General features: G+C 35.8%; 2 protein-coding genes across 2 annotated transcripts; both read right to left on the reverse strand.

The window, feature by feature from the left end:
• Positions 1-47,558: 47,558 nt before the first annotated feature.
• On the reverse strand, positions 47,559-104,647 carry LOC124367195 (protein halfway-like). The gene is made up of 8 exons (XM_046823847.1): positions 104,597-104,647; positions 94,356-94,421; positions 72,501-72,680; positions 71,517-71,675; positions 67,203-67,313; positions 66,789-66,863; positions 59,257-59,367; positions 47,559-59,168 (listed from the first exon to the last, which is right to left on the reverse strand). Exons 1-8 carry the CDS (start codon positions 104,645-104,647, stop codon positions 59,070-59,072), a joined length of 852 nt encoding a protein of 283 aa, XP_046679803.1. The 3' UTR covers positions 47,559-59,069.
• Positions 104,648-125,665: 21,018 nt separating this feature from the next.
• On the reverse strand, positions 125,666-126,100 carry LOC124367196. The gene has a single exon (XM_046823848.1). It carries the CDS (start codon positions 126,098-126,100, stop codon positions 125,666-125,668), a length of 435 nt encoding a protein of 144 aa, XP_046679804.1.
• Positions 126,101-144,179: the final 18,079 nt, after the last annotated feature.

Genomic DNA, 144,179 nt, shown 5'->3' on the forward strand with positions numbered 1-144,179 from the left:
CATCGATTATTTTAGGTAACTAAGCGATAGTAGGTGTAATTACCAAAAGGCCATGGCTTCAAATGAACTGTACGACTACTCAAAACATTTCCATCTCTCTCCAGTCATCACGAAAAAGATAAAACCTATTTTTGCAGATTTGAGTTCACCTGACATCCTTAGAAATTGTATCTATGGCAGATCATAAAATCCAAATGAGTTTGTGAACCAAATAATTTGGAATCGCCTCCCAAAAACCGTTTACGTAGGCATACATACACACCTCGGAGTGCTGATGCCTTTAACTCATTCAACAAAGGAAATATTGCAAGATGGTTTTAAAACATCTAGGAATGATATTTAGTCATAACTTTAGTGAACTAATGAAAAAGCTGGGTATTTCTGGCTTACAAAAAGCCAGCGCATGGTTTCCGATAATCCAAAAAAAGGTAGGCAAGCTCGGTCAAACAAACCGAGTACAATCATATGGGTTCGTGCAGAAAGATTGTGGAAATTTTCTTTATTGAGTATGTTGTTAAGAAAAAATAGAGTGGAAAGTTAATTTTATAAATTGGTGACAGGGACAATGTACTAAAATCGATGATCAAATTTACCGCCGTGTTTAGGTCTAACTTGAATGTAGACTTTACTATTCGCGTGTAAATAACATGTAATACGCGAACCATATAGTAATCAGGCAAATTCCATGCCTCAGTACGTTTACAATACTAACAATATGTTGTTTTATTAACTCTGCTGATATAAAACTACACCTATCAGCTAAACTTTCACTTAAAATTAATCCTTAACAATACCATCAATATGGTGTTTTATTAACTCTGCTGATATAAAACTACACCTATCAGCTGAACTTTCACTTAAAATTAATCCTTAACAATACCATCAATATGGTGTTTTATTAACTCTGCTGATATAAAACTACACCTATCAGCTGAACTTTCACTTATAATTCATCCTTAACAATACCAACAATATGTTGTTTTATAAACTCTGCTGATATACTCGTAGAACTACAACTATTTGCTGAACATTTCACTTATAATTCATCCTTAACAATACCAACAATATGTTGTTTTATTAACTCTGCTGATATACTCGTAGAACTACAACTATTTGCTTAACATTTCACTTATAATTAATCCTTAAATTTATAACAATATGTTGTTTTATAAACTGTGCTGATATATAACAACTAGCAGCCGAACACACTTTTAATTTATCCGTTCACAATACTAACAATAATTATGTAAAAGTGTACAATACTACAATAGTTGGCTGATACTCATATTCTTTCTTTTTCCTCTGGGCTGATTTTTATATAAAAATATAAAACAGTTAAATGCGTTGAAATAAAGTCTCTTCATTTTGGTCGCAATAAAAATGACGAAAGACAAATATCACCAGAATAAAGCAGGCAATGATGTTCTAAGAAGGCATAACTTCTTGTTTAATAGCCTGGAGCAATCGTAAAGTCAGAAATGTGCCGTTTCTCGAAGCAATAACTGTGCAGCTCTATGCGGGAATGAGCTCTGATAAAATCTTTGCTTAAGGGCAGGTTTGCGAAACCGTTTCTTCTTGATCCGTAATAATGATAATATTTATAACCAAAACATATATTCCTCGAGTTTGTTTTAAGTTATTTAAAATTTATACTTTCTGCTTTGCACACACATTACGGTTTAATCTATATATATATAAAAATGAATGTTTGTATGTTTGTCCTTTATGGAATCGTGAACTATTGGACCGATCATGATGAAAATTTGTACGTATATGTATTTTTCCACGGAGAAGGTTTATAAGCTATGCCCATCCCTTTCCCGATTCAGGATTCCGCCCCACTGGTTACAGAAATACCCATAAGAAATGCATTGCAGCAAACATATGTTAACGTCTTTTCAAATTTTTAATCAGCTGTTCTTTGTAAACATATATTACACTTATAGTTTTAAAGCATAGAGTAAGCTTAAGAGAAACGACAAATTTTGTTTAAACTGTTTTTGCAATCACTGTTAAACATAGACTTTACTATCCAGATAATACAATTCAAATTTGACGTAAAAATTCACCTTTAACTGCAATATTTATTTAATATAAACCATGCTCATGCTTGATCAGAAGAGTAATGCAGATATCATAATTACTATCTTACGTTGGCTACAATTATAAAGAATGTTATAAAATCAACCTTAGTTGTTTTTTTTGACAGAAGTATGGTTCTCAAAACTCCGTGTGTACATATTCTCTCGATCGAGACAACAAAGCAAGCTCAATCGTGGCATCGGAGATATAACTAATTTAATCTAAAATTTATTATAGTAAAAAAAAAATTTACTAAGTAATATAAGGACTTCGGTTCTTAAGATTTGCGTGCGAAGCCCGTGGGTAACAGCTAGATAGAGGCAGGAATATGGTACATACCTTCATAATACGCCCAAGAGGCTCACGATGGAACGACTATCAATTATCTCAGCAATGTTTAGAATGTGATAGAAAAAGAATAAGTGAATATAGTGTACTGTTTTCAACGGGAAATTGCGTGCGAAGCCGCGGGCAACTTTTGCAAAAAAATTATTGAAATGCGCAGCAAAGCGCGCCGGGCCCGCTAGTAATAAATAAATCCATCTTTACCAATACCAATCTACAGTAACATTCTGACGAACTGTTGAATTCCAATTTGATCTCCCTGTGTGCTCTACTAATGAAAATTACTTCTAAAGAAATCTGTTCAAGTGTTCTACTTAAATTTCGGGAAATGTTCTTAAGTGTTCATAGTATTCTAACTGTTGAACGTTCTGTATCGTGTTTTAACTGTAAGCGTTCAGAGTGCACTGGATTTGTTTTTGCGTAACTCACGAGCCGATCTCTTTTCTCCCCAGAAGTGATTTTTCCACCGCGCTGAACAGTTCAGGGCAGTAACTTGGGACAAGTAACGTTTAAACTTCTATAGCTTGTACTGTATTTTTACCATTTTATTTTTAATAAATCCCAAGTTAAAATAATTATACCTATGTACCGGGTATCAAGGCTTCGATCATCCGTTTAATTGAGTTACTGAAATATTTTGCTATCTTGAACATTATTTAAATTATACAATTCCCAAATACTTATATTGAAACTATCATTAATTAGTTTTAATTATATTTATAAGATTGACCCACATATGGCATTATTAAATAACTCGTAAGTAAGCTTCTAATCCTCATGTATTTTACTTTACATATTTTGGAAAGTAAATTCTTTACAGTTCTGCAAGATATTGTGTTGGTTCCATGTTAAGAAAATGGTATTCTCATAATTCGAAACAATAATCCACATTAATAATACGTTATATAAGGAATATAGTAGGCCACTTGTAGCGCACGAGGTTTCGCTGAGGTTTAATCCAAAGTCTATAACTCACGTCATTCTCTAGATGTCCTACGGACGAATAAAATAGCAAAGAAGACATTTCATCCAACAAGGTACGAGTTACATCACGTATCTCGTAACGAAAAACGAGTCACACTACGAAACGTAAAACACAGTACGAGAAACACCGCGTGTCTCGGAACAATGTACTAGTCACACTACGTGTCTCGTAACTAGGTACGAGGCACACCACGTGTCGTGTAACGAGGTAGGAGTCACAACATGTGTAGCGTAGCGAGGTAGGAGTCACACCACGTGTCACTTAATGAGGTACGGGTTGCATCAAGTGTCTCGTTACAACGTACGACTCACTCTATGTGTAGTGTAAAAGATAGAAGTCACACAAAATATCGCGTAACGAGGGTAGTCACGCCACGTGTCGTAACGAGACACATGATGTAACTCGTACCTCAATACGAGACACGTGGTGTGACTCTTACCTCATTATGGTACAAGTGGTTTGACACGTACTTGGTTAAGAGACACAGGGCGTGACTCGTAATTCGATACGAGAAACGTGGCGTGACTCGTACTTTTTTATATGACACTAGGTGTGTTTCGTACTATGTTGTACGATAAGGTGTGACTCGTAACTCGTAACAAAGCTCGTGGTGTGACTGGAACTTTGCTAATAGACACATGGTATGTCTCCAACCATGTTACCCGATACGTGGTGTCTCCTATGTTACGCGACACGGGTTGTGTCTTGTACCTCGTTACGAGACAGGTGGTGTGACTCGTATATGGTTAAGAGACACGTGGTGTTTCTCGTACCGTGTTTTACGATTCGTAGTGTGACTCGTAATTCGTTACAAGACACGTGGTGTAACTCGTACCTTATTACGTAACACGTGGTGTGACTTTAACCTCGTTACGCGACATATGCTGCGATTCGCACATTTTTTGTTGCACACTTGGTGCAACACTTACGCCATTACGAGACACGTGGTTTGACACGTACAATGTTATGATACACGTGGTGTTTCTCGTACCGTGTTGTGCGATAATGTGACCGTGTGTGACCTGTAATTTGTTACGAGACATTTGGTGTAACTCGTACTTTGTTACGAAACACGTTGTGCAACTCTTATCAATTTACGAGACACGTAGTGTGACTCGTATCTCATTACAAAACTCGTGGTGTGACTCGAACTAGACACAAGGTGTGTCTACTACAATGTTACGCGACAAGAGTTGTGTCTTGTACCTCGTTACGAAACAGGTGTTTGACTCGTATATTTTTATGAAACACGTGGTGTTTCTCGTACCGTGTGGTACGATATGTGGTGTGACTCGTAATTCGTTACAACACACGTGGTGTAACTCATACCTCATTAAGTGAGACGTAGTGTGACTCTAACCTCGTTACGTGACATATGCAGCGATTCGAACATTTTTACAGTACACTTGGTGCAACTTGTACCACATTAAGAGACACGTGGTGTGACTCGTACCTCGTTACAGAACACGTCGCGTGTCTCCTACCTTGTAAATGAAACATAGACTGACCCGTACGTTCTAACAAGACACTTGGTGCAACTCTTACCCCATTTTGAGACACGTGGTTTGACACGTACATTGTTATGAGACACGCGGTGTTTCTCGTACCGTGTTGTACGATACGTGGTGTGACCTGTAATTTGTTACAAATCACGTGGTTTAAACCCGTACCTCATTACGTGACACGAGGTGTGCATTGTACTTTGTTACGCGACTTATGGTGCTTATTGTACTGTGTTGTACGATACGTGGTGTGACTCGTTATTCGTAATGAGACGTCCTGTAACTCGGACCTAGTTACGCTACACGTAGTGTGACTCGTACTTTGTGCAAATCGCAGCATATGTCACGTAACGAGGTTAGAGTCACACCACGTGTCAAGTAACGAATTAAGATTCACACCACATATCGTACAATACGGTACGAGGAACACCATGTGTCTCATAACAATGTACGAGTCACACCACCTGTCTCGTAACGGGGTACAAGACACACCACGTGTCTGGTAACATGGTAGGAGACACACAATGTGTCTTTGTTTGAAGGTTATTCTTGATGATGGAAGGATTGTGAAGGAAACAGGATTTTTCCGGACATTTGCCATCGTTTCAGTGAAACAAGAAATCCGTAACACTTGTAACACTGTTATTTGCAAATGTCCGGAAAATTCCAGTTTTCCTTCACCATGTGTCTAATAAGTTCGAGTTACACTACGAGGTTTGTAACGAGTTACGAGTCACACCACGTATCGTACAACACGGTACGAGACACACCAAGTGTGCCATAACAAGGTACGAGTCACTCCACGTGTCTCTTAATGTGGTACGAGTTGCACCAAGTGTACTGTAAAAATGTTCGAATAGCTGCATATGACGCGTAACGAGGTACGAGTCAAACCACGTGTATCGTATTGAGGTACGAGTAACATCACGTCTCGTATTGAGGTGCGAGTTACATCATGTGTCTCGTTACGAATTACAAGTCACACCATGTATCATGCAACACGGTAGGAGACACAGTACGGGTCTCGTTACAAAGTTCGAGTCAGTCCCATGTGTCGTGTAAAAGGCAGAAGTCACACCAAGTGTCGCATCACGAGGTACAAGACACACCACGTGTCGCGTAACGAGGTACAAGATACATCACGTGTCGCATCACGAGGTACAAGACACACCACGTGTCGCGTAACGAGGTACAAGATACATCACGTGTCGCATCACGAGGTACAAGACACACTACGTGTCGCGTAACGAGGTACAAGATACATCACGTGTCGCATCACGAGGTACAAGACACACCAAGTGTCGCGTAACGTGGTAGGAGACACACTGCGTGTCGCGTAACGGGGTACAAGATATATCACGTGTCGCAACACGAGGTACAAGACACACCACGTGTCGCGTAACGAGGTACAAGATACATCACGTGTCGCATCACGAGGTACAAGACACACCACGTGTCGCGTAACGAGGTACAAGATACATCACGTGTCGCATGACGAGGTACAAGACACACCACGTGTCGCGTAACGTGGTAGGAGACACACTGCGTGTCGCGTAACGAGGTACAAGATACATCACGTGTCGCATCACGAGGTACAAGACACACCACGTGTCGCGTAACGAGGTAGGAGACACACTGCGTGTCGCGTAACGAGGTACAAGATACATCACGTGTCGCAGCACTAGGTACAAGACACACCACGTGTCGCGTAACAAGATAGGAGTTACATTACGTGGCGCGTAACGAGGTAGGAGACACACTGCGTGTCGCGTATCGCGTATCGAGGTAGGAGTCACACCACGTTTCGCGTTACGAGGTGGGAGTCACATTACGTGTCGGGTAATAAAGTAAAAATGACATCACGTGTCACGTAACAAGGTATGAGTTATACCACTTGTTTCGTAACGAATTACGAGTCACACCACGTGTTTTGTAACGCGGTACTAGTTGCACCAAGTGTCTCGTTACAACGTACGAGTCACTCCATGTGTCATGTACAAGATAGGAGTCACACCACGTGTCGCGTAACGAGGGACACAAGACACACCACTCGTTTTTGTCAGCATTAAGATAAAGTTTCATGAATAATCTAAATTTTACATATAAAATCTTCCTCTCTATATATTGCCACATGATACATTTACAGTTTCTTCATTGAGAGATATATAGGAACGTTCAAATAACAAAAGTTTCGGTGAGCTAGTTTTGGTACTAATTTATAAAATAATATATACATTGTGAAATCCATATCCGACATTTTTGACGGTTAACTACATTAAATGTAAAAAAATGTGAAATGTTTATTTTGTCATCATTTGTTTTTAACCAGCCAGTTGAATATAAGTTCCTGTGTCACGAAACAGGTTATACGAGAACACACTGTGCTTCTGTTATATCGTAAACAACGTACTTGTTACAGACATGAGAACAGACTGCCACTGCATGTCACGGTTACCTCTCGTGCTACATGGAAAACAAAACTTAGTTATTTCAACTTCAATTTTACGCTTACATCATTTAGCTATATTAAAAAGTTTGTAATAGTTTTGCTCAATATTTCAAGTCTGTGTATGATGCTTCTGTTCTTGACTGTGATAAGCTTGACAACAATGATGAGGTGGTGTGCGGTGCCGCGGGGTATCCGAAGCCTTTGCTCAATATTTCAAATCTGTGTATGATGCTTCTGCTCTTGACTGTGATAAGCTTGCTTGACAACAATGATGAGGTGGTGTGGGGTGCCGCGGGATATCCGAAGCCTTTGCTCAATATTTCAAGTCAGTGTATGACGCTTCTGCTCTTGACTGTGATAAGCTTGACAACAATGATGAGGGTGGGTGGGCGGTGCCGCGGGGTATCCGAAGCCTTTGCTCAATATTTCAAATCTGTGTATGATGCTTCTGCTCTTGACTGTGATAAGCTTGACAACAATGATGAGGTGGTGTGGGGTGCCGCGGGATATCCGAAGCCTTTGCTCAATATTTCAAGTCAGTGTATGACGCTTCTGCTCTTGACTGTGATAAGCTTGACAACAATGATGAGGTGGTGTGGGGTGCCGCGGGATATCCGAAGCCTTTGCTAAATATTTCAAGTCAGTGTATGACGCTTCTGCTCTTGACTGTGATAAGCTTGACAACAATGATGAGGTGATGTGGGGTGCCGCGGGATATCCGAAGCCTTTGCTCAATATTTCAAGTCAGTGTATGACGCTTCTGCTCTTGACTGTGATAAGCTTGACAACAATGATGAGGTGGTGTGGGATGCCGCGGGATATCCGAAGCCTTTGCTCAATATTTCAAGTCAGTGTATGACGCTTCTGCTCTTGACTGTGATAAGCTTGACAACAATGATGAGGTGATGTGGGGTGCCGCGGGATATCCGAAGCCTTTGCTCAATATTTCAAGTCTGCGTATGATGCATCTGCTCTTGACTGCGATAAGCTTGACAACCATGATGAGGTGATGTGGGGTGTGCCGCGCGGGATATCCGAAGCCTTTGCTCAATATTTCAAGTCTGCGTATGATGCATCTGCTCTTGACTGCGATAAGCTTGACAACCATGATGAGGTGGTGTGCGGTGCCGCGGGATATCCGAAGCCTTTGCTCAATATTTCAAGTCTGCGTATGATGCATCTGCTCTTGACTGCGATAAGCTTGACAACCATGATGAGGTGGTGTGCGGTGCCGCGGGATATCCGAAGCCTTTGATCAATATTTCAAGTCTGCGTATGATGCATCTGCTCTTGACTGCGATAAGCTTGACAACCATGATGAGGTAGTGTGCGGTGCCGCGGGATATCCGAAGCCTTTGCTCAATATTTCAAGTCAGTGTATGACGCTTCTGCTCTTGACTGTGATAAGCTTGACAACAATGATGAGGTGATGTGGGGTGCCGCGGGATATCCGAAGCCTTTGCTCAATATTTCAAGTCAGTGTATGACGCTTCTGCTCTTGACTGTGATAAGCTTGACAACAATGATGAGGTGATGTGGGGTGCCGCGGGATATCCGAAGCCTTTGCTCAATATTTCAAGTCTGCGTATGATGCATCTGCTCTTGACTGCGATAAGCTTGACAACCATGATGAGGTGGTGTGCGGTGCCGCGGGATATCCGAAGCCTTTGCTCAATATTTCAAGTCTGCGTATGATGCATCTGCTCTTGACTGCGATAAGCTTGACAACCATGATGAGGTAGTGTGCGGTGCCGCGGGATATCCGAAGCCTTTGCTCAATATTTCAAGTCAGTGTATGACGCTTCTGCTCTTGACTGTGATAAGCTTGACAACAATGATGAGGTGATGTGGGGTGCCGCGGGATATCCGAAGCCTTTGCTCAATATTTCAAGTCAGTGTATGACGCTTCTGCTCTTGACTGTGATAAGCTTGACAACAATGATGAGGTGATGTGGGGTGCCGCGGGATATCCGAAGCCTTTGCTCAATATTTCAAGTCTGCGTATGATGCATCTGCTCTTGACTGCGATAAGCTTGACAACCATGATGAGGTGGTGTGCGGTGCCGCGGGATATCCGAAGCCTTTGCTCAATATTTCAAGTCTGTATATGTGGTTCTGGTTTTGTCTGGAAACCATCAAAATTAATTCCAAAGTTATAGAACATTTCCTATTCTACGCTCTCCTGTATAGTTGTTTGAATCAATGCAGCGACTTGATTGTTAGTTTGAACTTTCTGGTTCCCTTCGTCCAGGACTCCAGCCTTGTTTAGGCCTCAGTTTGGTCACTCAGATCTGAGTACTACACCACCTACTACTGTGATGAAAAGTACCGTAGTCTGCTTGATGGTGTCGATATTCTGTCATCATCCTTGACCTCTCGTCAAATCTTGTAAACATTGCTTTGATCTCTGACTTTGAATTTTATTATAGTATGTGTTTTCTCTTGATCGGTTTGTGTTAATGGTATATTTTTTATTGATTTAGCTTTTTGATACTTGTTTTGAGCTGTGCATTTATAATACGAATTGTTTGTGTTGGCTACTGTCTGGCCGTTTCTGCAACAGTTTATTTTCTATTGTTGCAGTTTGTGTATTAGAAAGTTTGATCACTGATTTTGAGGAGAATTTAGTTTTTTTATTAATGTTGGAATTTGTAAATAATTGATTTCTAGATTATTGTTGACTTTGGTTTAAAATGATACAGTGTAATTGGCCACATTACACTGTCCACCAATGTGTTTTCTTGAAATTGAAATAAATAAAACCAATCCAGTATTGTAAAAAGGTTTTTAGTCAAAGTATTCCGTATATACTCATGGAACGCATAATTAAAGGCGGTTAACTTTAATACACGAGAGAAAAGCGCGTGAAACGGTATCGTGTATTTAACACGTTATGGAATGAAAGGAAAGAGGCAAGAAGTCGTTCATTCGAAATATAAGGGTTTGCTCGACAGGACTGTCGACATTAACATTTCCTAATGAGATGTTGATTTAATGTTCCACTTTGCCCTTTAGGAATTTCACAAACTTCTTGTTTTATTAATGTAACGACAGGTTATAAGGAAACTCAGACGAAGCAACTCGCTGCCTACTTGACATCTCTTTGGTTACAATTTCATTCAAAATCTGCTTCAATGAAGCGTTTCATAGCATATTTTAAAATATTTTCATCACTCTGAAGCTTAGGAAAATGTAAATAATTAAGTAAATTAGACTAGCTCAAGAACACGCATCTAGGATAAACTGTTGAGAAATTATAAATGTTCGATTTCGTAATAATGACACTGACCTCAGCATCTATAACTGGTAGATAGTTGTTACGAGATATTGAAAGATCAATTAAAAAATTAAATAAAATGTAATTTAATCTTTTAATTTTAATATATTGGATTATAATAATTATTAATTTATTATATTAGAAAATCTGATGAAACATAAAACAATTTAAGTATCAGATATGTGTTTAATGAAAACCTGTAGCACAAGAGAGGGTAAATTTAGAAATATTTATATAAATTAACCCTTGTTGGAAATGAATAAACTTCGGTCAAAACTCATTTTGTTGGCTCGGCCAAACATTTACCTGAAAAGATAAACAAGGTGGTAGAACCTACATCACACCGCATCATCCAACAACAAGAGCAGAACATAATCACTGCGTTGTTTTTTCTGTAAAGTAAACACAAAACAATGAAACCAAACAGTACATTGTGGCTTTTATTTCACTTTGTCGTTTCTGATTAGAGTTGCTTTGTAAATAAACTCACAAATTATTTGATGAAATAGTTCTTACCACGTAATAAAAAATATTTGAATATTTACTTATTTTTACAACTACAGTTTAAGACAAAACTATTTATCTTTAGTTTATATGACTTAAAGATCTACAAAATAGTACTATAATTAAATAACAAACAAACCATTTTCTTTAAAATAAAAGTATTTAAACTTTTCTTTAGATTTAAAATTAACTAAAAATAATAACATTTTATTGAATTTGACTTTACACGGTAACTTGATTATTTAAGTAAAAATTTAACTTCAGTATTTAACTCATACGTGGTTAGTGTACGATGTTAACTATATATATATATATATATATTAACTATTAGACTTCTTGATATAAAGTTCCTTTAATATTTCGGCTTTGCCGTTTTCAAAAAGGTATAATAAAAAATAACAACACAGCAACAAAATTTACAAAAGTAAAAAAATGTTAATAAAAAAAAGTAATAAAGGAACTTTATATCAAGAAGTCTAATAATTGATAGAATAGAGCAATTCTGCTTTTATACACCCGAAGTGAATATATATATATATATACAGGGTGAGTCAGAAATATGGTAAAATATTTTAAGACGTGATTGTAGACCTAAAAATAAGAAAAAATTTTATATAAAGGTAGGTCCGGAAACGCTCCATTACTGAGTAATGGCTGGCGAAAGATTTTGCTTTGTTTTCAGGTCACCTGGTGAAATTAAGTGATTCTGAAAGGTTTTGTTCTTACTTTTTAACTCAAATAAGATGGATATATAAGGAAAATCACCTGAAAAATTAAATAAAACCACTCTAGAGATTGTAGTGTGATCAGTTTTTGAGAAAAAGTATGAAATTTGCCAAAAATCTAATAACAAAAATACCGTCTAAAATGTTTGAAGTCGAATGACATTGTTAAATGACCAATAAACAAATTGTTTTTCCTAATACAGATTATAGAAAATTTAATTCTGAAAACAACCATAGTAAACAAAGTTAACTAAATGTGTAAAAAAGTTATGAAATGGACTCATCACGTATTACACCACACAGCAATTTTTTGCTGTTTTATAATAAGGAATGAGTATCTGATTGGTAATAGCTGGTAATAATTAATTATTTAAACAACAACTGTTTAAACATTTTTAAATAATAAATAATCAGCTGGGCATTTATTATTAGATGACATATGTCACCTCATTGTTGAATAAAACAGCAAACTGTAAAGATAATATGTGCTTGTGTTAAGTATTTTAACTAGTTATTTCCATCCATTTTATTAGTGATTTTGTGTTGTGTGTTTCATTTATTAAAAATGTAAGGTAATATTCATGTGTATTCAAACTCTGATTTAACAGACATGCATTTTAATGTATGGTTTGGAACGCTGCAATAGTACTTCAGCAGGACGTCTGTCTAGCAAAAGAACTTTCCTAACCGCAGGTGTCAAAGCGCAAGATTTTTGCCACTATTCATCAATGCCTATCTGAAACAGGTTCTTTGAAGTCTTCTGAGCATAGTAATGCAGGCATCGCCCTATCATGTAGGACTGTTGAATTAGAAAGAGTTGGAAGAGTCAGTCTTATTAAAATTTATTATTATCCTGAAAAGAGCACTAGAGAATTTCACTACAGTTCAATGTCAGCCAATCTAGTATTCGGAGAATACTACACGAGTACCATTTACACTCATACCACTTCCAGCATGTCCAAGCAACTCCATGTTCCAGCAACTCTTTTGCCAGAAGACTACGCTCCACATGTTGTTTTTGTCGATGGCTCCTGTTAAAATGTGCTGATCCAAACTTTTTGAATACAAATATTGTTTACCAAAGAGGCTCACTTTACTTACAAGAACAGCTATCATTAACTTCCATAACAGCCACATTTGGGCAGACAGAAATCCTCATGCTATCAAACCTAATCGCCCACAACATCGGTTTTCAGTAAATGTTTGGGATGGAATCTTAGCAGATCATTTTGTCGTATTCGTGCTTCCTCCCAGGCTTAATGGCGTGGTGTACTTGAACTTTTTAAGAGACGAGCTACCTAACCTGCTTGATGATGTACCTCTGCATTTGCGCCAAAAACATGTGGTTTATGCATGACGGGGTACCTGCGCACTACTCTCTGGCTGTTCGTGGATACCTAAATGAGAGTTTCACAAATCAATCGATAGGCCGAGGTGGACCAGTTTCATGGCCAGCAAGATCACCGGACTTATATCCTTTGGACTGTTTTACCTTTGGGACATTTAAAAACATTAGTTTACTCTTCCCCAATAGATACCATTGAAGAACTCCGATTAAACATTTCTAATGGAATAGAAACCATTAATCAGACACCTCGAGTTTTGGGTCCGAAACTTGATGAGAAGACGCCTGAACGCGTGCATTTTGATTAATGGAGGTCATACAGAGCATCCTTTTAATCTTCCGGTGAGACTAAAAGCGATTGTAGATATTTATTGTATTTAAAAATAAAATTTTGAATTAAAAATGTTTATTTTTCACCAGCTGTTACCAATCAGATACTCATTCCTTATTATAAAACAGCAAAAGTTTGCTGTGTAGTGTGATACGTGAGGAGTCAATATCATAACTTTTTTACACATTTAATTAACTTTGTTTACTATGGTTGTTTTCAGAATTAAATTCTCTACAATATGTATTAGGAAAAACAGTTTGTTTATTGGTCATTTAACAATATTATTCGACATTAAACATTTAAGACGGTAATTTTGTTATTAGATTTTTGGCAAGTTTCATACTTTTTCTCGAAAACTGATCACACTACAACCTCTAGAGTGGTTTTATTTGATTTTTCAGGTTATTTTCTTTATACATCCATCTCATTTGAGTTAAAAAGTAAGAACAAAACTTTTCAGAATCACTTAATTTCACCAGGTGAACTAAAAACAAAGCAAAATCTTTCGCCAGCCATTACTCAGTAATGGAGCGTTTCCGGACCTACCTTAATATAACATTTTTTTCTTATTTTTAGCTCTACAACCACGTCTTAAAATATTTTACCATATTTTTGACTCACCCTGTATATTTAGTTGGAGAGAGAGAGAGAGAGAGAGAGAGAGAGCGCACAACATATTAATATTATATACTCGTATATTTTACATTACGCTTCATCAGGTACAATTAAAAACAATTCTAGGCAACATAACCAAAAAACATAAAACATATAGAGATAATTAAATGAATCAAGATACGAGTAATATTTCATAAATATAAAAAAGTTGTTCAAACTACGGTTGTAAGGGTGTGATGATAGATTCAATCCACAAGGAAATTTTTATTATTTTGACTTATTTTAATGATTATTAATTGTTCGTATTGGTTTTCTTTATATCAAATTTCTAAAACTTCTTTATGCATTTTACCATATATGATTAATGGTTTTATTCATCATTATGCTTGAAATAATAACGGTGACCTGTGTTTCTTATTCTTACATTGTTGTAAAGTGAATATAGTCTTTTGGGCATGTTTACATTGGATTTGATACACTACGTTTTTCGTTGCACATGAGGTGAACTAATCGCCAATAATGTCAAATCGCTCTATGTAGTGTAATCAAATACTCAGTAAGAAATACTCAGAAGCTAGAGCACCCAGATTCTGAAATACGAAAGCGTCAATAAACTTAAAATTCATTTTTGAAGTACAAATGCAATATATAAAATAAGTATTAAGAAATGTCAGTAAATTATAATTAACTGTTTAATTGCAAATAAGACAACCATTAAATCATCAGATATATCCTTTTAATATATAAATATACAAATCAGATTTATTGACAGAATACTGAGTGTTCAGCTGACCAAGCTACATATGGACAGCAGACGTCAGCTGTGTATTATGTAGAGCCATCAGACCGTGACAGTGTGACTATGTGGTCAGGTTCGGGGTATTATTACATCAACTACCCTCCTCGTTATATTGTTAACCACATATCACACTGTATTACTCGCTATCAAACACGTTTTGTGACTCGTAACGCCCATGTTAAACATATGAGAGATATCGGTTTGGGACATTGTAACTATGTGGTCAGGTTCGGGGTATTGTTACATCATCTCCTCTCATCTTTATATGGTTAACCACATATCACACTGTATTACTCGCTATCAAACACGTTTTGTGACTCGTAACGCACATGTTAAACATATGAGAGATATCGGTTTGGGATATTGTAACTATGTGGTCAGGTTCGGGGTATTGTTACATCATCTCCTCTCATCTTTATATGGTTAACCACATATCACACTGCATTACTCGCTATCAAACACGTTTTGTGACTCGTAACGCCCATGTTAAACATATGAGAGATATCGGTTTGGGACATTGTAACTATGTGGTCAGGTTCGGGGTATTATTACATCAACTACCCTCCTCGTTATATTGTTAACCACATATCACACTGTATTACTCGCTATCAAACACGTTTTGTGACTCGTAACGCAAATGTTAAACATATGAGAGATATCGGTTTGGGACATTGTAACTATGTGGTCAGGTTCGGGGTATTATTACATCATATCCTCTCACCGTTATATGGTTAACCATATATCACACTGTATTACTCGCTATCAAACACGTTTTGTGACTCGTAACGCCCATGTTAAACATATGAGAGATATCGGTTTGGGACATTGTAACTATGTGGTCAGGTTCGGGGTATTGTTACATCATCTCCTCTCATCTTTATATGGTTAACCACATATCACACTGTATTACTCGCTATCAAACACGTTTTGTGACTCGTAACGCACATGTTAAACATATGAGAGATATCGGTTTGGGATATTGTAACTATGTGGTCAGGTTCGGGGTATTGTTACATCATCTCCTCTCATCTTTATATGGTTAACCACATATCACACTGCATTACTCGCTATCAAACACGTTTTGTGACTCGTAACGCACATGTTAAACATATGAGAGATATCGGTTTGGGACATTGTAACTATGTGGTCAGGTTCGGGGTATTATTAAATCATATCCTCTCACCGTTATGTGGTTAACCATATATCACACTGTATTACTCGCTATCAAACACGTTTTGTGACTCGTAACGCCCATGTTAAACATATGAGAGATAACGGTTTGTGACAGTGTAACTATGTGGTCAGGTTCGGGGTATTATTACATCATCTCATTTCATCGTTATATGGTTAATCACATATTACACTGTATTACTCGCTATCACATGTCTTGTGACTCACGGCACACGTGTTAAACATATGAGAGATATCAGTTTGTGACAGTGTAACTATATGGTCAGGTACGGGGCATTATTATTATTGAGGTATGTGGAAAATATCAATCCAATCTCAAATATGTACCTCATCACATTCAACCCTTGGTAAGATCTAAGTTAAAATATGTAATATTATCAACTCGAATTGATAATAATTTATTATAAACTTGTTGAATCTAAAAAGTCATAAGATTTATTATTTTCTTTCTTTCATGAAAAAAATACAATGTGTGTATTAAAATATCAATTATTGAAACAGTGAGTATATTATTCTCTTTTTATATTAATTTATATAATAAATGTTAAATAAATTAAAGAGTAGATTTTCGATTTTAAGATCGTGCATCAAAATTGTATCGACCAGAGAAATAATACAACTCAAGTTACCGAATGTTACACTGACAAGACTCTGTGTTGTGGTTGAGTAATTGCTTCGTTACTGTTACTAAGAAGTTTTGTTCTATAATTACTTTAACATTATATTCTAGAATCTGGTATTGAGTATATCTGGTATAGAATCTGGTACTTCTAGAGGGTATTGAGGCGAAGCCACAGTATCAGCTACTATTAAACTGGCCAGAATGAGCGCAAGTTTTGTGTCCGACCAAAAATTACTTTACATAGTCGTAAAGAACTGCTACAGTACTCGACATCAAAGTTGCTAATCTTTGTTCACATTACGCGATTTCAGTTACGCAAGTTGTCTGGCAACTTTATTAACCATTGTAACACAACTTTAACGTAGTTTAGCTTTAAGTATCAGTCTGATCTGGGTTACTTGCTACTTTAGTGACTCCACTCCTTATTCTGTTCCGTGGGGGCGGACAGAGTAAGGCTATTTTATGACCATTGTAATGTATTCTGGTCTTAGTATTTTTGTACTCTATTTGTTTTTGTCTTGTATGTTCGATCAAGGAAAAATACACATACACAAGTCTGAGAAGCATATTTCTGTCAAAAGACAATTAGGATGGGGTTTATAAGGATTTAAATTTATAGTAAATGTTAGATTCTTTGTTTGAAGTTTATTTTTGACAATGGAAGGACTTTGAAGGAAATGGATTTTTCCGGACATTTGCCATCGTTCAGTGAAACAAAAAATCAGTAACAATACGTTTCGAGATCTGCACTCTGATCTCTAGTGGGTGGTTGGTAGACGAATACAGATGTATAAGTGACCTGTACACTGTAGTTCAGTTTTAATGAGTAGTGTTGTGTATAGTTTTTATTAAGTGCATGTTTTAGAGTTAGTGAAGTTGACATATAATATGGCGGTTGTGATTCCTGACAAAGGCGTGCTACAACGCTTTGGTATGATTTGGTTATTTTAACCTAGTTTGTAGTTATGTATTAGGTTTAGTTATATACCTGAAGAAGAGATCAGATTGCCGATCTCGAAACGTAGTATTACTGATTTTTTTGTTTCACTGAACGATGGCAAATGTTAGATATTAACTTTGTCTTTGATGTATGCATTACAGTACTGGCCAGATACTGCATACCTAATATTTGCTAAAATGTTGAGATAAAAGTATATCTATACTAAAACTTTCTATATTTTCTTACTCTGGACACATAGCGGTTTGCTTAAAAGGTTGAAATAAGAAGTGCGTCACTATTAAGCTTACTGCATGCTTTTAAGGCTATAAATGTAAGAAAATATAGTTTAAATTAATAAAACATACAGATTCACTATCATAAAACAATGTTTACAAAGCACATTTGGTTATATTTTACAGGTTCTTTCAATTTATAACATTGTCTTCTAGTAATGTAACTTAACAGACCAGTACGTCAGATCCCGGAGTGGTTTTTAAATACGAGTAGGCCTATATTTGTATCAGGAAGAATAAGAATGTCCTGTAAAATCTCAATACAATACATCAAATAGTTGGACGTGGGTAGGGTACGATAAGTGGACCCGGTTTTTTATATCGAAGAATATAATCTTCGATCTCGAATCCTAAACTATCAATTGATATAAAAATATCTGTAGTCCTAAATAACAATTATGTGTTTTAATTTAAAATATAAATATGTAGACATATAGGAAAACTCATACATAATTAGGAAATTATATAAATAACAAATCAACCAAAACGAGAATGATCAAACAGGTAAACTGTTTATGTCATAATTATTGATTATACACATGTAATTATATATTATTACGTGTATGTATGATAATTATTATTATTGTTATATATACACGTAATCGTATATATAATAATAATACGATTACGTGTATTATTTGACAGTTTTTAGAGCTGTTGATTTAGATTAAGTTAATTGTTTAAAATAATCAATCAGTACCGATTGGTTGTATCGATGTTTATGATTACTTAATATCGTTTGCCAATATCGATATAAAAAACCGGGTCCGCTTATCGTACCCTACCCGTTGGACGTGATTGAGTAACACACACAGACAGACACATTCAAGTTTTATAACAGTACGGATTTACAATATTGCAGCAACTGTTAAGATGAAATTGTGGCAGTGTTTTTTTTTTTTTAGATTTTCCACGCTATTAGTAATTTAACGTCAGCAAATTTTAACTTTTATGTGGTGGTATTGTATCCCGTATGTTTATATTTCTCTGTAAACATTTACAAAAAATGTAATAAGTAATTACTTGCTTATTGCTCCCTTCGTTACGTAGTTTCTGAAGGATAAAAATCAATAATAAAACTGTCTGTCTGTCTGTCTGTCTGTCTGTCTGTCTGTCGCATCCAAAAGTACATAAAAAGTGGTTCTCGCCTAGTGACGGTCAGAAAGAACGCTATAAAGCCTCAAGAGTGCGGCAGCGGTCGCTAAGAGGTCTGTTCATGTCATTTGATGCCTTATTTACTTTTGTATAAGTCTCACGTTTTATGTTTGTTGCCACTACAACAATAGTTGGTCACTACTTACATACATTGATTCCAAAAATTCTTACTTGTATCTCCAGTAAACATGTATACATCACGGTATTCTAAATACGATAAGATATTATGAATAAACATTTCAACAAAGATTAACCAAACAACCGACTAAAATTCTATTTAAGTTTTTAAAACTAAGTTGTCTTATATAAGAATAATTTGCTGGAATATTTCTTCATTTACGCGCTATGCGCCAGCCACTGATGTCATTGACTTAATTACATAACTAAAACATTTATTTTCATGACATACAATTTTGTCCAAAAAAGCCTTCATTATCATAATATATAAATTATTATTTTTAATAAACTGCGACGGAATGCTTTTAAAATAGTTTATTGTATTTACAATGCAAATAAATATTAATTATTAAAATGTATAAACTACATATTTATCTACTGTTTTGAGTTGCTCCTGACATGAGTTATTATGTGCTGAATTCAAATATCTTTATTTATGCAGTATACTGTTGTCACGTAGAATAATATCATCAGAAATAAATTAACCTATTACACGGCACCATTGACTTGAATTTACTAGAATAGTTCAAACTGCAGTTTCTCAAAGTTTTACGGTTTTATAAATCAATACAAAACTTTTAAATTTCAACTCTAAAACGTATATTACATTCAGATTTAACTGACTTTGAAATATTTTAAGAAATTTAACTTTTTTTTAGAAAAATTAATTCACACATATACATAACATAATATTTCAAAATCTATTAACATTTCTTAATCTGTATCAGTAAATTCGATTATTTCTTGAGTTCTTGATTTTATGTCAGTTATAAGTATCTATAAATATTGATTTACGTAAATATGAATGAAAACTAACAATATCAAGCTCAATATCTTACACTGTAAAAGTAAAATGTAAAGTAAAGATGTCTTATTGTACCAAGTGAAGTTAGGGCTAAGAAGCCCTCTCTAACACTTAAACTGAGGACCTACAGCTTAAAGATGAATTCCGATCCAATACCAGCAGGCAGGCAAGTGGGCTACTTGCAAAGGCAGGATCTCTCAGCGGTCACCAATCCAAGCATCAAACACGCTCGACGATGCTTGATCTGGTCATCTTGCGATAGACGTTGCACTGCCACATTGGAAATCTCCAGATGTTCCTTTTGTAGAATTAAAATTCATACGACTATAGGGTCTCTTCCACACGATTCTTAAGTTTCAATTTTAATCTTATGAAGTTTAAATCTGCTAAGTTCTAAAGTTCTAAGTTCATTTGTGTTACTCAGATGATCTTTCTCAAATCTGTTTATCTCTTTATGATAGTTTAATCTCGATATCTTAAATGACGCCTGTTAATCCTGAGTATGTTTTATAAATTAAAAATGTTTGATGTGTATAATCATGTCTCATAATTAGAGTGAGAAACGAGACAGTATATCGAAGAAATCTATGTAAGAAATATAAATAGTTCTCAATTGTTTTTTTTTTATATAACATACTATACTTGACAGTACCGTGAGAGGTAAAATTTCCATGTTGTCAATAGAGTACGTCAGTTTGTGCTATTCTATGGATATGAATGTAGGCTATTATGGATCCTTTGAACGTAAGATTAATTTAACTTTTTTTGAGCTTCTTCATAAGTTCAAGTCCACTGTTTGATTGTTCAGAACTATTCACAACAGACTCAGCAAAGGTGAAATAAAAACCCCAAACCCACACCCACAAGTAAATATATTTGGCCCATATATTTAGAAAATTGTTAACTATTATTTGAGCCTATTGTTAAGTTAGAATTAAACAAACTGGAATCACGATGATAAAACTCTCTTTAAATCCTTTCAAAAATAAGAAGACTAAGGTTTGGGCTAACTCTATATCCAAGTTTCCCTCGTTTGTAGTCGTTAATAGACAGACTCAGGAGTTATGTTGTGTGGCTTGAAGCAAGACTTTGTAGACCTCAGTCCTCCTCGAAATATTGTATATACGCGGGTTAATTACATGGCTTATAGACAAGGACCTGCTATTTAATATTCTATGAGTTTTTTAGACCAGTAAGCCATTTCTTGTCTAGCAGTTCAGGATTAATTAAGATAGAATTGAAGGATTGTGGTTTGGTTTGAACTGAAGTTGTGGAACTGGTTTAGACAAGCGTTGACGGGTGTGTGTGTTTGTGTGTGTGCGTGTGCGTGTTTGTGTGTGTGAAACCGCTTCACTTGTGTAGCTTGTCATTTATGCCTCTGAAAATTTAATGTTAAGATTCATATGTTTTTTTTTTATTTTTAAAGATATGTTTTAATGTGGTATATTAGTGTTGGTTTTCCTTTTTTATATACCATTATTTTTCTTGATAACACTATTCTATCCCATACCTTAGGCACGATATCTTCCTTTAAGCCTGAAGCCCTATCCTTGCAATTGTCATTCATTGGTGTATAACTAATTGACAATAATAGGTTGCGTAAATTTTAAAATTTAAGTGCGAATAAATTTACACGTGATATTGAACTGTAACTGATATAACAAAATGCTTTATATTTTGTAATAATCGTGATTTATAATAATGTCACTACTAAAATATAAATTACTACTTTCTATAATTCTATAATATTGATAGTAATAATAATATAAACAATAAAAAATGTTGCAAAAATGAAATTAAATTAAAAGTTCATTATTTGTTCAGGCAGAGTTAGTACCACAGGGCCCTTTCTTACGCTTAACCTGTTTAAAACCATGTCCTTCTATTTTACTAATAATTTATATTAAATTAATAAAAGAAAGTTCAGTATACCTTCTTTGTGGATCTGAACTCAGTAGAAGGTCACCATCATAGAGAAACTTACTACATTACATATTACTCTATGCTGCCACACTTCCTATTGAGCTATTCTGCCTTGTTGATTGACATGTGTCCCAGCTAGAGTTGTGCCAGTGGATTGAACCGTATAATGTCAAACCTGTTCTATCACCACCAACTATCAACCAGCTGTCAACCACCTGTCAACCAACCAACACAGTTGTCAAATCCCACCATTGTCAAAATCAAATCAAAATATCATATAATATATATATATATAATTTTGCATATAATTGTAATAAATTGAAATTCGGCTATTGCCATTTATACAAATTTAATGAATGTAAATAGAAGTCATTTGACAGGTATTTGGTCTTCCGATCATATGTTAGTTTGGTTATTTAAACACATATGTGAAAGAAACGGCCAAATACAAAATAATTGAATCGTAAAAAGTGAGGGCTCTGTAGTGTAATGGTAGCACATTCACCCGGCAAGTGAGAGATCCGGGTTCGAGTCCCGGCGGAGCAAGTACTTTTTGCGATTCAATGTTTATTGTAATAAATTAAAATTCGGCTATTGCCATTTATACAAATTTAATGAATGTAAATAGAAGTCATTTGACAGGTATTTGGTCTTCCGATCATATGTTAGTTTGGTTATTTAAACACATATGTGAAAGAAACGGCCAAATACAAAATAATTGAATCTTAAAAAGTGAGGGCTCTGTGGTGTAATGGTAGCACATTCACCCGGCAAGTGAGAGATCCGGGTTCGAGTCCCGGCGGAGCAAGTACTTTTTGCGATTCAATGTTTTTTGTAATAAATTAAAATTCGGCTATTGCCATTTATACAAATTTAATGAATGTAAATAGAAGTCATTTGACAGGTATTTGGTCTTCCGATCATATGTTAGTTTGGTTATTTAAACACATAAGTGAAAGAAACGGCCAAATACAAAATAATTGAATCGTAAAAAGTGAGGGCTCTGTGGTGTAATGGTAGCACATTCACCCGGCAAGTAAGAGATCCGGGTTCGAGTCCCGGCGGAGCAAGTACTTTTTGCGATTCAATGTTTATTGTAATAAATTAAAATTCGGCTATTGCCATTTATACAAATTTAATGAATGTATATATATATATATATATATATATATATATATATATATTATATATATCACGGTGTAAAGATTATAAAATAAATAACACATAAAAGATTATTAAAAAATCGTTTATGATATAGATATATATTTATATTTACATCGTACACCAACCATGTATGAGCACATATTTAAATCAAACTTAAACTTAAATAACTGTATAACAGATGATTGTAATAATGTTAAGGGTAACTTTATATAGGAGTCAAAAATCGAAATTAAAGTTTAACTTATTAATAGTATAACATATGACTGTAATAATTTTAAGGATCACTTTATATTGTCAAGTTACCATTGAAAGTATAATTTTTGAAAAGTTTCATTATTTTAGAATAATTTGAAACCACAACAAAAGTCAAAACTCATTTTAAAGAGACTGAATTGTTTGTTATTTAATTATAGTACCCGTTTGTAGATGTTTAAGCCATACACACTACAAATAAATAGTTTAGTTTTAATACTATACATACTAACTAATACTAACTATAAACTATAGTTGAAATAATTACATATTAAAGTATTTTATATTACGTGGTAAGAACTATTTCATCAAATACTTTGTGAGTTTATTTACAAAGCAACTCTAATGAGAAACGACAAAGTGAAATAAAAGCCACAATGTACTGTTTGGTTTCATTGTTTGTGTTTACTTTACAGAAAAAACAACGCAGTGATTATGTTGTGCCCATGTTGTTGGATGACGCGGTGTAGTGCCGACTCTACCATTTTGTTTATCTTTTCAGGTGAATGTTTGACCAAGCCAACAAAATGAGATTTGACCGAAGTTTATTCATTTCCAACAAGGGTTAATTTATATAAATATTTCTAAATTTACCCTCTCTTGTGCTACGGATTTTCATTAAACACATATCTGATACTTAAATTGTTTATGTTTCATAGATTTTCTAATATAATAAATTAATAATTATTATAATCCGATATATTAAAATTAAAAGATTAAATTACATTTTATTTAATTTTTTAATTGATATTTCAATATCTCGTAACAATTATCTACCAGTTAAAGTTGCTGAGGTCAGTGTCGTTCTTACGAAATCAAACATTTATCCATTCTCAAGAGTTTCTCCTAGATGCCTGTTCTCGACCTAGTCAAATCCACTTAATTAATTAAATTTTCCTAAGCTTCAAAGTGATGAAAATATTTTAAAATATGCTATGAAACGCTTCATTGAAGCAGATTTTGAATGAAACTGTAACCAAAGAGATGTCAAGTAGGCAGCGAGTTGCTTCGTCTGAGTTTCGTTATATCTCTGTCGTTAAATTAATAAAACAAGAAGTTTGTGAAATTCCTAAAGGGCAAAGTGGAACATTAAATCAACATCTCATTAGGAAATGTTAATGTCGACAGTCCTGTCGAGCAAACCCTTATATTTCGAATGAATGACTTCTTGCCTCTTTCCTTTTATTCCATAACGTGTTAAATACACGATACAGTTTCACGCGCTTTTCTCTCGTGTGTTAAAGTTAACCGCCTTTAATTATGCGTTCCACAAGTATATACGGAATGCTTTGACTAAAAGCCTTTTTACGATGCTGGACTGTTTTTATTTATTTATTCATTTCAACTTCAATAAACACATTGGTGGACAGTACAATGTGGCCAATTACACCGTAGCATATTAAACCAAAGTCAACAATAATCTAACAATCAGTTACTTACAAACTCCAACATTAAAAAAAACTAAATTCTCCTCAAAATCAGTGATAAAACGTTCTAATACACAAACTGCAACACATAAATAAAAAAAATAAACTGCTGCAGAAACGGCCAGATATTATCCAACACAAACAATAATTCTTATTATAAATGCACAACTGAAAACAAGTATCAAAAAGTTAAATCAATAAAAAATATACCATTAACACAAACCTATCAAGATAAAACACATACTTATAATAAGATTCAAAGTCAGAGATCAAAGCAATGTTTACAAGATTTGATGAGAGGTCAGGGATGATGACAAAACATTGACATCATAAAGCAGACCGTGGTAGACATCATCACAGTAGTAGAGGAGATAATACACAGATCTGAGTGACCAAACTGAGGCCTAAACAAGGCTGGAGTCCTGGACAAAGGGAACCAGAAAGTTCAAACTAACAGTCAAAACGCTGCATTGATTTAAACAATTATGCAGGAGAGCGTAGAATAGGAAAGGTTCTATAATCTTTGGAATTGCATTTGATGGTTTCCAGTCAAAAGCAGAATCATCATACACAGACTTGAAATATTGAGCAGAGGCCTCGGATGTCTCACGCGCTGCACACCACCTCATTATTGTTGCCAAGCTTATCGCAGTCCAGAGCAGAAGCATCATACACAGACTTGAAATATTGAGCAGAGGCCTCGGATATCCCACGCGCTGCACACCACCTCATCATTGTTGCCAAGCTTATCACAGTCCAGAGCAGACGTATCATACACAGACTTGAAATATTGAGCAGAGGCCTCGGATATCTCACGCGCTGCACACCACCTCATCATTGTTGCCAAGCTTATCACAGTCCAGAGCAGAAGCATCATACACAGACTTGAAATATTGAGCAGAGGCCTCGGATATCCCACGCGCTGCACACCACCTCATTATTGTTGCCAAGCTTATCGCAGTCCAGAGCAGAAGCATCATACACAGACTTGAAATATTGAGCAGAGGCCTCGGATATCTCACGCGCTGCACACCACCTCATTATTGTTGCCAAGCTTATCGCAGTCCAGAGCAGAAGCATCATACACAGACTTGAAATATTGAGCAGAGGCCTCGGATATCTCACGCGGCACGCGCGCAAACACCACCTCATTATTGTTGCCAAGCTTATCGCAGTCCAGAGCAGAAGCATCATACACAGACTTGAAATATTGAGCAGAGGCCTCGGATATCCCACGCGCTGCACACCACCTCATCATTGTTGTGCCAAGCTTATCACAGTCCAGAGCAGAAGCATCATACACAGACTTGAAATATTGAGCAGAGGCCTCGGATATCTCACGCGCTGCAAACCACCTCACCATTGTTGCCAAGCTTATCACAGTCAAGAGCAGAAGCATCATACACAGACTTCAAATATTGAGCAGAGGCTTCGGATATCGCATGCGCTGCACACCACTTCATCATTGTTGCCAAGCTTATCACAGACAAGAGCAGAAGCATCATACACAGACTTCAAATATTGAGCACAGAGGCTTCGGATATCGCACGCGCTGCAAACCACCTCACCATTGTTGCCAAGTTTATCGCAGTCCAGAGCAGAAGTATCATACACAGACTTGAAATATTGAGCAGAGGCTTCGGATATCGCACGCGCTGCAAACCACCTCACCATTGTTGCCAAGCTTATCGCAGTCCAGAGCAGAAGTATCATACACAGACTTAAAATATTGAGCAGAGGCCTCGGTTATCGCACGCGCTGCAAACCACCTCACCATTGTTGCCAAGCTTATCGCAGTCCAGAGCAGAAGCATCATACACAGACTTAAAATATTGAGCAGAGGCTTCGGATATCGCACGCGCTGCACACCACCTCATCATTGTTGCCAAGCTTATCACAGTCCAGAGCAGAAGCATCATACACAGACTTGAACCTTGAACACACCCCCTTGTGCAACACCATAATTTAACTGCAACTCTTTGCTCAAGACACCATTCATCTTTACAACCTGCTTTCTGCCATTACAAAAATACCTGCCAGTTCAATGCATTGCCTCCAACACCGTAAATTCTTAATTTATTTAATAAAATATTTAGATCAAATTTATCATGGTTTTTTTTTAGTCTTAGTACACAGCCAACACATACTTGTTCTGGTTAATTGAATCCACAATACATTGAGCATGCCTCTCAATGGCATTGTAAACAGCCGCGTAAAGAGGTACGAATCACACACACCACATATCTTGTAACAAGATACGAGTCACACCACTTGTTGTGTAACAAGATACGAGTCACAAATCACATATCGTGTAACAAGGTACGAGTCACACCACAAGTCAAACTAGTTCATTCATATGAGATTTTAATATTTAACTTTTATTATTCATGGAGTTAAAGAAAAAGTAATGTAGTGGAAACTTAGTGCTCAAATTCGGTGACAAGATGTGATTTTACAGCACTGAACCTTTACGTGGTGTGACTCGTACCTTTGTTACACGAAACGTGACGTGACTCGTACCTTGGTACGCGATACGTGGTGTGACTCGTAACTTGTTGTTACACGTGGTGTGACTCTTACATTTGTTAGGTTACACGTGGTGTGACTCCTATCTCGATACCCTACAAGTTGTGTGACTCCTACCTTGCTACGTGTTACGTGAACTTTAAATTGAACACGAACAGATTTCAAGAGAAGTAATCTTCATTATTCGAGCAGGCAGGGATATCAAATTGGAATTCAACAGATCGTCAGTATTTGTGAATATTACTGTAGATTGGTACTCTTAATTATGTATGTTTTTTATTTATTATTAAACCCTAATGTGTGTGTAAAGCAGAAAGTATTAATTTTAAAGAATTTAAAACAAACTCGAAGAATTTATGTTTTGGTTATAAATATTATCATTATTACGGATCAAGAAGAAACGGTTTCGCAAAACTTGCCCCTAAGCAAGGATTTTATCAGAGCTCATTCCCGCATAGAGCTGCACAGTTATTGCTTCGAGAAACGGCACATTTCTGACTTTACGATTGCTCCAGGCTATTAAACAAGAAGTTATGCCTTCTTAGAACATCATTGCTTGCTTTATTCCGGTGATATTTGTCTTTAATCATTTTTATTGCGACCAAAATTACAAGACTTTATTTTAAAGTATTTGATTGTTTTATATTTTTATATAGAAATCTGCCCAGAGGGAAAAGAAAGTATATGAGAATCAGCCAAATTGCAAATTTAAAATTGTACACTATTACATATTGTTAGTATTGTAAACGGATAAGTTATAAGTAAGTGTTCAGCTGCTAGTTGTGTTTATATATCTGCATAGTTAATAAAACAACATATTGTTAGTATTGTTAAGGATTAATTATAAGTGAAATGTTGAGCTGATAGCTGTAGTCCTATATCAGCAGAGTTAATAAAACAACATATTGTTAGTATTGTTTATAAGTGAAATGTTCAGCTGATAGCTGTAGTCCTATATCAGCAGAGTTAATAAAACAACATATTGTTAGTATTGTAAACGTATAAATTATAATTAAGTGTTCAGCTGCTAGTTGTGGTTGTATATCAGCACAGATAATAAAACAACATATTGTTAGTATTGTAAACGTATAAATTATAATTAAGTGTTCAGCTGCTAGTTGTGGTTGTATATCAGCACAGATAATAAAACAACATATTCAAACTCTTGTTATAACTAGGACATTCCTGAATATTTTTAAAAGTTACAAAATAATACGATCTTTAAATCAGGTTCTAAAGTAAACACGAGTAATGTGACTTATTTTTTAAAGACAATCAATTCTCCATGAAGCCTTCTTCTATCTATCCTCATGGGTTACTGGTCTGTGTGAGGATCTTATCAAACAGATCTACTCTTGTTGATACAGTACCAGTTCCATAGTACAGATCAAATTTAAGTATAATTATTACCTTTATTGTTAAATACCTCTACAATAATAAGAAAACCCTTAGTTTTGATCTTAAAGTAATAAAATTACAGCCACATTATAGATAATTTTCTCAATCTTTGAGGCGTGGAAGTTGCCTGATTACTATATGTTTCGCACATTACGTGTTATTTGCACGCGGACAGTAAAGTATATATTCAAGTTAGACCTAAACACGGCGTAAAAATTTGATCATCGATTTTAGTACATTGTCCCCTGCCACCAATTTATAGCATTAACTGTCCACTCTATTATTTGTTCTTAAAAAAATACTAAATAAACCACATGTCCACGATTTTTCAGCACGTACGTATAATATTTTACTCGGTTTGTTAATAAACTTACTTATTCTTCTATTTTCTAATTGCCATTATGGTTACTTACAACCCTATGTAAAGTTATTCTCTAACGCTCAGCCAAATCCCTTGGAGTGATATGCACCATCATCGAACTCAGAGTTTCTCATATAATATACTTTAAACTACAGATCAACCTCTTTCATATCTTCATTGAACACCTTTTTTAGTGTTTATTTTGATCATGCGCAAACCCTATTACAAATTATTTTATGCATTAATAAGTGATGGCAATAATTTTATAAATTTAACCCTTAATGTGGGTTTTAAACATTTAAAATTATGTCGGTTGGCATGTTAACGTCACCCTACATAACAATCGAACGTCAATTTAAAACCCAACATTAATTCAAAAGTACAATGCAATAAGACTTCACGCAGGTGAGAAAACTACACAATATTTTATGTCGGGACACAAAAAACATTAGCCGGATCGTAGCCAGAATGGCAGGTTTGATGTATGGGCTCGTCTACGGTTAATGGTAGTGACATGAATATTGTGAATATTGAATGTTATGTGTTATGAATATTAAGTTTATATTTACCTGATTCAACACTAGCAAGTCAAAAATCACAAGTAGTGTTGTAAAAGCGCGGAGACACAACACAGGGAAATATAACGAGAGAAATTTTTTACGGTTTCCTGTTAAAAGTGATCACCTTTTTATATCGAGTAGAATGTTTCACAAAGTGAATTTCAAAATCTCTTAACATAATACATAAATCTGATTATCTTTATATATAAGTACTAGCGGGCCCGGCGCGCTTTGCTGCGCATTTCAATAATTTTTTGCAAAAGTTGCCCGCGGCTTCGCACGCAATTTCCCGTTGAAAACAGTACACTATATTCACTTATTCTTTTTTCTATCACATTCTAAACATTGCTGAGATAATTGATAGTCGTTCCATCGTGAGCCTCTTGGGCGTATTATGAAGGTATGTACCATATTCCTGCCTCTATCTAGCTGTTACCCACGGCTTCGCACGCAAATCTTAAGAACCGAAGTCCTTATATTACTTAGTAAATTTTTTTTTTACTATAATAAATTTTAGATTAAATTAGTTATATCTCCGATGCCACGATTGAGCTTGCTTTGTTGTCTCGATCGAGAGAATATGTACACACGGAGTTTTGAGAACCATACTTCTGTCAAAAAAAACAACTAAGGTTGATTTTATAACATTCTTTATATTTGTAGCCAACGTAAGATAGTAATTATGATATCTGCATTGCTCTTCTGATCAAGCATGAGCATGGTTTATATTAAATAAATATTGCAGTTAAAGGTGAATTTTTACGTCAAATTTGAATTGTATTATCTGGATAGTAAAGTCTATGTTTAACAGTGATTGCAGAAACAGTTTAAACAAAATTTGTCGTTTCTCTTAAGCTTACTCTATGCTTTAAAACTATAAGTGTAATATATGTTTACAAAGAAGAGCTGATTAAAAATTTGAAAAGACGTTAACATATGTTTGCTGCAATGCATTTCTTATGGGTATTTCTGTAACCAGTGGGGCGGAATCCTGAATCGGGAAAGGGATGGGCATAGCTTATAAACCTTCTCCGTGGAAAAAATACATATACGTACAAATTTTCATCATGATCGGTCCAATAGTTCACGAATTCCATAAAGGACAAACATACAAACATTCATTTTTATATATATAGATTTACGCCACAAACACATACATGAAACTGTTAATAATTTTATGATATTTAAAAGAACCATGTTACAATTAATAAACTCTGCATTCAACCGAAACAAAATCCCCAGACGACCACCAACAGCTGATCGAGAAAAATAATAATAAACGTGTCGTCTCTTCAATAGAGGCGAGCAGTTGCAAGCTGAAGATTATCTCGTATCAAGTGAAGCGCTCAACCACAACCAGACGCTTCAGATATAATCTTCATGAGCGGGTTAAGCAGATTACACGTTCTTCGTATACTGCTTCGCCACACGTTACCGTAATACATGGTGTCTGGTACATACTTGAATATTCCCAGAAACAAGGTTCGGTATTATATATAACGAGTATTATAAAAATCTAATACACTTATTATAGTTTCAATTTATCATATTATTCCACATACAAATATATATCATTAACGAATGTTTACCATGTAATTTGATATATCTGATTCTTTAATTATCCCTGAATGAACTAGAAGCGTTTTGAAAATCAAATATTGTTCTCGCTTAAATAGCGAACTTGATTTTTACTTTTTAAGCCCCTATTTTTCACCACTTTGCAGTGTAATTCACAAGAACTAGGGTTTTCACTTTTTACCTCTAATAACAGATTAGTTTATCATCTAAAAACAAACCGAGATAGATTACCAATTCACGCTTTGAGCCAAATTGCTAAAACTTTTACGTTTAATCTGTAAAAAGTAAAAAACTAGAACTAAGAGAAAATTTACTGAACTGCCAAGTGCAGCCATATGCTTATGACTCCAATTCCAATCTACATATTAAATATCTGGAGGCTTTAAGATTACCTTTGAAAGATATTCTTTTTATTTTCAGATAATACTGTTATTTTATTTTTAAAGTCCAATAATTATGTTTATCTAAAGGGTTATGTAAAATAAATTAATCGTAAGATACACCTTATTATTGTTATTTAATAAGCTATATTTTATAACTGTTGACGCCGTCACACAACCACAGGTTTTCATACGGCAACAAAGAATCTAAATACTTATATTTGTTTACAACAGTATGCACAGTATTTATACCCACATGTGATACTCACGTCATTACATTCTGGGCTATTAAGGGGGTTTAGTACGGCCTGTTCTTTAAATGCTAATTTATGAAACTTCGTGTACCTTTTTCTCAGGAACCTTTTGGCCTATCGTAATCAAACATTAGGACAATATTATAATATGGGTATTCCTTAACAGTTAGTTAAGATATATATTTAAAATATAAAATATATATTTTTTGACAAAACTATGTAGTATTTTGTTTTATTACAAAAATATGTTATAATTTTTTTAATGTCTTGCGCTCAAAATGTGTGTGCTACTTTAAAGTACAACTGTAATTTGTTTTATCCCAACCTGATGAGAAGTTTTAGAGAAAAGTTACATATGTTGTAAAAAATAAGTAAATTTTCGGGAAATAGCAGAAAAAGACCATGCATAGTCTTATAAGTGAGTTCACTAACCTTTAACATAAGTTTAATAACATCCTGCTCCATAACTGGGGTTATCAGGATCCTCTAACTCTCCCCATTGGTCTTCCAGCTTTCTTTTAGCACTTGACCGAGCTTGTGTAGCTTTTTTGGCTACATCGGAAACCATGTGCTGGGCTTTTTTTAACCAGAAATATCCAGCTTTTTCATTGCTTCACTAAATTTATGACCCACTATCATTCCTGTGTGTTTTAAAACAATGCACCTTGCAATATTTCCTTTATTGAAGGTATTTATAGCATCATACACTCCTAGGTGCAGAGTATGTATGACTACGAAGACGATTTTTGGGAGGCGATTCCAAATTATTTGGTTCACAAACTCATTTGGATTTTATGATCTGCCATAGAGACATTTTCTAAGCAAGTCAGGTGAACTCAAATCTGCAAAAATAGGTTTTATCTTTTTCGTGATGACTGGAGAGAGATGGAAATGTTTTGAGTAGTCGTACGGTTCATTTGAAGCCATGGCCTTTTGGTAATTACACCTACTATCACCTGGTTACCTAAAATATTCGATATATATATATATATATATATATATATATATATATATATATAAATATATATATATAATATATTCTTCCAAATTAAATTAAAACAGTTCTTGGCATCGGATTTTAAAAACGTTTCCAGCACACTCATCAGAAATTAAACTAGAATATTTAAATTTAAATAACCTAAAATTGAAAACTTTTATATTTTGCCGTTCTGAACATCTTTAAGGGCTAGCTGAAAAGCAATTGTATGATTGTTGTTATAAGTAATTGTGATATAATACAGTCTCTAAGTTAGAAATATTATTTAAGAGTGTTTTTGTACAAAATATTAGTAGCACCTGATAAAGAAAAACATATTTTTAGTTTGGATACATAAAATTGCAGCACATGGGAGACAAAATGGCAGAGATATGGAAACAGTTGACCAGCTGTTGCTCTTGCTTGTACAATCATTTCCTCACATACTTTATTAAAGATGGATACTGATACTTGTTTGTGGTCTGTAAATATGTTATCGTCTAAGGATACTATTGCATAAGGATAGTAAAATCCTTATGCCATTTTTATTTTGTCATTTGATAACGTATGTTTTTCAAAATACTAACCAAAAAAGCGAATGTTTAAATCAATTCCAAAATTACGCTGTAATTATGTCAACTACACAAGCATGTATTCTACATATACTCAAACTCTCTAATATTCAGTTAGTTAACTCGCAGTAGAGAACTGTAAGTATCCGCATTTTGTGGGAGGGGGGGGGGGGGGTTGGTTCTGGATCCACTGTTCCCAGGCCCGGGCTAACACTAAACAAAATTAGTTATGCTTACAGCAGACCAAACTATGAGACAAATTAATCATACAAAATAGTCACAATATATCATGTTTATTTTAATAATATATGAAAAATTTAAATTTAAAACATTTTCGACAGCAAAACTTGAAAGGAACCACCGACAACCCTTAAGTCTCCCTAGATTCTAAAATGTTTATTTTTTATATTTATTAAAACTGATATGACAAAACAAGGATATTATGTTCAGAGTTGATAAGCACTATGAACATTTTAAGTTATTTACATAAACAAAATTTTAGAGTTTAATATGAGATAACTTGTATAAAACTGCTCTATTCAATCAAAGAAATTTTTGGACCGAATCAATATTTTGCGAAAAAACAACATAACTTCAAACCCACACCTAAGCATCTCTTGTAAGTCCACAACAACGATGAAATGTGATGTTACGTTTATAGAGATCCGCAAGTTCCACAAAATCCCTTTACTTAAATTTTTGAGTAGTTTAACTGCACTTTTTTGACCTGGTTAAAAATTAATCAATTATATAATAGGGTAGATATATAGTAAAATACTTTCTTAAATCCCTCTAAAAATTCTGTATTAATAACCTTCAAATTAAACTCTGCATTATATAAATATTTTTATCTAGAAATGAAAATTTAAATTTAATATCCAAAAGCTTACACGACCAATTATACTGTAAAGAAAAGTCTTCTTCTTTCATATTAAATTAAAGTTATTTTAATATGAAAATCAATTAAATTTAAAATTTTACTTTAAAATAAAATACATTTTTAATGTAATTCAAAATAAAATGTACTTTTTCTTATTATAAGCGAAACTAAATAAAACTTAACTGAAAATTGGTGACAAATTCTTCGATCCACGTGCGTCACTTCTTGTTACTGTAGGTACAGATGCAAAATTAAAACTTTAATTATATATGTTTTAATATATTTACATAAATATATTCACTAAAATCTTTATATCTTGATGTATACAAATAATTCTGACTGTTGTATACTACATCGTTATTGCAAATAACCTTTAACTAGTATTAAAAATGAAAACTTTACTTGAACAATATTTGCAACATGCACTCTCTTGAAAAGCTTCCGTTAATTATTTAGCCAATTTTAAATCTTCTTTATTCCCTTTTGTATCAAAATAATACAATAATCCCTGTAAAAGAAAACTAACATTAGTTGACTACAAATTCCCATATTAAAATCTTAACTCGACTGTAAAAGAGCTACTTACGCAATATCCCGCACAGACTTGTAGAAGAAACTAAGACCAAAAACACCAACAATTTAATCCACAAATGACTGAAAAGGCACTTAGATGAACGTGTCGGAGGTTTTTTAACGACCCCTTAACCTAACCAACTAACTAACCAGCGACGCCTTTTATTGGCCTGAGACTGTCCAACCACAAGGCCAGAGAAATCCATTGTCAACTGAAACTATATCAAAGTCGATTTATAGAAAACCCTGCTGTCTTACTGTATCATTCCTACATCCGCGGGCCCTATTTTGAGATATTTCATTATTTATTTTACCTATATTTTGACAACACCAATTAAATTTTAAAATATTTTTGCACATATTTTCTCCTATAAATATTTAGCAATATAATTTTAATTCTCCTATGTAGTAAATGCTACACATTTATTATGATGAACTGATGAATTGATATATCACAATGTGTCCATTATTATCACACCCAAATTAACCAATAAAAAGACAGCATAACAAATAAATATATCTGGACTGAGAGGAGGGTAAAGTCGTATTGCAACATTCTTGAAGAATGTATTTTCTCGACGAGATAACCAGCAGTGTAGTTCTTTGCGGGCGTGTTGAGGAATGCAGGAATGTACAATCCTCAGGCTGGTTTGTGTAGACTGAGTTACCCAGATTGTGTAATAGCAAGTCCCTCTTGTAAACAATAACAATGGCACTAGTAATCTACCGTCTTACTGTAGACTCTTCTGAGTGTCTAAGCTGGTAGTAGGCATATAATATGTCTTCTGTAGATTCCTCACCCACTGTCCTATCCATCAGTTATATTTTCTCTTGCTGAACTTGATGGCTTCATCCATCTTGACAATTTTACCAGAACTAGTAGTAAGCTGTCTCTATACAAATAAAGAGCGATAACTTCCCTGTAATAGACACCCCAGCGCGAAGTGTCTGTTATTCTGTTTGACTGCCTTGTCAGAACCGGATGGTAATATTCATCAAAGATGTTGTAAGATACAAAATTAATCGTAGCGAACTTTTGCTCTGACTTAAGCTCAAACAAAGTTAGTGTACGTTTAATGAACACATTCTTTTTAAGAAACGTCCATTTAGTTTTAATGGAAAACAGTTCCTTGTTTATGGTTTCTACTAAATCAATCAAGTTTGCCTTTTTCCGGTCTAGCCGTCGAACACTAAGAAGTAATTATGAAAACTATTTACATAATAATTGTTATGATGTATAAATCTATATGAATGCAAAATCTTGGCAAGAGGAGCTCTCCTAACTCCGATTGAAAGTTTACGGCACGTAGCGCCTGACAAAACAAGGCGGCAATATTGAGGCTGTATACATATTGCCTGCAACAATAATGTAGGGCGCTCTTCACACTAGTCGTACATTCCACGGTTGTCTATTGAGTTAGCGTCGGAGCTTTACTAAGGAGCATCATGTCATAGAGTAAATACAGTAATTACATTACATTAATAATTAATATCACAAGTTCTATCATTTATAAATGCTTCATTAATCAAAGCATTAATACCAGAAAAAACAGCACAACCTACAGAAAAGGGAACGAATAGGAGGATGAGAATGGAATGAAATCAGAAGAAAAACTGAGAGAAATAATCTCCTGGATGTGGTTGTTCCAGTTAAGTTCAAAAGAATTAGTATCAAACACAGAAAAAAATAAAAAGACCTGTTATCAATTATATTATTATTTCGTACATTAGAAATCACTAAAAATAACGAAACCAGTTTTCCTAAGTTAATTATTATTTCAAAGCGTAAAAATAAATAATAAACCGTTCTGATTTGTGGAAACATATTTATAAACAGTTGCAGTACAGCAATCATAAATATTCAATTCCGATGTAAAAAAAACTTCCCATTCAAATAAATATTATCAAATTATATTACATTATATCGTGGTAAGAGATCATTTCAGGATTTAAATTATCGAAGAGAAAAATAAATTATAAAACATCTACATAAAAAATTTCGAAATACCTATTTTAGCAAGCTGTAGTATAACAAATCATTTCCACATACAGGAATCGTTTATTTCATCTCTAACTAATTTTACAAAAAAAAACAAACAAACAAAAATAAGTGATTTATTTTCCTTTATACTACAAGGCTTTCAGTTTCAAAACTAGTTATGAGTTCTACGAATTGTATGTTTAATTTCCGTTACTAAGTAGTATAAATAGTAATATTGTCTATTAGTGCTATTAAATGATTTTGTATTTGCCATTATTATGTAATATATTTTATTTTAAAAACAGTAAGAATAAACATAAAATGCTTTGGTAGCAGTTTAAGCCTCATACATAAACGATAGTGTAAGTATATCTCCAGTAAATAAACAAGAGCTGAAAACTCGTTAAGAGATTACGTACATCCGAGTCATTCAATCGATTTCCAGAAGTCATTCAGAAGTTCGGACGGTAAATCGATTATTTTCGGACTGTTAACTGCAGGAAATCGGCGAGAGGGAGAATCTTGTTTTGTATCAAGCTTCTTGCAGGGCAGATATTTAGGAGGTTACAATCGATAAAAACTTTTAAGCCATGGGAGGCGCTACATGCCTACTAAAAATGATAGTTTTCATAGTTTCGTTAGTTTTGCTTGGCCCTCACTGAAACAATACCGATGATTTGCTGCATCTCTTCCTTTTCCTCGCTTATTTAAAAATCACAAAGAAAACACTCGTAGATCAATACTTCATACATTAATAGTACAAAATTCATATTTCATTAACTATTTTCATTTATAACAATTTAGAATATCAAAAGAGATTTAGTTCAAAATTGGTTTCTTAATGTAGTATTTGCTACATAGGCAATTTAAAATTTATTTATTAAATATTCATGGGGGAAAATATTTTATAATTTAATTATTGATGTCAAGGTATAAGTAAATTAAATTAAATAATTTCTCAATAAAGGGTTCTGCGGATGTAAGATGATACAGTGAGATAGCAAGGTTAATATAGTAGTCTAGTTTCTTAACGTGATTACACTAGGAGTAGTTTGAAGATTACTTTGTTCTCTCTGACCTTGTGATTGGTTAGTTGGAGGCCAATCAAAGGCTTGGTTTTTAGTTAGCAGGTTTACTGGAAGGGGAGGTATAGATAGCTACGACACGCAATTCTCGGCGTCTTTTTGGAGTGTTATTTTGTTTTTAATTTAGATGGTTTGCGTTTTAATAGTTTCCTGTACCCATCTGGGAGGGATTTTATGTAAGTAGATCTTTATATAGTCGAATTACGATTTTCAGATGGGAGTTTTACTGTTTACAGATGGTAGCTTTCTTTTACAGATGGTAGCTTTCTTTTACAGGTTTAATGTATACATTTTTATACCAAAGGGATATACGTAAAAATATTTAAGATAAGGCAGTATCTTATTGCCAACCCAGCAGACGATCTTACGGCCATTGCTGAAAAGAGTGTTAGAAAATATTGCAAGCATACAGGTATTCCTGCGTGGAACTGTACGCATTGTACAATTTACATTTGTACATTTAAAGTGATTTTAAAAAGTATTCTCCTATCTATCTACCCTAATAAATACAATTAATTAATTAATTTTAAACTAGATCATTGAAAGCAGTTAAACTAATCAAAACATTATGTAAAGGGATTTTGTGAAACTTGGGGATATATATATATATATATATATATTATATATATATATATATATATATATATATATACAATTAACAGCATTAACAATTTATGTATTTGTTTCCTTTCAACGGTCAAAAACCAATTTACATTTATAAACTTATGATAGATGATTAAATAATACTTAAAGAAAAGGGCCAAACCAAACATGCAACTGGACTCTAAATCAAATCTAGGCATAATTAACAATAAATAAGAAATGTATAAATTATAATAAAAATTAGTGATAGTATATAATAATAATGGGAACAGTATTTAACTTAAATACACTACTGTATAAGATGTGACATCATATGGATAAATAAAAAAGATAAATAATAACAGTGCAAGTAAACTATAAAATTATTAATAACAATGAAAACTAAACTATAAATGAATAACAAGAGTAAAAAATACTAATGAGTGATAGTGGTAAATAAAAACTGAAAAACAATATTTAACTTAAAAGCATGCACATTACTGTCTAAGACGTGACATATAAATAAATAAAATGATAAATAATAACAGTGCAAATAAACTATATAAAGTAAACAACAATGGGAAAAAGATTGTAAATGAATAAAAAGAAAAAAATATATACAGAAACCAACATAGAAAAAAACTATAAAAACATCAAATGCAAGCAATAAATGTAAATATATAACCAAGAGGCACAGTCGTAATTATAAATATATAACAAAAAAAAGCAAAAACAATAACAGAGCAACAACAACAGTTAATAACACAACAAGAATAATGGGGGAAAAAGTTATCAGACGAGATGTAAGTCATGACAGGCTAGTCGTAATTCTCTCTTGAAGGCATCACAGCTCATATTAAAGAAGTCCAGATGTCTGGGGAGGTTGCTTGCCAGGCGTCGAAGACGTGGAAAAGCACTGTGAAACATGTACTGTGTTGTGAAGCGCCGCCTTGCAAACAGCTGGGGGTGACGAAGATGACGTGATACCCGGAAGTCCAGCAATTCGAGCAATTATTCAACGATTATTAACAATTTGAAGTAATTAGTTATTTTAATAACTTGAATTATTTTCAATAAAACGAAATATATTGATTGATATGATTTAGAAATTTATTTCATATACGAATATTCTGAATCTATTTACGTAAAAAACAGTTTACGTCACTCTAGTTGTGTAGCATTATTGCCTAGAATACTTTTTACAACACGTTAATTTAAAAATATAACGCATGAAAATAAACTGTATTTTAATAATGCTTCATTTTAGAAATTAATATCCCATCTTTATACAGTTTTAAGTAAATCTACTTCAACAGAACAGTACAAGGTTTTTGCCAAAAGAAATCTATATACAGATTTTTATTAATCGTAAGTTTTTCATTAATTTTAACGAGTTGAAATCTGTTGGATGAAGAGGTTTTGCTCAAGTATTGAACCGCTTCCCTTTGATATTGAAATATAAGTGAAGAGCCTCCAGTCAGACGGAATGTACGATGTCGCCATTCTCCCGATTTCCTCAGAGACGCTGAGAGACTCATTAACAACAGTTGACGGTACGGCATCACTTCCTATTGACACATTGACACGGAGCTGCGTTCCTTTGGAAGCTCGGTCGTTGCTGCTTGCTGAATGCTACAACAGATTTCAGATTTCTTATAAACGCTAAAATGTTCATTAACGAACGAAAGTTGTTGTCATGACATCTCCCTTAATCCTAATCATTAGGGCCTGCGTTCCTTTGATAGCTCAGTCGTTGCTGCTTGCTGAATACTACTACAGTTTCAGATGTCTCATAAACGCTGAAGGTGCATCAATGAAAGTTAATATAATTACATCTCTCGGAATCCTAAAGGTACACTCCTACATTACACTTTACAGATGTAGTTAACACTTTGCAGATGTAGTTAATTGATAAGGGACTATTCACATGAGATTAATATATATGGAAACTGTGTATATCTCCCCCACATTACAGATAGAGTTCATTGATAAGGGACTAATGCAGGTGAGATTAATAATAATATATATATATATATATATATATAATATATATATATATATATATATATATATATATATATATATATATATATATATATATGGAAAACCTGTGTATATCTCCCGACATTACACTTTATAAATGTAGTTAACACTTTACAGATGTAGTTAATTGATAATGGGCTATTCTGATCAGATTCATATACAGGGTGAGGCAACCACCCGTACAGTACGTATAGCGGCCAAACCAAACTAAGTAGATTATTCGTAACAATTTAAACCCCCCTATTTCCCACCCAAAGAATGTGGAGAAATTATTTTGAAATTCTAAAACTCCCCCAAAAGGGTAGGTTTTGGGGGTAGGGGTGGTTTTTGGAAAATTTTCAAATGTAAAGGTATGTTGTTTAGTTAGTTATACCTCATTTTAAAGTATTTCTTCACTGATTATTTTGATGCAAAAAATTTGAACCTATCTTGCCGCTTATGTAGGTACAGGGTACACCAAAACATTACAAAAATCAGGGGTTTGTGGGTAATTTATTGCAACTACCTGCACAAATGTAGAGAGACGCTATTTTCACTCAAAATTAATGATGAGACGGCTTATCGAAAAATATCGTCAAATGCCACCCCTACCCCAAAATTTACACATTTTAAAAACACATCGAATTTTTGAAATACTTAACAGCCCCAATCTAAAAAAAATCAAATAGCAACCTAGGTTGTGTTGTACATAATTAGAAAGGTCTTTAAAAAATAAACATTTTCTGCATTTAAAGTTTGTCTCTATCTCCAATGGTTTTCAAAACTGTAGTAGAAAAAATAGATTTTTTAATAATTTTACTCAATGTATTTATTATAAAAGTCAGTGCAATGTGCAAGTAAAAAAAAGTTCCAACAGTAAACTCGTCTCTTATGTTTATGATTGAAAAAATACTGTACCAATTTTTAAATGAGTCTTTAAAATTTAAAAAGGTATTGGAACACTGTAAACTACAATGTCTTACGATAAGTGCTGAGTTCTCTCATGAAACAGGAAAATTCCCCATTTATTAAATTAGTACATTTTGAATTATAAAAAGTTTTACACTTAAATTACACAAAATGTATAGGAGAAAACCTGTTGTTATTTAATCATTGATATGAGTGCCATGGAAGGAAGGAGTATCCTGTCATTATTAAAAAAGATAAACACTTCAAACTGGTTTTGAAAACAAATCTACCATGTTACAGCAGCATCATGGTAAATTATCAATATTACAATTATCAATTATCAAACTAAAATCAACAATAACCTAGTAACTGACCTCATGAAGAGTTAAAACCGGTACTCAAACTGCAACCCATTGTTTTCTAGACAATCAATCAATCAAAGAGAACTTTATTTCATATACATCGAGTACAGAATATGTGTCAATATGTATGTAAAAAATTTTATCTAGCTTAAAACATAGATCAAGATAAAAATGTCATGTCCAGTTTTAAAAATTCCTCGATGGAGTAAAAAACGTCCTGTCAGCAAGCATGCACTGAGATTCCTCTTCAAACGCTGACTCTCTTGTTATACTCTTGAGGTGTCTTGGTAGGAGATTGTAAAATTTTGCACCTGCATAAGATGGCTTCTTGGTAGTCATGGTGAGTCGATGAGGTTGTAAGACGAAGTCTGTCACATTGCGGGTTCCATATGAATGAATTTCGCCCAGCCCAGTCTATTGTAATCAGTGTTAAATACATGTAGAATGGTTTGTTGTATGTAAAGAGCCACCACTGTCTGAATTCCAAGGTCTTTGAAAAGCACTTCTGCACGAGTCAAGATGATTTAGACCTGCCAATATTCTTACCGCTTTCTTTTGAAAGTTTTAGAACTTTAGTCATATTTCCTATACTTGACCTCCCCATATTATCAAACCATACCTCACAACAGACTCAAATAGGGCAAAATAAGCGACCCTGGCCGGTTGACAGATCTGCAACAGACCTTATTCTTTTTACAACATACAGGGCAGTACTCAGTTTCCTGCACACCATGTCCACATGAGGGGTCCAGGACAGATGTTGGTCAATGATCACTCCTAGGTATTTGGTCTCGTCCTCTACTTCCACCATTGGCAACCCCTCGGTTAAGTTTGCAGCTCTTGTAAACAGGATTTGTTTAGTTTTGCTGTCATTTAGTGCAAGATCGTTCTCTTGACAATATTGTTTTGCCATATTGAAAGCAATGAAGGCCTGACAATCTAAATCATTAGGGCCTTTTCAGCAAGTATAAGAGCTGTGTCATCAGCGTACATTGTGGTGTGGGGCTTGCTCCTTTAGGTAATCTGGGAGATCATTTGTTACCAATACATACAATACTGGACCCAAGTACTGAGCCTTGAGGGACCCCTCTTGTTATATTGAGGGGTTTTGACATAGCTGGTAAACTGTGTTATTAGCTGTATATTTCAGCTCTACTAGTTGAGTCCTGTTCTTCAAATAAACTATTAAACCAGTTTATTGCATTGCCTTGGATTCCTAAAGTCATCAGCTTAGTAAGAAGTAAATTATGTCCCGGTGTGTCGGAAAGCTTTACTTAGATCCAAGAAAATAGCAGATACTATTTTTCCAGTTTCAATTTGGTCAATTACATTCTCAAAGAAGTCAGTGATAGCTGTGGTTGTAGATTTAGAGGATAAAAATCCGTGCTGATGTTTACTGAGCAAATTATTGTCCATGAGGTGGGTTATTAATCTTGTTAAACGATTTTTTCAAATATCTTGGAGATGGTTGATACAAAAGAGATATTGGTCTAAAGTGGCCAGCTTCTGTGCTTTGTGGTTGTTTCTTGATAGGGATTATTTTGGCAATCTTGAGGTCAGCTGGAAAAATACCCTGAGCTAAGGACTTGTTCATAATATCAGTCAGAGGCAGTGTAATTTCATCAACACAGTGCTTAAGTAAGATAGATGAGACATCATCTATGCCTGCTGATGGCTTTGATTTCATTGCCATGATGGTTTTCTTAACTTCTGCCTGTGTAGTGCTATGAATAACAAATTCAGGTGCATTGGTGGTGCATTGAGGCTTCCTTGAGATATCTGAAGTTTGGCCTGCTTCTTTTAGTGTTATCTCAGCTATAGTTGTAAAATAAGTATTTTAGGTGCTCAGCTATTTCGAATGGACTGTTTAATTTGTTGCCATTGACTGTCAATTCAAGTGGAGTGTCCTGTTTCTTCTTATTCATTATTAATTGTGTCCCAGACTGCTTTTGACCTGTTTTCTGAGTTGCTTATGCGGTCTAACTATTGCTTGCCTTTTTTAGATATTTCAGTCTCATATCATAGGCTTTTTCTTTTCTGCTGTTTGGGTTTTAGCAGCTACGCAACCTGTGGTTTCTTCTCTTATTTAAGGCTTCTAAAAACTCGGTCTTCAGTCTTTGAGCTTCTGGATCATTTAAAGTGACAAGCTCTTGCATTACGCTTTGCTTTGGTTTTTTTTATAAGGACATGATAGGTTCATTGCAGAGTTCAGTATTTGGCTAAAATTCTAAAAGCAGTGTCCACAGCTGGTGCATTAAGCACTAATCCCCAGTTAAGTCCCTTTAAGTAGTCACTCAGGCTGTCAAGGTTATTTTTATTAAGATGTCTTCTAATTGAATAAGTTGTGGGAACAGGTGATTTCTTCAGATTCGTTGAACACAGCTGTGCGTTGTGATATCCGAAAGCCCTGTGGTCAAGACATCTACTGTGACTTCTGGTAAAGGGATGTTGGAGCAGACACAGTCAATTGATGTTGATGTAGTGCTGGTTATTCTGGTAGGTGGCAGTGATAATCTCCTAACACCATATTGTGCAAGAGCGTCATTAAGTTTCAAACAGGGACTGTCTTGAACTAGGTTGTCCACGTTGATGTCGCCAATTATAATGCTTTGTTGAAAGGGGATTGTGTTCAAGATCTCTGTTAAGTGATCGATTGCCTCATCCAAGTTCCCAGATGGTGGTCTATAAACACCCAAACACATAGATGCTCTTTTGACCTTCTTTGATTTGATAAGTTGGGTCTCACATATCATCTCTAGTGCTGGAATTGTATCAATCCTGTCCACTTTATTTCCCAGATTTAAGTGTTTATATATGGCTACAACTCCTTTTTGATTATGCATCCTAGAGAAACTTTCCTACCAGTTCATAGTTAGGAATTTTGGTATTTTCAAGAGCATCATGTTTTAGTCCGTGCTCCGTTAGCACAACATTACTAGGAAAGAATTCGTCTAACAAGTGGTTTAGTCTGTTCACTTTATTTGACATGGAGTTGATGTTCTGATGTAATATAGTCAGTTTACTTGTGTCATTAAATTTCTCCCCTGTGTTTCTGTGCACAGAGACTATTTTGTTTTTAGTTTTACTTTTATCTTTTGGCAGAGGTCTAAAAAAGCTTTGATTTGCACCATTACCACGTATAATGTTAATGGGCTCTTGTAGCTCATTTTCTGTTGCGTAGGATAGAGAGTTGTGGTTCAGTTTTTTGGTAAAGGGAGTTTGGCTGACTCTCCCTATGTCTTGGTCGGGTATTTGTCAATTTTGTAATAAAATGTTGTAGTTCAGTTTTTTGCTAAAGGGAGTTTGGCTGACTCTCCCTATGTCTTGGTTGGGTATTTGTCCATCTTGAGGTAAAATATCGTGGTTCAGTTTTTTTGTTAAAGGGAGTTTGGCTGACTCTCCCTATGTCTTGGTCGGGTATTTGTCCATTTGTAATAAAATGTTGTAGTTCAGTTTTTTGCTAAAGGGAGTTTTGGCTGACTCTCCCTATGTCTTGGTCGGGTATTTGTCCATTTTGTAATAAAATGTTGTAGTTCAGTTTTTTTGCTAAGGGAGTTTGGCTGACTCTCCCTATGTCTTGGTTGGGTATTTGTCCATCTTGAGATAAAATATCGTGGTTTCAGTTTTTGTTAAAGGGAGTTTGGCTGGACTCTCCCTATATCATTTCCATAATAACTGTTGGAAAAAGAAGCCTTACTTAAGTTTTTTTAAGTAGTCTTTTATGTTATTATTAAAGAAGTCGATGAAAGTTTCATCTTTGTCCAATTTGTAGGCTGTGCAAGGGGGCTGGAGCTGAGATGTACCGAAGGAGTTGAATGCACTTTTTAGTGTTGGTTCAATAACATATTTCTCTGCTGTGGGTGTTGCAATGCTGGTCCAATACTTGTGGTGTTTTGCTTATTACGTTTGTGGAATGCAGAGTTTAAAAAGATTCTTGATTTCTGCCTTTTTTGTCCTTCTCTATGGGGTTTAAGATTTTGTTCTGCATTCATGGTTTTTGGATGGTAGGTTTTTATTTTGCGGAGTTCCAATTACTTCTTCAGCCCGAGTTTCCTCAATTTCGTATATGTCCGTGGTTATTGCTTTGTGGTTATCTTCTAAGAAGTTTCCCCCCTGTTTCTTGTCCCTGAAGCACTGGTAGGATCCATCAAAGTAGCGGTGTATCATGGGCTCAACTATAATAATCTTCCCTCGGAGACAGAGGTCTGAGAGTTAATTCGGTCTTCAATTTCTTTCAATAACACACTGTTGATGTCCTCATTGTCAGCTAAAAGTGGAGATAAGGTTTTAGGTTGGTTATCAGGTTTTTGTAGAGTTTTATCAAAACTTTTTCACCAGGTATTTCTTTTTAAAAAGTCCTTGGCTTGTACATGAAACATCTTCATCTGGAGGGAAAGCAACATGAATGGTAGGTGGAAGGTACACTATTAAGTACGTTAATGTGGTTTTCATTATTGCTAGCTTCATTCTTGTTTGGCTTGGTGTGTAAGGATAGGGTGAGCTCACGAAATTGAATTCTTGCCTCCAGTTCAGTATTACAAGTTTCCAGGTTATCTTTTACAAGCTGAAAATTGGTTTGATATTAAACTCCTTTTCTTCCCCTTAACGATTTTACTGTATCTCTCAGACAGAGTTCAATCCTTGAGGTGAAGGTATCTCTCATTATCTCTTCTCTACTGATCGTGTTTATAGCCTCCCCTCATCCGCTGCATTATGTCCTCTCTAGTTGTTGGTCTTGATTTATACACTAGGTCTTTTATTCTACCCCACAAGGAGAAATAAACAATTTAAATAGTCTTAATCCTGAGGCTCTGGACTCCAATTATTGTGTCTTGTCCTCTTTTCCCAATCTTTGACTAGAGCTTTAATGTTGGAGAAGGCTATCCCACAACCTGGCTCAGACCCACCATTGTGGATAAAACTGCTTTGGTGTGGTAGTAAAATAACATTGAGGCATATCACAACATTGGTTACATGCCAGATGAGAACTATCACTACGTACGTACAGGTAGCTTGCTAGCCCCAAGAAAATATTCCCTTGGCATCGCAGAGAACTCATTTAAACCTGTGACAGCTGTGCTCGGATATTTCAAGCAGTTAATTTAAAACATAGATTCTTCTTGTATTGGATTTTATTATACATTAATTTAAAAATAACACTCCAATAAGTAAATTTGATTTTTGTGAGGCCTTTCGCTTTTAAGTAAAACATCAGACCTAAAGTGGTTTTCATTTATGTGAGTCTGATGATGTTTTCCTTGAAAGTGAAAGGCCTCACAAAAATCAAATTTACTTATTGGAGTGTACGATGTTTAAATTACTGAACAGTTAATTTAATATTTAAATACATGTTTAAAACGCAATCACTACAAACATGGTCTCCAGTCCTAAGAAGGAAACAACCCAACTGTACTTTCTACGGACATAGTCCAGTGAGAGACGACGATCACAAAAACGCAATCACTACAAACATGGTCTCCAATCCTAAGAAGGAAACAACCCAACTGTACTTTCTACGGACATAGTCCAGTGAGAGACAACGAGCACAAAAACATCAGTCCACATGAGAAAACAGTCTCTGTAGAATCTACATGTATAGTCGTCCAAGTGTTAAAGGTTTTCTAAAAGTCAACCAATCAATAATACCACAATATTATTAAAATATATTTATTCTTCTCACACAAAACATTGAAGGCAACAATGAACAAGTATACAACACAACCTTTATAGAATGCAAATAGAACCAATAATGTTACAGTACATTGTTACACAGAACATCAAACAGATTTACAACTAAACACCTTTGTTGTTACATATTGATTTGATAACTTTTCTGTACAGAATAAGATAATCATCTTTAAAAAGATAATCTATATTGTATGCACATTGAACTATCCAGAGATTGTTATTTATAACATTATTCATTCATAGATTGAAATCTGTATATTAACAAAATGGTTAATAACCATGGAAAATAAAACATTTGTACAATTAATAAATGGTTTTGTTTTGAATATTTTGTGAATGAAGCATGCAAAATGAAAGAGTAATTAAATCTTTTAAATATGATTTGAACTTTGAAGTATTTTCAACATTTATTGTTCGTGTTATTCTTTTGTTTGTTTATTGGATAAGCTATGATAAAAAGTTTAATGCAGAGAGAATAATTTTTTGTCACTAATTTCTTAGTTTTTTAGATTGTAGTATTTTCATGAAACTATATTAAATGAGTATAGACCGTAATGAAGTGTTCAATCTGGTCTTTTGTTTTTACTTTCTTTGTTACCAAAATAATAGAAAACCATTAAATAACATAAAACCACTATACTTTGTGAATGTACATTTCTGTATTTTTAGTTCTTCAATTTCCACAACTACATCGCCTCCTGAGATTAGTTAGACAATTAATAAGTATGAGACTTTAGTTGTATAGATATAACTGGCCTTATTAATAGCATTTACAAGTATAAAAACTTAAATTTTCATATTGCCTACCAAGCACCTGTTGTGTCCCTTCTGTTTTCTCATTCCCTACCAAGCACCTGTTGTGTTTCTTCTAGTTTCACATTGCTATTAAGCACCAGTCGTGTCTCCTGTTTTCACATTGCTATCAAGCTGGAAGCCAATGAGAAAACAGAAGGATACGACAGGTGGCAGGTAATATGAAAAAGATTGTGTCTCCTGTTTTTACATTGATATCAAGCACCTATTGTGTCTCTTCTGTTTTTCATATTGCCTACCAAGCACCTGTTGTGTCCCTTTTGTTTTCACATTACCTACCAAGCACACATTGTGTCTCTTCTGTTTTCATATTGCCTACCAAGCACCTGTTGTGTCTCTTCTGTTTTCACATTGCCTACCAAGCACCTGTTGTGTCTCTTCTGTTTTCATATTGCCTACCAAGCACCTGTTGTGTCCCTTTTGTTTTCACATTACCTACCAAGCACACATTGTGTCTCTTCTGTTTTCATATTGCCTACCAAGCACCTGTTGTGTCTCTTCTGTTTTCACATTGCCTACCAAGCACCTGTTGTGTCTCTTCTGTTTTTCATATTGCCTACCAAGCACCTGTTGTGTCTCTTCTGTTTTCACATTGCCTACCATGCACCTGTTGTGTCCCTTTTATTTTCACATTGCCTACCAAGCACCTGTTGTGTCTCTTCTGTTTTCACATTGCCTACCAAGCACCTGTTGTGTCTCTTCTGTTTTCATATTGCTACCAAGCACCTGTTGTGTCTCTTCTGTTTTCACATTGCTATGGCAAGCACCTGTCGTGTCTCTTCAGTTTTCTCATTCCCTACCAAGCACCTATTGTGTTTATCTTTTTTCATATTACCTGCCACCTGTCGTATCCTTCTGTTTTCTCATTGGCTTCCAGCACCTGTCATTTTCTTTTGTTTTTACATTGCCTACCAATCACCTGTCACCTTTTTATTTTTTCATCGCCCACCAAGCACCTATTGCGTCTTGTCTCTTTGTCTCATTGTTTACCATGCACTTGTCAATGTCTCTTCTTTTTTCTTAGTCCTATTCCGGAGTGACAACATGTAGACTGGCATGGGTCGGCAAACGCACAAGCTCAGAGAGGAAACAGCTGCCACTTGGATCGGTGACTGCCTCTGTGCTTCGACTATGAGGGAATACAATCCTATGTTTAGGGGAAAAATAATTTTCACTAATTGTCTTTTCCACTGTAGTACGATTTCCTTATAATTTACTGATTGTGATAGGTAGACAGCAGTGGTAGGCAGGAGCCTGGTTCTATGAGTACAGCAATGGAAGAATAGGACAAGAGAAAACTGATCCTAAGAAGTAATGAACTTGGACACTTAATCAATTAAGCAAGAATGGTAAATGAGATATCGTCAAGATTACATCTTAATCACTTTTATAAATTAGAAAAGCCACATTACTGGTATCTCAATAGTTACAACGTTCCACAAGTGTCATTAAGAATGTAAGTTACTTTAATAAATACAAAAATTACACGTAACTTTTATATCTTTTGTTATAAAAACTGCACATAGTCCTATAATGACCTTAGCGCTGCTTTCGGAGGATATTCTGGATGGGTAAGGTTGAAGGTAGGAGCCGCCTCCTGTTCAGATCCATGAGGAAGGATTTTGAGCATTGATCTCTGTCATGTCTCCTTGGAAAAAGAGGAGACCAGTTCTTTACCAGCCTCTCCAGTCAAAGCAGGCAGGGGTGGCACACCCTTATGTCTAGGCTAGCAACAACCTTAACATTAAGGAAGCTCCACTTACTCCAACTGTCATTTCTAGTAGACTAGACCTAACAACCTATCCTTGCACACCAATAATTCGACATTTGCGGTTAGTGATGAGCCACTCCTGGACATCCACAGTACTGCCCGGATTGTGACACATCAGTTTTTGCTGTATCCAGTGTTTAGGTTCAACTGGAAGGTATAAACCAGCCAGAAGTGTTACCCTTCTGTTAATCCAAATATATTACCAGAGTCCGTTTGACAGATGACTTATTGAGAACCAGGGTTTAGGGAAATTTTAAGTTCGCTATCTGCACATCCATAACATCAAGTCAGGATGGCTGTGTGGTCTAAGAAGCTCCTCTAGGACATCTTTACTAATGGTTTATCCTTACTATTCAAATAAACCACTTGACTTGTGTTATCTTGTGCTTTAAAGGCATTTATTATTAAATCATGACGATAACAATAGTTTTCAAACGTTGAAAACCCCATTTAAACCAAAATAACACGAAACCATGAAAACTCTTGTGATAAAACTCGTGCATTGAAGGGTTAATATTAAAACAATCATTAAAACTTCAACTCATTCAACCAATTTACATATCCTCAATTTGGTGTTATATTAAGAAAACGTGCCTCCACTAAAATCACAGAATAAATTCTTAGAACGGTAAAAAAACTCACAAAATTGCAAAATTCCAATCTTATCACCAAAGAAAACTGCATTAATCAGTTCCGGTGCTTGATACTAGACAGAGTAAAACATTTGCACTAAACTTAGCAACAGCTGACAAAAACATGAACTTTTGCTATATTTTTCTCAAAGTTTATTTTTTTCGATGATAACAAACCTAAAAACATCAAGATTTGGATGGAGTACTTTAATTCAGTTAACTCAGTTAAAATTTTAAATGGAGAGAAAACAATAAATCCAGAGTTAAATGTTGGAAGGAACTGAGTTATCAGATGAAAGACATAATTTAAGGCTGTATGAAGCACACCATTTTACAGAGAGGTATCGTACATAAAGTTATTAACTTTGTAATTTATTATCATCCTAAACTATCTATTATACGATTCAATTACATTGTTTTATGATGACTTATCATCAGTATAAATCTTTATACATGATACCACTCTATAAAATAGCAAAGTGCTTGGGCAGCATAAATAAACTTTATGTTCATCTCTCCTGTACAAGAAGGGTAAATTATCAGCCATGAGTACGATGACAAGTGCTGCACTCTAGACGCCATATTGGAAACTATTTAGACTCCATGGTTAACATAGAACATTGTCCTATTTTCCTTATATTGTTATTGTTATATAGTGCAAGTTATTATGTAAGTTTACTATTCTAAAATTATTCAACTTCGTATTTTTACATGTTTAATGTTAAAAATAAAACAATTACTCCACAAATGGATAAAAATAATTTAAAATATTTATTTATCATCTCTAATAAAATCTTTAAAACGTTTTGTGGTAGATTATTTTTGTTAACTAGTAAGGCACATTTATAACCTTCAAAACGATACTGAAATGATAAATTTAGAATAAATAAATTGTTTACTGAGTAAAATTAAGTGTTATTTAATAAACAAGTTTCTTTATTTACTACATACTTTTACTTGAGCAGCTCAATAAATAGGCCCAGCTACAGGCACACTATTTTTATTACATCAAAATAAAGTTATATTTTAATTTCATAATTATCTATATTATATATTACAAATATAAATTTCAATTCTATAGAACAAATTCAAAACTATATTAAAATTGAAAAGAGATGTGTCGACAAATATTTATTGTAACTAACCTATAATTCATCCTCTCTTAAAAAATTGAACAAATGTTTGAAAACAGCACTAGTCATAACAGGTTTTGTTCTGTAAGCATATTAACAAAAATACAATAGATTAATTAAAAATTAACTGCAGTAAGTTTAAGCAATTTAATGTAGAATATTTATGGAATGAATTAGAAACAAATCAATATGTAACAAAAACTTAGTGGTAAATGTTGGAATTGTCAGATGAAACCTAGTAGCACCTATTATGTGGACATTTCATTATAAACTGCTAAAATTATGAAAAATGGAGGTCTTAATATTTTTAACGTTTTATATATACTTTGCAGTTTATAGACATTATTAATTTACATCCAGGGGAAAATATATCAAGTTATCGTGGGCATAAAAATGTCAAATTAACTATATATTTTTTTCAAATTACACACAAAAACAATAGTAGCATTGTTATTATTGTGCTTGTGTTGGGACATATTCGATGTTGTGTGTTACAAAACAAATAACAAAATCAGGTTTTATTTTTTATGATGAGCTTACAAGATTAACACACTCCCATTTCTCAGTTATGCCATTGAAGTAAGAATAAAGTATGTAGCCACATAGCCACGGCTGTAGATAAGACCATGCTATATATTAACTAGTTTTATGAAAAACTACTATAAAATAAATGCACTGTATACAAAATATACTAATCAAAGTGGCAAATGCCTTACTACAATTGTGCTAAATACAAACAGGTTATAGTGTAAACTTTAGAAAAATATTAATCTATTTTTTGTATTAGGCAAGAAGACAATGAGTAGCAAAAAATTGTTCCAATTATCTTTAGTGCAGTTTATATAACCATGCTCATTAGTTTTTTATATTAACTAAATAAAAAAACTATTACACACATTGTAACAATATAAATAATTGTAATACAAATTCTACAAAACTTAAGATGTACATTAATTAAACAATATACGGTATTGTTTAAAACAAGTACAAAAATACGTTACAAATATTTTCAATGCTACAAGTTAAGGTGGTGTAATCAATTTTTGTGTTGGGAAAATGTTTTTAATTTTTAATTCATAGTCATTTAAAACTTTCATAAGGACGGAAAAAAATCTTTTTTTATCGCTCCATGAGTCTACAAGCATTTAGAGTAACGATTCAGGCAATTTTTTTTAATCAGCCCTAATAAAAAAGCAATAACTAGAGCAAAAGAAGTCTGCACACACAAATGTGAATTGTTTACAATAAGTAAATGTGTTACGCTTCAGGGACATGTTTTTGTTCATTTATGACTTAAGAAAACTACGTATATTAAACATTATATTAAATTATTTAAAACTACGTGCTTCAACAATTTTTCTTCAAGAAATTAAATTATCTTATGGATAAAATGTCCCTCCTTTAAAAACAATTAGTTACGGAACTTTTTTCATTGTTGCTGTATAATTCATTTCATTCTGAGTAAGAAAATATGCATATAACATACATTCATGTAGAATTGTATTAGCAAAATTTGTATTACCAAATTCGTACGTATAGACCCGATTTTCATAATTTATGCACATGGCCGCTTTTTGTTTTATAGTTTAGATAATGGTTTCATATATGTGTATAAAGTCTGTTTTCTGAAACTAGATGAAATTTAACACAAAGTGGCATTCACATTTTTCTTACAAGAACTTGATTTGATAGGCATGGTCCCCCAAATTTGAGATATTCTTTTTGCAAAATTAACATTTCATTTAAAAAATATTTAATATTTATTTGTATGGCCTAATTTAAATAAAAAATATTATTCTTTGTTTAATTATGAACAAAAAATATACATATTGGTCTTAATTTATATTTTTAAGACATTTTAAAATAAAACCTTGCATTAAGCTCTAAAACAGCCCGACACTGCAGGATAAAATGATCGCCAGTTGTAAGGTTAAAGGCCTGTGACCAAAATAATTTTTAAAATTTATTTAAATTATTCCTCTCGAAAACTGATTCCTACCACCTTAACCTAAATTTAACCTCGTTCCAATTGCATAAGAATTTTAAATCTACCTTTATTCCAGGTAAATTGCACCTTAATCAAAATAAACAAAAATATCAATATGGCACCAGTCAGCGGTGTATTGCACATAAGCTCTGACCTACCCTACAGTAACTTCTATCACATACAACAAGCAACACATGCAACAAGGCACAAATATTTACAAACAAACACAGAAACGCTTGTCACAGCCTCTATGATATAATAGAGATTCAAACCTAAACCTCTCGTAAAACGTTTTACGTAACAAACAAATATAAACTCTTATCAAATATTCTCTCTCAACAGTTAACAATCGTCTGTGACATATATTACACTGGATTAGACAGACATGCTAATAGGCTACAAAAGCCACATCAATAGACTATTATAAGTATACAACAATTTTCATTCATACTTGCCGTTTACTAACTAATATGTTAACAATTTTTACGTAATAAACCGACTGAAACAAAACACAGTTTTTATAAAAACCCGTTATCACAATACTACATTTAATTATGTTATTAACGAATGTCTTAACACAGCTTTAACATAAAAGATAAAAACACATATTAAATTTCATGAAGTGATTTAAAACAGAGAAAATTCTCTGAGTACTTACTCAGGGCTTTACTCACTTTTTCAGAACAAGGTAAATATAAATGAGCAAATAGAATATTCTCCAGTGGTTTGAGTGTTCTTGTCCTGACTGAAATGGTCACATTACACAGCATCACACCACTCTTGTGGTTACACTCGGCTACTGACTAGAGGCTAACATGCCTTTGAGTGACAGTGACACATGAACAAGTGACAAAGTCCTGTTTGCAGCTTTGACAGCTCGGATACCACCGAAGAACAAGACAATGTCCAAATGTCCAGCTTTATCCAGGGTGAAAGGGCACCCACAGATTTTCATGGCAGTCTGAGGGTTTACATGTTCACAAGAGCAGGCATCGGCTCTTAAATTAACAAAACCTAATTAAATCCGTGTTAAAAATTGAACATTTCAAATAGTGGTTTACGAAATTACGTGCCTTAGATACTGACTTTAAGAGCTCCATAATGAGACCAATGTTGACTACCCGGTCTAGAATAAAATTTAAGTTAATAATTTAAAAACGAATTTTTTCAAAAAATTATAACTTTATGCTCCAAAACCGTACTTGATGTCTATCAGATCACAAGCTATCTAGTGATGAATTTTCAAAGTTCCAGTATGGTTGAAAAGCGCCAAAAAACCGTACATTTTTTTCATTATTGGAAATTATTGTTTGTATATAATTTGTAAACACAGTAATAATCTAAAGCTAATTTTAATGTAACTGCCGTTATTGTAGCTCTACTAGTTAATTGTGGTTAACATTTAAACTTGGGCATCTATATTTCTTTATCCAGGAGTAGTACAAATTCTTTCATCAGGAAATTCAAACTATCAATTTTAAACCTCAACTGATCTACATTCCAGTGCATCAGCTAAGAGTGAGTCGACTGTGTGGAGGGCCAACAATTCTATAATATTATTTAACCTCGAATTTGTGTTTGTTTTTTTATTCACATTATTTTGGAGAAAACTTTTCATGATCCAGCAGCTTAACATTTGTAAATAAATTACATCAGAGAATATTCAGAATTTCAGTATTTGCTCTGTTTTAATCACACCTCCCCTTAAAATGCATTTAGACTCATAGGTCTATTAAAAATAAACAGCACCACATATTTATTTACAGCTTATAAAATATGTATAAGACTAGAAAACAAAGCCAAACTAGAATTAATCTAATAAATTCATTTTGCTAAAAATTTTATTGTACATTTAGATAAATATATTATATATATATATATATGAAAACAATTTAGATCTAAAATTAACAAGGCCAAGCCTGCGATTAAAGTATATTTAAAACTTAACAAAAGAGGGTTATAACACAAATAACATTGTTGAAAAACAAAATCTATGTACAAAGGTTGAGTGAAAAAGAAATCAGTACCTTATTATATAAGTACCTCCTCTTAACAGCTTCAACAAAAATGAAATCTTATCTTATAAATGAATGTTTACAATGTTTACCCAAGAAACCCTAATTTAGGCCACCGCACATTGAGCAAAGGCAGTTTCAGAATTTTTTTAAGAATAGGCCAATCCCTTTTAGGCCTTATTCTGACCGTTCTCATGGGCCACTGGCCTGTGCGAGGATCTTATCAAACAGAATAAGGAGGAGAGTCGATACAATATAAGACAATATAAGGTCGATGGTACAGATAAAAAAGTGCTACAGTTACAGAAAGGATTAGGAAATGGACAAGACTTTAGAATATTGGCTGTGTTAAATAACTTCTATATACCTACAGTAATATGTACTATAAGAATTACTAAATGCTTTCACTACTATAGAAGGTAGTATGTGCATTTCCAGTGATGAGTGTCGAGACGAAGTATATGAGCATTATATACAGTCTGCACAATATGAGGGCGAGGGTTGAATAAAGGGGTAAAATCATTTCCAATCCGAAAATATTGGTCTTGTTGGAGGATTTACCACGTTGTTCTGGTTTCGATTGACGTCCAGACTAAGAGTGCACAGCCCTTACAAATATTTTGCAATTGGATTTTTATTCTAAGTCTTAAAACTCTTTCAGTCTTTTGGATTTGGCTTTTTAAATTAAATTAATTGTATTTTAGTAATTTTTTTCGTGCTGGTGTCATTATTCTCCTTACACATACAAAATGTAAACAATAACATAACTTAACGGTTAGTCAAGCGAAATAGTATGATGTGTTGTGAAGAGGAAAGGAAGCAAGAAACTACGATAGGAAGACAGTTTTAGTTCCTGCAAACAAGCTGGTGAGGATTCTGTGTGTTTGATTACACCAGAAGAGAAGTGTTGAGACTGACCTTGGCGAATGTTTAGTGTTGAGACTGACCTTGACGAATGTTTAGTGTTGAGACTGACCTTGACGAATGTTTAGTGTTGAAACTGACCTTGACGAATGTTTAGTGTTGAGACCGACCTTGACGAATGTTTAGTGTTGAGACTGACCTTGACGAATGTTTAGTGTTGAGACTGACCTTGACGAATGTTTAGTGTTGAGACCGACCTTGACGAATGTTTAGTGTTGAGACTGACCTTGACAAAAGTTTAGTGTTGAGACTGACCTTGACGAATATTTAGTGTTGAGACTGACCTTTACGAATGTTTAGTGTTGAGACTGACCTTGACGAATGTTTAGTGAGTGATAGTGGTCCATAGCTTTTACTCCAATGAAAAGTGTAACTGTGAATAGATTACCTCTTACACTATCAAATATAATCTAATACAAATGTCGGAAAACTTGGGATATAAGCAGTGTAAAACGAGCAGATTAATAAAAAGAATTTTATAAAGAAATGAAATATTAGGGAAAAAGGGACATATTATTACAGATGATCATTGAGAGTGGTCCATACACTTGACAATTCTGACAGTGAATTCCAACTGTTTTCACGCCTTTAGTGCACATACTTCACAGTCAGGACCATTTGAAATGTCCATTAACAGATGTAAAAATGACCAATTTTTGCCGTCTCTGGCCTGCTAACAGAAGGAGGTAGACAGTGCAGCAGCAGCGGAATTTCAAAATGGTACTTACTTAAAAAACATGTCTTGTATTTTATTTATTTACTTCATTAACAAGTGTATATTCAAAAATAAAAGTCCACCAAACTATATTCAAAGTCAAGTTGATCATTTGACCCCCTTATTCCTAAGATAAGTCAGGAATGTCATAGTCATATTCCGTGTTTGAACTTTTTTTTCATGAAATAAAACGCAAAACTAACAAATTATAAAAATATTAAATTAAATTCCTGACAAACTATAGTTCAATCTTCTAGAGACCTTACATGTGAACCAGGTTTCTGACAACTGCCCATTTTCAGTACGATAGAGGTAACAGGGCACAACGCAAATTATGCATATGTGTAAAACTAAGATCATAATTAATATTTTAGTACAAGTAGCAAAGAGTGGGTATCAAATCATTTGGAATCGTAACCATAATTTGTGAACAGAATCAAACATATTTTCAGGCTTAAGCATTTTCAACTGTATAACTGGTGAAAATGAATATACCTTTAGAATAATACCACTGGGAAAAATGACAGGAACCAAAGTTGTTAGAATCAATAAAACCCTATTATTATACTCTTCTGAACAAAAATTTTAAAGAGACAGGGAGCACATATTAGCCATTTAATGAACCTCTTTAAATACTTTGGGAATCCTACAAGGCAGTGGCCATTACTAACTTACGGAAAGATAAGTTATTGATGAGTACAGTTATGTTATTGTTGTTGTATTTTCTAAATTAAATTAAAACCTATATTGCAAGTAAGAACATAAAATAAGAAAGAATATGCTTAAAAGGTTTCACAAGAATTACAAACACCTCATACGACAAGGATTTCATCATCAGATTGACATTAAGTGCAATTAGGCAAGTTTTTACACTCTACATTATTACAAAATATGTTTTATCTCTATATCATATTTGATTGCCTCAGCTTGCAGAATGAGTTTATAACAAGAATATATTTTTCTATTAAACTAAAAACTCCTAAAATCAGTTTAGTATAAAACAATAGCACTAGTAAAATCATTCATTTGGATATAAAAATCAATTGTTTTGCAGTCAAAAGAGCTATTTTGTGCGAGATAAAATTATTGGCAGATGGGAAATTTGATTGGCAGGCAGGATAGAAACAAACTGTCCTCAAACCAATAAACTCAGTCTAATCCACAAGACTGATTGGAGCTTAACATATATATCTTGGTATTTGAACATTTGAGGAGTATTGATTTCCAATACCTCTGATCATCCAAACGTCAAATTATTTTGGATTTAAACTTTTTCTTGCCAAGAACAAAAGTGAAGAGTGCTTTTCATTTTTACAGATTGCACTGTCTATAACAAGAAAGAGAGAAAAAGACAGGGAGATCAGAGCTAAAACACCCAGTCACAAGGAAGTCTTGGCATCTTGGAAGCTGCCCAGGGGAGATAGCCTGTAGTTTTGAAGATCCAGTAGTCATAGGTCAAGAGACAGAAAGAGGCAGGGAGAAGATCAGAGCTCAAACACCCAGTCACAAGGAAGTCTTGGCATCTTGGAAGCTGGCCAGGGGAGATAGCCTGTAGTTTTGAAGATCCAGTAGTCATAGGTCACCTGCAGCACAAACCAAGTGATTTACTAACACAAAGATAACTTACATAATATCATACAGATCTACATCTACATGGTTATAATTTGTTACCTTCGTGATGAGAAGAAAAAACAAACAGATCTCCACTGCTATGATGTAGTAAATATAATCAGTCCAGTCTCTTGAGTAGACACACACTTTCGCCTGCTCCAGGTCTACCACCTGTGGGAAACAAAATCGTTAAAAATTAAAAGGAAAATTAATTTTTTATTTTAATTTTATTTAAAATATATCTAATATGAAATATAACCAATTAATTGGCTGAGCATTAGCAAAGCCTACAACTCGAGGAGCTGGAAAAATGTAATTTCTATGACAACGAGAAAATACCAGAATAAATAAATTTTTAAACAAGCTGATCATATGAAATGTTAAACATGTTACATTACATATAGCTTATTCTAACTGTTGAAAGAAAAATAATAGAGTGGAAGAATATTTCATTTCAACACACTCTTGTGCTATAGAACCTGCTACGTCACTGGAATCTTTATTATTTAAACACTGCTATGAAACAAAAATAACAAACAAAACACAAAAACTCAATAAACAAAAATGTGAATGTATCATGTGGCTGAATATCTTGAGAAAGGTTATATTTGTAAACTCTAAAATTTGCATGAACTTCTATACTACATAAACAAGAATGAGTTTTAGGATGGAGCATGTCCAACCATGGAATTAGGCTGAGCGTCGTTGAAGCCTATCACCCAGTAGGCTGACACAATTTCTATTGTGCCTGCTGAGGAAATATAAAATTCTTATCTCTATGATGTCTGTCTGTATATCTTAAGAATGGATGAGCTGTAGATTAGAAAATTTGTAAGAATCAAGGAATCTTTATTATCTTTAAGTACTTATGACAATGCAATGGACAGCATCACTTTTTCTTGAAACTAAACGGCCTACTCCTATCACACCCTTAAAATCCCATAAAACAAGTGTAATGATTAGACGTATACAAAATAAGCAAAGGTAAATTTGATATATACATGGTAAATGTGAATAACGCCACAACTTATTAAAAAGAAAAGAAAAGTAAATATGGTGTTAGCACCATCTCGTTAAAAAAAAAATATATATATATAAAACATATCTAAGTATCCTCTGCGGCTAACAACCGTGGTTGTAATTTGGAGCTTCGCTCCATCTAAGGTTGATAGCCTTTGACAGTCCATCATGAAAAAGTCTTTTGGGAAAAAAAATTCCACCGTCCATCCTCTCAAGGAAGGAGAAGACTACATCGGATTCGGTGGGTAGTCGCCTAGAAGGCAAAAATGAGTCGGAACATTCAAAGTTACCAGTTTATAAAACTCAGATGCATAAAATCAAACACAAATCAATCACTTATATTGCGACACACAACATCAATTCTCTACTGAAGACAGGAAAACTCAAGAACTTCACAGATGAATTGGGACCGGCAGAATATTCTACTGGCAGGGCTTCAGGAAATGAGAAAACACTACAGAGGACCCATTTGAGTCTCAGGGGTATAGAATTTTATAATGGGAAACCAGGACAAAGGGCCATGGTACAGTGCCCACAATTTGGTACAGGATTTATAGTGAATTTGAAGATAATAGATTCTGTAATTGATTTTAAGGCTATATCACCTAGAATTGCAACTTTAAACCTGAAGACTGCCACCAAAATATATACAATAATAAATGCCCACGCCCCCACTAATGAGAAAAAACGTTTGACAAGGACTATGCAAGAGGTGGAGGATTTCTGGGACCTCCTGGATCAAAAACTATAAGTCAGATTGATAAGAAAGCATGTAAAGATTTTAATAGGGGATTTTTAATGCCAGTTAGGACAAGAAAAGAAATATCGAGATGTAATTGGAAAAATGGGGCTGCCATAAACATACAAATAGAAACGGACAAAAGATTAATTAGAAATCTGCAGAACCCATGGATTTATCTCTAAATCAACATACTTTAAGAGAAAGCCAAACAAACTTAAGACATGGAAACATCCAGACTGGATAAAGGGGGAATGGCAATTAGACCACGTATGCATGGATAAATTCTTCCACAAGGAGATCTACAATGTCAAAAGTGCTGAGAGGAACTGATACAGGTTCGGGACCATTACTTAATAAAAATTAAAATCAAGTTGACTCCACTAAGAAGAAAGAGACAACAAACAGATGTGTGAAGAAGAAAAAAAGAACATTTGACCCTCATCAACTAATTCAAAATGAACAATATAGAAAAGTTACAGAAGGGTATAAAGTTGACTGAAAATTTGGAGGAAATAAAACAAATTCTCAAAGAACATGCAACAAATTTGGCACCACTAAATCCAAGGAAAAAAAACATGCTTGGTGGAACCACGACTGTGACGAAGTGCATGAAAGAAGGCATCAGGCTTGGTTGAAATTTCAATCTCATAAAACCGCAGGGGAAAATGCCAATAACCTTCAAGAACACAAGGAAACTATTCTCCAAAAATTATTAGAAAATGTATGAGGACAATATGAAACACAGTTAATTAACTCTATAGAGAAGAATTACTATAGAACCAACTCTAGAGACTATTACAAAGCCTTTCATACAACAATTACAAAAGTACAGCCCTCCGACATTATTGTTGAAAAAACAAAAATGGAAAAACTGCACATAACAATAAGGAGAATGCTGAAATAATGGCAGAAGCATTTAAGGAACTCCTGAATTGTAAGGAACCGGAGGAAATTTTGGAAATCAACACTAATACTCCAATAAAAACCAAAACCTGTAAATATTAACCCCCTACAGTAAAAGAAGTGGAAACTGTACTTAAAGAATTGAAGAACTACAAAGCAGGTGGTGAAGACCAAATGTTTGCAGAGGTGTGGAAGTATGCTGGAGTATCTAGTCATACCTCTCTTCATATGATTACTACAGAAAAATTTGGATTACTGAGAAATTTCCCGATCAATGGACTATAGCTATAATTCACCTTTGCACAAAAAAGGTGTGACAGATGTAATCCGGATAACTATAGAGGTATTATCACTCCTCGATTGTACTTATAAAATTTTTTCAAAGATTCTCTACAACAGGATTAAGGACCAACTAGATCAAGAACTTGGAGAATACCAAGGAGGATTTCAGGCCTTGGAGAAGTTGTACAGAGCAAATAATTACACTAAAGTTAATTATGGCATATTATAGAAAACAAAATAAACAACTCTCGATAACATTTGTTGATTTCAAGAAAAGCCTATGATTCCATTCATAGAATATCACTATTAAAAATTACTGAGACATTTTGGACTTCACCCCAAATTAATTAAATTAATAGAAACTAACAATTAACTAATACAAAGTCTAAAATAAAGTTTAGAGGAGAACTTTCAGAAAACCATTTCAGATAAAGACTGGCTTAAGACAAGGTGATGGATTATCACCACTTCTTTTTAAACTGTGCATTAGAGTACGTCATGAGGGAATGGGAAAGAAATAACCAAAAAAAACATAAAGATTGGATATCAAAGGGACAACATTAATCTGAACTGTCTGGGGTTTGCTGATGACTTAGCTCTTTTGGCCAATGGACATTCAGGAAACAAAACAGCAAAATTAAATCTTTACAAGATATAGCTCAGAAAATTGGTTTAAAGATATCGTTTGAAAAAACAGAAGTTTTATTAACGCAGCCTCCACTTGCAAATAAAATAAGGTTGGACAACCACAATATAAAAATTGTGCAGAAATTTAAATACTTAGGAGAAGTAATCACTTATAACCTGAATGAAAAAAACCATCTTGGCAAAGTAAAATAGACAAACTAACTAAGATTAAACATGCTACTAAGAATACGTATAATAAAAAAATGTCTTTCAATAAATACAAAATTAAGGACACTACAAAACAGTTGCTCTGCCACAAATTACATACGCAAGTGAAACAATATTTAAACAACAACAATACTATTGCAATAGATAAGGTTCTTAAGATGGAGAGAAAGAATAGTCAGAACTTGCTTAAACAAAAACTATCAAGTAGACGGAGTTTGGAGACTAGCTTCTAATGAAACAGTCTACAAAAAATATAGAACCCATTACAAGTATAATTAAAAAGAAACGAATATCATTCCTGGGGCATTTGTTAAGAACACCTGAAAATAGAATTAGCAGGAAAATAGTAGAAAAAACTGTGGTATAGTAAATGTGACATTAAATGGATCACAGAATTAAAAGAAGATATGAGAGAGTTACAAATTACAGTAGAGGATTTTAAAACACAAGACAAACACATTGAAGATATTGAATGGACAAATACTCTACACTACAACTGAAAAGAAACAAACAACGAATAGGAAGAGTGGTTCCGGAGGAGGAAAGGAAATTACGCTCGGAAAGGATGAAGAAATATTGGGTGGATAAAAGAAGAAAGACTAGAAAATATAAAGTGACTAAAGTGGTCCAATGCAGGCCATAAAATTATAAATAAATAAAACATATCTAAAACATTATATACAGTATAAATTAAATAGTAAATAAATAACAATAAATAGATAACAAATTAAAACAAATAAAAAGTAACAATAAATAGATAAACAATACAACAAATAAAAAGTAACAGTAAAATAGATAACAATACAACAAATAAAAAGTAACAGTAAATAGATAACAATACAACAAATAAAAATAACAACAAAATAAATTTAACAGCAATAAATAAATAACAGAGGATATTATAACTATTAACAAAATCTTAATTAATTATTAAAAATGTAAAGTACTAATATCACAGGTTAAGTATTCATTTAAAGAATAAAAAGTGTTATCAACAAGCCAGTTACATTTTAAAATCTACTAATAGACACATGCTATGCTTTTTCAGGGGAAGTTTATTAAAAAAGTTAATTCCTCATATAGATAAAAAGTGCCTTTAGTTTTTCTCCATCGATCGATCATTCATCTGTTCAAAACATATATTTTCTTCTAGTACAGTAGGAGTGTATTTCTCGTCTACTAATAAAATTGTCTAATTTTTCTTTGATACTAAGTAAAATGCAATAAATTATTACAGAAATGGAAGGGTCATAATTCTATTTTTTTAATTGAGCCACAAGAAACTCTATTGCAAACATTTGCAATAATTCTAACTACTTTCTTTTGCCAAATGAAAGCAGTTTTAGCATTTGTACTCTTTCCCCAAAGTTTTATACCATACCTTAGCTGAGAATGAAAATGGCATAATATGCTGTGATTAACATTTCATTGCTGATACTATACTTTAGTTTTCTGACAAGGTATGTAACCCTAGCTACATAAGAAACTTACATGATCATCCCAATTTAATTCATTATCCATGTATATTCCTAATAGCTTAACAGGTTCTGTGTACTTACTATCAGGGACAGAGTTTCTATCAAGAGTAAAAATTACATTTTCTGTTTTGCTATTATTTATCACCAAAAGGTTGGCTTTAAGCCACTTAATAGCTTCAGTCATTGCCTGCTCCTGTTCTAAAATTAAAGTTTCCATATGTTTATTGCTATTTAAAATAGTTGTGTCATCTGCATATAGAACAAGGCATATTAAATGAAAAATCATTTATCGCTACTACAAACAGAAAAGGACCGAGTACTGAGCCTTGTGGTACTCCTAGTGTAACATTTTGGAAACCAGACACATCTTTATTTTGTGAGACCATCTGCCTTCTATTTTGTAAATATGATCAAAATAAACTTAATGCATTATTTTTTATGCCATAAAAATGTAGTTTTTTACAAGCAGGTTATAAGGAATACAATCAAAAGCTTACCTTAAGTCAATTAAGGTAGTAGATGTCATCATTTTGTTTTCAAAATTCAGAATAACCTGTTCAGTTACAGTTTCAACCGCTTTTACTGTGTTTAAACTTGGGAGAAAACCAAATTGGTCAGGACAAAAAAAGATTATTTACAATAAAAAATTTACACAATTGTTCTTTGATACAAAACTCAAATATTATACTAAGAATAGAAACTAACGAGGTTGGTCAATAACTAGAGGGGTTAGTCCTATCTTTTTTTTTAATTGGCACTACTTTTGTTATTTTTAATGCTTGAGGTAATACTCCTTGTTCTAGCATCTTGTTAAATAAATAAGTAACTGGTTGGTATAAGAAAAACATAATTTCTTTAATTTGTTTCCATTTAAAATCATTTGTTATTACACTCTTATTACTTACATACTTCTCTAAGTATTCAAGAGCAAGGTTATTGTCATTGTGCTGGTCGGAAGTATTAATTATATCAGAAGTTGAATGTGTAAAGAAGTTATTAAAAGTCCTAGAATCAATATGTTTCATGACTTTTTTCTTCAACCTTTCTTTCTGAATTAATTCTTTTTCAAGCAGCTTTACATTTACTTTTTGAATTCATAATATATTTCTCATTGAATAATGTTTTTTTTTAATTTCAGATCTATACAGATTTTTTGCTCTTGTGTACACATTTTTACGTTGTAGTTCATGAACTGTACCCTTACCGTTCTTAAGCTTACCATATAACACAACTACTATTTTCCTAATATTTTCCAATTCTTTTGCATACCATTTACTACTTAATCTGTTAGTATTGTCACTATTGCCTAACTTAATATCTTTAAAAGGACAGCACACATTGAAAGTGCTCGTCAAAACAAAGTTAAAATAATCAAATGCTGCATCTACGTGAGTAAAACGTAGCTGTGACCAGTCTACATGAGTCAAATGTTCCCTACAATTTTTAATAGCATATGGCGTTAACGTTTTAATGGTTTTGGTTGAAATACCTTTTTTATACCTGAGTTTAGAGCACCAATTGTGTGAAAATTTGCACAAACTGCTGCGTGATCTGATAAATGAGGTTCAATAACATTACAGGTTACAGCACCTTTTATTACATTAGTAACTATATTATCAAGGCATGCTTCACCCCTCGTGTTTTCTAGATTTAAACAATACATGTTATGGGAACACAGTAAATTTTTTTTTTTATCTACCTCGACATTACTTTTTTTATATTGATATTAAAATCACCTGAATATTAGAATAGTTTTTATTTATATAACCAAGTACCTCATCAAAAAAACTTATAAAATCATTAATGAGAGAATTTGGTGTTAGATAAATTAGTGTAATGATAGCATTCAAACTAACTAAAAATATACCTGTAACCTCAAAAACGAAATCTACACATAAATGTTCTAATTCAATAGTTTTATATATTATATCTTTTTTTAACATATATAAATATTTTCAAGCAAACGCAGTGAAGCGTGTTACATGACACATGGTATACACCTGCCTTATTTTATGTACAACCTGTTCACACTGTCACAGTTTTCAAGGAAAGATTGGGTATTGACCAGAGCTTTACCAGAAACTCATCTAAGTCTTATGTCAGAATTGCCAATACATCGGCTTTACCAACAACCCTACTTACAGACCTCAAGGCTGGATTGGGAATATTTTAGCTTCACTAACAAACTGATATTCGGTCCCCAGGGTTGGTCCCTAGGACCAATGTTATTATTCAGTTTAAAGTAATTCGCTCACAAGCCTAACAAGCCTTGCAGTACTAAACATTGGTCCAGACACAGAACAAATACTCACCCTCATGTTGTTGAGGTTTTCACACAGCAACTCATCGTAATCGCTGATGTGAAGTTTGTTGGCCAGAAGCCAAACCTGTAAAATAATAATAATCAGCATCCATATACGGAATTATTACTAAATACTGTACTTATTCTACTGAAAAGTAATTAGCTTACTATTCATGCTAGCCCAACACCGGCTGCAACAGAACGCCAATCTCAATAACTATTTAGTAAGTTAGCCATTACACAATTAAGTAAATCTCGTGTACTTGTCAAATAAAAAGTAAGCAAACATATAGAAAATCAAGTGACTATCATAAATGTTCCAGGGCCTCATTTAAAGGAATTTGCTAGTACCTCAACAGTTAGCTTAGACTTCGAAGAGAGCATTTGTTAAACCAGTTATAACCTGACAAGTCCTTGAACTCACCTTGAGCACCTGAGCTGTGCTGCAGTCACAAGGCAGCTTGTTCTTCCCCAGATGTACCACTTTCTGGTAGTTGTTCCGGTCGAACACATTGGACAGCAGATACTTGGGGATCTGCAAATATATCACAGTTTATAATGACAGCTTAGATAAGTTTGAGCTTATACTGCAAAAATGCCTGAACTGATAAACGTTTTTTAGAAAATAGGAGAAAACCTCTGACTAGATAAGATACGTTCGGTTTTAATAAAATTGTACTTTCAAATTTAAGTGTTTTTTGAAGAAACCATAATTGATTTTTAAAGAAAACTAAAATCTTAACCAAATAATACAAATCTTGATGTAATCATGTGATCGACACACCTGTATGTTCACTTATACCAAATGCACAACAGATCTTGCCTTCTTTCCTCTCACTTTTAAGTTATAAATGAATGTAGATATATAATCATTTACTCCATTGAACATTAAAAAGTGATAATTTTTGTCCCCTCAATAAAATGGGGTTGGGTTACTTCAGATTTTAAATATATAGGTAATCATCGACTTATGATTATCTATATAGATAAAGCACAGCACTGAACATGGCTTATTAATACTGCCTTTCAAACGATTTGGTGGTAAATCCAGACAAAACAAGCCACCTAGCTTTTGGGAGAAGATGTGAGGAAGTTCCAATAATACCTGATGTGGAAAAAGAAATGCCCAGGCCAAGTATCTAAGAGTCATTGTCGATGAGGGTCTTTCCAGATCACAGTACGTAGACAATCCCCTCTCCAAACTATATTCCTCTATGTGATGAAACGCACAAAATCTGTGACTTGTCTATTGCAAAAATTGCCTACCATTTTATATTTGAAGCACATCTCAGATATGGCCTAGTGGTATGGGCAGGAATCTCAGGAAGAAATATTCAGAAAGATATTGCAAAAGAGGACCATAACAACCTTAGCTGAGTTAGGCTTCAGAGAAAGTTGTTGAGAAGCTTTCAGGACTCAGAAGATTGTGACAATAGGAAACCTCAACATAAAAGAAATCATCTTGGATACTGATGGACAACCGCTGCTACAATACTAGACACAGCACACATCGATAGTTATAAACACACGTTATTACCTACCAGCTCATCGTCTCTCGTAATATGAAAAGAAACCCTCCTACATGGGTATGAAGTTACACAACCTTCTGCCAGAAGAACTGTGCAACTCTTATCAAAAATATATGAAGAAGTTGTTTATAACCAATCTTTAAATTATATAGAATCCAACAATATCTTAAACAGTCAAAAGCACAGTTTTTGATCTGGACGATCTACGATTACCACAGGTATTGAGTTCATTGATTCAATAATCAATTCAGTGGATAAGGGAGAACACGTGATTGTAGTATTTCTGAACTTGATCAGAAAATTTAACAGTGTGTCACATTGTAAATTAATAAGTACTCTTAAAATGTTGGGTATTATAAGAAAGGAACTTGCATGGTTTAGTTCTTACCTTCAAAATAGGATGCAATACGTTGAAATAGAGCATGTTTCAAACAGTGCTCGGTATTGTTTTAAAAACAAATTTCATTCAAAACTAAGAACAGTTGAGCATGGAGTCCCACAAGGATCAATATTAGGTTCACCTCTTTTTCTTTGTTACATAAATCAGTTGTCTGTAGTGGTGGGAGGAAGCTCTGCTGTCTATATGCTTATGACACAAAAATGTGGTTATCTCAGGTAAAAGTGTCGAAAGTGTTGAGACGTCCGCTTTTATAGGTCTCTCAGTGATTAAAGACTTCTTGATAAGTAAAACCTTTTGTTAAACTCAAGCAAACAAAATCTCTTTTCCCACAAAACAAGCTCTAAAACAGGGTTCTACCCAACATTTTCATTGAGAAAGAACAATTGCAGAATGCTTATAGCAAAAATGTTTAGCATTGGTTATAGATAAAAATTAAGTTAGAATGAACATGTGGACTATGTTTTAAATACAATTTCTAGTGGTCTATATGCACTGAGATGATTGGCAAAGGTTTGTAGTTTAGAATCTCTAAAACCAGTTTTTTATGCTCTCATAAATTCTCACATTATTACAGTATAGCTATTTGTACCACATCACATAATTTAGTTAAAATTCTAGTTAAACAAAAGCAAGCTAATAGAATTACAACAAATTTAAAGAGAAGATATTCAGTTAAACATATTTTTAGGGAACTCCAAATATTTACTGTCTACAATCTTTACATATTTGAAACTATAAGTTGTGTTATACATTTCTGCAATCTTGCCTTAACAGAAAGAAAACATCAGTATAATACACGGTTCAATATATCTAATGATTCTATCACTTGAGGAATTTTATAAAAAAAAACCTCATAAATAGGGGAAGTTTCTAAATCATTTACTGATTGAATTGAAAACCCACTACAACACTAATAATTTCAAAACTAAACTTAAAGAGTACCTACTAAATAAACCTCTATAATCAATCCAAGAATTTTTTTAAAAGGGATAATTGATTGGTTTAGCTCAATACATGAATATGTATTTATTTATGTATGTGTATGTGTCTGTGTATATTATATATTTATATATATATTTATATATATATATATATATGTAACAACTATGTATTACCATAATATATAATATTCTATAAGTTGATATTAGATAATTTTTTTATTAACTATAATGTTCTTTATGTGACTCTATTCATTTAACATTCTGTGCATTTGTTTGTGAATAAATAATTTCTGAATCTGAATCTGAATTTGTTAGTGCCAACCAAAAGACACCATCATAAAGGACCCTCAAGACATTCTCCTCCGATTACAGTAGTATCGATCCCTACCATCAAAAACGATTACATGCTCCATCAACCTTTTAGAATATGCTTCCAAGAACTGCTGTTAGAAACAATGCTTTTTCAATTACAATTGGTATAAAACTATGATTAGATCCACAAATTTCTGAACATTGACCAAAAAAAGGGTAACAGAGTTATCATTGTCGGGATCTGGCTTTGTGGATTCCTCTCTAGATAATACCAACTGTGAAACAACTATGACAAACATCAGATTGGTCTCCCAACAATCCTTCTGTACTCCTAATCTCCTCTTTCGATTTTCTTAAGAGAAGATGTTCAAAAGACGCCATGCTGTTTGTAGAAGGTATGAGGGTCTGTGTGAAGAAGATAAGTTAATATTTTTGCCTCCTTTCAAGAGCATCAATCTTGCAACCTTCCACCTAGAACGAAATTCTTCATTGACAAGATCAAAATTCATTGTGATACCATGAACTTCAGGTGAAACTCTATCCAGCCTCGGACTCTTCTTGATTTTCATCTTCCTACATGCCCACTTAAACTTCATTTCTGTACAAATTGAGATTTCTGTTGCTGCCAATTCCTCTTAAGTTGCAGGTGGATGTGAAAGTTGAATTTAGCTTCATTTCACCTTCCACTTAGAGCAGCATCTGAAATCTGCAAAATCACAGACTCGACTCCTGGAATCTAGAGTCCACGTCTGTTTGAAGAGATCGAAACAAAGTTTAGAGAAGAAGACTTTCAAAACAAAATATTTGCATCGCTTGTACATCAGAGAAAACCTAGACTACAAAAGAGATGTCTGATTTACTCAGCAGCCATCCAGTGTAATCTAGATGAATAGTTGTTCTGATTGTCTCATCAGGTGCACAATTGAGATGAATTAATTAATTTAGAATCACCCACTCAACACTCGGATGTTGTTTTTGTGCTGATTAAGTGCCATGGACTTGTTAATGAACCAAGAATCCACAAGTACTGTAATGGACCCAATCAGAACCATCCATTAACCAATCTGATGTTGTTGTGCAGATTGAGTGCTGCGGGCTTGTTAATGAAACAAGAACTCTCAAGCACTGTAATGGACTCAATCAGAACCAGCCACTCACCAATCTGATGTTGTTGTGGTCACTGAGTGCCGTGGACTTGTCAATGAACCGAGAACCCTCAAGTACTGTAATGGACTCAATCAGAACCAGCCACTCACCACTCTGATGTTGTTGTTGCGCAGACTGAGTGCCGTGAACTTTTCAATGAACCGAGAACCCTCAAGTACTGTAATGGACTCAATCAGAACCAGTCACTCACCAATCTGATGTTGTTGTGGTCATTGAGTGCCGTGGACTTGTCAATGAACCGAGAACCCTCAAGTACTGTAATGGACTCAATCAGAACCATCCACTCACCACTCTGATGTTGTTGTTGCGCAGACTGAGTGCCGTGAACTTGTCAATGAACCGAGAACCCTCAAGTACTGTAATGGACTCAATCAGAACCATCCACTCACCACTCTGATGTTGTTGTTGCGCAGACTGAGTGCCGTGAACTTGTCAATAAAATGAGAACCCTCAAGTACTGTAATGGACTCGATACGGTTATTATCAGCGTAGAGATACATGAGATTCTTGTAGTTTGAGTTAGTATCGAGGAAGTCCAAATGTGTTATCTGCAACATAATACAGAATAAAAACACTAAACTATAGTATTTTTTTCTATTATTTGATAAAAGAAAAGTCACAATTATCCAATTATTTAATTTTATTTCGTATTTTATCTTATCTTATAGTATTTTTGTTTAAAATACTGCTCAATATCACTAAGATAACTAACTGAAGTCAGGCAACAACTTTCTATTACATTTTTGTACAATTCCTTCAACTAACTATGTACTTAAATTTTAAGTAATTCAATTTCCAAAATTTTAATTCTAAAAAATATCTCTTTGTTGTATGAAAATGTGATTGTGAATATGTAAGAAAAGGCATGTTTGCTAGATTAATAGCTATTAATAGCTTATTAAATAGATTTAGTTTAATTAATACTCATTAAAAGACTAACATTATCACCGATCAAAACATGGATCCAAACTAAAAGCAATAGAAGAACATAAACATGATTCTAGAATATGTTTTAGTTACAGAAAATGAAAAAATGTTTAATTTACAAAAACATACATGAAGAAGAATTATTCATTCATGATGTTACATTTATGAAGACAGAAGAAAAGACCCTCCCATGAATAGGAGAGGAAGATAACACCAGATTCTTTGATCATGTCCTTTGCACTATATTATGATGTCTATGCTTCTGACATATTAGATTGAGTCTTCGGTTAAAATCATATCACACTACACCTACATCATACCATGCTGCATCTGTAATCTGTGTCAATTCAGACCACACTTTAAGTCAGCATCACATCAGCCTACGTGTTTAATCAGTGTCAGTTCGGAAGTTACTCTGAGAGGCTGCTAAGGTCCTTGCTACTCACATTGTTGTTGCTGATGTTGAGCGATGTGGTGAACGGTGGCAGTTCTCTCGGCAACTCTGTGAGCCCCTGACAGGAGCAGTCTACTGTCACGAAGTAGTGAGTTCCACTGTTCAGCTCCACGTTGCGTGTGAGCGCACAGCGACACTGGTAGTCGGGCCCGTGCGGACACTCCTTGTCTATCTGCACAATCACGGAGTCTCTCAATGTTCAAGTCTAGCAGAGCTACTCTTTCTGACTCTAATCATTGATATTTCACACAAACAAATCATATTTTGGTCCTTTACTTATTACTTACTTCGTTTAACTCTGACACTAATCATACATATTTTTAAAAATCTCCACTATAAATTTAAAAATCAGAAAGTGACCAATTTACTTTTCAACTTAAAATTTGTTGATATTTTTCTAGCTATTCTAATGTTTTTAGTATCACAAAAGATATATATATATATATATATATTTATATATATATATACATGCGATTCAATGTTTATTGAAATAAATTAAATTCGGCTATTGCCATTTATACAAATTTAATGAATGTAAATAAAAGTCATTTGACAGGTATTTGGTCTTCCGATCATATGTTAGTTTGGTTATTTTAAAACACATATGTGAAAGAAACGGCCAAATACAAAATAATTGAATCGTAAAAAGTGAGGGCTCTGTGGTGTAATGGTAGCACATTCACCCGGCAAGTGAGAGATCTGGGTTTCGAGTCCCGGCGGAGCAAGTACTTTTTTGCGATTCAATGTTTATTGAAATAAATTAAATTCGGCTATTGCCATTTATACAAAATTTAATGAATGTAAAATAAAAGTCATTTGACAGGTATTTGGTCTTCCGATCATTATGTTAGTTTGGTTATTTAAACACATATGTGAAAGAAACGGCCAAATACAAAATAATTGAATCGTAAAAAGTGAGGGCTCTGTGGTGTAATGGTAGCACATTCACCGGCAAGTGAGAGATCCGGGTTCGAGTCCCGGCGGAGCAAGTACTTTTTGCGATTCAATGTTTATTGAAATAAATTATACATATATATATATTATATATATATATATATATATATATATATATATATATATTAAGCCAAGAGCAATATACAATTAAACCTAATTTAGAAAAAAATGACCACAGATCTCACACAATTAGAACAAATTTCTGCTTCACTTGACAAATACAATACAGTCTCTATAATCCGGCCGTTCAGTACTCCGGCACTTTGATGGTGCCGATGAGTCAAAATGTAGTTTTAGAGTCTCAGCTGTCTGTATAGCGTGATGAGCGCATTGCAGTCACATAGCAAACATTGGTGCATTGCCGTTTGTTATCGGTACTTGTAAGCAGGTCTGAGCTTGGTGAATACGAGTAGTAAGTACAGTCAAGTGCAGTGCGTTGTTGCAAAAACATAAGCATGTCAAGCTGACATTAGAAAAAAGTATGCCATTTGGAAGAATGGTGAGAAGTTGGCTCATTTGTCTGAGGAATACAGTGTTGGCCGTGCAAAAATTCATGATATAAAAAACAAAAAGGTGCAAATTGAGTCATCCTTCTAGAGGGGTAATGAATCATCTTCCAGCATAAGAAGACATTGAAAGCAGGTGAGTTTCTGGACGTCGAAAATTCTTGGTTCATTCAGGAAAGAAACCGGCACACATCTATTTCAGGTAAGATTCTCATGGAAAAGACAAAGTGTTTTGACAACAAAATCACGAAAAAGGACGATTTCTGCGCCAGTGTCGAGTGGTTGGATAGATTACATTCAAAAAGACGCTTTGGAAACCAATTTCTGGGGGAAAAACTCTCAAATGATGTGGGAGGCTGTTGAGTCTTTTCGTTCAATTTTTTTTTTTTAACTGTGAAAGAAATGGGCTGAGACCTATTACAAACTATTTTACTGTTGTCGGAAGAAAAATTTACCAATAATTGTAATTAATAACTACTAATCCCGTATATGGCCCAAAAAAATTTCCCCCCCCCCCCCACCCCCCCCCCCCCCCACCCCCCCCCCCCCCCACCCCCCCCCCCCCCCACCCCCCCCCCCCCCCACCCCCCCCCCCCCCCACCCCCACTAGAGTACTTCGTTCATGTTTTTGCTATCTTTCAGAAATTAAATACAGCAAAATCTTTAAGAAACATACAGTGAAAGTATTGTAAGATCATAGAAGTTTAGCAAAGTTTTAGTTTAAAAAAATCCTCTTTCTCTTTTATCCATGTATATTTTAATTACAAGTATAAAAAATTCTTTGCTAGGACAAGAAGCCTAGAAACCTTGTACTTCGATCTAACAGAGCCTTTGTGCTTCCTTTCGGAGTAACAGGATATTCAGGATGGGCAAGGTGATGATAGGGGCCGGCAACCGCGAGGCCCCATACGAAGACGTTAGCGGGCTTTATATCTGTCATGTCAAGGTCACCTATACAAAAAACCACAAGAGAGTGCAGTTTGAGGGAGGAGCCTATTTTGCCCGTGACCTTCGAGCGGCCAACGAGAACTGAGAGCAACGTTGCCAAACTTGTTCCCCGCTGTAACCACAAGCCGAGCGAGTCCAGCGTTCTTAAAATACTTAACCGTTACGCTCGAAAGAAATGTTAGAGCTGTCTTGAATTAATTAAACTACGTATTACAACATGTAATTTTAACGGTCATTTAAAAAAAAAGTACATCTCTGTAGCTTATTTCCATGTTGAGTTAAATGGATTGAAATAAATTATTGTATTATATTACTCATATACGAAGATCGTAGGATTAAAAAATCTTTAGCCGAAATATAAATTAAAAAGAAAACATAACAATACCGCAAAAACGTTAATTTCCCGTATTTAACAGTTAGATAATGCCATTATCACTGATATATAATAAGGCAATACATGTTTGCATAGTATAATCATGTTATGTTAAATGGATTTTCAATTTGGTAAGAAAGTTATCAAATACATCTGAAATATATGTTCTTTTCCATAAGTATACTTATTCAGTACATAACGGTGGGAATTGTTGCCGCAACGGTTTTGTTACGCACTTCGGTTTCTCATAAATTTATAACCATTAGAAAGCATTTTTCCTACCTGGCTATAAATAGTCTTGAATCTGTGTGTTATGTAAAATTGTTTTCACACGTGGGTGATTTAAATATTTAAACTGGCCATAGTTGAAAAATCATACAGCACAAGTATTGTTTATAATATGAATGCACTTTCTTATAAAATTCTAAAGTAACGGTTTTATATAACATCCAATGAAATTTGAACACAGTACATAATAGATGATGTCAGACGAGTGAAAATGTGGAGGAAACGGGTGAAATACCTGTAAACAAAAGCCGCACCAGCTGGCAGTGGTGGTAATACCAGACGGATGAGTCATACTGTTTCCAAAGAATAATAATAAGACATTTAAAATAACCGACGTTGAGAAACTTGTTCATGATGCTCTGGACAAAGTGACTAAAGAAGACTGGCAATCAAGAGTTCAGCACGCAGAAGCCTTGCAGCAAGCTGATTTTGAAAATGGAATGTATCCGCACAAGTGTTGTTAGAGCAAAATAAGTATAAACTTAGCAGACAATTTCTGACACACGAGTAGCAGTGAGACAGAAAGTGAAAATGAAGAAGAAGACTCCGAGGTTTTGGCTATACGATAATTGCCCGCCCTGAGAGCGAATAAATAAAATACAAGTGCAAAGGTAGGAATATTATTAAGTCAATCATGCTTTTTAACGAATTTCATTTTAAAATAGTAGGCCGTAAAAAGTTTTATTTAGTGGAAAATTTCATTATTTCGTAATTTAAAAATATGATTGTTCGATAATTTTAAAATTGATTATTATTGTCATATTTTTTTAATTATTTTTTAATCAAGCAACACGTCCACGTCAGCAGTGTCCAATATAAGCAACATGTATATTAAATTTTGTGTGTGTTTAGTAATCGTTTAAAATCACTGAAAAGATTGTTGTATAGTATGGAAATAAGCAAGTACTTTACTCTGACTAACTGACGGGACGATTTGTTTTGTTTTAATCGATAGTTAGTTTGTAATAACATTAATAAAACTATACAAGTTAATTTAAATATAAATAATAACAAACTGTCAACGCGCATTTTAAATATTGTTTTTCAATTATAACTGATAAGTTTTAAATGTTCAGTAATCAGTGTTAGTTGTGACAGCGCAGCGGTTTTATCAGCCACAATGCGCCAGCCGTGCCGGGCGGCGCAGCGGCAGTTGTGTGGCAACGTCGCGCAGCCCAGTCCCTTCTATTGGTCGCCGCCAACTGCACTCTCTGGTGGTTCCTTGTATAGAGTGTTCCGAGAGTAAGCGAAAAAAGACAGGAGGCCTCGGAAGCGCGCCCCTCCCAAACTCGGAGCAAATTCATAAAAAAAAACAATCACATGCCACTAGTGGGAAGAGAGGACAAAGAGAGACAAGAATTCGAGTAAATGATATATAATTAATGAGGTGGGCAAACATTTTCATGCAAAATACAATTACTGCAGCACCACGGTGCACCGTCCGTAACTTAAAAACTAAATAACAAAAGATAAAATTCCAATATAGACAATAACATAATAAATAGAAATAATAACATAATAAATAAATAATATAATATAGAGATTTGATATATAAATAACAATTTTCAGGTACGGCAGTAGTAAATCTAAAAAATTTTAACAGGTAATTTTTTTATGAACTGAGGGGAGGGAAAAGGTTGTAGAATTTCTAGGCCCACTAATTTTAAAAAGTAATTTGGTTTCAAGTTTGTAGCCGAAAATTAAAAAAAAAATATTTAAAGCCAATTTTCGAAGGAGGCGGGGGCTTAGTTGCCTCCACGAATCCGAATTAAAGATGAAATCCTCCCCTTCAGTTCATGTAACTAAACTAAATAAACACTGGCTAATATACTGGCCCTCCTCCAGATCTAACATCTGGCAGCGCTCCATACAAGCCAATCCTCTCAAGTGGTATAAGAAGAAGAAGAAAAAAAACATTTTTGATCCAACCTTGTTCCAGATGAAATGAATAGGAGCACATACACTCCGGTTGGATGCCGGTACAGAAGCGCTGGCAGGGCGAGGGCATTCAATTTTTCAGTTGTTCGGGCAGACTCGCCGCACCAGTCCCGCTAAAGGCACTCACGGGGACCCTGCCGAAAGTCGGAGAATTAGCCAGCCATGGAGAAACGTGAAGAACAGAGAACAGCCAGAAACACAGTAAGCTTCTCCAAACGTGTCTCCGAACAGTCTGACCGCTCCGAACAGTAGCCGGTGCCGGTGCCGGTGCCGGAGAACAGCTGGTCAGTAGTCTAGTCAAGGTCAACCAGCTGACCTCAACCAATCAGTCCAACCAGGCAGAAAATCAATACTTGACGGAGTGACTCCCCCACCGACTGACAAGAGTGGCCGAGGTGGGAAAATAAAAGACAAAAAATAAATTGTCCAAACTGAGCCCCGGCTCAACCTCCCCCACTAAAAAGGGTGCAACCCCAAACAAAACCTCTCCCCCACTGAAAGAAGAACCAACAAGCTCTGGCACAGGAAACGGGAAGTCGAGAACCCTAACAGGAAACGAAGTCCTGAGCAGGAGGCAGACAAAACACGATCCTCCTGAAATTTTGAGAGGCGCCTCTCTTGGAGAAAGAAGAAACAGAAAGAGAGTAAACGACACCACAGGGAAAACCAGGGGTGATCAGTCCCCGGACACCCCCGCAGCCGCACCAGTATCCAGAGCATGACCAGAGGTATCCCCACGGAAGGCCTTCAGATGAGAAACGTGGGCCTTCCGCCACAACCTCCCCGATACGGGATCAACCAACTCAGCAGTAACTGGGGAGAGAAAACGAAGAATCCGGTGAGGACCTGTCCACCGATAGCAAAGTTTGGCTGCCCGTTTATCCACAGCCGAACTGACCGGATGGGCCTTACAAAAGACAAGATCCCCCACCTGGAAGGGGTTAGCAATACGTCCCTTATTGAATTTTCTCCTCACCCTTTCCCTAGACTGTAGGAGCTTAACCCTGACTGCCTCCCAAGTGTCACTCACATTGGGGAGTACCAGGCACTGGTAGAAGACTATCCAGACTCCAGAGATTAGACAAGGGATCAGAAGGAGGACGACTAAACATGACCTGGAAAGGCGTGGAATCATGACTTTCGTGAAGAGCAGAATTGAAGGCTAACTGAAGCCAGCTCAGGTTTTCATCCCAGGTAGTTTGTTTCTCAGCGTGATAAGCGATGAGGGCGGCTCTGAGATTGCGGTTGAACCGCTCAGCATGAGAAGGCTGGGGGTAGTAAGGAGATGTCGTAACATGTTTGATTCCATGCCCAAAACAGAAGCGATGAAACTCCCTCGACACGAATTGTGTGCCGTTGTCTGAGACGAAGGTGGCGGGCACTCCAAAATTCTGTAGAAGGCGGGACTTGAGTGCCTTGACGGTGAGCGACGCCGTGGCACTCCTAAGAGGAATCAACCAGCAAAACTTAGAGAAAGCATCCACAGCGACAAGCAGGGAGGTGTTCCCTGACTTGCTACGGGGAAAGGGTCCCACATAGTCAATGAACACCTTTTCAAGAGGCCGCTCCGCCACCTCGGAGGAAAGAAGTCCTAATTTGGTATTTTGTGCTGGTTTACTGACCGAGCAAAGATGACAAGCTCGTACTCTACCAGCAATGTCTCTGTCCATACTCTTCCAGATAAACTTATCTCTGATTTTAGCGATGGTCTTGTGAATACCTAAATGACCGCCCACGGGAGAAACATGAAAGTAGGAAAAGACCATCGGTATGAGGGCACTCGGCAGAACAATCTTGGGACCACCTCCGCGTCGGGCACGACAGCAGAGGACACCCTTGGACAAGAAGTAAGGAGAGTGGGCTTCTCCCTCCTGGAGCTCACCAATGATGTTTGACAACTCGGGGTCTTGAAGTTGGTGAGAGCCAAAACTCTCAAAGGCAGCAGGGAAATCCAACATCACAGTCCCACACAACGGTGCTTGAGAATCAACAGGATCGCTGGGTAGATGATACATTCTAGAAAGAGCATCGGCGACGACGTTTTGGGTGCCGCGAATGTGCTGCACCCTGAATTTAAAGGCCGCAATTTTGACAACCCAGCGACCAATCTTCCCGAGTTGTCGAGGATGGGCCAATAGCCAGGAAAGAGCCTGATTGTCAGTTTCCAGCAGAAATTCGGAATGCTCTAGGAACCTCCGAAACTTATCCATGCCGAAAACGACCGCCAGACACTCCAGCTCATAAATAGAAAGATTTCTTTTCCTGAAGGGTCAAAGTCCTAGATGCAAAAGCTATAGGTTGCCGAGCGCCGTCGAATTCTTGAGAAAGCACAGCTCCTACAGCACAGGATGAGGAGTCAGTCTGCAAGATGAAGGGCCTACTAAAGTCCGGTATTCGCAGCACAGGAGGTTGGATAATGGCCTCCCTAAGCAGTTGAAAAGCACGTTCTTGATCTTCACCCCAAACGAACTTTGCGTCTTTCCTTCTTAAGGCGTTCAGAGGGGCGGCCACCTCGGCAAAGTCAGGAATAAACCTACGGTAGAAATTAACCATGCCGATGAATCTGGCAACACCCTTGGCATCCTTCGGAGGAGGAAAATCCCGAATGCCTTGGGTCCTGGCAGGGTCTATAGATAACCCGCCCCCTAGACGACACGAGGTGACCAAGAAAACGAAATTTCAGACTGGGCGTAAGACACCTTCTCCGGATTGACTGTAAGGCCAGCCCTACCCAACCTAACCAAGACCTCCTCAAGATGTTTAACGTGTTCCGTGAAAGACTCACTGTAGACCAGAAGGTCATCAAGATAATTAAAGACATATCTGAACTTCACATCGTGGAAGATGGAGTCAAGCAACCTAGTTAACGTTTGGGCCCCCACAGCTAGCCCCATAGGCACAGATCGGTACTGATACAAATTCCACGGAACACAGAAAGCCGTGAGAGGACGTGATTCCTTCTTCAACGGAATCTGATGATAGGCTTGGTTCAAATCAAAAATAGTGAAAAATTTGGCCTTACCGAAACCAATCAAAAGCAGAATGGAGATCGGGGAGAGGCACTGAGTCTATTTTCAATCTTGGCATTAAGTTTTCTTAGGTCAACCACCATACGACTTTTTCCATTCGGCTTTGGAACCAAGAACGCTGGACTGGCATACGATGAGTTTGAGGGCTCAATAACTCCTTGATCCAAGAGATCCTTGATGATACCACGCATAACCTCCATCTTTGGAGGAGCCAACTTGTATGGGTGGGAGCGTACTGGCTGAGTGTCAGTCAGACGAATTTCATATTCAATAAGATGGGTAGAACCGAGCTTGGGTGTGAGGACCTCCGGAAAATCTTGAGCAAAGCTCACGGAGAACCCCAGCTTGCTCCTCATCCAAGTGACCGAACGGGTCCCCAGGGGCAGAACCCTCCTCACACTCCACCTCACCAACCTGCGGCGTCGATTTGCATTTATCAGAAAAGGGGACTGACACTCGCCGATTGAATTTGAAATAAGACTGGCCCGCCTGAAGATCCAGCACCAAACCAGTCTTTTGAATAAAATCCGCCCCCAAAATACAATCCATACTCAGGTCCTGGGCCACAAGGAAGCTCCACACCCATGAAAAACATTCAACCTTAAACTTGATTGAAGCCTTCTTCGAAATTGGAAGAGGGGAATTAGAAGCAGTCCAGCAAGTTAAAGAAGACTCCTCGGTGTGCTTCACCAAACCTAACCTTGAAATGGCTTCAAAAAGACGGGAAGAGATGAGGCTACAGGCTGACCCGGAATCAACTAGGGCCTTATGCACTGAGTCTCCCACTAAGATATTGATATAAGGGCACACCGAAGATGCTGTCCTAAGCCGTAGGTTTCCCTTTTCTGCTAGGCTCGTAGTGTCCAAACTATTAATCAAATTTTTCGCACAGGTACTATTTTTTTGAAATTTTTTTTCTTAGACCTCGGGGGAACTTCAGATAAAACCCCCCTTTGATCTAGTTTTTTGGACCAGTGCGATATCTCCTAGGACACTCCCGACGAGTATGACCTCGTTAACCACAGGCATAGCAGATGGGTAGACGAAGCCCACCTGAGTGGTGTGGCCCATCTACGGGATTCTGTACGGCCGTGACAGCCCTGGAGGGCTGGATGGAACGATGATTGTTCCTCTCCGCCCTCTGCCGGTCAGCAAACTGCACGCTGCGCGAAGCAATGCACAGACGGTCCAGTTCAGAAAAGGTGGAAGGGCGACCAGCAAAAACCAGACGGGACCTCTCTTCAGGATTGAGACCCTCAAGAATGGTGGTGACCACAGTACTTTCGGGGATATCGAGCCTTAAAACCCTATCAGTGTCCCTCACCTCGGCCACAAACTTTGCCAAACTCTCTTCGTTGCCCTGAGGCCTAAAGAATTTCTCCACACGGAGACGTTCCCTCAACGGACCAGGAAACAAAGAAATCCAATGCCTCCCTATGAAAATCATCCAGGGTACCACCCCTCTGGAGAACTCGAAACCAGACAGTCACCCAAAGGTGGCCTACAAAACGGAGAGATGACATGCAGGAAGCTCGCTCCCTGAAGACCAGGCAAGTCATGCAGTCGCAGGATCTCAGAAAGAAACCGCAGCAAGGCTTCAGTATCTAGACCATCCACCGTTGGTAGTCGCTGCAGCAAACAGGGTAAGTGGGTTCGGAAGCTTGTGATACTGAACAAAGGATCCCGTCACCACAGTCCCCAGTCCCCCAGATCCAGCAGGCATTTGGGTCACAGGCCCCCGGGCCCCGTCCACACCAGGACACCCCCGACGCCCACGCCCACATCAAAAATCAGCAACAACTGACCCAGGGATCCGGCATTCACCCTTAACAGCCGCAGCAGAGTCAATCGCAGACAAAGTTTTTTCAGGAGCCTTTGCCCCCTCGTCCCTCTCGAGTACAGTCAGCAGGCCGTCAACCAAGGTGACGCGTTCCTCCAACCACTCCTTATCACCAGAACTGGTAAGCTTGGCTCTAAGTAGTGACAGCCTCATATGTAGATGGGTAAGCCGGGACAAATACCTAGCCCTCTCTCGGCCAGTAGGCGGCGACTCCAACCAGTCCTCCTGGACTATTCTCAAACGTCTCCAACTTGGCCTCCAAAATAGGCCTCTGCTTCTGGAACGTCAAATCTCTAGGCCAGGTCGTGTCCAGTTCCATATTATCACGCAGTTGCTTCCGCATGGACTCGCAGTCGGAACCCGGAGTAAGCCCACGAGCCAACAACTCAAAATGGAGATCCTCCTTCAACAAGTATTCAGGCACCAGAGAGACAGGCATGATAAATAAATAAATGACACAGACTAACAAGTAACACACACTGACTCGAAGTCAACGACTAACAATTCAATAACTAAGGCGACAAGTGAATAACTTAGTGAGACAACACTCTCAGCAGGGTCCCCAGAATTCCTGCCGTCCACGAAACACGGCAGCGAAACCAAAATACCACAACAAAACACTACGCCGTACCAGAACAAAACCAGAAAAAAAAACAACGATGACAAAGTATAACAAAAAACACACAAGTAACAAAAATCAGAAAAATAAATAAACAAGTTCACACACTTCCTGTCGATCGGCGAAAAATGGCACAGCGAGACGGCACAGGCGCAGGAAGTCAACTAACAACTTCAACTCATGCCTCTCACCACCAGTGGCAAAACAAAAACCCCGGGCCCGTAGAGGGTAAAAAACACGAAACCACGCTCTGCTACCATTTTGTTCCGAGTAAGCGAAAAAGACAGGAGGCCTCGGAAGCGCGCCCCTCCCAAACTCGGAGCAAATCATAAAAAAAAACAATCACATGCCACTAGTGGGAAGAGAGACAAAGAGAGACAAGAATTCGAGTAAATGATATATAATTAATGAGGTGGCAACATTTTCATGCAAAAATACAATTACTGCAGCACCACGGTGCACCGCGTAACTTAAAAACTAAATAACAAAAGATAAAATTCCAATATAGACAATAACATAATAAATAGAAATAATAACATAATAAATAAAATAATATAATATAGAGATTTGATATATAAATAACAATTTCAGGTACGGCAGTAGTAAATCTAAAAATTTTAACAGGTAATTTTTTATGAACTGAGGGGAGGGAAAAGGTTGTAGAATTTCTAGGCCCACTAATTTTAAAAAGTAATTTGGTTTCAAGTTTGTAGCCGAAAATTAAAAAAAAAATATTTAAAGCCAATTTTCGAAGGAGGCGGGGGGCTTAGTTGCCTCCACGAATCCGAATTAAAGATGAAATCCTCCCCTTCAGTTCATGTAACTAAACTAAATAAACACTGGCTAATATACTGGCCCTCCTCCAGATCCTAACATCTGGCAGCGCTCCATACAAGCCAATCCTCTCAAGTGGTATAAGAAGAAGAAGAAAAAAAAAACATTTTTGATCCAACCTTGTTCCAGATGAAATGAATAGGAGCACATACACTCCGGTTGGATGCCGGTACAGAAGCGCTGGCAGGGCGAGGGCATTCAATTTTTCAGTTGTTCGGGCAGACTCGCCGCACCAGTCCCGCTAAAGGCACTCACGGGGACCCTGCCGAAAGTCGGAGAATTAGCCAGCCATGGAGAAACGTGAAGAACAGAGAACAGCCAGAACACAGTAAGCTTCTCCAAACGTGTCTCCGAACAGTCTGACCGCTCCGAACAGTAGCCGGTGCCGGTGCCGGTGCCGGAGAACAGACAGCTGGTCAGTAGTCTAGTCAAGGTCAACCAGCTGACCTCAACCAATCAGTCCAACCAGGCAGAAAATCAATACTTGACGGAGTGACTCCCCCACCGCCCCTACTGACAAGAGTGGCCGAGGTGGGAAAATAAAAGACAAAAAATAAATTGTCCCAAAACTGAGCCCCGGCTCAAGAGGTCAGAAGAAACTAGCTGTTTTCCAGCCTCTTCTAGCCAAAGCGCGTTGAAGACAATACTTTCCTACGTTTAGGCTAGCCACAGCTCTTAACACTAAAGAAGCTCCAACCACTCCAACAGTCATCCTTCGCAGTAAATCAGACCTATCGACCACCAACATCTCGATATCTTCGGGTAGTGCTGCTCCTGGACTTCCTCGAGATCGCCCAGATGTAAGTGAAGGCATAAAACAGCCAGAAGTACTATACAAACGTTAGAGCACTGGACTATATGGTAGTATATTATGGTAGGTTAATATATAGCAAATAAGTACTTTAATGTAAAAATGGTGGAACCGTTGATAAATAAATAAATTAAAAAAAGTATATCAACTCACGAAGTGAATTCACAGGAACTCATAAAAATATTGTTTTCTTAAAACATTTCGAAATGGTCAAATTTGCATACCAGTGATAATAGAAATCCTTTTTCTCTTTCATTTGATATGCTCTCTACTGGTGCCTGGAGTGTACGGAACTTATACGCGTGTTTTGTAGCATTCCTCCACTTGCTGTTCTCGTTTTCTTGTTATATTCATTTTGTTTCTGGTTGTATTTATTGAACTACATGAAGTAATGGTTCATTTCACCCCTCAGTGTGTCTGTTGTTGTAGTAGTCACTGAATCACTTTGTTATGGCTTTCAAATTTTATCTCTGATATTCCTTGTACAGTCTAAGTATTTATGCTTAGAGTAATTATATCTTGTGATTGAATTACTATGAGTATTGTTATCTTTCTGTTACTTATACATTATTCTAATGGGTTATCAACTACGGCTGTAATACTAAATGTCCATCTTGTTATTATCTGTGTATAACAGGAAATTTTCCGTTGACTAAATAAACAAAATATTTTGTTACACTATTTCTGTGAATCGCAAGTCGAAACGACGGTTAACGATGGTAACGATATTTCTGCATGACAGGTATCGATTTTTCTGTATGACGGTTAACGATAATTTCTGTATGACGGTAACGACATTTCTGTATGACTGTAACGATATTTCTGCATGACAGAAACTATATTTCTGTATGACGGTAATGATATTTCTGTATGACGGTATCGATTTTTCTGTATGACGTTAACAAAATTTCTGTATGACGGTAACGACATTTCTGTATGACTGTAACGATATTTCTGCATGACAGAAACTATATTTCTGTATGACTGTAACGATATTTCTGCATGACAGAAACTATATTTCTGTATGACGGTAACGATATTTCTGTATGACGGTATCGATTTTTCTGCATGACGTTAACACAATTTCTGTATGACGGTAACGACATTTCTGTATGACTGTAACGATATTTCTGCATGACAGAAACTATATTTCTGTATGACTGTAACGATATTTCTGCATGACAGAAACTATATTTCTGTATGACGGTAACGATATTTATGTATGACGGTAACGATATCTCTGCATGTATAACTCCAGCGAGGCAGTCGCTGGGGAACGCGTCACGTGGTGGTTATTGACACCGCATACATACATACGTCTTGCAGACCCTGACTGTTAAATCAGCGCCGGCTGGCGCTAACGATGATATGAGTACATTGTCCCAGCCGGCGTGGCGCGGCACGGTGATCACCCGTCCTGATCCTGCCGTTGTTTATAGGACACATGCCGTTTTTTTCATATCTGACTCCATCGTAAATATTGGGGTTAATTTAGTCAATCGAGGCTTATTGGAGGGATGGCCCTCCCTGTGCCAGCATTGTGTTGCGAAACTGTCCCTATATCAACAACCGCACCGTGATGTGCTTTTGGGCAGTTTTTGCAACAACATGCATGTATCTGCGTCACTTTAAAAAGTTTTGAAAAATTCGATTTGGTGCTCTTTATCCTAAACTGCAGTCCCGAGCCTCCTCTTTACCTCATGAGTTTCGACATTTTTTGGAGGCTTGTAAAAAATATATACGTGTTTGATTTGTTTTTTACAAGTTGTGCAAGCTTCTCATATTGTGTATCAAAAATTTATGTTGTGACACATACGTACCTATTACTCAGGAACTGTTACAGATAATCTTAGCACTCGTTTCTTTATAATAGTTATTTGTATACAATAAACAGGTTTTTAGTAAAACACTGTTTAAAATGTTTTACAATAAAATAATCCTACTTTAAAGAACGTACAATATGACCTAAAACTATCTAAAGATTGTAATTTTTATGTCCAGGCGTAGCTTAAGGCTTAATACAAGAAACAATAAAACATTATTCAGATATCTTTAATGGTTTCTGAGAAATAGATACACAAGTTAACCTTTCCGAGACAGAAAAAAAGTGACCTCATTCTATTGTTCAATGTAGTCTTGTAAAATTGTTTCTTGCAAGGACGTAGCCAGCTAAGGGGTCCTAGGGATCCGGATCCCCCCCCCCAATTTTTCAATTTTTTCAATTACTTTTTTAGTAAACGATTATTATTATTTAAATAATTTCTGATATGTACTGTTGAAAAATCGTTATCAACAAAGAAACGGGTTAATAACTTTTAAGAAACAAAAATGGGCCTTACTCTCTGTCCACTACGGGAAAATATAAGTTGTCTGGACCCTTTCCCCCAAATTTTTTCCTGGCTACGTTCTTGTTCCTAAGGTAGGCTATGTATATTTAAACTTTCAGCCGTTAAGACGTTAGTTCTGGTATATATTTATATACTACAAATGATTGTTATTATCCTTTCACGGTCACTCCTATGACCAACGCACCTGACCAAACGAAAAATCGCGTGTCCAAAAATAACCTTCAGAATGAATGAAGTTGGAAAACTGAAACCTCGCATAAAACGTGTTGAGTGCAAGAATTCGTCATTCAATGACAGCTCACACATTGTTTTTTATAAAATTTAAAAAATTCTATTAAGTGCATGTTTTAGAGTTAGTAAAGTTGACACACAACATGGTGGTTGTGATTCCTGACTTAGGCGTGCCACAACGCTTTGGTATGATTTGTTTATTTTAACCTAGTTTGTAATTAAGTATTAGGTTAGTTATTTACCTAAAGAAGAGATCAGATTGCAGATCTCGAAACGTAGTGTTACTGATGCTTTGTTTCACTGAACGATGGCAAATGTCCGGAAAAATCCTGTTTCCTTCACAATCCTTCCATCGTCAAAAATAAACTTCAAACAAATGATAGAATTTAAATTATTAAAACCGTTTGCGATCCAGGATAGCTAATCTCGTTTCAAAAACTCTAGCGTATATAGACTAACAAACTATATCTACCTTTCAAAAGATGCATAAATTGGTACGCGGTACTATAATAATATCAAGAAAGGAATACGCTACACAAAGTTTCGCATATCAGGATTCTCTAAGCCAATGGCTTATTTCGTTCTTTAGATGCCTTGCGGTCAGATAGACCTGCAAAATCATACAAAAAACAAGTTTTTTTCTTCCTACCCCTCCCCCCCCCCCCGGAAGTCAAAAAAGAAATTAATTGTGTCAGCCTACTAAGCATACACTCTAATGACGCTCAGCCAAATCTATGGTTGGCCGTCTATGGACATCCACCATAACATAATTGCACTATATACAAATGAAGTTTCATCCTATTTAAAGTCTGCATGTTTTCTCTATCGACATATCCTGCCATATGATAGTCACATTTTCGCTCACTGAGTTAGGTTTTATTGCAGTGTATAAATAATAAAAGTTCTGGTGAGATAAATTCCATTTATGTAGTGTTGTATCGTGATTAATGGAAATGATTATATACAATCTTATGCCAGTTCTCAAGACTTAGGTTCTGGTTTTAACATTTAACGATGCAAAAATATGCCCAAGCTATCGTTCGTATATTCGATACTTCGTATTTATTCGTAAACTGAAAAACACTGGCTCTAGTAGAGATCCATGAGGATGCTCGAATGCGTTATAAAAAAAGATCACTTCTCATAATTAAAAAGGAATGATTTTTAAATATCAATCAGGATTCCGGAAAAAAGTTAATGCTACTGCATGCTTTGTAGGTCACGCCATGTATCTCAGGGAAACCTAAACTAGAAGTGATATATGTCAGCTATATATAATTTATAAGACTGTAATAGTGTCTGAAAACTACTAGAGTAAACGACAATTGCATACCACGGGTTAAATATATATGGCACTCGATAGTTTGTAAAATACCGAACAGTCGATAACCATATATCGATATTGGTGAACAGCTAGTAAATTCAATTAGATATGTAAAGTGTACTTTATATGTATTAATGATATATTCTAAACCAACAGCATTACTTAATTGGAAAGATATAATTTAAAATATCAACATAAATTACATATTGTATAATTTATGTTAATTTACTGTTATTTCATAATTCATCCTTGAATAATTCATCGTATATTTAGTTTTTGTAGAAATACTAACTGCAATACTAGGTAATTAATCATAAGTTACATTTACTTACGCTAGAGGTTTGTACAATTGTTCAAACCTTTGAGATTTTTATGTGCACCACAAAAGGATTAATATTTGTTTGATAGTATAAGCCGAAATACAAATTGCAATTATTAACATAGCATATAGTAACCACATTATGTACTTTATGAACTATTAATCTCCATATAGATTTAACCCTTGGTATGTAGTTGTCATTGAATCAAGTAGTGTTTAGAAATGTTTTAAATAGCCAATAACTAAAATATATGAGTTGCAATTTTGTGATCCAAAGCGTGGCTTACAAAGTGTGCAGTTGCAGTATTGTTTTGCTGGAATCCTGAGTGATATATTTGTAAGTTATACCTTTTCCAACTAAATGGAAGTAATATTTTTATTAAAAACTTGTTCAAGGCATTCGGTTATTCTCAAGGATGAGTACTACAGCTACTGATTTTTACTTTACAAATAAGTATTATTCCTAACATTTACAAATTTCCAATATATACGAAAGTTTGGACATATATTGTTATTGATTTATGTAACGATCTAAATTAAACATTTTGAGTAAAGGTATCTGTTCTCTTATTTAGATGACGCACACCCTAAAGCGTAAAAAGATGCTGGAAAAGTAACACATTTATACATTATTTATCCATCAATAGAGAAATACCGTACGTCTAATCTATCACTAAGAAAACAAAAATTACCAAAAAAATTATCTTTACACAACATATAAAACTGCGCATAGCATAGCTATGGTGGGAAGGGATTCAAAGTAAATATTGAGTTAAGCTCCAGTTCACCTTCCTCTTGGTGCATCGTCTGGGATCTTACGCTGTCACAGACCAGTCATGAAATCTAGAGAGATCATATTCGTCTGAAAAGATCCAAAACAATGTTCACATTGAATCAACCCTTAACACCATAGTTACGTTACGCGTAGAAAACTATGTTTCTCCACCGTGCTTATACATCGTGTCTATCACATCGTAGTGCACTCAGTTGTGTACCTGATGAGACAATGAAAATACCTCTTCATCTACATTATATTGTGTTGTCTATGTATCTGTTGTCGAAACGATATAAAGAGATCATTTTGAGCTTCTTCGCTGTCGACTGTTTTGTGGATCTCTTCAGATGAACATGACTCCATATTCCAGGAGACAAGTCTGTGACAAGTCAGATCTCAGACGCTGCATCAAAAGGAAGATGAACTGGAGCGTACTCAACCTTCAAAATCATATATTGATTCAAATGATTTTGCATGACAACGAGTATATAATTGATAAGGAGCATTGTAATAACTATAATAATTTAGTAGACCAACTTTGCAATTTAATAAACCAATTAAATAGACAAAATTCTGAACGTTGATTTCATTTAAATATGATTACTCAGTTCCAAGGGAATTATGAAAAGGTTCGATCTTGCAAAAGATATTTTTACCTATGTGGTGTGGAGATTGTTGTATAATGTTTATAGATTGTGTATCAAATCTGGAATGGACTTATTTAAGAGAATATTACTGCAAAATATTTGGGCTGTTTGTCAAAGTAATGTAGCTGACGATAAAGAAATGTTTTTACGAAGAGGCGAGAAGGACTGAAAGAAGAAACAACGAATGGACTGTGAAGGAAAGCAGAACTAAAGTATAACAGACCAGTAAGAATAGATAGAAATTAAGAAGAGGAATAGTAGACCAAGACCAAACCTATCGTGAAATAGAAGGAAATGCTCTAACTAAATAACATAATGAAATAATGCAAGATGGCTGGAGATGTCAGATAGAGTTCTGGAAGCTACAATGCAAAAACACAAAGCAAAACCTGGATATGATACAAAAGATATCAGGTAAAAGGCCCATTATGTAAACCCCACGCTTGAAACCAAAAAAGCGGACATTGCTTTAAGATCTGCAGTTAAATTTGCTTTCAATAATTTATCAAAATACAAAGACAACTTTGTATTTTGCTGTTTTCACGCAAACATTATCATTTAAATCAGGGCCTCAACGTGTAATCGGAATTCATTGATACTAAGTTTTATAACATCGTCTTTCATCACGTTCGATAAACTTTCACCACTTTCTATCTTTGCCACTTAGGCGTGTATAGAAATCCATTTTGAACGGAGATGTCACAGGGCTAACGTAACTGTATTGCATCAGTAAATTGTTTTAAAAGGTGTTGGTCTTTGCACACAGCCCTTGGCTTATTCAATTCGCAATTCCTATTCATTACGAGCGGCGCTTTCCACCAGCAAATATAAAAACGTCACACAACTGAATAACCGAGAAGTCTTCAAGGAACAGACTCGATTACATCGCAATCGATGAATTCACACCTCGATTTGCACTCGGAACGGACTACACCGTCGATTACAGCCATTTGTAACCCACCCGTTCGTTCGCTTTCGCCAAATTCAGCCGGCCGAAGAAAATGTAAATTCCGTTAATTAAAAAAACTAATCAACCCATCACTATGTAAGCCGAGGGGAGGTGCTAAAAAGTAACGGCAGGGTCGAACATTAGGCGCGAGCGAGACGGCAGAATGGAAGCGGAGAAGTGACAGTGAGAGAAGGTGAAACAATGACAAGCCTTCGGGACGTTGTAGGAGGGATGCGGGGGTTAACCACCCCTACAGTTACGGGGGGTGGGGGGGTTCTCATCAGCCGCTCTGACTGACGGATCCGCGCCCCCCGCATACGAATAGCCTACTTGCACCGGCATATTTATTGTACGGCTCTCCGCGCGCCCGTTCTACAGAGATAAGCTCTATTAATTGGGTCGGGGGGGAGGGGAGGGCCTCAATTCTCACACATCAGCCCCGGCTGACACTTCTACTTTACTTTGCTCCCGTTTTTAAACACGTCCCGTCTTTACTTTCCTCGGGACTGTTGTTCCCGTCTTTGTTTACGGCGTTCGTAAATTCACTCGCCGGGGATTCATTAAAAGGGAATAAAAAGATTGGGTTTAAGACTTAACCTTGCGGTGTTTATGTAAATGTCGTTTAAAAGGTCGAAATCTGTCGACAGTAGTGTTGTATTTGGTATTTATTAAAGCTGATGTCCACATCCGGTGACTTTTAGGACAAACCGAAAGCAAAATAAGATATTGAACTTAAAATACTGTTGTAAAGCCGTTTAAACCTACTGCTTTGAATCATTTATTGGAGTGGATCTGTAATGTACATAATATATGTGCTTTATTGATTCTGTAGCAATGTTTTACATTATAAAAGAGGATGAAAATGCCTATAATTGTTTTAATCGCCTTTCTGTATCATCTGTCATTTTTGACAACTGAAGAAGAGAGTAGATTCCATTCCTCGAAACGTAGTCGTTTGTACTAACCACAATTCATATGCATGATATTTGAATCTTCTGTTAGCTGACGAAGAGCGTAGATTCCAACCCTCGAAACGTAGTCGTTGGTATTTACGTAAATTTATATGCATACCTCATACATGAAATTGTAATCTTTTTTTAGCAGACGAAGAGGGTAGATTCCAGATCTTGAAACGTAGTCGTTGGTACGTAACAAATTTAATATGCATGCACCCTACATATGTTTTTTTCTTTTGTTAGCTGAAGAAGAGCGTAGATTCCAATCCTCGAAAAGTAGTCGTAGGTATTTACCAAATCCATATGCACACACTCTAAATTTGTTTTCTTTTTTGATTGCTGAAGAAGATGATATACTCCAATCTCGTTAGTATTTATTTACCAAAATTCTTGTCTATACAGTCTACTCAGATATCAGGGGAAACTGAAAGCGAAATAGGATCTGATACTCAAAATACTGGTGTAAAGCAGTCGAAAACAACTATTTTGAACCAGTGCTCAAAGTGGACCTCCTAGCAAAATGTATGTTTTATTTATTCCACATCGATGCTTTTACGTTATAAATAACGGTGATGACACCTATCATTTGTATCACCTGTAATTTTTGACGCCTGAAGAAGCGGGTAGATTCCTATATTGGAAACGTAGGCGTTGGTATTAACCTTTTCGTACGCATACAGCGTACTCTGGGATAAGGACAAAGCGAAAGAAAAAATAGGATCTTATACCTCAAATACTGGTATAATGCAGTTGAAATCAATGTTTGGAGTGGACCTCCAACTACATTACATGTTTTTATGAATTCTAAATCAATGCTTTTACGTTATAAAAGAGGAATAAGACGCTTATTAATTTTATCACCTTTCTGTATTATACTTGACACCTGAAGAAGACAATAGATTTCAATATTTGAAACGTAGGGTTTCTATTTTTGTAACATGTAATGATTTCAAATCCTGTTGGAAGGAAATGCCTGGAAATATACTAGATATAAAGAATGCTGAATGAAAAATTACTGGTGATCTCCGAGTGAGTGTTGATAGTCAGTGGCAGGAGCTACGATGGGAAAACAACAGGTGAAAATCCGGAAGTTGATAGGAAAGATACCAGGTAAAATGGCTTGGTGTATAGATATTGTGCTTGAAACTAAAGGCGAGGACGGCCATTAAGGGCTGCAATCCCACAATAATCAATGAAAAAAGTAAATTTCAATTATTGAATATATTTTCCACTCTCCCACTGTTAGGGTCAGTGGCGTAACTGAAAGGGAGGGGATGATGGAATGAACACCACCTCCCCTTACAAAGGCCTAAAAATTGAAAAAAACGTACAACAGCTATCCAACTTGTTTAAAATAAAGTAATTCATTATTAAACTTTAATTACGCTTATGTATTTTGATCCAAATTTAATTCAAATTTAAATCTATTCAGATGTATTCCATAGGCCCCGATGTGGTGTGTCGTTTTTCAAACAGATTCTTCCCCTACCCCACCCAACCAAAGCTACTTCCTAGTTACGCTACTGGAATGAGTTACTTAAAGCACTACCCACAAAAATTGGGAAACTACTAATACACACTATTCTTTCGGTTTTGCAGATATCTCAGAGTTACTCCACACATAAATTGTGCCTTTCAAACCGACGATTAAGTTCTTTGTTGTAAGTAAGCATTTAGAAACTATAATTTTTGCAAATGCCAGTTTTTAGCACTTCTTCAAGGACGGATTTTTTAGCTAATGGATAAAATTTTTATTGTATCTTCTTCTCTACATACGAGTATTTAAGATCTCATTATTTAATGTTAGGATGCTAGAGACCTTTGCAAAAATCGGCAGGATTACTTGGGAATAAACTGGTACCGCCATTCGTTAGTGCTGGTTAGTGCTACAGCTAACATAGCATCGTTAGTACTGGTTAGTGCTACAGTCGCACCGCATCGTTAGTGTTGGTTATTGCTACAGTTCACATAGCATCGTTAGTACTGGTTAGTGCTACAATCACATAGCATCGTTAGTACTGGTTAGTGCTACAGCTAACATAGCATCGTTAGTACTGGTTAGTGCTACAGTCACATAGCATTGCCCTGCCTCTATATATACGACGTGATCATGTATTGCAAATCAAAATGCAGTATGGTCCGCGGTGAGGACATTCACCAATATGAAACCAGAGGCAGGGACAACTATCGAGCCCAACAGCACAGGCTGTCGCTTACGCAGCATCTGCCACAACAAGTTGGTGTCAGATTAATCAATAAGCTCCCGGAAAGTATAAAGAACTCCAACAATAAAAACCAATTCAAAACTCGTATAAAACGCCTATTGGTGTCTAGAGCGTTCTACTCTGTCGATGAATTCATGATGAGCCGCTGGGATTTATGAGAGGCATAGGATCTGGAGTCAGTGAGAATGTGCTTGAGTGAATGTGTGGAAGTGTTGGTTTGGATGCATGTGTGAATGCTTTAACTTTGGCATGTGTGAAACTATTAATAAAATGATTTACAATGATTTACTGACATTTGCAATGCAATGTAAAATTGTAAAAATGCAATAAAATGTGATTTGATTTTATTTGATTTGAGCATCGTTAGCACTGGTTAGTGCTACAGCTAACATAGCATCATTAGTAATGGTGAGTGCTACAGTCACACCGCATCGTTAGTGCTGGTTAGTGCTACAGCTAACATAGCATCGTTAGTACTGGTTTGTGCTACAGCTCGCACCGCATCGTTAGTGCTGGTTATTGCTACAGCTCACATCGCATCGTTAGTACTGGTTAGTGCTACAATCACATCGCATCGTTAGTACTGGTTAGTGCTACAGCTAACATCGCATCGTTAGTACTGGTTAGTGCTACAGTCACATAGCATTGCCCTGCCTCTATATATTACGACGTGATCATGTATTGCAAATCAAAATGCAGTATGGTCCGCGGTGAGGACATTCACCAATATGAAACCAGAGGCAGGGACAACTATCGAGCCCAACAGCACAGGCTGACGCTTACGCAGCATCTGCCACAACAAGTTGGTGTCAGATTAATCAATAAGCTCCCGGAAAGTATAAAGAACTCCAACAATAAAAACCAATTCAAAACTCGTATAAAACGCCTATTGGTGTCTAGAGCGTTCTACTCTGTCGATGAATTCATGATGAGCCGCTGGGATTTATGAGAGGCATAGGATCTGGAGTCAGTGAGAATGTGCTTGAGTGAATGTGTGGAAGTGTTGGTTTGGATGCATGTGTGAATGCTTTAACTTTGGCATGTGTGAAACTATTAATAAAATGATTTACAATGATTTACTGACATTTGCAATGCAATGTAAAATTGTAAAAATGCAATAAAATGTGATTTGATTTTATTTGATTTGAGCATCGTTAGCACTGGTTAGTGCTACAGCTAACATAGCATCATTAGTAATGGTTAGTGCTACAGTCACATAGCATCGTTAGCACTGGTTAGTGCTACAGCTAACATAGCATCATTAGTACTGGTTAGTGCTACAGTCACATAGCATCGTTAGTACAGGTTAGTGCTACAGCTAACATAGCATCGTTAGTACTGGTGAGTGCTACAGTCACATAGCATCTAACATAGCATCATTTGTACTGGTTAGTGCTACAGTCACATAGCATCGTTAGTGCTGGTTAGTGCTACAGTCACATAGCATCATTAGTACTGGTTAGTGCTACAGTCACATAGCATCGTTAGTACAGGTTAGTGCTACAGCTAACATAGCATCGTTAGTACTGGTGAGTGCTACAGTCACATAGCATCTAACATAGCATCATTTGTACTGGTTAGTGCTACAGTCACATAGCATCGTTAGTGCTGGTTAGTGCTACAGTCACATAGCATCATTAGTACTGGTTAGTGCTACAGTCACATAGCATCGTTAGTACAGGTTAGTGCTACAGCTAACATAGCATCGTTAGTACTGGTGAGTGCTACAGTCACATAGCATCTAACATAGCATCATTTGTACTGGTTAGTGCTACAGTCACATAGCATCGTTAGTGCTGGTTAGTGCTACAGTCACATAGCATCTAACATAGCATCATTTGTACTGGTTAGTGCTACAGTCACATAGCATCGTTAGTACTGGTGAGTGCTACAGTCACATAGCATCTAACATAGCATCATTTGTACTCGTTAGTGCTACAGTCACATCGCATCGTTAGTGCTTGTTAGTGCTACAGCTGAGATCGCATCGATTGTTAGTGCTGGTTAGTGCTGCAGCTGACATCGCATCCTTAGGGCTCCTTCGTTTCAAGGGGTTATAAAGAAAATATGTTAGGAGGGAGACATCGCGCAGTGTAGCCTCTCTAAGTACAAAAATTGAAGTACTAATGTAGAAACTGTCGTTTGTTAGTTGCCTAATATTTCATTAGGTTTCCTATGTTAGGCCGCATTGACGTATATAGAAAATTATTTCGAGAGTGGCTGACACAATGGTGGTTTAGGAGAAATAAAATACCCTCCAAAAATGGGCTCGGAAATATCCCCTGGGATATTGTTGTACTAAAAAACTTATAATAATGTTCTTACCTAAAAAAAATAGTACTGAGTGTAATTTCAATGCTTGACTTTCAAAATTTTCGAAATATTAAAAACTGCGTTTTTGGGAATCGCTAAATACATTAGGAACGCATGCGGTCATAGCCCTATTTAGTCACGTAAAGCGTTCACGGACGTCTTTATTTTTATTATTTAATTTTAAAGTTAAAGAGCACACATCATTATTTAATTTTAAAGTTAAAGAGCACTCATCATTATCTATGTTTGATTTTAAAGAGGAAATTCTAACTCATTTATTGTTAACAGAAATCAATTTTTTGAAAAAATTATATTACATTCCCTTAATTGACTTTATTTGTTATGAGAAACTTTTAATCCCAAGTTTTGTTCGTATATTTTCAATGTAAGTGGAATGGATCGGACCGAAACCTGAACCACGTAGAAATTTATGTACGTGTAGACGAAATCTTGATCGAAATTGATCGTTAAACGAACTTCAATCCAGGAAATTGCTCGCTGGAAAATCAAAATTGCAGTGACGAATTGACCGCCTTCACAATTTGTAATAAAGTTTATAATCTATTTTTAGTGAGATAATGTGCGGCAGGTGGAACAGAAACCCTAAAAAATATACATCGACGCAGAGGCTGGGACGTGATAAGAGGTAATAGGCCACATCCCACCTCAACCCTTGCAGGCGAACGTGCGTCGCGACGCGAAGACGCGATGTAGAGATGACGTAAAGATAGCGCTGTTGGGTGAAGGGCGAGAAGTCATATCTCAGTGTACCTGCATAACTTTGGGCCTATAACCGTTCGTTGTACTTTCACATGTGTTAGGACCTTTTTTAGGATAGCAAAAGACTCAATTTTAGGATCACATGGGCAGTTTCAGGAAACAGGATTTTCCGGACATTTGCCATCGTTCAGTGATAAAAAAAAACAGTAATACTACGTTTCGAGATCTGCAATCTGATCTCTTCTTCAGGTGAATAATTGATGTGTTAGGACAAATTGTACAACAGTAAATTAAAATGTGTGATGAATTATCTTTAACTTGTTCAATTTATGTTTAGTTTTTGCAAGTAATGGAATTAACAATGACGTTCAAGATCTTACACAGGTTTTATGATACAAGGTGAGATGCTTTAATAACATTTGTCCAAAACTAGTATTAGTCGTACTATAAACATAGACTTGAACTTATGGACCTTACTATATTTAGATTTTACAGTTTGTTTCACCACTCAAATTTACTTATAACATTAAACAATTAAGAAACACAATTAGGTAAGTAATCTGCTAATTTTCTGTGGGCTCGATCCAATACTGAAATCAGGTTTTTTGTAATGTATATTTATTCCTATTCCACCATTTACTTATTTCGTCTACTATTCGTACTCTAATTTTCGTCTAATCTCTTGCAGTAGCTAGACTTAAGACTTTCCTCAGCACAGAATTCGATACAGCCCTACAAAATCCCCGTAGCCTATATGCAACTAATTTATATATCAATTATACCATTGAATTTAAATATTTGTAATAAACATTTTTCAATATGTATTCTGAGCCCAGAATTTCCCTTCAAATCTCTAGTGGAATATTCCCTAAAAAAGTAAAGATAGTCAATCGTGCCAATTTTAGTGGAAGTCGAAATGGAAGGGATCGAAAGGGTTAAAAATATAAATCGATAATTTCTCTCAGACTGCATGTTTTCTTAACTTGACACACTTAAAGCCAACTGTCAAACATATACATTTTAAATCAGCATAAATTAACCTTATATGGACAATCTATTCGGGTAAACGTGGAAACCTTCAGTCTCTAGTTGTCTGATGGTGATATAGTTATTATTGGCTGAACGTCAGCAAAGCCTATCACTCGTGGGACTGAAAAATGTGTATTTCTGTATGTCTGTCTGTCCACAAGATATCTTAAAAAAAGAACATACTTACAGACTTGCAATTGTGTATGAAGATTCATTTCTACATGGGGAACACTGAGTTCGACGATGGTGCATGTCACTCCTTGGGATTTGGCTGAGCTAATATGTTTACATTGGTCTTATGGGTAAACTTGATGGCAACGAAAAAACAGCAGAATAAATTAATTTGTAAACAAACTCAATACACCGATAAAAATTCACATCTGTGGCATATGACCACATATAGCCTGATGTTACGTGTCTCCTTAAATAAAACACTCGGTGGATATTAAATACGATTAATATTTATTTATCTTGTAAATAAATGTAAATATAGTATTTACAAACTTAAAACTACACTGGCTTTAAACAAAATAACTGTTTATAAAACTGTCACTAGTTTACACTGACACAATAGTACTATTAAATATAGTGTGTTTTTTACACACGAGTCTACTTATCACTATCATAGCTATGATTATTATCACAACTCCAACTGTCACAATCACGAATATTACCACTAATTCTGCCACTTCACAAGTTTCTTAAACTCCAGTGAATCGAAGCGTCGCTACAGCTCCTTATATAGCTATTGTCCCTTAGAGAACTTACTAGACAAGGACTACAGTGCCCATCCACCACTCGTGTAGGAGGGGCGAGCGGGCCAGATAAAAAAGAACTGACCCAACCCACTGAGCGCTCTCTCTCCAACGACGCTATTCATCTATTATCTCTTCTGTTATTGTCAGGGATCTCGGAATGTTCGGTCACATTCCCGTGTATTAACATGTTTACCTGGAACGCTCTCTCACATTCTCGTAACTCCCAACTCAAACAACTAATTTTGGTGTGTACACTTTTATGAGTATCAAGAGTATTTTACCACTAATTCTGTCATTTCACAGGTTTCTTAAACTCCAATGACTCACTGCGTCGATACAGCTCCTTATATGGAGAACTTATTCCAATTCGAGAACTTACTATACAAGTGAAGACAAGGGCTACAGTGCCCACCCACCACTCGTGTAGGAGGGGCGAGCGGGCCAAATAGAAAAAAGAACTGACCTAACCCACTGAGCGCTCTCTCTCCAACGACGCTATTCATCTATTATCTCTTCTGTTATTGTCAGGGATCTCGAATGTTCGGTCACATTCCCTTGTATCAGAGATTGACATGTTCACCTGGAACGCTCTCTTCCATTCTCGTAACACTAACTATCCCAACACAAACAACATAATTTTGGTGTGTACACTTTTATGAGTATCAAGAGTATTTTACCACTAATTCTGTCATTTCACAAGTTTCTTAAACTCCAATGACTCACTGCGTCGATACAGCTCCTTATATGGAGAACTTATTCCAATTCGAGAACTTACTATACAAGTGAAGACAAGGGCTACAGTTCCCATCCACCACTCGTGTAGGAGGGGCGTTGCGGGCCAGATAAAAAAAGGAGCTGACCTAACCCACTGAGCGCTCTCTCTCCAACGACGCTATTCATCTATTATCTCTTCTGTTATTGTCAGGGATCTCGAATGTTCGGTCACATTCCCTTGTATCAGAGATTGACATGTTCACCTTGAACGCTCTCTCACATTCTCGTAACACTAGTTATCCCAACACAAACAACATCATTTTGTAGTGACTTGGGTGTAGCCTTTTATTATTTAAATACTGATATGAAATCATATTTAATGACCAAAAATCTGAATTTATCATGTGGCAAGATGTGTCAATATGAAGTAATTATTTCTTTAGCAATTATTTATCTATGGATGAGAATTTCCTCCATATATTTAAATAAAATCGGTGTTGTGCTTATGCAGTATATAATGGGCTCGCGACTCCTAAACTAGAAGTATAACCCTCAGCGACACAGATGTGATACAAAGCGAGATACAAAGTTGTATCACAGCAGTAAATAACAGGTGTAATCCGTTCTATCCAGCTCAGTTCAGTTGAGGTCGTGTCGCGGTAAATATGTATCTCCTGAGTTGCTGATACTGCAGATTTATGGCTAATTACCCAAAGTCACAGACACTCCAATTACACCGCTAAATCACGTCTCTCTTATCGCCAGAGTCAATATTCATTTACTCACAAGACAGGGTGTTGTGAAACTCTATTCGTCAGTGTATGTAAGTAAGTCTGCTACCAGTTTTGCTTCCAAAATCAGTAAGATTTTTTTATTTTAATCTAAATAGTCAACATGTTGTTATTGAGTTAAAACAGAATGGAATAGAGTTTGACTTTAATGTCTCATTTTCAAAAGGTGTAAATATCTCACTAAATAATCAATCTTAATAAAATAATAAATGCACAACAGTCTGAATTACTGAGGTACAATCAATTTTGGATTTGGAAAATATTTTAATTTTAAATGTATATATATATCCCTTTAATATAACTTCCCAGGATACAGTAAAAGTATAAATAAATTTATTTTAATACTTAACTTTAAATTAAAAGCATATTTAAAATAGAAATTGATTTTTTTTTCAATGTGTACATGATTCACTTTCAGGGAGTGACATGATTTTTTATTAATTTATAACTTTGCATATTAAATTATTTTATTAAATATAATTTAGTGATTTACTACATGTTATTAATACTTTTCTTAACAAAATCAATTTTATATTTCATTAATTATTAATATTAATAATAAATTTTTATTATTAATAATAAATCAGTTACTCTCTGAAACTTACTGCATTTACTTCAAATTTTGATCTTCAACCGTTTTTATTGGAGATCCGCTGATATGAAATTTGCCTAAATATTCCACTTTAAACACCTACAACTTTATGTGGAGCGATGAAAACATTATTCAATTTTTTTCTCTATTGAGGAAAGTGATATTAACAGAGCTATGAATTTAACATATAAAATATGTTCCAGGCCCAAAATCGATCACACTGCTTTAACCGAATTGCTGTGTTAACAGAATCAATTTAAGACAAACATAATTTGACTTGCGTAAATAAAACGACCGTTTTATAGAAAGCAGTACAAAACAAAGTTCAATGTATTTCCATTATAGTATCATGATTCAAACGCAAACACGTGTGTTTTTGTTTGTAAAAAACCTATGCTTGTATTATTTTGGAGTAACCGAATTATCTCGTTCCCATCTAGATCGGCCAAACGAGACTCTTGTATAAAATTTAAATATAGAAACATATATAGATAATGTGGAATTCACTTGTAAAAGTAAGACAGTGTAATTTTGTAATATTAACATCAGAAAAATCAAAATAAATGTAATTATGTGTTGGTACTATGTCAATAAACCTATAAGGTACGTAAGATACTTTTCTGTTTTTAGAGAAGCTTTCATCATTTAATCATCTGAAATTCACTCAATTGGTTTTCAGTTGGAATATTTTATTTCATTTTTTAACAAAGACTTGGCCGAATACACTCTTTATACACCTTTTCTAGAAAAGGTAAAAGAGACAAAATTTGGTATTATTCCACGACAAGTGCTAGGCATTTGAAGCAGACTTTAGGGGCATCTTATAAATTGGCCCGATAAAAAAACTGTTGAAAATATGAAAATATATATATATATAGACTACATATATATATATATATATATATATATATATTATATATATATATGTATGTATGAATTATTTCATAGTATGTACTTATATAAAATATGGTGAGAATAAAGTGTTTTCATTCATACAAAAATTGTATTCTCTTACTATTTTTACTAGTTAAACATGTCATTTCTTAAACTATATTGCATTAAAAATCTAAATTATTAATATTAAGAAGTGATGTCCATAGACATGACACTAGGAATAAAAGTCTTATTGATATTCCATACAAAAGGCTCACTAAATCTAAATCTAATCTGCATCACCAAGGTATTGTATTTTTTAATAAACTTCCAGGCTCAGCTCGGACCTTGAAGACAACAACATTTTAAAACAAACTGACTGCTTTCGTTTTGGCAAAACCCATTCTACAATCAAAGTGAGTTTCTTGCCTTATCTCAGAGCGACTTTAACCATTACTTCTAATGCATGGAGTGCTTACTTTTATTATTTATTAATCCTGCATGGTTTTTACAGAGCCTTTGGTTTTTAGTTTTAGCCATGATTGTTCTTTTAGCCTCTACTGACTAAACCTATTACATGTATGCTACTTGTTAAACTGTTAATAAAGTTGTCTATTGTCTAAATTCCTTGTAATTTAAATTAGTAAAAAATATGTTGCTCTCTGAAGCATTCACTCATACACATACTGTAAAAATGCAAGTTTTTATTTTCAGTTTTCATTCGGGTTTAGTTACAAAAGTTGCTCATATATTTTACCTTGTTATTATATTATATATTTGTAATTTCCCAAGGAACTATAAAATTCTACTTTTTCTGTCTTCATGGAAATTATCTCAAACAGCTATGACTTTAAAATGTTCAAAATTGCCCCAACCAAATGCATATTGCACCATCTTAAAGTTACATCAAGATGGAACTAGTCCAACATTTTTTGCCAGAAATTTCCATTTACATTTTGTCATAACCTCTTGCTAATACATACATCAAATTTTAATTTTAATTCTTAAAATTCCATATAAAAGTCTCCCTACTTTAAAAGTCTCTTGTGTACTGTCATGTCAATAACCTACTTTGGTCATTATAAAACATTGAAATCTCACCCTTGATTTGTTCATGTCTACGCTCTGTGATATGTTTATTGGTTAAACATAATTTGTTCTTAAATCTCTCTTTTAACTATGGTGATGAGACCGTTTTCTCTACATTGCGAACTCATATACTGAATGTTCTATCTTACAATAACATAATAACGTAATACCTTCGAAATTACGTGTACAACAGGGCAGCTTTCGTACCCACACTATAGATATACTGCCACATTGTATAGACAGTTCAGAGGTACAGTCAGTTTTGACCAAAGTTGGGTTACTAACGACATGCAATCACCGGTTGCAATAATTTTTCGCTTTCCTTCCAACGACATACTTGAAACGATCCACAATTAATGGACAACAAAAAGGAACGTTTTGAGCAATCGGTCATCAGTTTTCACTAATCTGGAAAAAGTTACAGCCAGTTCAGAGTTTCGTAAAATTCAGTAATATACTTGTCATGAAGATGCAAAAGTCGTTACTTTAAGGGTTTGTATATGGAACTGAAGCTCATTAACATTTATGTACTTTAAAAAAGGGCTCATCCCTGTCCCCCTTCCTTTTTTTATTGCCGCCATCTTGTTTCTGCCGTGACGATCGCCAATTGCTATTGGCCTCTGGTCAGTCGTAGGTGGTTGGTTGACGAATGCAGACGTATTGTGACCTGTATTGTGTAGTTCAGCTTTAATAATTAGTGTTGTGTTTAGTTTTTTATTAATTGCATGTTTTAGAGTTAATGAAGTTGCCAAACAACATGGTGGTTGTGATTTCTGACTCAGGCGTGTCACAACGCTCTGGTATTATGATTTGTTTATTTTAACCTACAGTAGTTTGTAATTATGAGTCAGGTTAGTTACTTACCTGAAGAAGAAATCAGATTGCAGAACTCGAAACGTAGTGTTACTAAGTTTTTGTTTCACTAAACAATGGCAAATGTCCGGAAAAAATATCCTGTTTCACTAAACAATGGCAAATGTCCGGAAAAAAATATCCTGTTTCCTTTATTTATTTACGTGTCTGACGGTTGGTATTAGGTTAACACACCTAAGAAAAATATGATCTGAGTAAAATAGTATCATTTACAATATTCAACCCCTTTGATGCCATCCCATTTCGACCTCCACCAAAATCAGCGCGGTTGACGATCAGCTTCTCTCTTAGGAGAAACTCCCCTATGGATTCAACCCAGGCTGTGCGCTTATAATAGGCAAATACGCTCTCGGCTCACTATAAATACTGGTCAGTGTCGATGGATCGATCAGTTCAATGGAGATGAACACTACTACGCTTACCACAGTGGTCTCTCTAGACTTCTTAGAACTGGAAGTGATGCTGCTCCACATGTTGATTTCTTCAATGAGACTGTCGTATCCTTCAAGAGGAAAGTGGCTTCCCTTGTAAACAACTAACTAGTAGCCTGCCCCCTCGCGCGCGCGCACGCACACACACACTCAAACACGCACGTCACTGGTATGCATGTAGTGGATTTAGTTTATATTTATTTCAATGTTAAATTATTTAAGATGTTAAGATGTTGTTGATTATTTATTAGGTTTACGCATGTTACTGATTATTTATCTTTTTTTGCATGTCGCTAGTTATTTATTGTTACTTTTGCATGTGTCAAATTTTGTTGTTATCACTTGGTTGTTATTTAATTCTTATCATACACTACACATTTATTACTGTTGCTTCGTTTTTATATTTAACTATTTATTATTGTTTTTGTTTTTTTTTACTTTTTCGTTGGTTATTTGTTAACTCATATTTATTACTAATTCGCTGTTTTTTTTTTTATTACTTATTTTAACACTGTTTGTTATTTAATTATAATATGTATACATTATATTAGTGCTATTAATAGTTTATACTCCTTTTAAACTTATTACATGTACAAGTGGTGTAATTCCGTTGGAAGAATAAATAAATAAATAAATAAATAAACATCTGATTAGCTAATGTTACAGCTGATCACTCAAGCAGTGGAGTTATGCAATCGCGTCCGAGGACATCGAGCTGATGGGATGTATCCCCATGATATCTCAATGCTTCCATTTCTCCACACTATGCACTGATCGTGTCTACTGTAGGCATTATCGATCTCAACCTCTCCACCTGATCAGGTGTGGAGAGTGGATCCTGGTATTTCAATCTGTTAGGTCTCTTAAGTAATTACTTTCAAATATGTAAATATGTACCAGTTGAAATCTTTAGTTCTTTTACCATATTTGTGCTGTAATTAATTTTGAACCTGCTATGGTATTCATACAATTCCCATCTGTTAATTTGGTGAAATCCTTCACGAATCTTAACATTTCAAGTAATTGGGAAGGCCTATCTGTGATATATATTTACTTGTGCTCTCTACATCAGTTGTTATTTTTCTACTATTATATTCAAGGAGCCGAGAGTCACTTTACATTGTATAAGAACACAACATGATTTTTTATTGAAATCGATAGAGAGATTATTTAATTAAATTTTTTATTGACGATGGAAGGTTTGAAAGGATAATAGGATATCGGACATTAGCCATCGTTATTATATTGCAAAATGTACAACACATTTCGATGATTGAAACCTACCTTCTACCTGAAGGTGTCAACAAATTAATACTTAAATGCACTTAAACCTCTCAGGACTAAATGCAAGACCAAAACATAGCGCCAGTTCATTTTAATTCGCTAAATATTTCTGGGAGAATTGATGTTGCAAAATTGCCTTCCGATAGTGGCTCTCCATTGCAAAATCTTCAAGCAATTTTGGAAATGTAACTGGTGAAAGAGAATATAAAAAGGAATTGATAAAAAACGAAAATCTGTTTTCCTTATCGACATGCTCAATGCTAGAAATTGTGTAAAAATGTTTGTCTAGTGTTTGTAAAAAATGCAAGCTATCCAGACAAAGTTTACCATGCTCTTTGCACTTCCATTGGTTTTGACCAAAAATTAAATAAAATTCTTATTTTTTATTATTTCATGCATTAATTATAATACATCTAATTTGACTTAGACAGGTACCTCGAATCCCAGGTAGAGAAACAAGTCATAGGCCTAGAAACATCAAAGTTTCATGTTGTTCTAGGATCATTCAAAATTAGGAAGAAGTTGCATTTTCCTGATTATGTGTATTTGAATCACGCACAATTTCTCTATAAGTAGGTTATATAATAGAGATTACAGACTATTTCATTTATACGCCCTGATTGAACCTATACACCCAACTTCGGAACTTCAAATTAATTATTCGTTGACACCGTGATATAAAAACGCTTACCTTCTTCGCGAATCTCTATCAATTACATCCAAATTCCATCACACGCGAAAGGGGCCTGTAAGATCACAAACAACATACGTGAATCAAAGGCTACAAACAAAACGTCGATTAATTAGCAAGACCGTTTCCCGATTGTTTACCTACCGTATGTGGCACTTCACTAGTGAAACATCACCGACAGATTGTCTGGGAGATTTACAACTGTGAAAAATGTGTGCGAAATGAATTGGGTGGGGTCTGTATCCTGCAAAAATAGCTGTGATGGATGACCGTTGTCGGCTTGTACGGGTAGTTAGCGTACAAAAACGGTTTTAATCTGGTTCACTTCAGTTATCAGATGGATGAGAAGTGCATATTTAGCTGATTGCAGCCCTAAACTTGCACACCTAAACAACTATCTTGACACTCCACCTAGCATAATTAAGTTTGTTTTCCTCTTTGCCTAAAAGGCGGTCTGGTTTAAATAACCATGAGACCTCGATGTACACTATTGTCCAATTGTTCATCATAGTTTTGATTGTTATAAGTTAGAGACATCACTAGGTTTCCTATTTTTCGGACATTTACCATTGATCAGTAACAACGTTTCGGGATCTGCAATCTGACCTCTTCTTCAGGTGAATAACTAGCCTAACAGATTTTAAAAAATTCGTGTTACCTTCACAATCCTACATCGTACAAAATCAAACGTTAAACAAAAAAACTTGATTAATTTAAAAAAAAATATTTTTTCTTTAATCCTAATAAGTTTAATCCATTTTTATTGGATATGCTTAGTCAGTGTTCGTTAAAAAAAACGTATCGGCTGATCTAACCTTACGTAACAACCTCCTGTCACTTTACCTCTTAAACAATTACTTTACAATTCGCTAAAAAGATTCTCAATAGAACTCCAAGATAATTTAAAGGCAAATTTTGATGTTTGATATAGCAATCTGCCACAGCCATCAATTACAAAACGTCTCACAAACTTTGCGTTGGACAAAATTATTATAAGATGTCTCATGGACTTCAAAAATCATATTTTCTCTTAGTATTGTAGCTGCTTTGAAAACCTTTCAGAGTTATGGCTCTTTAAAACCATAACTATTCTCTTTGATAATTTTACATTCATTACATTGAATGTATTAACAGTTATTGTACTTCATGAAATCTCATTTCGCCATCTTTATTACCATTAAACTTTTAACTTTTACTTTCACATCCATGAAAGCAGCTGTGGTGGGAAGGGTTGATTCAGTGTGAGTGTTGAGTTTAGCTCCAGTTCACCTTCCTCTTAGTGCAGCGCTGCGACAGCATCAGATTTCAAACCCTGCACTAAGAGGAAGGTGAACTGGAGCTAAACTCAACATTTACAATTTTTGGAAATATTGCACATATTATAATGATTCTTTAAGACAAATATTATGTTGTGATAGTTTTCAGAAGACTGACAAGTGTAAGGGTAACACTTGACTGAAAGAGTGCCGTACAACTATCCCGTCTACCGAAAAATATCGTTATATACGGACGCTTTTCGTCGTGTTTTGAAGTGAGAGAGGACTCGGCTTCATTTTTTAGCAGTGGTTCACAATCGTAGGTCTACAAGAAAATCTTCCACCTTAACATCACAGACTGAAGTGAAGATCAAGGATAGAAGTACTACATTCGCAACGTGTGATCAACATGATACAGTTTATATGATCAACGTAATCAGAGTGTGATCTCGCCGACGCGACGCACGTATAAAGGGTTGTAGGGGGGAAGGGTGGTGGAGGGGGGAAGGGATGCGCCTCTTATTACACCCTATCACAATTTAGCCTCACGAAACGACGTATATTTTCTGTCTTTTCTGTGACGCCTGGCTTATCTCACTTCAGTCGAACATTTCTGCTAATTTACTGCGGCAATTAAAGGGTTGGTCACACTCTCTGCGGAAAGTTCACCCTTTAGGGAGTGGCGGGAGGGGAGGGGGGAGGGGCAGGGGCGGTTAACGGTTCAGCTTCGCGAGAATATTTTGTCTTCTCTTCAGCTTACACAAACAGTTATTCGCTATTCGCTTTATTGCCGAGTCAACTCGTGTTGAGCGAATGTCTTGATTCTGATATTTAAATTGTCTGTATTGTAGTGGGGATATGCCTAAATCGAATTGCCTGACAGAACCCAAAGGGTTCGGATGCTACATAAATTATATATTTCTTAGCTTTTGTGTCATGAGCTAAATATATTTTTAACTAAATAAAACCGCTCTTGTTTATTCTCTAGGGAGGGATAATAGGAGTTCGGAAATTTGCCAGCGTTATAAGCTATATTACGAAATGTATACGTTAACACAACGTTTCAAAGATTGAAATCTATTCTTTTCGTCAGGTGCGAATTCAAGCGAACTGGAAATATTTACAATACTCGAAAGGTTCTGTTAATACAATTTGTAATAGACAAGGTGTAACAAAAATTTTGGCTTGTTCAAAACTTTCTATGAATTTTTAGATTCTATGTGTGATTCTAAGCTAAAAATTAAAAATAATCTTTTTACAATTTTGACTTCGTTTAGCAGCTATTCGCCTTTTTTATTAAAATAATTTTATCGATATTGTTGTATTTACGATTGTTACAAAACTTGATAAATGAGTCCATATCAGAAGTTATTATATCATAAAAAATGTTTTAATTCAGTTTAAATATTTTTAAAATGGCGGTCATTTTATTTTTGTTCTATAAAACATCTAATAAACCAACGTTTTTTATCAAAATTTTATAAGACACAAAAAGTGTTTTAATGACTGTTTGTTTCCAAGGATTCCTCATTTGTTAAGAAATAACTATTTTATTAAAGGTTTAGTATAATAACACATGCAAACTAAATTAATGATCCATAATTTGAACAGCTGTTATGTAAATCATCAGTTACTGTAATTAAAATGCCAAGATTTTAGTCTCAATAAAGAATAAAATTTGGTATACATTTATTTTAAAGCAGCTAACAGATTCCTTAGGAAAATTTGTATACAGTGTAAGGTAATTTGCAGATTTTTTTTAATGTAGATATTTTTGTCAGAATTTCAAATTTGTCAAAGTCAGTGACGAACCAATCAAAGACAAAAATTATGTTTATGAATTATTGTTGTTCATTAACAATTTCAAATCATATCACTTATAGGCACAAATTATTATTAACCCTTTCACTACCACTGGGACACATATGTCCCGAGAGAATAAAAAAAAATATGGACACTAAATGATGCTAAATTTGAGGGCAATTTTGTAATAGTCACTACAGGTGGGTATTTTCACTTTGCTGTATTGGCACAATAACTTGCTGGAGCACTCAGTTTTTATTTCACTGTTGTTTTGTTCTGACCATGTGGTTGCACTTTTGAGGTTATGGTGTTGTTGTTTTTGCTAGTGACTGTTTAATTCAATATAGTGAGTTATTTTGTGTCCCTAATAGCTACAGATAACCGTACTGTATATACAATCAATTTGTTTATTGATTTATTTCAGTGAAACTTGTTTAATTTGCCATATTCTTGTCTTTTTTGTGCTGGGACACAGGTGTTTCAGTGGTGTTTCAGTGCGGGACATATACGTCCCAGTGGTAGTGTAGGACCATGTCGCATTTAAATAGTAAAGACATAAGTAGTTTGCTAGAGTTTCCTTCAAGTGAACCTGATAGACCTTCGGAAGGTGATTTGATGTATGATAGCGACAAAGACCCTGACTATAAACCTTCTGACTGTTCTGAAAGTGAATGTGAACAGTTTTTTGCTGACAGTGATAATGACGTTCACCAATCTGATTCTTCCGAAAAAAGTGATGACGCTTCTGAAAATCCAGCTGCTCAAAAACCTGATGATGCTGATGACGGTGGGCAGGTTTCTAATGATCCTGGCGAGGGAACTAGCAACCAGCCGGACACTGCCGATAACAGTCATCAGGCCACTGCAGATTCTGGTGAAAGAACAGGTACCCAGCCGAAAACTAACAAGAAGAATAGAACGGAACTAGGTAAAAATAAGCCTGTAGGTAACGAGAGACCAAAAATCATTTGGAATAAGGTTAAAACAAACTTTTAAACCTAGAAAGTTTGCCAAGTCCTTGCCAATAAAAGTTAGGCCTATAATTTTAGCTAAAATCAACAGAGGTTCAAAGGAAATGACAGTATTTTTGGAAGTTTTCCCTAAAAGCCTTTTTATGTACATATCGCACTGCACAAATGAAAGATTATACATACTACAAAAACAAAAGAAAAAAAATATAGCTAAGACAAATTATCATGAAATAATGGTTGTAATAGGCTGCGTTCTCATCATGTGCTACAATCGCTTACCAAACATATCTGACTACTGGTCCATGCAAGAATCCATGGGAAATGTAGCTATAAAGAAAGCTATATCAAGGAACAGGTTTCAGTTGTTGATGTCGAAGCTGTACTTCAACCTGCCAAACAAACCTGAGAATGCTACCAAGACTTATTATGTAGATGAATTAGTTTCTTGTTTGAAACATACTTTTCCTAAGGCAAGAACAGAAGCAACATTTCAAAGCATTGATGAATCAATGGCTAAGTTCAAGGGTAGGTCGACCATGAAACAATATGTTCCCTTGAAACCCATAAAGAGGGGCATAAAAATATGGGAAAGGTGCGATTCTGACACTGGCTATTGCTATGACTTCAATGTTTATGCAGGTAAAGATCTTGAAAATGTGGACGGTTCATTAGGTGAAAGAGTTGTGGGCAAACTTTCGTCAACTGTAAGAGGTGACAAGGAAGAAGTTGTGCTGTCATTTGATCGTTTTTTCACCTCGGTCAAATTGTTATGTGAAACACGCCATCCTAGTGTCGCAACTTGCATCGGGAACAGGGTAAATGTGCCTAAGTTTGAAAATAAACTTAAAAAATATGAGAGTGAATTTTTATGTTGTAAGGAAGGTGTAGTAGCAGTGTCATGGAAGGATTCTAAGCAGTTTGTTGTCCTGAGTAACTTACACTCAGACACTGTGACAACAGTCAAGAGAATGCAACAAAATGGAGAAAGAAAGGATGTTACATGCCCTGAAGCTATTGCTTTATACAATGAAATAATGGGAGGAGTTGATATTTCTGATCAAAAAGTAGGTGTGTACGATTTTGATAGGAAGTCAAAAAAATGGTGGAAAAAGGTGTTCTATAAACTTCTTCTAACATCAGTTGTCAACGCATGGATTTTGCACCAAGAAGTTCAACACAGGAAAACGTCTCTTCTGACGTTCATGGTGCCTCTAGCGGAACAGCTGCTCGCCGAAGGATCAACAAATACTTCAGTCAAAAGAAGAGCTAGCATTGGAAGAACATCAAAGAGAGTGAAAACAATGTCAAACGTCGGTACTCATTTGCCTGTGGAAGGACAGACCAGAAGATGCAAGCGCTGCTCGGATCACCAGACAGAAAAACGAACAAAAACCATGTGCGCAGAATGTGACCTCCCACTTTGTAAAAACGTGTTTTTCAATATATCACACTTAATTATGTAAAATGTATCTCTTCACGTATTTGTGCAATTTATTGGAATTGATTTTTCTTTTTATTTGTTGTAATAAACATGTGTTTGAATAAATTACTAATTATTATTTACCTTATTGTTACCAATTACATACTTGTGTATACTACCAGTGGGACATATGTGTCCCGTGTTCATATACCACTGGGACACATATGTCCCAGCAAAAAAAAATTAAAAAAACGTCTGTAAAAAATAGTAAACGTTAGAAAAAAAATCTGAAAAAAAATATTTCTTGCATAATTTGATATAACGAATTAATTAAAATCAAAATTTCAAAAATTGAAAAGTGGTAGTGAAAGGGTTAAACTATAACAAATCCATACTGATGAGTTTATTTTATTATGAGCCTATTTTATTATTTTATTTTATTTTTAGTTACGTGTTATTAATATTACATGTTTTCACTTGTTATCTCCATTTTATACTGTGTTTACGCGATATATAATCATTTTTACAATTGTTGGAAGGGGGTGCAAGATGGGTGCCAAATTGGGGGGCCTTGCGGTAAAACGTTTACCCCGGGCCCCGCACAAGCTAGGGCCGGCCCTGTTCGGTTTTTGTTGTCTATGAATATACGGAGTTCTTAAAATAAACAATATAAATAAAACAAATTACATGTCTTGTCGCCCCAAGTCCATATATTAAGCAGACAACAGATTTTTAAGCGGGTAAAATTTATGTATTTCACACATACGCATATACTAATCATTTACATCCTGATATAACATGCATATGCAAGATGGCAATGACAAAAAAGGAAACATAAAAAGAGCAAACGATGCTACTGTCACGGTCAGCTGAATCGCAACGAATAACTGTGAAAAATGGTAATGACATGCAATTAGTCTAATTGGCGTGCTAGGTTTGCAACAAAACTGCACTAACTACCTGCAAAGAAAATGGCAATTAAACTACCATATTTAATATGCAGTTGCACAGGTACATAGAATATGAGCATTATAACTTTACATAACAAATGTAAAGATAAGAACAATAAGAAACGCACTTAAGCAATAACAACACAATACATAAACAAGAAAGCCGGTGACTAATATAACAGAGTCATTGACAAACACATAACAATAACACCAGTAAAAAAGTATAAAAAAATATTTACTAAAAAATATCAGTACAAACCCAAACTTGTGAGGATAATACTAATTTGAAAAGTGACAATTGCGAAAATAATAACACGTTTTGAATTGCGAACGTATTCACCACTACAATCCACTAAAATTCACTGTCACACAATATGGGATCGAAAATAGTAGGGAGTCTACTACTTTTAGTAAGTTTACTTACTTACTACTACCCCCACGCTAATTCAGTAGGGTGTGCCGATCACCGAGTGGTCTAAGACGTTGGACTTGGGTCTGAGTTAGAGATAGCGCAGGTTCAAATCCTATCTGTGACCGTTGCACTTTTTATCAGTACCATCGACCTTGCACTGTATCGACTCTCCCCCTTATTCTGTTTTAGATCCTCGCATAGGCCAGTGGCCCATGAGGACGGGCAGATTAAGGTTCAAAAAGGAATTTGCCTCTCCTTTTTAAATAATAAAAAAGGGAGAACTCGGTGTTATCGCCAACTCGAGATGGAAGCATATTACGGACTCTCCTTTTGAAAGTCAAAATATTGGTATCGTTGAAGAAATCGAACCCCGAGAAACCTCCTTCACTAGTCTGATCACCCTCAAAAGAGGAGACTAGACTCTCAATTTTGTACCCTCTGTGTTTAACGTAGGTCACATGATCTCATCCAACAAGGAACTCACAGTTTGATCTAACAATTTCCCTCTGTAGCAATTTTATCAGTCGCGTTAACGAAGCTTATCACTTGAGGGGATGGAGAAGTTTTATCTTTCCTATCAGTCTATCCGTTTACAAGGTCATATAGACAGCAAAACGAATTATATATCTGAAACCTCGCAGGCAACTTCAGTCAAGCCTGTGACGCAACACATTGTGTGGCGAACTCCGACAGAATGGTTCATCTCAGTCTCAATTCTGTCTGTTAGAAGACCAAACACCATACATCAACAACTCTTGAGATACATATTTACCACGACACGATCTCAACTGAATATATCGCCCGATTTTTTTCACTTAGGACAAGAAGGTAAGAAAACCTTTTATTTAACTTAATCCTAAAAAGGCTTTTGGCATGCTTCCGGAGTGATAGGACTTTCAGGATGGGAAAGGTTTGTGGTAAGGGCCGCCTCATGCCGAGACCCCTGAGGAAGGACAATGAGCTTTATATTTCAGGCATGTCACCTTGAAAGAAGAGAAGGTGTTCCAGCTAACGCAACCAAAACAGGTAGAGGAAGGTACTCCTCATGTTTAGGCCAGCGACTAAGAGATAAAAAAAGGTCGGCTACTTAAGAAGCTCAAAATGAAATCTCGTCTTTTCAACATCAGAGTGTGTATGTGTAGAAAACTCGGTTGCTCCACCGTGCTTACAGATCGAGTCTAAAACATCGTAGTGCACTCAATTGTGCACCTGATGAGACAACAAGAATACCTCTTCACCTATTGTGACTCTGATGTTGAAACAATGTGAGGAGATATTTTGAGCTTCTTTGTCGCCGACTTTTTTTGTCTCTTCAGATGAACATGACTCCAGATTCCAGGAGTCAATACTGTGACGGGGTCAGATTCCAGACGCTGCACAAAAGGAAGGTGAACTGGAGCTTAAGGGTGTGCTCTACCGAAGCCGAAAGCAAGGGTCTAGGAGATCACAAATCGTGCCCTTACTTTTGGGATGATCTATAGGAAACATTAGTCAAATTAAAGCTAACTTTCATTTCCACTGTATGGCTCTCATAAGCAGGGTTTTCCAAATTTCACTTTCTATTGTATAAACCAGACATTAAAATTTACACTCTACCGTTTTTTATCGAACATATTCCTGTTTACGCAATTAGTTTTCGAAAAATTAAGAAACTAGAGCCAACTATAGACGTTTTAAGAATAATTATAATTCTTCAAAATTATTAACATTAACCCCGGTATTCGGTCAAGAAGTAATCTCCCAAAGGCTTGCACGAGATTAGTGGCGCAGACTGGGTGCTGTTCGAACAACTTCCCCTGCCGCGCTTCTCATTCCCGCGTAAACTTAAGAGGTTCAGTTGTACCAACTGTATAGAAAATAACGATTTTTATTTTAATCTATCACTTTCGACTCAATATTAAGCCCAACAGGAAAGTATAAGAGGTCACTTGCCGAGTTGGGGAACCACACATAGAAGTAGTTTGTAATTATGTGTTAGACTCGTTATTTACCTGAAGAAGAGATGAGATTGCATATCTCGAAACTTAGTGTTACTGATCTTTTGTATCACTGAACGATGGCAAATGTCCTTAAAAATCCTGTTTCCTCCACAATCCTTCCATCATCAAAAATAAACATTAAAAAATAACATAAAAGTAGTTTAAGTATTTTATCTACATAGACCTTTCCCTCAATCTACTTCATTTCGTTTATTCACTTATAATAAAACAATTCCACTGATGATTTACAGTTAGTTTGGACAATAAATTAAAACTGCATAAAATTCGTAACTTTTAATTGTAATTTAAGAACGCTAAGGGCTTTAACTCGATTACATTACACGTATTTCAAAAAGTACAAAATGGAAATATTCACTTGCACACAACACTCACACTACCTTGCAAGGACGTAGCTAGCGAGGGGGTCCAAGGGGACTGACCCCCCCTACCCAATTTTATAAATTTTGTCAATTACTTTTTTAGTAAACGTGATTATTATTTAAATAATCCAGTATTACTAACATGTACTGCTGAACGATCGTTCTCAACACAGATACGGGTCAAGAACTTTATAATGAACAAAATTTACCCTTACTCTCTGTCCAATATGGGAAAATATCAGTTGTCTGGACCCCCCAATGTTTTCCTGGCTACGTTCTTACTGGTTTGCACTAATAACCTAGTCGACACCTTGCTATTACTAGCCGTATAGTTTTCTTTTGTGACATTTTACCTTTAAATATTGCGGGAAAGTAAAGAAAATGCTCTGAATTATCGTTGTCTTCATAGAACGAAGGCCTCCCTAGAGACATAGTATTTCATTTATTTCTCATGTTAAGAATGCTGACTACGGCTAAATGCCTAAAAGTTGTAAATATTTTTGCCCAGAATGTCGTTTTCTACTAATGTTTTAATACAGATGCAAGGAATTTAGAACTCATATTTTTATAATGGCTGTCACCAAGCAAAATATATATTTTATCAGGTAGAGTCAAAACTATAAGGAAGATGAATACTTAAATTCTGTCACATACGAATTCGAATCATTAATACAGTTTAAACATAATCGCGAATTAAAGAACCCCAAATTTATTAGCAATCTATTATAAGAAGTCTGAATGATGGAAGAAAACGAGCAAAGAATCAAAGACGCTTGCAGCCCAAGTTTGGCGATTCACTTCGATGATTTATGAATGTTGACGTCATTAAGTTGGCGTCTCACAAGCGTCGGAGTAAATTAATATCGATTGTTGCGATAAGAAGACGTGATTTAGTGTAATAATTGGAGTGTCTGTGACTTTGGGTAATTAGCCATAAATCTGCAGTATCAGCAACTCAGGGGTGCGTATTTCAAACGAAACGGTTGGCCTGTGCTGTTTTGAAGGAGAGTAGTTGTGAAATTTCGCCTTTATCGTTAAATTCTCTACTCAATATCACGCATATGTTCTCGTGTAATACCTGAAAACGCGAAGAAATCCTTTTCCTAGCAAGTAATATACAGTGTTTATAATAAATGTCACAATTTTATGGGAAACTTTGAACAAAATACGCTATTAAAAGAAATGTTATTCCATCTGCCGAAAATAATGTATGTGGTGTCCCTCATGGGTCAATTTTAGATCCACTTTTATTTATATTACATAAATATTTTGCCCAAAACGAACCTAACTTCTATTGCACTCGTATGCTGAAGCCACCAAAGCATTACTTAGACTATATAAAAAAGTGCTGAAGGATTCAGATTGGCTATCAATCATTAATTGCAATAGTGCAAGTAGAATTTAATTGATTTAATGTAAATTAACTTGAGCTTAATAGTTAAAACAAACTGTCAGAAAAAGATATTTACAAACTATGACTAGTTTGTGCCGTTGATTAAATTTACGAAAACGCTTTTTGAGAATTTAAAAATATGAATGATGTCTTGAATTTGTATAACATATAAAATTGTAATGTACGTAAAGGAAAATATTATTTATAATGAACTTTTATGAACATGCATTTGAATCAATCCAAGGGACACTAAAAAATCCAACGTATCATTTGAATTTCGGACAACAATATTACGTGGGTGTACTATTTTACAGTGTTCCTCCTACCAGAATAACAAAACACTAGTTTACTAAATACTTTTATTAACCGGCTAAAATATTTATTTTACAAAAATTACTAATTTGAAAAAAAATTATTTATTCAGATAACATTTTTGATAAAAATTAATTTTATGTAAAATTGTTAATAGTATAAAAATACCTACAACGTAACTACAGAATGTCAAATAAAAAATCTTTAAATAGTAATTTACCATTTCAGTCTAATACAAAATTAAATTCTAGCCTTTCACACACTTCTCTACAAAATGCTAGTGTTACAGAAAATCTCTGCAGATATCTTACCTTATGCATGCGCCAAATTAAATACCGCGCTCATGAACTTAAATTTTGATGATTATTAAATCAACTCAGAAATTGTCAACATAGTTACAATTACATGATTGTGAAAAGCGTATGAAAGCCAGCAGGCGAAACCAGAGTCTGTAATAAATTGGTGTGGCACAGCCAGCGGCTCGTAGGTTATGTCAACAGCTGATGTAGTCACTACAGTTACCTGCAATATCGGACTGGAATGGCCAGTAAATATTGATGCCCGCGGTGTGTTATTTTATAGGTCTGTGGATACCAGGATCATCGCTAACCGTTGAATCAAATATGAGAGAATGTTTTTGTGAACAAGTGAGACTTTGTTTTAACTGACATCAACATGAAAAATTATTGCCAATAACTAACTTCATAGCTTTGCGTTTTGGGTTAGTGGAGTGATTTGGTGTCGATATTTTAGAAGTCGGTACCTTTACAACACATATTACAGTAGGTATTATTTGTTTTTAGTCGTTGACAATGCATTACTTGTAATTATAGTAGGATTACGGGCATTTGTTATCATTGTACCAACACTGGCACAACGTTTCGAGAATTGGTATCTACGTGCGTCTTCAGGTGTCAAATTCTAAAACATAAGTTAAGCATTCACGAAAGTTATGCACGTCGGTGGTGTGTAGTGTTAATTTGTTTGTGCTTTATGGCTTGGCTGATCTAGGGTATATTTTTTATATTTTAACATGCAACTTTATTTTTGTCAAGTATTAATTGGTGTAATCTTGCCATGGTTCGTGATTTGATCATTTTTGTCCATAATAATCGTTGTTCTTAGGCTGACACTTGGAGGAAGACAATAGCTACAAGTTTTCGAAATGCCATGTTCAAGTTTTTGTAACATATAATGATGTACTCCAAATCATATTGTCTTTTCATTATGAATAAAATTTCGTTGAGAACTGTTTTTAAAATTTTATTCTCAGCTGGAAAATATTGTATACCTCTCCAATACCAACAACTCTTATTTGAATTAACTAATTTTCCATCAGAAATCACCAACATAATTCTAACAAAATCCCCAATATGATATAGTAACCTATTTTTCACATTGAAATTCAAAATATCTGTATTGTTTTAGACTCAAAATTTACATAAGCCGTTCAATAAAAATGATCTTACCAATAGTCTCTTAAATTAACATAAAAACGGGACAGTGCAGACATGAACTTATGGAAAATTCCGATATCTTTTTAATTAAAAAAACTATGTTATTTTCTTATTCAGAGAAAATTGGCTATCATTTCTCCATATAAGCATGTGTCTATCTGCATCTACAAGTTGGTATGACTGATATCTATGTCGAACCTGGTCATAAAGCGTTGTCAAGTTTGCTTTATGACTGGATACAACGTAAGCTGTTACAGAAAGATGAGCCAGTTAGCTTTCCAAACTGCCCCATCATCTAACAAGCTGATCCTGGCCGGCTATGTAATTGCTAGACCACATGCTGTTGCCCAAAATGCATTAGGCCGATCTATCATGCTAGCAGTTGCCTAATTTGTGAAGGAAACAGGATTTTTCTGGACATTTGCCATCGTTCAGTGATTCAAAACAATCAGTAACACTACATTTCGAGATCTACAATCTGATCTCTTCTTCAGGTAACTAACCTAACACATAATTCTTCTTCTTCTTCTTCATTCTTCTTCTTTCTTCTTCTTCTTCTTCTTCTTCTTCTTCTTCTTCTTCTTCTTCTTCTTCTTCTTCTTCTCTTCTTCTTCTTCTTCTTCTTCTTCTTCTTCTTCTTCTTCTTCTTCTTCTTCTTCTTCTTCTTCTTCTTCTTCTTCTTCTTCTTCTTCTTCTTCTTCTTCTTCTTCTTCTTCTTCTTCTTCTTCTTCTTCTTTCTTCTTCTTCTTCTTCTTCTTCTTCTTCTTCTTTCTTCTTCTTCTTCTTCTTCTTCTTCTTCTTCTTCTTCTTCTTCTTCTTCTTCTTCTTCTTCTTCTTCTTCTTCTTCTTCTTCTTCTTCTTCTTCTTCTTCTTCTTCTTCTTCTTCTTCTTCTTCTTCTTCTTCTTCTTCTTCTTCTTCTTCTTCTTCTTCTTCTTCTTCTTCTTCTTCTTCTTCTTCTTCTTCTTCTTCTTCTTCTTCTTCTTCTTCTTCTTCTTCTTCTTCTTCTTCTTCTTCTTCTTCTTCTTCTTCTTCTTCTTCTTCTTCTTCTTCTTCTTCTTCTTCTTCTTCTTCTTCTTCTTCTTCTTCTTCTTCTTCTTCTTCTTCTTCTTCTTCTTCTTCTTCTTCTTCTTCTTCTTCTTCTTCTTCTTCTTCTTCTTCTTCTTCTTCTTCTTCTTCTTCTTCTTCTTCTTCTTCTTCTTCTTCTTCTTCTTCTTCTTCTTCTTCTTCTTCTTCTTCTTCTTCTTCTTCTTCTTCTTCTTCTTCTTCTTCTTCTTCTTCTTCTTCTTCTTCTTCTTCTTCTTCTTCTTCTTCTTCTTCTTCTTCTTCTTTCTTCTTCTTCTTCTTCTTCTTCTTCTTCTTCTTCTTCTTCTTCTTCTTCTTCTTCTTCTTCTTCTTCTTCTTCTTCTTCTTCTTCTTCTTCTTCTTTCTTCTTCTTCTTCTTCTTCTTCTTCTTCTTTCTTCTTCTTCTTTCTTCTTCTTCTTCTTCTTCTTCTTCTTCTTCTTCTTCTTCTTCTTCTTCTTCTTCTTCTTCTTCTTCTTCTTCTTTCTTCTTCTTCTTCTTCTTCTTCTTCTTCTTCTTCTTCTTCTTCTTCTTCTTCTTCTTCTTCTTCTTCTTCTTCTTCTTCTTCTTCTTCTTCTATGGGGAGGCCTACTGCCATGCACTTAAGCCTCAAGGGCTTTTTGCGCACCCCGGAAGCACACCATGAGGCCTGTCAGTCTATGATTTCAGCAGTTCCACAAACCGCCGAAAACTACCTATCAGGTCCTCCTGGGGAAATTCACCACCCTTGTCCAAACTACCAAAGATGGCATACCGCTTCCTTCCTATCAAAGAGCAAGTGTTCGACAGTTTCATCCTGCTCATCACACATTCTACAGAGCGGATCCTCCTGTAGGATCCCGTCTCTGTGAAGATGCTTCCTCAGGTGACCATGTCCCGTGATCAGACCTATAACCCGAGAAGACATTGAGCTATTTAGTGAGAGAAGGTCCGAGGCCACTCAGGAGGAAGGCGACTGTAGTACCATTCTGCTCATTCTCATGCCCGGATGCTACCTCCACCTTCTCTCATGTTCCGCGCGAACCCATTTCGAGACAGCCCCCAAAGGATTCACACCTTGGAACACCGCAAAACGGTTCGGCTTAATTGACGCTGAGCCCCGGTTGGCCAGGGCATCAGCTCTTTCATTCCCAGGGATCCCTCCATTACCAGGAACCCAACAAACGGCCACATTGTTGATTCTGGCAAGGGAGGAAACGGCTTGATAGCAATCCCAGACTAATTTGGATTTGACCACACAAGAGTCCAGCGCCATCAGTGCTGCCTGACTATCCGTGAAAATGTTAATCGTCTTGCTCCTATATCGCAGACGAAGATTCTCACGAGCACATTCCATAATGGCTGCGACCTCCGCCTGAAAAACTGGAGGATACGGACCCATAGAAGCCACCAGCTCCCTACATGGCCTCACTCCCACAATTCCAGCGCATGTGCCGCTTTTTGTTTTAGAGCCGTCTGCAAAACCATTTAAGCTCCGCTGGTGGAAGAGGTTTCCTTCCCTCCGACCAATCATCCCTAGAAGGGTTTGTCAAATGACAACTTTTGTGGCATCTGATCAGAGATCATGTGCAGAACATCCTCCTGAATCAGGATTTTAATTCTACAGTGCCCACTGCTGCAGCCCGACCAGAGTCTCATCTGCTGAAGACAGTAGGCACTCCTCCTGGCCATAGTCCGAATAACAATGTCCAGGTGGCCGAGGTTGAGAAAACAATCTAGAGCTGCACCTGGCGCACTAGGAAAAGCTCCAGTGATAAGGCGCCATCCTTTGGATACCCGCCAGACAAGCTACCACCGTCATGGCCTAAGTTTTTGGCCACCACACACCAGCTCCATACATTAGTGCAGGTCTGAATACGGAAACATAAAACCAGTACAAAACCTCGGCTTCAGTCCCCAAGACCCACCTATCTCGCGTCTGCATTGAATTAAAGACTATATCCCCCTGTGATGACCCTTTCTAGATGAGGTCCCCAGTTTAGAACCCTATCTAGGATCACGCCTAGGTACTTGACCTCGGACTTCAGCTCAATGGAAGAGCCTCTGAATAGAAATGGACCAATGCCCTGCATCTGTCACCTCCTGGTAAAGGCAACCACAGTAGCCTTGGTGGGGTTGACAGTGAGGCCCAACTCATCGCACAAATTTCCCAATATGTTCAGAGTAGCACTGGTCAGTTCAGTGACTGCTGTGTTGAACCTGCCACTCACAAGAATCACAATACCATCTGCGTACACCTGTGCAAAGATACCGCTACTATTCAAAGAAATTGGCAGGTCGTCCACAACTAGGTTCCACAGGAGAGGAAAAAAGGACGCCACACTACGGACAGCCCCCATAGTCCTTGCACTGACACTTGCTCTCATGAGGGTGGTAGCAACCACTCTGTCTGTGAGGAAGGCCCTTATCCAGTTACATATTTGACCATCAATACCACGTCTAGAGACCGCATTGATAATCGCCTGAGTGGCTGCATTGTCAAAGGCTCCTTTGATGTCCAGAAAGACACCTATGGCTACCTCTTTTGCTGCCAGCGTCTTCTCAATACCAATTGATGCAGGCCCGAGTCGCATGACCTTCCTGGAGTGTAGGCATGCTGATTTGGATGTAAAGGTCGCTCCAAAAGAGATCTCTCCCAAACAAACCTAGCAACCATCTTCTCCATGGTTTTGAAAAGAAAGGAGGACAGGCATATTGGCCTGAAAGACTTGGGTCGATCCAGGCTAGCCTTCCCCTGCTTCGGTATAAAACACTACTCTGGACACTCTCCAGGATAGTGGAATGTACCTGAGGGCCACGGAGGCTCTGAACAGCCTGCACAACTGGGGAAGGAGAATATCCAGCCCCTGCTGCAAGCAAACCGGTCTCGCCCCGTCTCCCCCAGGAGCTTTATAGAGACTGAAAGAGTTGATCGCCTACGCGATCCTTCTGAAGGTTACGACACGGTGTGCCAGACTCCATTGCAAATGAGTGGCACGCCCCGTAGGTCTTCCCTCACTGTCATGAACAATACAGTCCGGAAAGTGTGTTCCCATCATAACTTTTAGAACTCTTTCCGGTTCAGTAATTTAAAACACCTCTATCGTCCTTGAGACCACCAAGCGGCGAGATAGGATTTTGCTAATAGCTCACAGAGCCCACAATCGCAGAGGTCAGACTGTCGGCAGATTTGTCCAGCTGCACCGTGTTGTGAATCAGTTTCCCATTAGTGGAGGCAGATTCTAATTGTGCCCTGAGGTTTTCCTTGTATTATACCCAGTTTGTATTTCTCGGATTGCTTTACTGAACTTTTTCAAGCACCAGTTCTCCGATGTTAAAGAAGATGTCAGCATTATCAGAAAGGGAGGGCTCGTCAAACACATGCCAGCCGCATATCCGATTAGCCATACCCTCCGTTATCATGGTCACATCTATCACCTTCCTACGCATCCTCGTGCGAAACGTGAGGATGGGAAACATTTCCCACATTTGCGATCATTAGACTACGGGACATTATGTATTCCAGAAGCGACTTACCTCTGTTGTTAGTGTTGGTGCTGCGCCACACCTCGTTGTGCGAGTTGGCGTCGCATCCAACCACCAGCTCTGATCCGCTCCTCCCAATATGGTCCACCAACTCTCTGGAGGGCATAGAGTCCACATCATCATACGGGAGGTAAGATTATGGAATCAGCAGTCCCAGCCACCATCAGCCTGACTGTGGCGAGACCCCTGCAACAAAATTTCAGAACAGGAATGCTGTCCACCGTGTTGCTTATAACAATACAAGCACTGGCATTATTAATCTGGGCACTAACAATTTTTACCCCTGTCAGAGAAAGTCCTGATATTTTTTTCCTTGCAAATCCAAGGTTTCTGTATCAGGGTCACATGAAAATCTTCCGACAGGAAGCGTCTACAGAATACAGCTGAAGCAGCTTTATTGTGCTGCAGGTTGACCTGAAGGACCTTGACCCCATGATCAGCCGCCCCACCCCGCGTCCTCAGCTGGACCTGCTCTACACCAATGAACACCCTCCAGTTCTTCCCTTAAAGAGTAGCTGAAGAATGTGCATCAACCAAAATCACATCTCCAACAACCTTCCAGTCGGACATGGAGATCACAACATTCAGTTTTCCAATGGGCCCAAGAATGGTCGCTGAGTCCTTCTCGGCCATAGGACCATCGACCCTGAGGAAGACCTCGATAGATCTTATGAGTTCTCTATAGTCCCCACAGATCACACCTATCCCCCCCAGGGCCACCGAACCCCAGCCCTAGAGCCAGACCCCGCAGCCAATCTTTGGTCTCGTCATTGCCACACAGCATGACGAGAGCCCCCCTTTCCAGGAAGCACCTCTTAAACTGCAGGCACACCCCCCCCCCGCTGAAATTATCTCGTCAAGGATGCGCCTCTGCAGCTCCACGGCCTTTTCATCCGATAAGCGTCTTTATGGAAAGCTCTCAGAGACCAAGGCAAGCTTGCATCCCGTCAGAACTTCCATGAAAATGTCTCCCCCTACCTCCTCCGTTGAGGGATTGGTATTTGTGCCTGCTCGCTCTGTTTGCTCAGGAGGTGCGGTCGGACGCCTCTTCGGCAGGGGCTTTTCCGCCGAATAACCGCCCGAGCGCCCTCTCTTCCCACTCGGAGTAGAGTCAGCGCCTGCAGTTTCCCCCGGTGCTGACTCCCTCTGCTTTCTCAATTTCTTCCTTTCATTAGCTGACATCTTGCCCGTTTGCCTCCTCCATTCACTGTTCGGAAGCCAGGTGCCATCAGCTTTCTTTTGCTCCACCGCCCACCGCTTGCGCAATTTAAAATAGAGCTTGCGGCCGAGGTTGTAATCCAGTTCACATGCTTCAGAGTCTGTGTCCATGGATTCAACCTTCGCACCTGAACCACCAACTGCTGAGTCATCTTCGATGGTAGTTGTGCATGAGGAACAGGCAGAGACATCCAAAGCCAGGTTGCCGGATGGAACTGCCAGATCAAGATCTGTTGGGGTTTGTTTTTTATCTGTATTAGACTCCATAAGGTCCCACGAGTACCGAGGAAGTAAAAACGTCCGCCTAGTCAGAGCCCCGCATGACCAGGTAAGGCTATTTTATTTATTTATTTATTTATTTCCAACGGTTCCACCACTTTTACAAAAGTAATTCAACAAATCAAATACTTAGCAATCAAGATGACAAATCATAATCAATATACACAGTCTTATGTAAGCTCTAACTTGAACAACATAGGCAATAACAGAGTGATATACTATAAATATGAATAACAAAAACAACAATAAATAACAAGGAATAATAACAATACAGTAACAGCAACGATAAATAAATAGTTGACCAATGCTATAACATTAATAAAATTTAGAAACTCAACAATATACTATCAATAATTAATACAATCGTAGCTGTTAGTTATTAAGCATGTGTTAGGTGTTTACATTTAATAATTTGTTTTTCAGGGTGTATTTTGAATTGTGAAAAAAATCGATGTGCGCTGCCTCACTACCCAGTTTTAGAAGTCTCCATATTCCATGGTTTGATGCATAATATGTGGGCCTAAATCTTCTGCAGAAAAGTGTCTTAGAGCGGGTACCTCTTGGTATAGAGAAGTCTATATCCGACACTAGATGAGGACAGTCGAGGAAGCCGTTCACCAGCCTGTACAGGAGTAAAATATCAATATATTTTCTTCTTTCCTGGAGAGGTTACATTCCATATAGCATCTCAATCTCAGCGACGGGGGTTGCAAGATAATTATATCCCAGTTTAACTCCAAGAAGTCTTAAGCAACGCACCTGCACTCTGTTCAGCAGCACAATGTGGCCCACCTGATATGGAGACCAAACAACGGAACAGTACTCCAACAAACGACGCACAAGAGTCTTATAGAGGATAGCCAATGTAGAGGGGGATCTGAAGTCTTTGCAGGTTCGGGCAATAAACCCAAGCATAGAAGAGGCCTTATTTGTAACATGCATTATGTGTTCGTAAGGGCTTAGGGAGGGTGTCATAATAACTCCGAGGTCCCTGACTCTGTCCACTACCTTAAGAGGGGATCCATTTAGAGAGTAGTCTAAGGGCCTGGCTGTGTTGCTTCGAGTGTAGCTGATGACAAGACACTTGGCTATATTAAGCTCCATAGCATTTACTCTGCACCAGTTACTTATCCTGTCAAGGGAATGTTGGAGTTCCTCTTGGTCATGAGGAGATGTAACAATGCTGAAAACCTTAATATCATCAGCAAACAGAAGAAACTTCGATGATATTGCACTAGAAATATCATTAATAAACAGGTTAAAAAGCAGTGGGCCCAGATGAGATCCCTGTGGTACACCTGAGGGAACAGAGAATGGCAAGGACGTACCTCCATCGTACTTGACTATAAGAGTACGTTCCCGCAAATAGCTACTCATCCAACGAAGCAGAGGTCCCCAAATGGCATAGCCTTCGAGCTTTGATATAAGTAGACTTTGATTAATCTTATCAAATGCTTTGCTAAAGTCTAGATATATGCAATCTACCTGTGAGGAATTTGCAAAAGCTGACATTATATATTCCTGAAACATCAGTAGATTGGTTGTGGTAGAGCGGCCCTTCAAGAAACCATGTTGCTCCAAACAGATGCGACTCTTGAGTTGAAAATATATATTGTTCAAGATGATACTTTCAAACACCTTAGCGAGAGCAGACTGTATCACAATGGGTCTATAGTCTCTTATGTTCCCTCTATCTCCAGACTTAAATATTGGGATTACATAGCTCTGCTTCAAGTTAGATTTACGCTTGAGAGGGCGCCCAATCCCTAAGGGCTCCGTTCGCGACGCACAACCCCTGCACCATGCATCCCTTAGGCACGGGTCGCTTCACACTGTAGGATTGGAGGCCCCCAGTCAAATCGAATTTCTGTGATGCGATTCCGGGCAGACCAGCCGAGACTGGTCATACCCGGACTGGCACCACTACTGCGCGGTGCCGAGGGCCGTCACCGCGCAGAGTGCACACTCGGGGCACTAGCCTAGATCCTGGGATTCTATTAGTAGCAGGGCCACCTCATGCAGGACGCTAGATAAGCGTTTATCCGAGCCCAACCATTGGTTGGATTCGAATCCCCTTCGGTCTTGAGCGGCGCCTTGGTGGTGTCACCCCTGGAGAGGTACTTTCCCAGTTCATTGGGGATCACCCGAGATCAGCCCATCTCTTAGACCCCAAGGAATCACAACCATCATGTTGTGTGTCAACTTCACTTACTTTCAAATATGTATTTAATTAAAAACCTGTGACTTTAAGAGAGATCTAAATTATATCTGCAAGCTTGGACACATCTAATAAATTACACAAATAAATAACTTACTGTTTTTGTTCCTGACTTATGCGTGTTACAACGCTCTGATATGATTTGTTTATTTTAACCTAGTTTGTAATTATGTGTTAAGTTAGTTATTTACCTGTAGAAGAGATCAGATTGCAGGTCTCGAAACGTAGTATTACTGATTTTTTTTGTATCACTGAACGATGGATGGCAAATGTCCGGAAAAATCCTGTTTCCTTCACAATACTTCCATTGGTCAAAAATAAACTTCAAACAAAGAATTGGCTAATTTGTCGTATTCTATACTTCAGAACCTCCATTCATCGCGTAATTTCTTTACCCAATAATCAATTGCAAGGTCATACAAGTTTATTTTAATTCTTGTACATTTTAATGTAAATTAGTTGTACAACTGAAAATCTTACACTGACCGTTTATCGTTGAAAATCTTTTTCCTTAGTTACACACATCCAAGCTCTTTCCGTTGAACAAAGAGCGGTTACTATTACATTTGCAAAAGTCTTATGACGGCTTCGTCGATTGGCTCCTCTCAGTTGATTTTCCTTACCGACCAAAACTATACAATAAAGTTAACTAGCTTTAAGGCAGATAATATAAACCATCACAGCCCCTACTATGGGTAAATTAATCAAAAACTTCAATAAGTCCACATCCTTTGCGTCTACGCTATCCTTCGTATTTTTCAGCATCTTGGTCCACCATCTTGGATCTACCAGCGTTGTGAACAATCACGTCCAATTTGAAGACGACAGACCTCTTCAGTTCCCATAAGGCTTAAAATACACAAATCACTCTTATGATCTTTTACTGCTAGGCTGGGCTCTAAACCCGATCTACTTTTTCACTCCGATTCTACAACTGTAACTTGATACATTACCACAATAATGTAGGTTAACTCAGTTTAGTAGCCGATATAACCTGTGTACCAAAAATGTTTCAAGAAGACACGTCAATCTAAAAAAATCAAAAATTTTTTAATATTATAACGACTACTTTAGCCACTTTTATATACCTAGCAAATTTGTGGACTTTTTCTGGCAAAATAAAAATTTAGCGTAATACTCCAGTGTCATGACTATACAAAACATGCATCAAACTTAAGCCAGGATCTTTCTGTATGTTGTAAAAAATATGTTTAGAAAATTATATTTTTACTAAAATAAAAATATATCTATAAATATTTAAATATACATACATATATATATATATATATATATATATATATATATATATAAATATTTTCACATCCTGTCAATGATGCTATGAATTTTAAAATATATGAATTTCCAAATAATATTAATACCTTTACTTTGGTTCCAACATTAAAATTAAAAGAGTAGTTTTTTATATTAAATTTTTCTCTTAATTAGAGCTTTTCTTTGTTTGATGTTTGTTTTCGATAATGGAAGGACTGTGAAGAACAAAAATGCATTAGGTTATTTATTTACCTGAAGAAGAGATCAGATTACAGATCTCGAAACATAGTGGTACTGATTTTTTAAATCACTGAACGAAGCCAAATTAGAGCTTTACAAACCAAAAAAGGACATAAGTATTAATGCTAGGTCATAGATTAAAAATTATCTATTTCAGTACTGAATCCCTAGACATCATTGATGTACAGCTGATGTATTGTCATGTCATGTTAGTGTCACGATAATAAAAAATATGAATTTATTACAGATATGAACATTTTATTTCAATCTTATATGCAACTCTAGTCTGGCAATTTTGCCATTATTTTTGATGAAATACAGTACAATAAAACATTAAAAATATTACAGGAAGAAAATTAGTATGTTTTACATAAACATACAGGGTGTATATTATGTCTGGAAACACCCAAATATATCCTTTAATAATTTAAATATAAATTTGAAACCTCTTACAATCGTGATAGAGATTGGGCATCTACTTTTTGGAACAATGTTTTGTTATGTCACACCAACGGGGGACGTCCTGCCGAGGGTATCGTGAATATTCTTAATGGAAGCCTATACCTTGTGATACATAATTTTAAAGGTAATAGCTTACTGAATTGAATGCCACAAACCGCATCTCAAAGGAATTATTCTATAAGAAAATAGAGCATTTTTAGTATTGAAAATTTACTGATGTTCAACAATGTAATTTTAACATGGTTCTTGCCACAAAATGTGTTACAATAATTTTTTAGCATTTTTTTAAATGTTCAATTAAATAAAACAAAAATTTCATTTTAAGCTGGTTCTATTAGCACAAATTTGCCAGTTTTTATTACAGTACAATTATGGAAATACTTATGTTATTGATTTCTTATTACAAATAAAAAATAATGTATGCTGTTAGAAAAGTCTTACAACAAACGTTTTACCTCTATTTGGTGTCAAAGCAATTGTTCGAACTGTGTTCCTTCTACGGTTTGACAATGAGCCAATCTTGTGTAAAATGATTCGACAGAGTTGCCTAACATTTCTTCAGTTATCAAAGCAATCTCCTCTATAATCCTGTTTCTTAGGTCTTCCAAATTATGAGGCTTTCACTTCATTAGCACAAACCCAGAGTCTACAAATGATTTTAGAACACAAAATACAGGGAGAGAACGAGCCAACACTAACCTATTTTTTAGATATATTAACAACATGCCGAAGATATGACCCTACAATACAGGACAAGCAAATTATAGATTTTATCATACAGGGACTAAAACCAGAAATCTGTGAACGAGTTATAGGCCTGAAAAACGACACCTTAAGTGATCTAGAGACTAATTTAAAAATTACAGAACAGCTAGTTCTAACACAAATGAAAAACAAAGAAAGGTACAATAGGGTTGCAGCAAACAGACCCTATAGTACACCCTTATATGAACAAAACATCATCCATAAACTACAAACAGAAGTTAACACCCTAACCAATTTAGTAGCTACCCTAACTACAAACCAAATTTCAAATCATAACCACAGGTACGAAAGGTCTCCATCCTCGTATGAAAACTCAAAATATAAGCCAAGATATGATAGAACACCTAGTCCTCACCAGAATAGACATATGGAAAGCCCAAACTACCCCAAACAAACCCAAAGGCCACCTATGATTAAACACGTTACTTTCAGTGATAGGAGAAGACAAAACCATTCCCAAATACAACCTGCTAGACAAAATAGGTATTGCACTATTTGCCGTAAAGACAACCATAAAACTGAACAATGCTGGTTCAAGCAACGTTCATTAACTTCTCAAACCCAAAGTAACTGCTTGGCACCTAAAACCAACAATACACAAGAGCTGTTCTGCAGGTGCTGCAAGCGAACAAACCACAATATCGAATCATGTTACAAGTCTAATTATTATAAACAAAATCATCAAAAAAACGGGAAATAGGGGGAGGTCACACTAACCCTTACCGAACTTCCCCCTTATCAAAAGCGAAAACAAATAACACCATAGATTTTAACCAAAGGAATCGACAAACTTACAAATGTATAAAGTCTATGACATTTACTCCAACTAACCCCAAAGTAATACCACTATCAACCCCTGGAAAGACCAGTTCAGAAGTGATATTTAAAGCCATAGATTATAATCAAGAATTCCCACCCTTAAAGAAGATGGAAGAAATTGAACAACCTATTATGCAAAAGCCTATACACACCATAAAACTTCAATCTGTCTTCAATCCAACACCAACCCTAAGCGAACCAAACCCCTCGGGGACAACAAATATAAATAAACCCAGCTTTACAAGAAACCTTGCAGTCTCAGAAAATTTCACACGACAGATAAAACCTAGTGTATTAAAGGGGGTAGCGCACGTAAAACAGGACCCAGATTGTAGTATGGGGGAGGTAAACACACATACTGGATTGGAAGAAACCATTGAGATAGACACTATACAGATTTTAAATCACATAGAGCAACAGAAGAAACAGAATATGATAGATTGTACTAACTTGCAAGAAATAACGCAAGACAGGATACACAGACCGAGGAAAAATAAAACATTATTATTAGAGGATATTTATGAACTCATATTTAATTGCGAAAATAAAACCAAGAAGAAGATACCTGTCCTAACAATAGACGTAGCCTTGACCACAAACCCTCGACATCCAGTACCCTGCATTATAGATACAGGATGTAACATAAACATTATTAGAGCAGACCTAGTTTGTGAAACAAAATTAAATACTAGCAACATACCCTCGTTGATATCGGCTAATGGTATACCATTAACAGTTTTGGGTTCAACAAAGATCGCCATAAAAATTGGCAAAGTAATACTTGAAGACACGTTTTATGTGACACCTGATCTAAACAGCCCAATATTGGTAGGAAACATATTCCTATTTCAGAACTGCGTGGAGTTAAACTATAAAAATAAAACAATAAAAATTACCAAATATCAGATTGAACATATAATACCTATGAATGAACAGTGGCAGTTAGACATCAAGAATTTTAAAAACACACAGGAGTTAGAAGTACAGCAAATAACAGATGTAACAGCCCCACAAGACATAATCATAGCACCACATCAGCATATTAGGATTAGCTCCTTAAAAGGTATAGAGTCTCGAACAGCCATCGAAACAGATAGGAATCTAAGAATAAAAAAGAAATGTCATGCATATCTTTCAGAAGGGGAAGATGGTACAGATACAATTGTAAATATTTATAACGCATCAAATTTCCCAAAAAGGATACCCGCACATACTACGATAGGACATATACATTACCCAACTCTCGAAGCACAGCCTACCCTGGAACACCATACCACTACAACTGACACAGGAAAAACAATATTGACAGATAAGGACGGCATAGTATTTGATATCTCACCACATTTAACCCTCCAAGAACACAAACAAGTCCTTGACGTTTTACAAAAATACAGACACATATTTACAACAAAGGTAATCGATTTAACTCCTGCAAACATACCTCCTGTTCAACTCGAATTAAAACCAAATACGAAACCTGTAAACTCACCACCGTATAGGCAGAGTAAAACAGAAAGGGAAAAATTAAACAAATTATTGGACGATTTAGTACAAGCAAAAATATTAGAGGAATGTCAGGATTACACAGAATATGCAAGCCCAGTATTTTTAGTGAAAAATAAAGATGGAAGCGACAGAATGGTAGCTGATCTCAGGAAGGTTAATGCACAGTTGAAAACAGATGCCCACCCCATTCCTTCAGTAAACCTGGTTTTAAGCTCTTTGAACAAAGCGCACACATTTACAAAATTAGACCTTAAAAATGCATTTTATTCCATGGAGGTTAGGAAAGAAGATAGGCACATCCTAGCCATAAAAACACCTGATAGACTTCTACAGTTTTGCCGACTGCCGATGGGACTTTCAACTTCAACCACATTATTTAGTAAAGCCTTGAATGCGATATTAAACCGTCACCTTTATAATAAAGTCATCTGTTACGTGGATGACCTAATTTGTTATGGTGACTCATTTGAAAATGACTTACATAATCTAGAAACTATATTAGAAGAACTAGAAAAAGCTAATTTGAAACTAAATACAAAAAAGTGTAAATTTCTCTACAAAAGTGTAAACATTTTAGGACACGAGGTATCACGGGAAGGCATTTTTACCCCAAAAACAGTCAGTAGAAGCTATCACCGAATTTAAAAGACCAACTTGTGTAAGGCAAGTGAGACAATTTTTTAGGATGCTCAGGATTCTTCCGCAGATTCATCCAAAATTATGCCAAAATAGCACAACCCCTTACTGAGATAATAAAAGATTCAAATAAAAACATGGCATTTAAATGGACGGATCTATGTGAACAGGCTTTTATAAAAATCAAACAAATTTTGACAAACCCACCATTACTATCACATTGGAAGGACAACAGGGAAGCACACATTTATGTAGATAGCAGTTTGATTGGATGCGGCGGAGCAGCGTTAGTACAGTTAGATGAAGAAAATAATAGAATGTACCCAATTTATTACATGTCAAAAAAATATTCAAATACCCAAATGCGTTACAGTAATGCTGAACGTGAAATGCTAGCACTAACCTATGCTGTGAACTACTTCAGAGAATTCACGCTTGGTAGACAAACAACAGTTTATACGGACTGTGCCGCATTACAGTTTTATAAAAATTTTAAGCACACTTCCACTAGATTAAACAGATTAGCACTGTCATTAACAGACTACGACATTGTAGTAAAACATAAACGTGGCGCTACAAACGTGTTAGCAGACGCCTTAAGCAGAAATCCTTTAGAACAACCTTTGGATGAAGAATTTACGGACGTGTGTTTAACTGTCAATACTTTAATACAGACAAATCTACCCCTACTACAAGCTCAAGACAGTTATTTAAAACAAATACGCCTTGCGATGACCTCACCTGAGGCGGTAAATAAAAAAATCAGACGGGCTTCAAGACATTACGAAGAAATAGATGGATTGTTATATTTCAAAACTTTCAACGGACGAGAAACTAGAAACTTATTGGCTATACCCCAAAAACAAACACAAGAAATATTAAAAATATTCCATAACAACCCCTACACGGGTGGACACTTATCACATTACAAAACAGCTTCAAAAATAAAATTACGATATCACTGGCCGAATATGTACCGTGATATCCTCCAATATACAAAAACTTGTGAAGAATGTCAACTACGTAGGCCAAAAACGAACAAAAATTACGGCCTACTACAACCTATTGCACCCTCCATAAAACCCTTTGACAGAATAACAATAGACTTTGTAGGTAATATTACACAAAGTAATGGTTACAAATATATCCTAGTTGCAACCGATGCCTGCACTAGAATGGCATTTGCAACCCCTTGTAGAAATGCAGATGCGAACACAGTAGCGCAAAAATTATTAAATCTATTCTGCACATTTGGATTTCCTACAATTATTAATCATGACAGAGGAACGCACTTTATGAATTCTGTAATTTCACAGTTACTAAATGCACTCGGGATTGAACAAAGGCCAGGCGCTGCTTATATGTCACAAGTACAAGGTGCGGTTGAAAAATACAACCACACGCTAATCAAGGCAATATCTCATTACGTTGTGGAAAAACCCCAAACTTGGTCAAAATACGTACAAATAGTTACCTTTGCCTACAACACGTCTGTAAACATTTCAACAGGCTACACACCGCACTACCTCATGTTTGGTTACGAAGCTAACTTACCGTCTGATTGTATATATTTACAGGTTAATCCCGAAAAAATGGTGTTGGAAAATATAGAAATTTTAGAGCAAATACGCAAAGATATGCCGAAAATCATGAAAAAAGCCCAGGAAGCGCAAAAGAAATACTTTGACCGTGACAAAACTCATTTGGATTTAAAACCCCGGCGATGAAGTCTTGGTCCATTTCCCGAAAGACCACACAAAAAAATATAATAAATTTCAAACACCATTTAGAGGTCCTTTCGTTGTCAAGAAAAAAATTAACGAAGTGACATATGCAGTAGAAATTTACCACAGGGGAAGGTTAACAGAACAACCAATACATGTTGCTAGAATGAAATTATTCTATAAGAGAATATAAAACAAATATGAAGGGACTTGAGCAATAATAAAATATTCAAGAATAATATATACAATATTTCTCATGAACATCACTATGCACTCACTGCCTTCTAGTAAAATTTGAAGAGAGTGAAAAGTATATTCGCAATAATTTCATAATATATGAGGGTAAAAAGCTACTACATAGTCATGCAAGAATCGCTTTAAAAAAATAGGTATTATACTCCAGGAGTTGAGAGACCGGTTAACTTGATTACGGTTTGAATGATTCATTATAACGTTATATAACCTTGAGAGTCACTGAAATAAGTCTAACAGAAATAAAAATGTATATTAAAATCTCGATGTTGTGTCGGAAAACGATAGAGAATAAAGACATAAAAGTTTTAGAAAATTAAAACGCCTAACTTTGTATTTTAATGTGAGGTTTACTGTAATTTAGTGATTAAGTGATAGGTTACACGTACCAAAGATATTGGTATAGATAATCCCAATACACAGGACACTAACACAGCACACACGACACGACACGAGCAGAGCCTGTAACCCACGGTAACCGTACTTAGACTGGCTAGTAAGACTTGACCGTGACTCTGGTATGTCTCCCAGGCAGATAAGTTTTCTGCTAACTCAACTAACTTCCCACGCTATACTACACCGACTGTGTTGTGACTATGACTAGGGGGCATTGCCTCGTACCGGCGGTCTGGGTCGCCAAGGGCCCTGGTGGTTCAGACAGCTTAGTATGCAAGTAATGTTTCCCACGTACTCGTTTACTACAATAACATAGCGTACTCTAACTTGACACAACGTACATATTATACTTACCTGAGGGATACGTGTATACATAGCCTAGTAATAAAGAATATAAAATATTGATAAAGTATACTACATATATCATATTTATTTAAGTTAGTAGATAGCAGTGTTAACATAATATACCCTACAAGGACTCAATTTTCCTGAGATGCATCTCAAAGAAAGAGACATACATGTTCTATATTATATAATCCTAGGATAAACAAATACTTCAATATATGACATGTAAATGACTTATATAACATGTTTAATTATTACATAGCTAATCTAACATTGAAGGAAAGTAACATATATCTAAATAGCATGTATTAGCACGGCAATATTGCTCATAAACAGACTATACAGCCTTCATTTGGCAACATATATTATGATCATAATAATGACTATGGACAATAAGCACAAAGAAGGGACATTACATATTCCTCAGAAACAAAAGTGCGTAGTATCGTTAAAATTAACATAATATCGAACCTTATTTAAGAACACTAGAGACCAAGATGCTTAGTAAATATTATTACATAGACCTATGGAAATACGACACACCATCGAGAGGTCATTAAAAGATTTCTGTAAATAAAAACCTTAGGCATAAATGTGTATTAATTATAAAATATTAACCTGAAATGTATATGTAACCTGTAGATATTTAGTTTTAGAATTTCGACACCAAAAAGCCAACGACAACCTGAGACACCAGTCTACAAGACACCAATCTACAAGACACCAGTCTACAGCACTCTAACCGATCCCGACCACCCACGAGACAAATGAAGTCTTCACAGCACTTCCTTCTACTACTCACAGCACTTGCCATGCCCCTCTCGACCACCTCTGCCAGCACATCAACCCCCAACATAGGAGAACCCAATAAGCCTCTAGTACAAATCTTCACAGGAGCGTACTTTACTCCAATGCCTCAGACACTACCTTATATCAGTTCCATACCTATCATATACAAAATTCCTTTCAACACACAGCAAAATTTACCTAAAAACGAACCCTCTTTAAATTTCTGCCCTAAAAACCTCAACAACTCACAAACCTATTGCAAGATACAGAATAACCTTTCCACATTACAAACCCTCATACATCAACAAATGGTAGCAGAACACCTCCCATTCATCCAAAGACAACAACCTGATAGAAACAGAAGATCGCTCACGTTCGTCGGAGATTTCTTCGAATGGTGTTGTGACATTGCGACAGAACACCAAATACATGACTTGGTAGACAACGAGAAAGAGATTACACAGCACACGAATGCACTTATAGATACAGTGGACACCGACCATCAAGACCTCCTACTTACTACAAACAATATAAAGAATTTCAGTGACGGAGTATCTATCCTAGCAGACAAGGTTCATAGCAGTTTAAAAATCATGGAAGAAAAGATAGAGCTAATATCAAAAAACTCCACACCAAACAATCTCAAACAAACCTACGCCTTAGCACAGCAAACATGGAGTTATATATATTACAACTATTATCACGACAATATGAGGGAAATTCGCAGAAGTTGCCTTGCTAACACATTACCAGAATTCCTAATACCCAAAAGTAACCTCACTAGTGACCTAAAAAACTTAACCATCCTCACACAACCACGAAACAACGAGGAAGCATATTCCAATTCCTAGCTATTCCAATTACAAAGTTATCCTTATACTACACCTTAAAAATCACTACCTGCACTATCACGCAACAATACATCCTTATAAAAATCAAAGTTCCCTTAAAACAGTCCACCCTCACATATAAGGTATTTCAGAACATACCCATCCCTCTCCATTGGCAAGACAAACTATGTTACATCACACATGAAAAATCCATCGTAATACGCACACAAGAATTCACCACAGCCATCCATCCAGAAGACAAGGGTTGTAACCAAAATACACTCCCACTTTGCTTGATTCCCAGGGCAACAGTCAACGGTGATCAGTCCTTAAGATGTCTACACAGCATTCTCAACACATCAACACTACCTACTCTCCGAGCTACCTGCGTATTCACCTGCTTCAACGAAACCCCGATGCCTTTAGTAACACAAGTCTCACCGAACAAATTTCTGGTAACAAACATCCAAACAAACCTGAAAGTAGTATGCTCACATCAGAAGACCCATCACTACATCCAAAAACCGAATAACACAGGAACTCTAGAAATCATCCTACCCTGTGAATGTTCTCTACACCAAGAAAATTTAACACTTATAAACACTGTAATACCATGTGGTTCCAAAAACCCTGACAACTATAAAATAACACATCTTCTTCCCATTTCTTGGTCAAAATTTCAATCTATAACTATATTACCCCTCGAATCAGAAAACAAGACAAGAATTCCAACACCTGCATGAAATCTTAGATGAAAACTGGACCTTATCGACACCCACCTACTTCGTTCACAATCTACAAAGACAACACCACTTCCAGCTAAAACACGACGACAAAAACATAGTAAACAACACGGAACTCATTTTGTACATTTTATTAGCCTGGACTTCTATAATAACACTACTTCTTTTTATAGCCCTCTACTTCATCCACATTAATAACATCAAAATAAAATTTCTGAAGCCTACAGTAACATGAACGTGACTACCCAATGGATAACCTTAATTAGACTATAAGTACGATTCGTAGGTAGAATCGTCATTAAGCCAGGGGAATGTAAGACATATGTATTATTAGTAAAATAAAATTCATAGAATAGATGTACAGATAGTTGCTGGAAAGGAAGTCTCGTATTGCAATTCGAGACAAACATCCTCCGGATGTAAGTAGATACGCACATCCGCCCAGACGCCGATGGTGAACAAACAGGAAATGCTTATTTGTAAAAACCGTGCGACAATGTAAGGGACAGCCATGCTGATATGGAAAATTGTTACTCACCAATTATGATGGAGAGATTTGGCAGAGGCGTAGTCAATGAGCTGGCGGGAGAAGAACATCAAAACTGAAGAACAAGGAGGAGAGGTGGAAGTGGAGGCCGGGAATTCGAAAAGTGAAGTTCGGGAGTGTTTGTTGTTCGTGTGCGGAAAAATATCTCTAGGCGTAATAAGTGTGATGTGAAATAAAATGTAAGTAATTTTAAGAACTTAGTATATTTTAGGGTTCATTAATCATTTTCAATTCCATATCTATTTAAATGTTCACAATTTCGAAAATATAAATTCATGTAAATGTTTAGCTATTTTAAAGAAAGTTTCTCATGTTAGTCCCATGAACTCATTATTATTGCAACACTACAAAAATTACTAGTAAATGTTTATAATGAATTAAATTCAAAATAAATTGTAATGAATAATTTAATATTAAATATGTCTTCAAAGTATTAAGACATTAAGTTTTGTGCTTAATATGTCGATTGACGCAATCAATTAATCAATTTAATGAAATGTTGTCACAAATAAATGTGTTGGTTCATTTGAGGGTATTTGTTACTGCCAATCTAACCTATTATTAAATCCTCTCACAGCAACCCTTGCTCAAAATATGTCACAACCTTAATCTTAAACTAAACCAACCCTACAAAACCTTTACATTAGCTAGGACTGTTAAAGTAGTGTATAAATTATCAATTTTGTATAATAACTTCCATTTTTGAGTGTTGATATATTTTTTAAACGTTATGTTCATATATCAGAACCTCAAATCAGGCTTAGCCTTTAAGGCCCCTAAATTTCCTCATCTACCTGAAAAAAAATCTGTGAATTATAGTGATAATCTTTTAGTTTTTATTATATGTTGTATTCTTCAGTTTTTAAAAGAAATATTAATGATAATTTATGTTAAAAATGTATGTTAATATTTTCTTATAAATAGACGATTCTGGACATTTAGTATAGACATTGTTACAGTAATGTACAAAATCCAATGTTTTATATATTAAGACTCTCATCTTTTTTACTGTGTAGGAGTGAGAAAATAAATTCTTTCTTTTTTCCTATGTTTTAGCAAACCCTTTGTAATTTGGCATTTTAGTTTTCTCATCATTCAGAGGACAGAGGACAATAATTTTTATAAATGTATGATTTATTTTCTCAAACGTTATTTTGTTATTTATGAAAGGGCGACATGAATTGAATTAATACCAACACTATGTTAAATATTTTATTATTAAAATATATTACAAATCCTAATTTGGAATAAAATAGAATTACACAATTTACAAAATTGAGTTTAACAACAATAAAAGTACATTTGAGTAATAAATAATTTTTTTTAGTATACATTAGCATGCAGTATTAACAAAATAATTATACATAAATTAGTGTTTGATGCTCAAAAAATAACAATTAAAATTAAGGGCAACTTAAATATTTGTTTATAACCTAAGTAAACTAAACTATCCAAGACTTTGCTATGCTTCATTAATATCAGGTTGAAAATTATTTAATAATATATGAATACTTAATTACATAAAAATAATGATAGAATGTTAATCTTTGACAATGGTCAAATATAATAATATTATGTAAAATATTTTAAAACAATCTAAGCACGTTTATTAGTAAAGTACAAGCAAGGTAAATGTATATACAACAAATAAATATTCTTGGTTAACCCTCGTAAATAAACTATTATCACAGAAACTTGCGTGAACCTCAAGGGTACTGTAGCCTAAGGTGCGGTTTGTGTCAAAATACTAAAATCAATACATAACCTACAAGCTACTAATGGCTGTGTTGTTGGCTTCTAAATGCTTTATTATAACATGTCCAACTCAACGACACTAGACCTAACACAATGATAAACTTGTTGAAAATATTATGTTAGTATTAAGTATTTAAAGAGAGTAAATATAAAGTTAATAAGATATCCAGTGATGGTATGAATATATAAGGCAGGAATATACGTTTTGAGGTCCTTGGTCCGGTACTGCCCCAGTCAGGAATTGATTGCAGCATTTTATGAGCTAATTCACTCTCACCTTTCCTATGGAGTGGTGTTGTGGGGGGGCCTGTGCAAGCAATAATTTCTTGAAAGTGTTCAAATTTAAAAAAAAAAAAAAAAACTATTAGTATTATCGTAAAGTTGAATTTCAGATAGTCGTGCAGGACAGCATTAAAAAATTGGCAACTGTTGACCTTTGCCCAGTCTCTACATTTTTAGGCACATCTTTGTTCTGTTTGTATAAATGTGCCCTAACCAGAGCACCTGTGTACTCCCCTAACCAGGGCACACAGGTATGAGACTCAAGGCAGAGATAACTACCGTACTGAAAGACACAGAACGGTGGTTTGTGAGTACTTGTCGTCACAGGCAGGTTTTCATTCCATCAACAGATTGCCAAATTCCATGAAAAACACCAAACGCCCAAGGCGTCTAAACTCGTTAGAAGCGATTTCTGGTGTCAAGTGCATTCTATAACATTGATGAGTTTCTGGTGTTTAACTGGGAGACCACCCAATTCGATGAATTATTGATGTTTGCCATACAATGTGCAATTGTTACGAGCAATTAAAGATTTGATTTGATTTTTATTTGACCCCCCCCCACCCCCCCCCCCCCCCACCCCCCCCCCCCCCCACCCCCCCCCCCCCCCACCCCCCCCCCCCCCCACCCCCCCCCCCCCCCACCCCCCCCCCATTCAAATGTTTTGCGATCAGGTGTTCTTCGATGTGGAAAAGTATCACGATATACCTGAACTGCAGCTAAACCATTCTTGTTAACTTTGCCGTAAATCAGTATCAATGTCCGTATACTCTTCAAACGAATACATACCATTTTACATTATCTGCCATTATTTACTAAGATAATTACATACACTTTTATAAAAATATTTAATAAAATATTTTAAAAATAAATATTTAATAAAATATTTTATACACTTGTATAAAATATTTCCAAATAATCACAGGATCTCACAAAATACAATCTTCACACGCCACAATAAAAAAACCTCCATAAAGGTTATTCAAATATTACTTCATGAACTTAATGGTTGATCAGCTGATATTGCCAACCTTTGCAAAGAAAATATGACGATAAAAAGTGTTGAATAAATGATCAGCTGTTACTCACAACCTAAACATTAGTTAATATTTTATGCAGATAAGAATATGCATTTTTGTGCGTCTGTTTTATTTTTAAATAAAGCTAAATTTTCAATACCTATTATTAATTTTTTTCCTAAGTAATTCACATGAATCTTTTCAGAATTAAATGTTGTACAAATCTGTTTAAGAAAAAAATGACCTTTATTTAACATTTATGGAAGTAATCTTACGTTAAACACAAAAATGTGTTATTTATTTGCACCAATTCTTGTGTTTTACGTAAGATAACTCTGAAAGTATTGCATTTACAGCTCTGGGACGAATTTTAATAAATTTTTCAGATATAAAAACATAAAAAAATCGTATTTGTATCTTTGTAACTACCTTTACCATTTTTATACGGCCTGACTTCACCAAGGGTTCTGAAATCCGGGCGAAATCTTTCGCTAGGCGTAACTCGCTAACGAAGCGTTTCCGGGCATATGGTTATATGAAAACTTTTTTACTTGTTTTTAGCTATAGAATAAGCTCTCGAGAGATTGCCGTTTAGTTTTGAATCACCCTGTGTATACAGGGTGATTCATGAAGTTCTCCCCCCACTTCTTACAGCACATTGTACTAGTAAAAATAATGAAAAAATGTTATATAAACATAGGTCCGAAAACGCTTCGTTAGCGAGTTACAGCTAGCGAAAGATTTCGCCTGAATTCCTGGGTAAAGAGTAAAATAAAGCCATACTGAACTTTTGGAAAGGTTAATTAAGTAAGAAATATCGTGGATTCTTATGTATTTTTACCTGATAAAGCTAATAAAATAGGTTTCAGAACTGTACATGTAGTAGTTTTTGAGGGATTCAGGGTTAAATGCAAAAAATTGGGGCACGAAACAATGTTTTTTTTTAAGTTTGATGTACAATAACTTTGTTAAAATTGGTAATAAATACATAAAATCAACAGACATTAATTGTAGAGAATTTAATTCTGAGAAAATTGATATAATCAAAGTCTAAAATAAAACAGAAATAAGTACCAAAAAATCGATTTTATTCAGTATAATACATTTACTCAGTTTTAAGCAAAATTAATCAGGTTGGGCAACCGTAGCACCTTTTTATAATAGATGTTCGAAAATGAGGGCCATCATTATCAATACATTTTCCAGCACGTTTTTGTATTGCTTTTGTTGCGTTTCTTAATTTTTCAGGACTTCCCTGTATCTGCACAGCCGAATCCATAATACGGGCAATTAATTCATCACGAGAATTCACTTTTGTCTTGTATACAATGTCTTTCATCCATCCCCAGATGCAATAATCCAATGGAGATAGATCTGGTGATCTTGGTGGCCAAGGGTGAGGCCCTCCCACGACCAATCCAGTGTCCAGGAAATTGATCATTTTAAGTAAGCAGAAACGGCACGGTGAAAAGTGGGGAGGTGCTCCGTCATGCTGGAAGTACAAATTTTGTCTGAGATGTAAAGGAACATTCTCTAACAGCTGCGGCAACTCTTCTTGAAGGAAATGCAAATAGAAACTCAGCATTTAGGCGTCCAGGTATGAAAGGTCCAATCAGCCGATTGTGCAAAAGGCCACACCAGACATTGACGCTAAATCGGTTGTTGAAAGTTCTGTTCCACTACCTCATGTGGATTTTCCTTCTGCCCATGAGTGTTCATTGTGCAAGTTATTGACACCATCCCGAGTGAATTGTGCCTCCATCCGTAAACAAAATACGCTTGTAGAGTTGATTATTAATATTCAAAAAGTTGCAAAACTCCAAGCGAAGCAGACCATCCCCTAGCTGTAGATGTTGAACCTTTTGTTTATAAACGGATAAAATTTGTTTCGATTAAGTGACCTCCACACCGTTGACTGCGAAACTCCTATCCGCCTAGAAATACGTCGTGTACTTACACCTGGACTGCGATGAACAGCATTAATAACAATATCATCATCAAGTTGGACAGCTCGTTCATAATTGGTTCTAGTACTTGGTAGTGATCCTGTTTCCCGAAGAGTACGAAAAGTTCCTGAAATTGTTTTGGTATCTGGAATCCTGCTATTAGGGTAACGTAGTTCATATTCTTCTACAGCAGCTCTAGCATTACCATTACAGTAACCCAAAATAAAAAACCATATCAGCGTATTCCTCTGATGTAAATAAGTAAGGAAGGCATTTTTTTTTCGCTGAATAAACAATCGAATTATAACTCACAGAAAAATTGCATTTAATAACACGATTCACAAGAACCCGATCTCCTGCTGTAGCTTGCAAAACACCACTAATACACAGTTCTAATGTAACAGTACAGAATACCATTGTTGATCAGCTGTTATTCGTGCGTTACCAACTTAGAAATTAATAAAACAAAAAACTGCATTTCGATGATTAGTAAACAATAATGGGAAAATGTTTTGCTTCATTTATTTTCGAACATTTTGATGTAAATTTTTATTTAAAAAAAAAATACAACGTAATAAAAAAAGATATTTTTATTTACAAACAAATTTATTTAACAGTTAATCTTGTTTTCTCAATT

The sequence above is a fragment of the Homalodisca vitripennis genome, chromosome 8, assembly GCF_021130785.1.
Source record: "Homalodisca vitripennis isolate AUS2020 chromosome 8, UT_GWSS_2.1, whole genome shotgun sequence".
Classification (NCBI taxonomy): Eukaryota; Metazoa; Arthropoda; class Insecta; order Hemiptera; family Cicadellidae; genus Homalodisca; species Homalodisca vitripennis.

Excerpts from the sequence above, each read along its gene's own strand:
- LOC124367196 (XM_046823848.1), bottom strand. The coding sequence starts at position 126,100 with ATGGAGCTTAATATAGCCAAGTGTCTTGTCATCAGCTACACTCGAAGC.
- LOC124367195 (XM_046823847.1), bottom strand. The coding sequence starts at position 104,647 with ATGTGGAGCAGCATCACTTCCAGTTCTAAGAAGTCTAGAGAGACCACT. Across the intron at positions 67,314-71,516 it reads GCAACAACAACATCAGAGTG|ATCCCCAAGTATCTGCTGTC; the intron begins GTGAGTGGATGG and ends ATATATTTGCAG. Across the intron at positions 59,169-59,256 it reads TTTTTCTTCTCATCACGAAG|GTGACCTATGACTACTGGAT; the intron begins GTAACAAATTAT and ends TTTGTGCTGCAG.